Source organism: Xyrauchen texanus, chromosome 16, assembly GCF_025860055.1.
Source record: "Xyrauchen texanus isolate HMW12.3.18 chromosome 16, RBS_HiC_50CHRs, whole genome shotgun sequence".
In the NCBI taxonomy this organism is placed as follows: domain Eukaryota; kingdom Metazoa; phylum Chordata; class Actinopteri; order Cypriniformes; family Catostomidae; genus Xyrauchen; species Xyrauchen texanus.
The window spans coordinates 41,348,735-41,492,913 of NC_068291.1; the positions used below are offsets into that span (position 1 = coordinate 41,348,735).

Sequence of the window (144,179 nt, forward strand, 5' to 3'; positions counted from 1 at the left end):
AATGCTTGTAAAAGTAACGCAGTTTAACCGAAAACACAAATCTGATGCATGCTCGCAGAAATCCTATGCTATAACCAAAGCCTCTGCAGCGCGCACAGCCACACACACACACAAGTCCAGACGCCGGTTGCACCAGCTATACGTACGTTACAATTTATCCTAGTTGTGGCATAAATGGCCACTAAGTCACAATTTACGCACTACTATATATTTGAGCGTTGCACCCTTAAACGTAGGTAGGACGTAACCCTACGTATGAACTAAATATGGAAGCCTCCGAACTGTAGGAACGGATGGAATAAAAAAGCAGACTAATTTAATTACATCAATGTGCTCATGTTTTACGTGATAGTCATTAATCACTTTGACATATATTATGATGTTGGCATTTACATTCGTTTATATTTACAAGAGAGAAAACTTTCTGTTAAGCATGAAACCGATCTAACGGTGCAGTTTTCAGTGTGCGTCACCCAGTGTCAAGTGCCAAAATATAAGATATTAAAATGAATAAATGTCTGTTGTATTAGCGTTTATTTCTCACCCCTAATTTATTTTAGATACGGTTCCTATATATTGTTATTTACACAGGGCAAATATACTACTTTTTAAATCTATTTTTATTACGTATCACTTAATGTGAACGTTACCTCCTAACTTACGTTAGAACTTACGCACAGCTGACGCAACCCGACCCAGGTGTCGGCATGCAAGCCAGAATTGAGGTAGGCGATGAAAACATGATGAAACTAAAGTAAGTTTCTAAATAATACCGATGGTCTTATTTTGACATACATTATTGGCTCCTGTATACAGATGGACATCAGAAAATTATTTGGATGAAGCAAGGATAGGTAACAGAAAGTAGTTATGAGTTTGTGGGAGGTAAACAAACTACACCATAAACAAACTACATCCACAGCCGTCAGAGTCAGTTTTCAGACATCAGATGAAAAAGCATCAAGTCTCTGGAATTGCAGAGAAAATAAACACATTTTTGTGTTCTGTATTACTGTCTTTGATTAAGATAACATTGAATCAATCTTTTGGCTATGGAATGAATCATTTAATTCTCTAGCGCTAGTTTAGGACACTACATAAACAGCTGTCAGTAACTATGGCTGCTGTGTGCTAATTACCTAGCGACTAAAGGACTATAGTTTGGCTTGTTTTGAGTTGTTGTTGAAAGTAAACTTAATGAGTTTCAAACGTCAGTTTAAACTTACACCAATTATATTAGCTAGCTAGTTATTAATTATAGAAACGACACTTCTGCATTTATAAAGTTAAAGAGAGCTCAGCTAGTTTCTCAAGCTAGCAAACAAACTCTGCTTAGCGACCAACTCTCTGCTCATTCTGATACCTCTTTGTCTAAAGCCGTTTTGTCCGAGGTTGGATAATGCAATTGCATTGACTTACTTGACAGAGGTTTTCCTGACGTGTAATACAGAAGAATGCAAATGTGCAAGAAAGTTTTCTACGGTTTTGTTATTTGCATATACGGTGTATGCATTTTATGCCATAAAACATGTTGAGAATGTTCATGTACAGTACATTGAAGATACTTAAATAAATATTTTCATAAAGATTAATATCTCTACACGTTTACCTTTCCCAGTACTTGTTGCCGTGTAGGAATAGTGGGTTAAGCAATGTTTTGTATGTGCATTGTGTTGCACACTTCTTGCACGCAGCAGGCTTTCAAGAAAGAAAGAAAAAGGGATATGAGTAATGGGGGGCTTGTGCCCCAGTAGACTTTTATGTCTAGCAATGCCCCTGATTACATTGCTGTAGATGCAGAAACTGCTGTCATTTTTGATTAGGTTTATTACACTTATACTTAAATGTATTACGTTTATTACAGACCATCTCTGTGAACTCTGGCATATCAGTTAGCTCATCAGTGTTTCCCATTATTTAGCTAGACCGTGGCGGCCTTAAATCCCGCCACAGATTCATAATGAACCGAAAGTATTTTTATACTTCTCATTATAATATAAAAGATCTCTAATGTTGTGTTTTGCACCATTGCTTCTGCAAACCATCTCTCACTCCCAGTCAGTCAGCCCTGTTTGATTAACAGGCGGCATATGTGTGTGTGTGCTGAACATGCACATGTGTTCTGAAAATGCTCATGCTAATGCGCACCTGAGCGGTCAAATACATTTCAAAATTGGTGCCGAACTGCCCGTCTTGGTGAGGTATTCACGTAAACACAAAGAGTGATGTCTAAACAGCAGAGGAAAAAAGAGGATTTGTATTGAAATGTCAGAACTGAAGTATAAATGTAAGCTAATATACCTGCTGCTGTCTAGTGTGTCATTATAATAATCAAACAACCAGAACAAGGAAACACTCACTGCTCTTGGCTGAGTAACTTTAGTAGCTTTATAAAGTATTAATGTATTATAATCACACAGTGAAGAGAAGTAGTAGTGTTATGATGCATTTCATTCTGAATGTTTACTTCAATACTTGATACTGCTGTTGAAAACTGTTTAAAAAAAAGCACAGAATTTTCTTAATTTTTATATTTTTGTTCTATTATTTTTTATCTATTTCTATTCATTGCTTTTTTATTGTTATTTTATTACTGACTGTTTACTAGTCTTGAATAATTACTTAAGAACTTAAAACCATTCTTCCATAATTAACATATTAGTTAGTGTTATTATTTATGGTGATTTTGAAGCTGGTTTTGAGAATCGTCAAATTTCACTACATTTTGTGATAATGTATAGCCTTTATTGTACATGGTAGATCTGCAATAACATGATGAAAAAGTTGATCTCATTCTGTGAGCACTCAACTGTGAGCACCCCTGCTGTAAATGAGGGCGATGGAGGCTTTTCTTTATTTGACTACTATACAGAACATAAAATAATTCTCACATGACAACAGCCTTCTCACCTATTCAGTGCAGTTTGCGTTTCTGTCGCAGAGAATTGAGTTGATTGCATAGGTACACTATTAGGTTGGGCAGCGGTCATAATTTTACAAAAATATACAACATAAACTTTGACATGTTACTTGATCATGTAATTTAAATGTCCTTTTTTCTCTCCAGACAAGTAACTTTTTACTCACACAAGTAAATGACCAATTTGCTTGTCCGGAGCACGTGACAGTGCTTAATATCGAGCCCTGGCACAAATGTATACTCTTGTCGATTTTGTGTTTTGACTCATTTACCATGCTTTGTGGGTGTCTCATCACTATTCATATCTATTCAACCAATGTGTTCATGATTAAATTACTACTAGAGCACAAAATTGTATAGAGGGGCACAAAGTTCTTCATCGATCTGGCCTTGTAATTTTGCTCTCAAAGGGGGCCTGGGTATCTCAGCAAGAATTGATGCTGACTACCACCCCTGGAGTTACGAGTTCAAATCCAGGATGTGCTTAGTGACTCCAGCCGGGTCTCCTATGCAACCAAAATGGCCCTGTTGCTAGGGAGGGTTGAGTCACATGGGGTAACTCCTTCGTGGTCGCAATTAGTGGTTCTCACTCTCAGTGGGGCTCGTGGTAAGTTGATCATGGATTGTGGAGAGTAGCATGAGCCTCCACGTGCTGTGAGTCTCCACAGTATCTTGCACGATGAGCCACGTGATAAGATGCCCGGATTGACGATCTCAGAAACGGGGGCAACTTGTCCTCCGCCACCCAGATTGAGGTAACCACGCTACCACAAGGACTTACTTAGTAGTGGGAATTGGGCATTCCAAATTGGCAGAAAAGGGGATAACATTTTTTTATTAAAAATGTTTGCTCTCAAAGTACATCAGTTTGATGCATTTAACTTTTAAAATGTAAAAGATTTCCTCATGGGGAGCATGTCCCCAGACCCCCCTAGAAGGTCCGAGGTCCACCAAGCACAGCCTCAGAACTTCCTGTGGGAAACACTGCTCATGCTCTTACTTATTAACTGAAAACCAATTTTAACCTTTTTCAGAGACAGTCCAGGAAGAGAAGATCCGTCAGCTGGCTCAAGCAGTGCAGGATCAGGCCTTTGAGTTTCAGCAGCACTGGGAGAGGTTCAGTGCCCAGGCCGCCAGCTGGCAGTATGAGGTCGACTGGGCACTGGGTAAACTCCAGGACATTCAAGATGCCATGGACCAGCTGGACCTTGGCCTGGCTGAGATGAAGAATAAGGGCTTGCACTCTGAGGAACAAACCATGGTTGACTGCATATTGGAGAACATCGATGAGACTGCTGTGAGTGAAAATAGTTCAATACTGTAGCAACTCTATCATTTTTATTGCATGTTTTGAAGTGTGACTTTCGATAATGTAATATATCTAGTATAAAGTATATGGCATTTTTATAAGCATCTTTTCTCTGGTGTTCAGATGGTTTCAGTTTCTCCTGCACAGCCTCAGAATTCCAGGATTGACCTAGAAATCTCACAGGTAAGAAATTCTCAAGCCTCATAACTCATTTGGACTACAGACATTAAATATTCTGTAACATTAGCCCACTAGGCCACATAGTTTTTATAAAGATGGCTTGGACAACAAGTCGGTATACCTCACTGATATATTCACACCCCAAAGTTGTGAAAGTAAGGCACTTACAAATGAAGTGAATGGGGTCTATCGGTATACACTAATACTCACTGTTTCAAAAGTATAGCCACAAGACATAAACAATATGCATGTTAAAATAATTTTAGAGTGCTAAAATTGTTAATTAACTCTATCAGTGTTAAGTTATAGCAGAGACTATTTAGCAAAAATGGGCCACTTAAATTATAAATTCATGGGAGAAATGGGAATGCCCATGGTTTTGAAACCATAGTTTTCTACAGTAATATTGTAGTAGTAACCATGGTTAATTTTGTGGTAACTATGGTTTAACTAAATACCATGGGTAAATTATGGTTACTGTAGTTAAACTATGGTTCATTTTTGTATGGGTAAACAAAACAGAAGTCTAATAATTTTCTGTTTAGGCCCATAAATATGATTAAAAATAATATTTGTAATTAACAATTTTATCACAAAAAAATCACAAAAGAACAAAAGCAATTTAATAGAAGTATCGGTATTGGTATCAACATTATTGGGCTTGATATTATTGGAAAAGAATATAAGTGGCATCACTCATTCCTATCTTGAAGAATTTATAATTTTTAATATTTTTAATCATCAACATCACCTAGAGTCCACTACTTTGTTTTTGGGCATGCCTTTATCTTGCGGCTGGTCAAATGTGTGATTGTCATGTTCTTCTGAGGATCCCGTAGGCAGAAATATTGACCTTCCACATCGATCTGGGCAGCTGGAGAACATAAATTATTAAGCTGCTACCTCCACAATGACACTCTTGGGCCTCCATCAAACCATAGCAAGGCTGCTGCCAACTCTTTTATGGAGCTCAGACAACAATATTTTTCACCCCAAACGAGTGTCCTGGGATTCGTGTAATTGTTATATTAATTTAACTGAAAGGGTTGTGTCATTGTCTATCTCAAAAGATGAAAAGGGATGTCTATATTTTGGCAGAGATGTTTCTTCACAGACTATTGAAGACTGAAGTGTCTGGTCATTTCAGAAGTGAAGTACCACAAACTCTTTCCTCATATCTTTATAACAATGTCTTCATGTTTGTCCAGTCTGCCCCCCTGCGTAGTTTAGGTCTGTTTTGATCACTATGGGTTTGATAGCACTGTAAGATATAAGGCATCATTTTTATCCGTCGTTATCCGTCGTCGTCATAGTATTTCAATGTTGAGTTTTTTGTAATTTGTTTGTCTTTTCAAAATCTTCCCAGGGTACCTTGGTTGATCATCACAGACTGTTACGATACTCTCAAACTGGTAACAAATATTCGTCCCACGACTTCTTGTCGGGTAAGTTGGGTGAACCATTTTTAATGCATTTTCAGATTCAGTGTTCCCACAGTCATAGGAAACTTTAAGGAAATATTAGGGAATTTAAAATGATTTCCAAGCATTGAAAACATATGGAAATGTATTACTGTAAAAATATTAAACAATCATGGAAATTTCTCTTGTATATACAATACTGTGCAAAGGGCACAGATACAGTACTGTGTCTTAGGCACATAAGCTGTTTCACAAAAAATGTTGTCTTGTCTCCAGGTTTTTTATATCTTCAGTTTAAGTGTGTCAGTAGGAAATATACATTTTAGACTAGAATAGAAGAACAGGGAGCCCTGCAACAGATGGCATGACCCCCACAGAGCCCCCCACTAAACATCGAGTCAGTCTGGGATTTCATGAAGTGAGAGAATCAATTGAGAATTTTAGACGAACTGTGGCAAATTCTCCAAGAAGCTTGGAACATCTTATCTGCCAACATCTGTGTCCAGGTGTTCCTAGGAGAATTTGGGCTGTTTTGAAGGCAAATCTGGTCAAACCAAGTTATGATTTAGCTTTTTTTTTTATGTTTGCTGGACTTTGTATGATGTTAACTGATAAATGAATACTATTTATTGCATTTTCGTTTGAAGAAATTCTCACTATGCAACATTTTTTGCAAGTGCCTAAAACGGTTTTAACCATATTGGTTTGCTAGAGGCACAGCTTCATCGTATAAACCTTCTATCTCCCCAACCAGTTTCCGTTCAGTTCCCATGGCAGAGGGCTGTTTTTCGTAATAGCATCCCTTATTATATCAAGTGAGTTTTGATTCATACATTCTAATCTCTGCTATAATAAATCATGTACAATGTGATTTCCCATGTGTTCAATTATTCATCAGAATTCAGTTGTATTGAGGCTTTCAATAAAAGGAAATGGGTTTCCGTCAAAATACTTAATAATGATAATTAATTTTCACCTTTCAGTCATGAGCAGCAGACCACGTCCTGGGATCATCCAAAAATGACACAGCTATTTCAATCAATGGGTCTGTTATTTTCCTTGTCAGTCAAGTGTTCTGTCATTCTCTCTGATTAGTGCACTACTCCATATACATGCAAAACACTCACACAGTGTGCATGAGCTCATCCATAATAGAACTAGAACTTGAAGTCTATTGCAACTTTTCAGTGTAATGATAAATACAGGCTTTGCTCTGTCATGCAATTCACATCCAGTCTTTTTTTACCTTCTATATGCAGCTGCTCTGAGTCATGTGCGTTTCTCTGCATACCGTACGGCTATGAAGAGCCGCCGGATACAGAAAGCCCTCTGCCGTGAGTGATTTGACTTAAATTTAAGTCTTATTTTTATTATTTTGACAGTCAGTAAGTATTAAAAAGTACAGTTTTATGGTCATGTGCTTTTAGAAATGGGACCTTAGCAATACTATAGATTTTTAGACTTGTATTATGGCAATATCATGTTTTTGGAAATGATGCCATTCATATTACCATGGCATTTACTGAAGTACCTTGGAATACCATGGTAGATAAAAATGGTTTTCATGTAAGAGTTACATATTCTTGCAGTGATTCATACTGGTAAATTGGGTTGTGTTGTATTGTCATCAACATTTAATAATGAAATAACTTAAAAAAAAAAAAGATTGTCTCTCTTTGGAAATTTGTAATGTACTGCAGTGTTTCTAACATAATTCTGCTTTTGCAGCAGGGGAGCTCCCCATGTGTTTTTACACTCACTGAGCACTTTATTAGGTACACCATGATTCTGATAAAGTGCCCGACGTGGTCTTTTGCTGTTGTTGCCCATTTGTCTCAAGGTTCAATGAGTTGTGCATTCTGCTCACTGCAGTTGTACAGAGGGGTTATCTGAGTTACCGCAGTCTGGTCTTTCTCCATTGACCTCTCTCATCAACAAAGCATTTACGTCTGCAGAACTGCCACTCACTGGATGTTTTTTTGTTTATGCACCATTCTGAGTTAACTTAGAGACTGTTGTGCGTGAATATCCCAAGTGATCAGCAGTTACAGAAATACTCAAACCAGCCCGTCTGGCACCAACAATCATCCATGCCACTGTCAAAATTACTGAGATCACATTTATTCCCCATTCTGAAGTTTTTATGCATAGTTCTGCTGTCATAAGATTGGTTTATTACATTTATGCATTTGGCAGATGCTTTTATCCAAAGCGACTTACAGTGCACTTATTACAGGGGCAATCCCCCCGGAGCAACCTGGAGTTAAGTGCCTTGCTCAAGGACACAATGGTGGTGTCTGTGGGGATCGAACAAGTGACCTTCTGATTAACAGTTATGTGCTTTAGCCCACTACGCCACCACCACTCCCAGATAATCACATTAATTAGTAGGTGTACAGGTATTTCTAGTTAAGTGCTCAGTGAGTGTACATTTATACATGTATGCCTTCCATTCCCCTTCTGTCACTCACTCGATGTTGTGTCGATTGTAGTGACACAAGGGGTCTCTTCTGAGAGCCTCGTGTACCTCTGAACTTGAGAAAAGGCCAATGTCAAGTTGGCAGACAGAATTTGCATGCCCCGCCCCCGGACATACGGGTATAAAGTCTCAGAAGTGACCCCTTGTGTCACTACAATCGACAAAACGTCTCCTTCCCTCCATCGGGGAGGATAAATTGTCAGTTGATGAGTCATTTGGATGGATGAATTAAAGGAACCTGATCACAAGAGTAATATGTTCATAAATTGGACAGCACTATTTGTTTGTTTTTAAAGGGCAACCAACGAACACAACACAATCGAAAAAAAATCATGTTGTTTATGCTTTGTTTTACATTTTTACGTCATCACATTCAAACCGCAAGCTCACAATAGAATGCAACTGTCTGGTTTCGGAAGTAAAAATCCTATTTATGCTTTCCATAGATTAATTGACAGTAAATTATTGAATTTAACAATACCTAATAAATCTCTAAATGAGCTCAGAGTTTGTTCATCAATGGTAAATGTTTCTGCTGAAGCCATCAGTCTGCCTTATTTAAACGTCATTGTTTTAAAATGGTGTTTAATAGCGCAGTTCCAGGTGAACAACTACACAGCCCATGGTCCAGCAGAGTAAGATCCATTAATCAGAGAACCACGGGCAACTAAACCCGCCAAACAAGTCCAGCAGCAACCGGCCACTTTTATGATGCACTGTGAATGATGCAATCAAGTAGGTCTCCCTGCACACTCATACTACATATTTATATTTACATTTATTCATTTGGCAGACGCTTTTATTCAAAGCGACTTACAAAAGAGGAAAACATAAGTGAATCATCTTAAGGAGACAGTGGTACAAAAGTGCCATATTACAAAGATTCACTAGCATCAGAATAGTATTCAGAACAGATTTAAGTGCACATTTTTGGTTGTTGTTAGTGACTGGTTAAGTGCTCTTGGAAAAGATGCCTTTTAAGTCGTTTTTTGAAGACTGAAAGTGAGTCAACTTCACGGATGGAGTTGGGAAGGTCATTCCACCAACATGGTATGATGAAGCTGAAAGTCAGAAAGTGTTTTGGTGCCTCTTTGTGTTGGTACAACAAGGTGACGTTCCTTAGCCGAACACAGGCTTCTGGCAGGAGTGTAGCTCTGCAGAAATGATTTTAGGTATGCTGGAGCAGACCCAGTGACTGTTCTGTATGCCAGCATCAGAGCCTTGAATTTCATCAACTGTTAGTCAATGGAGTGAGTGAAGGAGTGGTGTAACATGCTCTTTGGTTCGTTAAAGACCAGACGTGCTGCTGCATTCTGGATCATTTGCAGAGGTCTAATTGCACATGCAGGGAGGCCTGCAATGAGAGTGTTACAGTAGTCCAGTCTAGTTATCACATTTAATTATTTAAATATATCAAAATATTTCACAGTAAACTTAATATATATTGTTTCTATACTTATAATCAACAACCAAAAATCAGTATTCAGTTGCTTCATGGAATTGTAGTTCATGCCCTTGTGAAAGACGGTAAGTACACATTCTTGTACATTTGGCTTTTTGTCCGATTTTCTAATTATTTTTTGGTTTAAATCAAAGTTTGTAATGTTGTAATTCACCTCTGAGCTGTTTGGTTTGGTTCATGACTTAGAATGCTTTTATGAAGGATTTTAGATTTCATGTAAAGCCTTTGGAAAAAATCACTGGAAAAAATACTTCCGGAACCAAAATGGCTGAAAAAGTGTGTGGGCACTGTTGCGGTGTGTGGGCACTGTTACTGCAGGGACAACAGCAATTTTGACTCTTGGGCTCTATTAGGCAATTTTGTCAGGAACATTTGCAGCATTTATGGTACACTAACTATGTGTCCTTGAGCTTCGAAGTTGCAGTAGGGGTTTTTAAAGCTTCTGAGCCAGCAAGCCACCTGCTGACAACATTAGTACAAAATTAGGAAGGGATAGTTGTTGTAATTGCTTGTAAATATCATGAATACTGATAAGAAGTATCATTTTTGCTGCCTTTTCAGTTGGGAATTTTCATTACACAATGATAGACGCTTTGGTGCCTTTCATTAAAATGCACTGAATGAAATTAATTGTGGAGCCAGAAATAAGTGGAGATGAAATCGTAAGTGCATACTGTTTTTCTGTTTCAGTGGACCTTTTGGAGCTAAGTGTTGCCCAGAGCATCTTTGATCAACATAATTTCACTCATAAAGGGCGGCTGCTAGAGATTTCAGACATCATTAACTGTCTCTGCACAGTCTATAAAGAACTTCAGCAGGTTCATCCAGACCTGAACGTCCCTCTATGTGTGGACCTGTGTCTCAACTGGCTTCTGAAAGTCTATGACAGGTCTGTAAGTGTCTTCTTGTGTATATATATATATATATCTTATGGCCAAAAAATATTTGGACATTAAGTCACACGTAAATGGTCTGCACTTATATAGCGCTTTTTTAACCATAGCGGTTTTCAAAGCGCTTTACACTGTGACTCATTCACCCATTCACACACCAATGATGGCAGAGATGCCATGCAAGGCACTAGCCTGCCATTGGGAGCAACTTGGGGTTCAGTGTCTTGCCCAAGAACACTTCGGCATGTGGAGTCATGTGGGCCAGGAATCGAACCACCAACCCTGCGATTAGTGGCCGACCCGCTCTACCACCTGAATCACAGCCGCCCCTACACTTAAATAATTTATGAATGTCACTAGATTAAAGTGGCATTTATTTTAAAGAATGATATCACAAGCACACTTTATAAGCAAACTATTTCACAAAAAGGGTTTGTTAGCTAAAACAATAGATATACTGTTCAAATAACGGCATTCGTTTGCTGATTTATACACTTATTTTTGTGTATAAAAAGGAAGTCAACCTACAAATTGCTTGCTTAGAGTTGTTTCTGCACATTAAACTGGGGTAAGAATAAGTAGGGTACAACGGCGCTAAAGGCCCCGCAGGTTAAAAGGTTCCTTTGTTTTTATATTCTCACAAAACTTTTAATGGCTACAAAAACTACCACAATACTTTCCTAAACACCTTTTTGCCAATATACAATGGAACATTTTCCTGATCCATGAGATGTTTTGCATGTGGTGTTTAGTTTAATTCTGAGGCAATTTGGTCTAATGATTTATTTATTTTAAAATGTTGCAAATATATGTTGCTAATGAGAATCCCTGAAATTATCACATTTAGTTTGAGACAAAATACTTATCTGTCATTTTCATTTTTGTTCAAGGTCAATTAATCTGTCCAATAATTGTCCAATAAGTGAAATTATGGTATTTGGGGTAAAAAGCCCCCCTGTTTCAGAGGCTAAAGGCCCCTATAAAACACGTTCTGTTTTTCGTAAGTAGGGGGAATAGGTTTGTTATAAAAAAATTCAAAGTGGACTCCCATTGATTGATCCAATCACAATAGAGATTCCTTATTTAATAAAATACTTGAGGTGTTATAAAATGCCAAATGTGTTTGGAATTATCTGGAAAATCGTGCTCCCTGAAGTAGTTATTTTTATTAAGCATTATCTTAATTTGTTTCTCAAAAAAGCATCTTGCTGTCTCAAAATTGTTTACATTAGTTGACTAATATTGCCCTATATAAAGTGATATCACTGTGTGTGGGCCTTTTACCCCAAGTGTGTGGGCCTTTTATCCCAGTGTGTGGGCCATGTGGGCCTTTTACCCCAAGTGTGTGGGCCTTTTACCCCAAGTGTGTGGGCCTTTTACCCCAAGTGTGTGGGCCTTTTACCCCAAGTGTGTGGGCCTTTTATCCCAGTGTGTGGGCCATGTTGGCCTTTTACCCCAAGTGTGTGGGCCTTTTACCCCAAGTGTGTGGGCCTTTTACCCCAAGTGTGTGGGCCTTTTACCCCAAGTGTGTGGGCCTTTTATCCCAGTGTGTGGGTCTTTTACTCCAAGTGTGTGGGTCTTTTACACCAAGTGTGTGGGTCTTTTACACCAAGTGTGTGGGCCTTTTACCCCAAGTGTGTGGGTCTTTTACTCCAAGTGTGTGGGCCTTTTACACCAAGTGTGTGGGCCTTTTATCCCAGTGTGTGGGCCATGTGGGCCTTTTACACCAAGTGTTTGAATCTTTTACCCAAGCGTGCGGGCCTTTTTTACCCCAAGCGTGCGGGCCTTTTTTACCCCAAGCGTGCGGGCCTTTTTACCCCAAGCGTGCGGGCCTTTTTACCCCAAGCGTGCGGGCCTTTTTACCCCAAGCGTGCGGGCCTTTTTACCCCAAGCATGCGGGCCTTTTTACCCCAAGCGTGCAGGCCTTTTTACCCCAAGCGTGCAGGCCTTTTTACCCTGAGCATGTGGGGTAAAAGGCTTCCTCACCACCATTTCTTTTTTTTAACAGAATTTTAATCAAAACAACCTTCCATTATTATTATTTCTTTTCACACAAATTATGTTGCTCCATCAATATTCAATAAAAAGAAATCATCTTCTTTTTCTCGATCTTGATCATTTTGTGACCAGAAAAAAAGTACATTTTCCTTAAGGTGTGCTTTTAGCCCTGTTCTACCCTTATCATAACATTAAACAAATGACACACCTTTCACCTTTAAGGTTGAACTTGCCTCTCACTTTCTCTGTTTGCACATGTGATAGTGGCAGAAGTGGAAAAGTTCAAGTGCTGTCCATGAAGATCGGCTTGTTCTCTCTTTCGAAAGGACACCTAAAGGATAAGTACAAATGCAAGTATCTTGTCGACTTCATACTGTCATTTTTTTGAGCCACAAACCTTCTATTCTATTCAGTTCTATTAATTATAAATGTGGTGAATTAAGTTATGTTGCAAGATGCTGGCTTATTTCTTTCTTTGCAATTTCTCAGTACAACGTTTTTAGTGGCCTATCATGAGTGGATTGCAACAGTGTACTTGTGAACCCCACAATGTCATTTGTCAGTTGGATCATAATTCTGGCATCCAGTTAGGCTTCTTGTTACATCATGTAATGATTGAGTTTTGTGTTTACAACCAACATCCTTCCACAGATCTGTTCGCTCAGGTGGCCAGTGCTTCAGGGTTTTGTAGTCAGAGGCAGCTTGCTTCACTGCTACACAACAGCATCCAAATCCCACATCAGCTCGGAGAGGCGGCCGCTTTTGGAGGCAGTAACATGGAGCCCAGTGTACGCAGCTGCTTTCAGCATGTGAGTTTACACTCATGTCACTATGACCAGAATGTTGTAATCAGGATCATTTATTTAGATTAATAGAATTTACATTAAATACTTATTTGTTCAACTTCATGCCATCTTCTTTAAGTAGGCGACACATCCAAAACAAGCTGAGAACGGTTGAACTGAATATCTTTATTGCTGTTTTATACACCAGTAAATCAACTTCACATTGGCCTTCTTGACAAAACTAAACTGTTATTCAGTTTTCTAATAAATTGTATACAGAAAACTAGCAGCACGACAATACTTAATCTCTCACAATCTTAACTGCAGGTTTACACTGTTTGTATCGCAAGCCATTTCGACATTTACTGTCAGTACAGTAAGCCAAAATACATTCTCTGAAAAACCTAAATATCTTATGCAGTGTTGTTTCTAAAACAAGATCAATCTAATTGATCTTGTTTTAAGGATTTTTAGATATTTTTACAGAAAATAATACAAAAACTCTCATCTAGAGTAAGATTTATGCCCTAATATCAAAGGCCTCACTAGAGAAACAAAAATATGATCTAACATTGATTTTCTTGACCAAAATATATGATTGTGCCTGGTAAAAGGTGCATGTAAAATGGCTATAATAGCATTTTAGCTTAGCATAAAGCTAAATGTTTACATGACAGTTTACACAAGGTTTATTTCTATTTCTGCATACCAAACTTTAAACTTCTTAAGACCGCTATAAAAATGCTCTTTGGATCACATCATTTATATGGATTGTCCAACTGTATTATGATTACCAATATTTAGATTTATATTTATATTATATTTATGCATTTGGCAGACGCTTTTATCCAAAGCGACTTACAGAGCCCTTATTACAGGGACAATCCCCCCGGAGCAACCTGGAGTTAAGTGCCTTGCTCAAGGACACAATGGTGGTGGCTGTGGGTCTCAAACTAGTGTCCTTCCTACCAATGATTAAAATTGTAACTGTAGTGGAATACAGTTACTAATATTTTGTATTTTCAATACGTAATCCTGTTACATGTATTCTGTTGCTCCCTAACCCTGATACGTACCACTTAATAGTAAAAAAATAAAAAATGTTATATCAATTACATTGTTACGAGTACAAAAATGCATTTATGATAGTGTATTGATAGTTCACATTGCAAGCGAGCAGCACGATGTCCATGATGACCAAATATGCTTTCAGCATTTGTTCAAAGTTTATTTAGAATTGGTTAGAATACTCAACTGTAGCCTGCGATGGACTGGCGACCTGTCCAGGGTGTCCCCCGCCTTTCGCCCAATGTTAGCTGGGATAGGCTCCAGCCCCCCGCGACCCTGTACACAGGATAAGCGGTTGACGATGGATGGATGGATGGATGGACTCAACTGTAGCAAAAACATGTTGTAAATAGAAACCTTTGATGCAATGGGAGTAGTAAATATAATGCACCATGTGACAGAATAAGATTTATTACCCTTTTAATGACCACAGCTGTTTTTGGACCACTCATGCCACCCACCAAGAGTGTTTATGACCACCAACATCCTGCATGTGGTTTATGGACATATGTTTAAATGATGCATCTTTAATATTGTATAATGCTCAGTGGAAAACTGGGGTGACAAAATAATGCATGGGATAAAACGTTATTTTTAACAAAGAGGGGTAAATGCGTATTTAATACAAAAAGGAAATGGTTGTGCAACACATTTACTCACATAGTTCCAGTAAAGGAGATGAACAAATGGTTTAACTAATATAAAGTTTAACATTAGTTTAACAAACAGGGTTATGTTACTAAACCTTTTAGTGTAGCTTTAACACAAAGGTGTCTTACATTTTTTACATTTAATAAAGAGAAAATGTATTTCTAAAACAATATGTAAAGGATGTGCTGCAAATCATTCACATATTTACTTGAAATATGAAAAAAAAAGTTTTTACAAAGATAGTTTCACATAAGTTTAACAAACAGGGTAATGTTATTTCAATTTTAGTTGTGTCTTTAACTCAAAAGTGTTTTCCATTTTTTACATTTAACAAAGATACGTTTCTTAATGTTGATACGCAATTCCCCCGTCACTCTGCTTACATTTAATATATAATTTACCATCTATAAATGTAATTAATGTTAACAAATTAAACATCTTTTCAAAGGTCTATGGGTTCAACATTGATATCAGATCTCTGTTTTACGATAGCAATCCTCCAGAAACAGGAATTTAGTTATTTGTGCAGGAGTACAAATGAAAACAATATCAATACGGGACTTCATACATTTATTATGAAAACACGATCACCAGATGAATCCAGTTCAACACACTTGGGTCAATTGTCCATGACAAGTGTTCATTGAAAAACATCCAATAGCACTTTGTCCATAAAAGTGATACATCGGAGAAATATTGATATATTCTCCATTGTTTACATGAGATCTCGCCTGAAAGAATTACCCTTCGTCATCATTCTTCAACAAACTGCAGTCTGAGCAGCATTCATGTTGTAAAACTGTATATTATCTTTTATATTAGAGTCTCATAAACAAAATGAGTCTGTCTCCAAAGTCTATTTTTAAAAATGCGGCGTAGTTGTATTCATAATAGCCAAGCAGTGCAGTCTGATTTTGTGTCGTCTTGAAAGGCGGAGCCTTAATTTTACATAATTTTACAATCGTTTCCAGCGATTTTACAGAGAATAAAGCTGCAGGAACCTCATTTTTTGTTCGATCATCTTCAAATTTGAAACGTAACTTCTTTACACTTGTGGCTTTGAGAACATTGTATTTCTGGGTTGTCTTGCACTTTTATTATAGTTTTTTTAGATTATAAAAACATGTTCAGCACAAAATATTTCCATTACTATAAACTTCAGCTTCTCTAACTTTAAAAAATAACAACATACACTCACCTAAAGGATTATTAGGAACATCTGTTCAATTTCTCATTAATGCAATTATCTAATCAACCAATCACATGGCAGTTGCTTCAATGCATTTAGGGGTGTGGTCCTGGTCAAGACAATCTCCTGAACTCCAAACTGAATGTCAGAATGGGAAAGAAAGGTGATTTAAGCAATTTTGAGCGTGGCATGGTTGTTTGTGCCAGACGGGCCGGTCTGAGTATTTCACAATCTGCTCAGTTACTGGGATTTTCACGCACAACCATTTCTAGGGTTTACAAAGAATGGTGTGAAAAGGAAAAACATCCAGTATGCGGCAGTCCTGTGGGCTGAAAATGCCTTGTTGATGCTAGAGGTCAGAGGAGAATGGGCCGACTGATTCAAGCTGATAGAAGAGCAACTTTGCCTGAAATAACCACTCGTTACAACCGAGGTATGCAGCAAAGCATTTGTGAAGCCACAACACGCACAGCCTTGAGGCGGATGGGCTACAACAGCAGAAGACCCCACCGGGTACCACTCATCTCCACTACAAATAGGAAAAAGAGGCTACAATTTGCAAGAGCTCACCAAAATTGGACAGTTGAAGACAGGAAAAATGTTGCCTGGTCTGATGAGTCTCGATTTCTGTTGAGACATTCAGATGGTAGAGTCAGAATTTGGCGTAAACAGAATGAGAACATGGATCCATCATGCCTTGTTACCACTGTGCAGGCTGGTGGTGGTGGTGTAATGGTGTGGGGGATGTTTTCTTGGCACACTTTAGGCCCCTTAGTGCCAATTGGGCATCGTTTAAATGCCACGGCCTACCTGAGCATTGTTTCTGACCATGTCCATCCCTTTATGGCCACCATGTACCCATCCTCTGATGGCAACTTCCAGCAGGATAATGCACCATGTCACAAAGCTTGAATCATTTCAAATTGGTTTCTTGAACATGACAATGAGTTCACTGTACTAAAATGGCCCCCACAGTCACCAGATCTCAACCCAATAGAGCATCTTTGGGATGTGGTGGAACGGGAGCTTCCTGCCCTGGATGTGCATCCCACAAATCTCCATCAACCGCAAGATGCTATCCTATCAATATGGGCCAACATTTCTAAAGAATGCTTTCAGCACCTTGTTGAATCAATGCCACGTAGAATTAAGGCAGTTCTGAAGGCGAAAGGGGGTCAAACACAGTATTAGTATGGTGTTCCTAATAATCCTTTAGGTGAGTGTATATTAATTATGAAACTTGGGAAATAAAGCCCAAAGTGTCTTCTTTCAAAAGGTACGACAACTGTGTCCATTCTCCAAAGGGTTCAGTAAATACAACCATTTAAGCTCAGGTATGTCATTTTCATTGTTTGTGCCCAATAAGGGGGTGCGTATCAACACTAACTCACTCACACATCCACTCATTTTAGATGTAGTTTTAACACAAATATTCTTTTGTACTCTTAACAGAGGAGAAATTGTGTTTTAAAACAATATACTGTTAAACAATAGACAAAAGACTGTTAAGTCGGAGGGTGTCACACACGAATGCACACGCTGAGTTGACTTTGACACTCATGTTTTTGGTATTAATGTACTCATTCCTGGATCAAAACACACACTTAGAAACTTGTACAAGTAAAACTAAATGTGTACTTTTGTGATGCCAACTGAGCTTAACTACAGGATCTGAGCTTTACTGGTTTTTATTTAAAGAAATCAACTAAACTTCTTCTGTTATTATTCAATAATAATTACTTTTTACTCAAACATTACTCACAAATATGTTCCAATGTTACGGCACCAGGAACCTTGTATTGTTATAATATAACTATGAGTGTTAAAATATTTAGTAATGTTTGAAAAATTACACGAACCACTATGGAAACACGTCTGACTTTAATCCTTGATGATCAAGTTGAGATTTAGCATCTAGTTTCAAAGCCGTAAATTGATTTTTGTTTATTGTAGAGATATTCTCAAATGTGAATTGTGAAATAAAGTGTTCTCATTTAGTTTGCAAAGCTGTCCGTTTTGACACATACACATTTTGGAGTTAATATGATCAAAGTCACTGTGCTGAGTCTTTGTTATTTACTAGGATTTTTTGCTATACAGACACATTAAAGGGGTCATGACGTGGGTTTTTTTTATTGTATTATTATGTTCCCTTAGGTGCAATTATAGTATTAATATATTTTTTTTTAAGAAAAACTTTTAAAATCTAGTGATTTATGACCTTTTCCCACCCTGTTTCTCATCCTCTGATTCAAACAGTCTGTTTTGGGGGCGTTTTCCATTTAAGACTTCAGTGTTAACGCCCACTGTTATGATTGGCTAACGTCAGTGCCTATGTATCAATTATTGACGCTCCCAGCCAGAACAATATGCAAGTAAACTAAGTAAAAACACTGTGATTATTCATAATGAATGAAATTGCGCTTTAAAAAGTAGTTTAAAGTTTAAAATAGATTACTTACAGTTTGCGTCGTCGTTGTTCCCAGAATAGTCGGCACGGACTTATCTTTGAGCAACAGTTTTCTGGCAAAGCCAGCATCATATTGAGATTTGTTCTCAAAACAGTCATCCTTAAAATGTACAGAACAAACGCTTAAGTTAACACTGCCGTGACTGGGACGTCCGCAAAAAATAAACTGCATCCATTTTTCCCTGACGTCTGGATCTTTCGGCAGCTTATTCAGAGGTTTTGTTTGACCACAGCCAGGAACAGCACATCTGTGTGGCATCGTAATTTTTCTGTTCACAAGTAGTCTCTGTCAGAGCTCGCTGTCCATCGACTGAACACTTGTGAGGCGCACGGCGATACTGAAATGAGCGTAGTTGTCTTGCGCTTAAAGCGTAGTTATCTTGTGCTGGAGGCGGTCATATGCAAACGCTGGTACGTCACTTCTAACCGACACGTCACTTCTAACCATGAATCCAGAACGAGCTGTATTTTGAGCTTGATTAAATAAATGATTCGTTTAGAATGGGGAGGACGTCTTAAAATATTAAACTTGCAGGACGTTTTAATGATACAAAGACCTCTTATATACCAAAAGATCAAGGCAAATTTGGTTTCTCATGTCATGACCCCTTTAACTTTAATGTACGTTGACTGAACCACAATAAAAGTGTAATCAAACCTGGAATAAAAGAATTCGTCCAGGTCAACTGCTTCTTAGTATTGTCTATCTATCTGAACATAAGTGTAAAATCTAAGTATTTAAATATTAATTACATCGCAATACAGTTCTGGGGTTTAATAGTATGTGATATATGACTCAGAATGCTGCTGTATCACAATTCTTAAATAAAGAAACTTTATGGTTGAGTTTTATTATCTCTATTCTTCTGCTATTGTGGACATAATATCTGTTCTTATACATTGTCATAAGTGTTTATGCACAAATCTGGACACAGGCCCTACAACTCAGAATGAGATGAGTGAAAACTTATTCAGATGTTTTATCACTTTTGATTTATTATATAAAGCTTGATGTTATTTTTAATTTCCAGAAAGTTCACTTTCACAAAGTTCAACAGTCACTTAACGCGGTACCGATTTGTCAGAAAATGGGCGAGGTGTTTACATTACATTGAACCACTAAACATAATTTACTTGTTTGTTTGTGCACGTGTGTAGTTAGTAAATCATTTGTATTGTGTGTGTTGATAATCTGCTACAGCCATTACACACAACAGGACATATTTCCAAATACTTTTAAAACAACACATCTGGACGGTCTTCAAGGAAAAGCATCCTTGTCAAAATTGTTGGTTCACACATGCCATGAATGTCAAAATATTTCGTTTTTTAAACACTGTATAAACTATTATAAAATGATGCATTTGAAGATGTAAACCTATGAAATGAACTGTAATATTGTGGCTATGATTCGGCATGTGAAAGGTTGTACCAGACTGACAGAATGACATATCTGTGAACTGAAAGCAGTTTGGAGACCAGAATGATTTTGATCACCACTGCAACTCTCGAAAGAACATCTCTCAAGAATGAGAGATGTTCTTTCGAGAGTTGCAGGGGCCCATAAAAATAGCATACTAAGAATCAGGGTGGCCATGAAGGTTTTGCAGGGGTAAGCACCTAAAAAAAAAGTGCATTTCAATTACTCTTTTGCACCAGCACAACTTTATTAAGTAAAATATACACTCACCAGCCACTTTATGAGGTACACTGGATATCTACTTATACATGTGTTTATCTAATCAGCCAATTGTGTCAGCTTCCTGTCAGCTTGGACCAGTCTTTGCCATTCTCTGTAGCCGGTTTCGGCCACAGAACTGCCGCTCACTGGTGTTTTTTTATTTTTCACACCATTCTAGAGACAGTTGTCCCAGGAGATCCCAGGAGATTAGCAGTTACAGAAATACTCAAACCAGCCTGTGATGAGGAGGAGGGTGTGGCCGGGCTGTGATGAAGTACGGCCGGCACTGAATCAGCTGATCAGCAGGAGCCTGAGGTGTCAGTTCAAGAGAGAGAGAGAGAGAGAGAGAGAGAGAGAGAGAAGAACTTGCTCACCGGTTCCTGGACATACTGTCGCCCGGTGCTCAACCGCTCCTCCCCCGGCGACAGAGGGCCTCGGTTGCTCCCCTGGCGGATGGCAGTGGCGAGGACACCGCGACAGCGCATTCCTCCTCCCTCCTAGGTTTCATCACCAATGTAACAGATAAAGGATGGGCAAGGATGAAGCGGGAACCGGCTGAACAGTAAACAAAGTTTAATAAGAAACTCAACAAACATAAACAAACACAGACACTCTTTCTCTCGAACTGGCACCTCCGGCTCCCCTTTATCTTGCTCTCCCGCTGATCAGCTGATTCAGCGCCAGCCATGCATCATCACGGCCTGGCCATGCCCTCCTCCTCGTCACACAGCTCATCTGGCATCAACAATCATGCCACAGTCTAAATCACTGAGATCACAATTCTTCCCCATTCTGATGGTTGATGTGAACATTAACTGAATCTCTTGACCCTTATCTGCATTATTTTATGCTGTCACACGATTGGCCGATTAGATAATCGCATGATTAAGTAGATGTACAGGTGTACCTAATAAAGTGGCCTGTGAGTGAATATGTTTTTGAAAAAATATACGCATACATTATTACACGACAGACTTTAAATCAAATGACCAGTGTCCTGTGATACATAATTCAGGTATATGAGGCATTATAAATGCATAAAGAGACCTAAAAGAATACTGGCACTTTTGATTACTGTGTAGTGCTTCTCAGACTTGTTTATTTGGGGATAGGATTTCATCCTAACACACCACTGAGTTTTGACATAAATAAATGATGAAGTCAGTTATAAGAGTGCCAGTCGTGTCAGGGGAATTTACATTGCCAGTTTCAGATGGTTAGGGATCGTACCAACAACTCTTGACAGCTGATGCACAAGCTACCATAAGATATTGAAATGAGATCCACTTGATTTATATGCGTGCGCTCCCATAATATAATACGATGAAGTGCTGTATGATGTCAACTGCATCTAATGACGTAATATGATATTTATTAATTCACTCAGCTTTACCGAACGCCGTCCTGGACAGACCGTCTGAACGTCACTGTTTAACTTGTGTTACAGTGCTCAGTTTTTGGTTTGTAGTTAAATACGCTCTTAAATGATGAATTGACATCTTAAATGCTTTTTGACTTTGACAACTCCACTATATTACACTGTCAGAAACGCAGTGCATTGCACTCTGGGTTTCAGGTTGGCAGCGAAGATTTCATTGAGCTTCAACAGTTTGTGGACTGGATGCATTTGGAGCCGCAGTCGATGGTGTGGCTGCCTGTTCTTCATAGAGTCGTTGCAGCAGAAACGGCCAAGCATCAAGCCAAATGTAACATCTGTAAAGAGTGTCCCATGGTGGGCTTCAGGTAAAACTTCAACAAAGCAACTTGTTTTATGCCACCAATTACATCATGCAAAAGGGAATTAGGACAGAATCTTAGACCACACCTAAAATTTCAGAATGTCATTGCATTAAATAAAAAAAGCATCAAAGGAAGTGGCTTCTGTAAACAAATGATGCTAGACATTTATTGTATTTTTTATCCTCTTTTCTACCTATTTTGGAATGCCCAATACCCACTACTTACTAGGTCCTCATGGTGGCACGATTACTTCCCTCAATCCGTGTGGAAGAGGACAGGTCTCAACTGCCTCCACTAATGAGACCGTCAATCCGCGCATCTTATCACATGACTCGTTGTGCATGACACCGCGGAGACTCACAGCATGTGGAGGCTCATGCTACTCTCCACGATCCACGCACAACTTACCACACGCCCCACTGAGAGCGAGCACCCTTTTATCGTGACCACATGTGACTCTACCTTCCCTAGCAACCGGGCCAATTGGGTTGCTTAGGAGACATGGCTGGAGTCAATCAGCACACCTTGGATTCAAACTTGCAACTCCAGGGGTGATAGTCAGTGCATTTTGCATTGACTTTATAGCAACTGTGGTCAAAGTGAATGCATTTAGTTCACACAGGTGTCCTATAGCAGAGGTGGAGCTCAGCACATTAGCAATACACATATTTAATGGCTGACAACCACAAAGTGTCCAAAAACTAACCAAATTTCAATTGGTTTGGATGGACATTGTGATTGTGCTATTAAAATACATGACGCTTGGTTTGAATTTTTTTTCTAAATAAATAAATACATTTTCTTTCTATTGTCGCACAATGTTGCCTCCAAGCAACATAGCTAAAATAATTATATTCAATAGTTTTTTGCTTTTGAAATTAGCAACAAAGTCCATTTTATTCATGAAAAGTGAATCAAGTATTTCATTGTGCGTGCAACAAAATTCAAATCATACATTTTTCTTTTAAATATGGCTTTAATGGAGGCTGCCGAATGTGACTTTAGCAGAATTGTCTAAACCAAACTAATCAGAAATTAAATGGTATTTTATGGATCGTAAGAGTGTTGAAGGTGTTTATTTTGTAGGTATCGGAGTCTGAAGCACTTCAACTACAACGTCTGTCAGATGTGTTTTTTCTCTGGAAAGGTTACGAAAGATCATCATCTCAGCTATCCAATGGTGGAGTACTGCACCCCTGTGAGCATCTTCATTTGTTTGTTATTATGTTGAAAAATATAAAGATAACACAAAGCCCCCAATGTTGTAGAAACCTGAATAAATGTAAAAACTATTAACTATTTATGGTTGTGGTTTTTCTAATAGACTATAAAATGAAGTAGTAAGCCCAAACACCGCAGACAGTGCCACTGTAATTCTTTATAGCTGCACACCAGAGCACTTCTCCACAGTCCTTCTATTACAGACGACCTCTGGAGAAGATGTACGTGACTTCACCAAAGTGCTGAAAAACAAATTCCGCTCAAAGAAGTACTTCACCAAACACCCACGGATTGGATACCTGCCTGTGCAGACCATTCTAGAGAAAGAGCATTTCGAAACGTGAGTGTTTCAAGTGGAATGGTTTGAGTTTCATGTTGTGGTGTTAAAACTGGCGGATTAAAGTATGAATTACACAACTGGAGCTCTGTGTTACCAATATATATATCCAGTTTCAAAAGAACATTTTAGCGCTCAGAGGTTGTTCTTTCATTGCTCAGGAGACTTTGCAGGGTTTTTTTTTGTTTCAATACTGTAGGTGTTTGACTTTCTTTCTTCTGCTGAACAAAAACAAAGTTTTTTCTCAGTTCTGTAGGTCCATTCAATGCAAGTCAACAGGAAGTCAACTTTGAAGCTCAAGAAAGCTTATAAAGGCAGCATAAAAGTAATCCATACGACTCCAGTGAATTAATCCTTATCTTCAGAAGTAATATATGATAGGTGTGGGTGAGAAATAGATCAATATTTCAGTACTTTTGAGATAAACATGAAGAATGCAGATCGCCAAAAACAAAAGAAGAACTCTTATGAGAGTTTTTGAAAGTGGAGATTTATAGTAAAAAAGGACTTTCTCACCCACACCTACCATATTGCTTCTGAAGACATGGATTAATTCACTGGAGTCGTATGGATTACTTTTATGCTGCCTTTGTGTGTTATTTGGAGCTTCAAAGTTCTGGCCACCATTCACTTGCATTGTATGGACCTCCAGAGCTGAGATATTCTAAAAACCTTCGTTTGTGTTCAGCAGAAGAAAGAAAGTCATACACATCTGGGAAGGCATGAGGGTGAGTAAATAATGAGAGAATTTTCATAGTTTTGTTTTTTTTAAAGAGATCTTCTTTTGTGCAAAAATGTTATAGGTTTATCTCCGTCCTTTCTAGTAACATTTTCTGTGATCATCTATCCTCATGGATATAACTCTTCTCAACTCTTGTTTTGTCGAAGAAATCCTAAATTGCTGGTGGTCTATTCGTGTGTCATCGTTGTGCTGGCACAAATTAGAGGCCATTCATTCATATAATACCAAAACTGCCGTTTTAACATCAAGAAACAAATGGGGCTTCCCTCTGGTGGATGTCAATTTAATTGCAAAAGCAATCAGGTGTCTGTTTAGTGAGATCATTTGGGAAATAAAGGGATGGGACATTGATCATTTTCTAGACAGTCTTTAATATTGGCATAAGCCACCTGGTCTCATTGGCTGTTATGTTCTCACAGCATGGAAAACAATCCAAGTTTTGAGGCTTTATTCGGTGCCCTGATTCATTATATCTGAAACATTTTGTTTTCTGTTGTCTGAGTCAGTGTATTAATGGGCCATTAACACTCATCAGGTCCTCTTCAAGCTGCTATGATCTTTCATACCAATGTTATCTTACTTTGCTATATGTGCTCTTTTGCAGCCCCGTCACATTTCTAAGCATGTGTCCAGAGGATTATGAGTGAGTATAAACACTGCTTCTTCTTTCCTTAGTATATCGTGGCCCAAAATATATTTGGACACTTAAAAGGAATATTCCAGGTTAATTTCAACATATGCACCACAAAAACTAGCACGCATCCATCTTGAAAATGTAGTCTTGAACTTCAGTTCTAGCGTCATCTATATAGAAATCTATGGGGTTGATGTCAATGTGTAATTAGCTAGCGAAGTGGATTTACATCAGTCAGTATATCAGTGTGTTACTGAATGATAATAAACTGCAAGAAAATGTATAAAGACAAAGCGCCAGAGGTGGGTAGAGTAGCCAAAAACTGTACTCAAGTAAATGTACAATTACTTCAAAAACATAATTAATCAAGTAGAAGGAAAAGTACTAACATACATAATTGAGTAAGAGTAAGAAAGTATCCAATTAAAAGATATATATATTGAAGGTGAATGGTGAGCGAGACTGTCAGTCTCATATTTTGTGTTCCACGTAATACAAAGCCTCACACTGGTTTGGAACAAGTGTGCCGCACAAGCCCTCAAAAGTGAAGCCAAAACGTCTCGATCGCCCCCCCGGTGACTGGTCCTAGTATAGGTCATAAACCCCGCCTCCCCATGTTATTCAACGGGACGTGAGACCAACTAAACAATTAAATTACACTTCACATATCTTTTTTCCAAAGATAGTTTCTGTCATTTACTGTAGTTTCTATCACGTTGATGTAATTTCAAGTGTTTGTTTTCAAAATAAGTTTGTTTTTAGTTATTTGATGCTATAAAAACGCTGCTGTGACATCATGATTGACAGCTGTGATTGACAGGTTCTCTGAGCGAAGTAGTCACTGAAGCACCGACGGACTTTTTTTCGGGATCTTCGGAGGACTGAGGAGATTGGAGCTTTAAATGTAATATCTAAATTTCTATAATTAATTATTTCACACAGTCATAAGTCAAAAGTGCAGGGGCGTGTGCTTGCGATTGATTCAGCGAGAGTGAGGGCGGGCCTTTGATTTCGCAGCTTTACTTCCTGCTCACTACTGCGTCTAGGTCTGGTCCCGAAATCGCAACTGCGCAGACTCAAGTCCCAAGATGTCAGCGCCATATCGGGACACTGGCGGCTTCAGTTCTCACCAATGGAAAAGAGCGAAGGGGCGTCGTCCATCTTTTTTTACAGTCTATGGTTTGGAACAACATGAGGGTAGAGAAATGATGACAGAATATTAAATTCTGGCTGAGCTATCACTTTAAAGAGATAGTTTACCCAAAAATGTAAATTCTCTCATCATTTACTCACCCTCGTGCCATCCCAGATGTGTATGACTTCCTTTCTCCTGCAGAACACAAATTCAGATTTTTAAAAGGATATTTTAGCTCTGTAGGCCAACATTTTTATGCTCCAAAAAGCACATAAAGGCAATATAAAAGTAATCCAAGACTCCAGTGGTTTAATCCATGTCTTCAGAAGTGATATGATGAGTGTGGATGAGAAACAGCTCAATATTTAAGTCCTTTTTTGCTAGACAGCTGGGGGAGATATGCAGAGAAGAATGTGAATCACCAAAAACACAAGAAGAAAGTGAAAGTGACCTGTTTCTCATCCACACCTATCACATCGTGTCTGAAGATACTGATTTAACCACTAGAGTCTTATAAATTACTTTTATGCCGACTTGTTTTTTTAGCTTTAAAACGTTGCCACCCATTCACTTGCATTGTATGGACCTACAGAGCTATTTTGTAGGAATGTCTGAATTCTGAGTGAGCCACTCGTTCCCTACTTTTGTTCACTCATTCTTAAATAAAGAACTATACAAAACAGTCACCACAGGTGTAGTGTAGTACATTTACTATGTACCACTAACGTTTAATAATTAGAATATTTTGAGCAATATATCTGTTATTTTATCATTTAAAACCCAACAAAATTGTTTTACTTGAGAAGACAGCTTGTGCTTTCTTTCATTAAAAACATATGCCACTGGGTGTGATATTTTGTCATCTAATCCGATAACATTCAGACATTTTTATGTGTGACTTAAGTGTCCAAATGCTTTTGGGGCCACCCTAGATGCTCTTAATGGCATAGATCTCATCAAAAACTGTGTATTGAGACAGTGAAAGGTTTCCTTAATTGGCAGCACAGAATAAAGAACTATACCGTCTACTGTTTCGAGTAACACTGAGATGTTTTGATGTGCATGAACTAACAAGCAGGAATTTTAAGGTAAAGCTTTCTCAATTCTAATGCCATTACAAGAGTCCCAGGATTTTTTTCACAAGGATTTTGGTCTTAAAGATAAAATGTTCTGCGTGTTCTTTTTCTCCTTAACAAGCTGTTTTCCTGAGTTGCCCTGAACTATGACAGCTGCATATAAAAGTGGAAAATGCAGCAAACATTTTATTTTACAGTTTGACGATTGCATTAATAAGATGAAAACAGAGCTTTCACACATCTGTCCCTTTTAAGGTCAACCCAGATAGATGGAGAATCCAGTGCCACCTTGCCTGGACCGGAATCACACCCGGACATGTGATCAAAAGGACATGTGAACCACACCTGATTTTTTTCGTTCATGTGCAGAACAGTTTGCCATTCTGTCACTCATACAATCTTATTGTGATGCCTGAACTGACTGAAAGATGAGTGACAGACCTCGCTGTGACCACAATAAATACATCTTTGTGTTTATAGGCTGCCATGCTACATACAATTGTTTTTAAATTTTATCTAGGAATGCACTGAGACATTTTGGCTAATATCTCTTGCTTATATTTGTATCATGAACTTGAGGGGATTTGACTTCATACATTCACTAAAAATGTCCGTAACACAATTTGATTCTGTCATTGTAAAAACGCCGCAGAGAAGTTAGTTGTGAGAAAAGCTCTAGTAGCATTTGTTTGCTGATGCCACTTGCTTTGATACTTGGTTATCAGTATCATTTTCTATATAAAGACTACAACAGTTTATATTTACATCCGGCATGGACAGTCTAATGTTTGTGGTAGTTGTAGTCCTTATTTAGCAACTTTAGCAACCTACTTTTTTTATTTAAATGGCAGTTTAAAAATTAAAGTTTGAGGTATGACTTTGTGTAATTTATGGTATAGAATAAAACTTCCTAGTATCTTCAGGTAATGTATACCACAGACCTTATTTTACTCACAAATCCCAAACTGCCATATAAACCCATGACGATTTAGACTTCCGGATTCGCCTACAAATTGACGTCACGGCTGAAAAAGCGCTGTAATTTTCTTGACGAAATTAATCTAGTGTTTTTTTTTTTCTTGCCGTTTTTATTTTAATTTATTTCGTCCAACATGTTATTCCGTCCAGTTCAAAAGCTCGAGAAGAAATTAAAAAAGAAACATAAAGGCAGAGTGTCTTCTCTCCGAACCTTTTATTAGCCTATGAGATATTTAAAGGGTGTATCCATATGTCGTACTCTTATTATAGTACAGACATAATAAGATGACATTAACCGGACAATTGTTTGTTCTGTGCATTTGAAATGTGACACAAGATAATTCTATGCATTTAGTGTATAGCAGCAATGTTAATTCTCATGTTTGCTGTTGGTCATGATGTGAATGTTTGTACCTCTGTGCCACTGCCAACGTCAAACTTTGTTGATTTGACTGGGAAAAGCTGCATTGTAATGAAATAAACTAAGACTTTCCTCGATTTTGTCATCATGTTAATAATTAGATAGACTTCTGAAACAGATACACTTTCCAATAATAAGATGATGGATGGATGGATAGATACAGATATGTTCAGGTGAATACAAACCACAATGCTTTACTTATTAGTTTAGATTATAGAAACGTGTTCCTTGCTATTTTGGGCACAGGATATATTCCTGTTTGTCTACACCCCTCCTGAGAACTCTGCTATAGGAGCAATTTCTATTAGAGTTATTGAAACAGATGAGCCCCTCTGCATTGGGTCTGTTGGGACATTTATTATAGTTTTCACCTGCTGTGTGTATGTTTTGGTGCAGAGGCCAAATCAAATTGTGGTAGAGGCTGAAAATTAGATGTAAATCTTGTCATATCAGTGTTTTTATTTATTAACATTGCAACACCACCACCTGGTGGCAAAAACTATCATTTTAAAATACAAAGTGCAAAACAACAACCACATCATCATACACGTGAGAAATACATTTTGATTCATTGCTAATTATATTTAATAATCAAACAGTAAAAAATATAAAACAATTAGTGTAACTGTGGTTGAACAACCTTTAAGCGTTTGATTTCATATACAGGCAATTTCTTTTCTTGTAGCTTTGCATAATTATACCATTTAAAAAATATGAAACTTGGCAGGATGCCCATCTTGTTATTGATCAAGTATCACACCAGTGATTGGACTTCTTTCAAATTTTTTAAAACAATATTAACAAAATGCAAATGGTGACACACATGACAAAAAAAAAAAAAAGGTTGGTTTACCAAGATAAACATCAAACATTTTGATTATTTACAACACAAAAAGAGCTTTTTGAACGCTAGCATGCATGAGGTCATATGAAACAACAAATGTCACAACATTATAACTATAAGGGGCTATAAATGCCCAAAGCATGAGTCTTATTCAGAGCGAAGGGAGGTGACATTAAATTAAATGTATGCTTATTTTCAAAACAAAAGTGCAATGCAAACAATATAGTAAATAAACCAACATTTCCAAACAAGTAACAAAAACAACGCAATTTGGTATCAACCTCCTAGACTCTGATTTAAATACCTAGGTCCCCTCATACATGTATATAGGGCCTATACAATGTCAGGAAAACAATATAGTAATATTGACATAAATTTATATTGTTCACAATTCTTTAAAAATGCATTTTGTTCCTTTAGAGAAACATAAATCACTTCAACAAAGATATCGGTGCACATCGACTGGTAGAGTCTTAAAAATCAACATTATATGACTCTTCAAAGTTTGAAGATGCTAGGAGAATATTCCGAAATTCTAATGTTTCAGAATATTGTTCTATTTGAATAACTAAACCCAAATATCAGGAGTGTCACACTTAACATTTGTTAAAAACTCTCTGTAGAATGTAAAGCATGTAATTCAGATAATTCTTTTACAGCATCATCTCAATCTAATGTACAAGTTATGGATGATTACTTCCTCTCCAAATGAAAATATTTTAGAATGTAATCATAATGAAACATTGTAACTGTACACCTGAAAAGATAAGGTAAAACTCTTTAGAAACCGTAAACACTGGCTTGTTTTAAGTAATGTTGGAAGAGCATCACAAAAAAATCAAGTACAAGTTCATTTCAAGTTTCTTTCTCACAAACAAAGCCTTCAATAATGGCATTTGTTTCACATTAAACCCCTGACATACAGTGAAGTATATTTGCAGATGCACTGTGTACAACTACAGAAATCCTAACAGGCTACAACTGCAATCTTGTGCCCGTCCTGCAGGTTTTGGAACAGTGACTCAAAATCAGAAGTTTGTCAGTCAGGACATACAATTGTCAACAATACAGTACATTGAAAATGAGGACTTTTTGACAGGGAATTCAACAAGTTGGCCGACATAATCAATGTTTGTTTACTTTTCAAAAGACAGAAGATGACTAGTAGAAGTGCTGTTTGTGAGGGTATCAAGTACTAAGTTGTATATTGGTAAATCTGAAAGGCATAAAAGCTTCTCAAAACAATTTGCTGATATATGTTATTTTCAGCTGAGTGGTAAAAATGAAAAAAAGACAAATTTGTAGATTTTTAAATGTAGGAGACAGAAATCATTGTTTCTTAACTGGGTCGTGACCTCAAAATGGGTTGCAGATATGTTCTGATAATGCCACAGACATCAGCAAAAAAACGAAATGCAAATAATACAATGCAACAAATAATGCCATAAGAGACAGTTAAAGTTTGCCAAATAAATAGGCTTATCAACTTTTGAGAGAGAGGAGAAAATATCCAATATCCAAAATATTCCAATTCCTTTTGTTGTTGAACGTCCAATCAAACTCAATGGTATTGTGGTGCAAATTCAGCCTGGTAGAAGCTAGTCACATTACATGCTAACATGGACAGGTTGCTTGACATGACACCATCCTAAAAAAACATTAAAATTATGCCAAAAAAAAAAAAAAACATTACCAGACAATATTAAATATGTGTTATGTATGGTACTGTGTTGTGTTGCCACATGATTATCTCTGGGTCCGGAAGAAAAACCAGTTAAGATCCACTGATTATTTGATAACTTCTGCATTACAAAATGTAGACGATTATTTCGTTTTTGGTCATCACCATTCAGCCATTGTTTCTAGTTCCTAGAGGCTATATATCTAATCTAAAGCAATCAAATGAAAAAAAAAATATCCAAATATATTGTATCAAAATATGCAGACAGTATAACCATCATCTGTACATCAAAAAGGTAGACAATGTTTATTAGAAAAAACTATTTTGGAAGAGATATAAGCTGAGGCTTCAGGTTTATTTTACTTTGCTATAAAAAAAGTCTACATTATAACAGTTTATTTAAACAAATAAGGCATGTTATATTATAAAATGAAGTGTAATCCTCTTCTGTCAATTTGGAAAACATTAGGGCAGTTTCTGTTCACATTTCATTCCAGCCTATATCACTGGTTTCAGCACTGATCGCAGTGAGCGTCCCTCCTTAGTAAGTTCTCTCGTGAAATTCATGCATGGAAGAGGGATAGCGTCTTCCCTGCGTGATACTGTGTTGAACTTGCATGTCTTCATGTGATCCGCCATGCTGGAAATGTTCGCAAACTTCCACTCATTTACAGTGCCAAAAGCTGTACTGAATCGCCACACCTGAAGTCCAAAAGATATCAACAATTTGTTATGAATTCTGAAAACAATTGAATCTATGCACTTATGACTATGAATATTGGAGTTTCCAGGCAAAACCAAAAGCTATTTGATAGACAGACAGACAGTTGCTAGATAGAATGACAGACAGAGACAGATAAACCTGGTATCGTTTCATCTTTTTTTTATTTTAGTACCAACTTGGTACCAATGTAAAGATACTTTTGACATTCCTAAAAGGACATACAGACAGATAGACGGATTGTACAACAGACAGAAAGAAAATTATGGATGGATTGATTGATGAAATAACAAAGATAAATGCTAGATAGATAGATAGACAGACAGACCAGACAGACAGACAGAATGATGCATGGATTGAACGACAGACAGACACACAGAGATGAATGCTTTATAGATGGTTGAAATGATAGATAGACAGACAGATAAGAGAGAGATAGATAGATAGACAGACAGACAGATAAGAGAGAGATAGATAGATAGACAGACAGACAGATAAGAGAGAGATAGATAGACAGACAGATGAGAGACAGACAGACAGACAGACAGACAGATAAGAGAGAGATAGACAGATAGACAGATAAGAGAGAGATAGATAGATAGACAGACAGATGACAGACAGACAGACAGACAGACAGACAGATACAGACAGACAGACTGATGCATGGATTGAACGACAGACAGACACACAGAGATGAATGCTTTATAGATGGTTGAAATGATAGATAGACAGACAGATAAGAGACAGACAGATAAGAGACAGACAGACAGACAGACAGACAGACAGACAGACAGACAGACAGACAGATAGATAGATAGATAGAGAGATAGAGAGATAGATAGACAGACAGACAGACAGACAGACAGACAGACAGATAAGTGTTAGATAGATAGACAGACAGACAGACAGACAGACAGACAGACAGACAGACAGACAGACAGACAGACAGACAGATAGATAGATAGATAGATAGATAGATAGATAGATAGATAGATAGATAGATAGAGATAGAGAGATAGAGATAGATAGATAGATAGATAGATAGATAGATAGACAGACAGACAGACAGACAGACAGACAGACAGATAAGTGTTAGATAGATAGACAGACAGACAGACAGACAGACAGATAAGTGTTAGATAGATAGACAGACAGAATGATGGATAGATGGAACAACAGACTGACATAAAGATGGATGCTTGATAGATGGATTGACAAAGACGGATAGAATGACAGAACAATAAACTGACAGACAGAAGGACGACAGACAGGCAGACATACAGACAGGTAGATAGAACTGAACTTTGATTACCTTGTCTTGTATCTGCCAGGATGAGGTTCCATCAGCACGCTGTGTCTTCACCCACAGGAGGACCACCATGCCACGGGACAGCAGTAAACTGGCACACACATCCCTCATGGTGCGAGACACTCTGGACAATTGGCACAGGCTAAAACCATCAAGGAAGCTTGCAATATGCTGGAGTAACTCAAATGGCATGCCACTAAGTTGGTCACAGTGGGAGTCAAACAGACAGGTGTTTCTGGAGAGTAGGTCATCTGAACACTCTTCTAGACCAGGCTGCACTCCAAATGAGCCCAAATGTCTGTCATGGATGATTTTGAAACCTTGCACCGAGGGGCATAGCCTCCTTTGTGAGTATGTGCATCCATAGTAAGCCAATGGGCATCTTTGCTCCATCCATCCATTCAGACCTGCATGGATGTCCCCATGAACGTTCTTAAAATGGGAGGAGAACTCATCCCTACGAAACAGCTGCCCACACACAAAAGTAAACATGGAGCGTTGCTTGGTTTGATAGCGAGCCACGCACTCTAGAACCAGGTCTAACCTCAGGGTGTGGAATGGGCTTGGGTTGGATAGTTGCGGACTTGCATGATCACAGGCAGACGCTGAGGCAATGTCGCCTACCATGGTGCTGGTAGCCAGTATGGCAGAAGGGAGGGAGAAGGTCTGTGTACCAAAGTTGATGCGATACCCATCAACAAAACGGCTGTCCGAGATGCCCCTGCCCCCAGGCGAGTCACCCAAACAGAAGAGCAAGGCAGCGGTAATGAGGTCAATGCCATGCAGGCCCATTGGATCATCTGCCACGACAAGGTCCGATGTGTCCACTGCCTTATCCTCCATCTTGGCTTTGAATAAATAGGGGTCAGAAAACAGAGTCATTCGCCCATTGATTGTAAACAAACTCATGCCCCTGAGTACCTGGAGGTTCTCCAATTTGCGCTGCAACCATTGGTCTTCAATTCTAAAAGGCATATGGTGCAGAACATTGTTGTGCATCTGGTTAGGCAAAGGGATGGGCAAAGGGAGAGGTAGTTGGGGCAAAGGGGCCATTTCTGGCTCCGGTGCTACAATAGGCATGGAAAGAGGAGGCGACACTTGCCTAACATTGGAGGAACCATTGATCCTTGCAGCTCGTTCCAGAAGAACCCTTTTAAGTTTGACCTGGTTGTCATCATCCCCTTCATCATGATATCCTTTGAGTTCTATCCCACCGTTCACTTCCTCTTCTTCTTCAGAAGACTCACCATATCCACTGTTTTCTAACCAATCATCTTCTTCTTCAGGTAAAGGAAAAGGACAGTCAGCTCCACCAACAGCTCCCAACTCAGAGTCTGAATCTGTGTCACTTTCCTTCAAGCCATCATTCGTAGGGTCCCCATCTCCATTACTGAATTTGTTGCAAATTCCATTCTCTTCCTCACCATTGCCATCATCTACAATCAAGTTAATATTATTTGCACTACTGAGAATGTCCAAAGTTTCTGCTAAAGCTCTACTGTTTTCAACAGAAGCAATGTACGGCTGACTGTACAGTTCCTCATCCATTCTGATCAATTCATTATCCGTATCCGACTCCTGTGGGATGGAGTTCATCCTTTCATTTTCCTGATTTTGCTCTTTGACAATTTTTGACACAGTGGTTGCAACTTTAAGAGATTCCAGTAACATTCGTTGATCCTGTAGGGCCAAAGCCATGTCAAGCTGCTCCACATCATAAACATCTTTACTCAAGTTCTCGTAGGACTTGCTATCTGCATAACTTACCGGCCATCGATTCCATTCCATAGTGCAACACACAATGCTGGCTGGGCATGTTTCAAGGTGCTGTGCCATTTTGACCCTGGCAATGGTAAATGGACATCCAAATCCACAGTTCAGACATGGCACTCTTTCATAAAGGCACAGTAAACGGTGTTCATTCAGTTTACATGAGTGAAAAACAGCCCCACACACAAGAGGGCAACCCATGAGGTCACAGGAAATGCTAGCCTCTGGTCTTATCATACATCGTTGGTTCACACAGTTCAGGCAATGGAGATGAAGGCCTTCCATTGCAAATATGAATGGCTTTCTTAATTCAAAGAGGCTATGCTATTCCAAACTCTGTAAAAGAATAGAAAAAAAAAAAATTAGACCTAATCACTACTGCATAATTCAAGTCTGGCGATTCAGTGAAAGTGAAGTGTTTATTCTGGTTTTGAAATAGGCCTGGTCACACAAAGGTTAATATCACAATCTTATTTTGGACCAACATGTGTGACACCTTTAGATACAACACATTGCACGGCTTAACAACTAAGTCCACTACTCGTTTGGAAAGTCCCCACTGGCTCTTAAAAGGGTAAACGTAAATCAGACACCGCTGCCCATTTGCAGTACATTTAACAAATCACAAAAAAATTACATTGCATTTCACAACTTTCCTTATGTCACATGGTTGCACACCCCACCATTTCTTAGAAGATTCAAAAGGAACACGAGCCTGTGTTTTTGAGGAGTATGTTACAGGCATCATTCATGGCTTTCATTCAAAAGAAACATTTCCATATTGGATAAATACTGCACAGTCATTCAAGAAGCTTCTCTCTCCATCATGATAGGGCTTGGCTAGAAATGTGCAGTTGAACTCAGTAGGCATGACCTAAATGCGAACCATTTGAGTGGGTTAGGGAGAGGGGGGGGTCACACTGTGGTGTAAGCTTTAAATGATCAAGTTGACTTTCAACATAGACCTCAAAATACCAGCTGGGTGTAAACATTGTGAAATGTCTGTGTACAATGCCTGCGTGTTGGACTCCCATGTGTCTTGTGATGGCTTCTTTTGAAAGAGGTGTACCTAGACACTGCAAAACACATTTGATGATGTTTTGAATCACTCAGGTGTTTGGTACAGTGCTCATGTGCAATGCCAAAGTAATGTGGCATGGTTGCACAAGCAACTGCTGATAATTACAACAAGAAAACAAACATGTTCAGACTAAGGATGCAAATTTTGGCAAATTCTTTTAACCGGTTAACCACTAGCATAACAGGTTATTAACTGGTTAACCGATTAGCCATTAACCAAACAAGTGACTAAACAGGCATGAAAAGGTCTATACTGGCAGAAACAAAACAGGCTCAAATGACAGATGTGCATATTTAACAATAGTATATTACATTAACAATAACTGTATATTTCTTCTTTTATTTCATAAACTAATCAACATACATGTATACACAGATCAGCCACAACATTAAATCCACCTGCCTAATATTGTGTAGGTCCCCCTCGTGTCGCCAAAACAGCGCCAAACCGCATAAAATCATGCAGATACGGGTCAGGAGCTTCAGATAATGTTCACATTCACCATCAGAATGGAGAAAATGTAATTAATGCACTGCAGCCACACTATTGGCTGATTATATAATCGAATGGATGACTGTTGGTGTCAGATGGGCTGGTTTGAGTATTTCTGGGATTTTCACCATAACAATCTCTAGAATTTACTCAGAATGGTGCCAAACACAAAAAACATATAGTGAACGGCAGTTCTGTGGATGGAAACGCCTTGTTGGTGAGAGAGGTCAACAGAGAATGGCCAGACTGGTTCGAACTGACATATTCTACGGTAACTCAGATAACCGCTCTGTACAATTGTGGTGAGAAGTATATCAGCTCAGAATGCTATTAAGAGATGCGGGTTGGTGCTGTTTTGGCGGCACGAGGGGACCTAAACAATATTATGCAGGTTGTTTTAATGTTGTGGCTGATTACTGTCTATACATGGGAAGGGGTCAGTACGGCACACAACTGGTTGACAGCAAGCCCGGAAACCTGCACTGAAGGCACTGACGTCCCGCATGCAGTTTAAATGAATTGCAGGGCTGTAAACATATAATCTCATATGGTACCACACTGTACTCGTGCTACTACTAAACTACTTAAGTCCTATTTTACAATTTGCATTTGAACATGTCGTCTTCATAGACGTAATGGTCCCACAGCACATGTACACATTAAAGTACACAAGACTTTACTTGTTAACAGTGTCCACGTGTGTACATAACACGCCCTACATGTTAAACCCATCAAATTACCTCTCCGTTTTTTCTTTAATTAACCTCTCAAGTTATTATTCAACCGGTGAATTAGTCAAACAAACTCTTAATGCCGGTTAATTGGTTAACTGTCTACATCCCAAGTTCAGATATGGCACGAACCTTAAAATCCCAAACATGACCGCGAACATGACACAGTACCCTAAATATGACATAACTGTAAACATGGCATGAGTGTAATGGTCTTAAACATGATTTGGTAAAAAAACATGAACCTAAACATGACATGACCCTAATGATTGATGGTATGCTTGTAAAGGTCTTACACATGATATGATCCTAATAGGGCTGTCAAACTAAAATTCAATAAAAATGCTCATATGACTGCTAAAACTGTCCATTCAAATTTTGGATGTGTGCCAAGCACTGACAATAAATTCAGACTGTTCGTAACCTTGGACAGAAAATCTTCTCACAGATCTCCTACATGAGAAGCTGAAAAAATAGAGATGTGGACCAATGGTCAAAGACGTCCATCTGGCGCATATTTACAACAAAAAATCAATAAAACAAAACAGCGTGGATGAACACAAAAACGAGTTTGGTGTAAACTGCCCCTTAAAAATAGGTCTTTGGCCCTTGCATCTTGCTTTCTTATCAGTGTCTCGCTTTATAAGTTTTAAAACGCGGTGTCAAGTTAAAAGAGTTCAATTTGAAAAAGCGTGTCTCGAGATCCCCGCATATCCCATTTTGTTAGCCGCATCACAACCATATTGAATACCACTACTATGTGAGAATAATACTACCGCACATACAGCTTGAGTCCAGGGTGGTATCGTAGCACTGGTATATGGTACGTGGCACATGAAGTTAACATACAACTGTTTATTGAAGTGTTCTTTTTATTGTTTTCCTTTTTCTTGTATGATTTGAGGATATGAACTGGCTAAATCGTATATATGGAGTAATGGAAATCGCTTTTGTGAACAGCCAGGTATGCTATTTGCAATAGTAAAAAAAATAAATAAATAAATAAAGAGGTCAACCAATAGTGGATTTTCTTATACCGATACTAACGTGGTGGAAATGGCCGATAACCGATTAACTGGCAGATTATTATTTTTTTTATTGATTTATAGAATGAAAAATAGTCTTTCCTTACTATGAAGGGCACAGGCATTGAGGCAACAAGAGTCCAAAATAAATAAAATCCCAAAAGCAGTTTATTGTGCAACCGAAATCTCAATAATAACCAGAAAAAGATTTGGTACATAACCTGGGACTTTCTATATGAAAGTCGTAAATATACCTGGGACTTATTTTGAAATGACAGAGGCTTGGCTACCGTGCAATGCTCTATATGTAAGAATAAACCAAATTAAGCTTTTTATTGCCTATATAATCACCAGATATAGACTTTCTATGTGTATATTTTTTTACCAGATGAAGTTTATTGATGAGGAATAACAAAATGGGGGAAAAAATATCGGCATAGATTTTTACCAATAGTTCCCAAAAGCAACTATCAGCAAAACCGATATATCGGTCCACCTCTAGTAAAAAAAATATACGCATTTTTATATGTATTTGTTACGCCCTCTCGTGGACTTACACCCTGTCTACATCAGATGCGAGTGATGTCGCTTTGCAGCGGCTTGAAGCCATGTAAGCTGGAAGCGTTGAAACTAACATTGTAAAAAGGCTCTCGTCGTCCATTTGTCTTGTTGGCAGGAAAAGCACATTAGAAATAGAACGGGTCACCCGTTGTCTGCCTGAAGGGGGCAGATGCTTCCAGTGTAGAGAGCATCTTTGATAGGGTGCAATCTGCTTTTGGCTAGGGATGAGCGGATCGATACTAAAGTATTGATACTTCCGATACTGATGGGGTATCCTGAATATCAATCCTCACATAAAAATATTGATTCTGAATTTTTTTTAAATAAGTGATCTTATTATTTAGATGACATTAATATTAATGCATCTCATAAGCTTAGAAGTGGAAAAAAATATTATATGAGCGAATTGTTGCATGGCACCAAAACTATTTTTTCTTCCACACATCTTGATGTGCAGAAATGCTAAAATATACTAAAAGTCAGAGCGCTTGTTCAAAGAGGGAACAGTGCTTTCCTGAGGTAATGACAGAAAAACAGCGTCTGGAGTTATTCACACTAAGTAATGACAAACCTAGATGTTACATGTATTATAATGGGCTTGTTTGACCATTTTTACAGGTTTATTTAAATTCAGAGTTGCTAAAACATTGATAATGATCTGCAATCCTCGTTAATAAATGATGCCCTTATGAAAACTTACCATGAATTTACTGTAGTAATATTGCATTAACCATGATTGTTGTAACCATGTTTTCTTTCTTTTTTGATAGAATTAACCATAGTTTTACTACAACATTACTGTAGTATCCATATGGTAACTTGGTTTTAGTAATAGTAACCATATAATAATATTTATGGTTAATTTTAAGGTTTATACTTACTCATTTTTAAAGGGTAAACAAAGCAGCCTAATAATTTTCTGTTTAGGCACATGAACGTAAATTAAAAGTAATAATAAAATTACTCATTTTATCCAAACAAATTCAATTCAGTAGAGGTATCAGTATTGGTAACGATATCGGCGATATTGGCCTAAAAGTACTTGGTATAAGATCGAAAAGAAAAGTGGTATCACCCATACCTACTATTTTTGGCACGTCATGCCGTGCATCTGTTAACAAAAAAACTAACAAAATAGATATAATACATAAGCGATGACCAGACTTTTAAATCAAAGTTTTCACCTAACACCCCGTTTAAACTTTAAATCAATATTGTTTTGCATCTATTTCCTCCAAAATGATATAATGTCTTTAAAATTGTATATAAAATTCTAATATTATTACAAATATATATTAGATTTTTATTTTAACATTTATATAAAAAATATGAATTCAAATATAATTACAATTTTAGTTATAAGTAAGTGAAAAATAGTGTCTCAACCCTGTTGACAGCCCTAGACCCTAATAATCCCAAACATGAATGGATCCAAAATTCAATCCGATCCTAAATATGTCATGACCTCCAAACATGTTTTACACATGCACTGACTGGCAGAACAGCAGATCATCTCTGTCAAAGCTCTTGAAATAGCTTTTTGTTGTTCTTCCTGAGCTGAAATATAACGACTGTCAATATTTAACTGACAGTGTCATGATAACTTTTAGATTAACAATCAATTACTAAACACTAATACACTGTTTCCAAACATCTTAATGCTTGTATTATGGCGTTTTAATTCCTTAAAAAAAAAAAGACCTTAGCATTAGCAGGCTAGCCGTTGATTCATGGATAATACACTACACAAACACAAAATTAATAAACTTAAATCTGGCTAACGAACAGTTATTTAGCTTTTTATGATCCTAGGTGGAAAAAAGTATTCAATTTTATTATTCTACAAAAGTCCGAGTCTATTCTCTTAAAGCCGGCGAGGAAATTAGTAAATGTAAACAGACATGAAATGAACTTACCGTCGATCTGTCTTCGGTGTTGTAGGGAGGAAAGTCTTTATTTAATCGACCATTAGTGTTCAGTGAAGTATAATAACAACGGATGATGTTTTTGCAGCTGTCTGTCTATTTCTCTGTTGATTTGTTTTTGTGTGCTAATATAGTGAACTGAACTGCAGCCCAGAGATGGGCGGAGACTAAACACGCGCATATATTATGTACATATATATATATATATATATATATATATATATATATATATATATATATATATATATATACACACACACACACATACACTACCTTTGAAAAGTTTGGGGTCACTTGCCTGAAAAGTTTCTCATGATCTTAAAAACCTTTTGATCTGAAGACATATGCTTAATTTTTTTTTTATTAATTTGTAAGACAAAAATATAATTGTGCCAACATATTAATTGATTTAATTACAAAACTAAAATGTTATTTAAAATAAATTAAACACGTTTTTGTAATGGATGACTTGGACCGAATCATTAAAAAAAAAAAAAAAAAAAAGCAGACACTTAAGTGCCCAAAATAGATGGGAACTCCTTCAATACTGTTTAAAAGCATCCCAGGTTGAAACCTCAAGAACGTTGGTTGAGAAAATGTCAAGAGTACATTTCTGCAAAATCTAGGCAAAGGGTGACTACTTTGAAGATGCTAAAATATAACACAGTTTTGATTTATTTTGGATTAACACAACATAATTCCTATATTTCCATTTCTATTATTCCATAGTTGTGATGACTTTACTATTATTCTAAAATGTGAAGAAAATAAATAAAAATAAGTGACCCTAAACTTTTGAACGGTAGTGTCAATTATATATACACACACACACACACACACACACACACACACACACACACACACACACACACACACACACACACACACACACACGGTTGGGGAGTAACGGAATACATGCAACCGAATTATGTATTTAAAATACTAAATATTAGTAACTGTATTCTAATACAGTTACAGTTTAAATCATTGTTATTTAGAATACAGTCACATTCAAAAAGTATTTTGATAACTGAAGAGATTACTTTGCTTTTTATTGTCATTTGTTTCATTTAATATTTAGTCCTTTCAGATGGAAAACATTTATACATATCAATGATGCGATCCAAACTGCATTTAAACAGCAGTGAAACACTTTCATATGATGTGTTACATTCATACGAGCAGACAGAGAACTTTGAAGTAAGTTTGCAGCAGAAGAAATAGAAAAAACCTTGTGTAAATTGTCAGCTTTATGCTAAGCTAAAATGCTATTTCTAGCCATTTTACATGCACATGTTACCAGACACGATCATATTTATTTATCAAGAAAATTCACGTTGGATCATAATTTCATTTGTCTAGTAAGACCTTTGATATTAGGGCAAAAATGTTATTCTTGATGATTATTTTTGTATTGTTTTCCTGTAAAAATATCAAAAAATGTGATTGAGCTTGTTTTAGAAACAACACTGCATAAGATATTTGGGTTTTACAGAGAATGTATTTTTAACATGTGTATTTTGTCTTACAGAGTTTTTATAGTCAAAACAAGTGAAAAAAATCTACCAATGCTGAAAAGTAATCCAAAGTATTTAGATTACATTACTGACCTTGAGTAATCTAACGGAATACATTACAAATTACATTTTACAGCATGTATTCTGTAATCTGTAGTGGAATACATTTCAAAAGTAACACTCCCAACCCTGATTATATAGTATTATATCATATTTTAAGTGTGGCTTAAATGCCCAAATACTTTTTGGGGCCTCTGTATGTTGTAAGAGATCCCATGAGTGGTCTACCATAGCTATACATTAATATTTTTTCATAGCAAGCTTTCAGGAATAAAAAAATGATTTCATTGTTTTATTACTTTATTTTATAATAAAAAGCAAAGAAGGAATACTAACATAAAATGCATTACAGCTTAGAAAACACTTTCAAACGGAGCATTTTTCATAAAAAACTGTGTGTGTATGTGCATGCGTATGGATATGGAGTTATACAGTAGCCTATATCAAAGGTTAGCTGGCCACCTCGGAGACATGGTGGATGTTGGAGAGGGTGAGCTGGGCCTCTTGAGCGGGATACGAGTTCCTGCTCTGCAGCCAAAGTTTCCCAAAAACCGCAGTGACGAGAATCAGGACAAACAGAAGACCGCCCAGCACAAACGTCTCGACAGAGGGCATATATGCATCTGAAGTGGAGATGTACAAGACGACATTCAAAAATGGGTCTGACCACAGTCATAATTTGGACTTTTATATTTTTCACTCGCTGGTCAAACACAAACAAGCAAAGATCACATGCACAAGAGTGTCAAAGACTTACTCTGACTAGTGTCCTCTATGCTCGCTTTCAGCCTTCTGATTGGTCCATATGAGACCGTGTGAGAAGATGCAATATTCCTTCGTGTCCGTACTGACGTATCTTCAACAGAGCAGTTCTGTGATGTAAAGACGGGTAAATGAGCGTGTTTGACATCAAAAGCAGAGAATAATCAAATAATTGCAAGACGTTTATTTTTTGCATTGTTAGATTTTTTGAATAAGATGACTTTTGAAAGTTATCAGCGTATTATTACTATGCTAAAAATGTAACTTTTATTTTTTTTAAGTGCTAGTCCACCCAGAAATGAAAATTCTGCCATCATTTACTCACCCTCGTGTCATTCGAAATCCATACGATTTGTTTTCTTACGTGGAACATAAAAGGAGACTTTTAGAGGAATGTCCAGACTTCTCTTTTCCATAAAATAAAAGTGTTTGCTGAAAAACTGGCAAGGTGCAAAAAGGAATAACGACTTGAGTTTCATACTGTTTCTCACACAATGTTATCGTATATCTTCAGAAGACTTGGAGAACTAGGTCGCGAGTACAAGCGGCTGAAATGGGCTTCTCCCTTAGAGATAGGGTGAGGAGCTCAGTCATCCGTGAGGAGCTCGGAGTAGAGCCGCTGCTCCTTTGCGTCGAAAGGAGTCAGTTGAGGTGGTTTGGGCATCTGGTAAGGATGCCCCCTGGCTGCCTCCCTAGGGAGGTGTTTCAGGCACGTCCAGCTGGGAGGAGGCCTCGGGGAAGACCCAGGATTAGGTGGAGAGATTACATCTCCACACTGGCCTGGGAAGGCCTCGGGGTCCCCCAGTAAGAGCTGGTTAATGTGGCTCGGGATAGGGAAGTTTGGGGCCCCCTGCTGGAGCAGCTGCCCCCGTGACCCGACTTAAGATAAGCGGTTGAAGATGGATGGATGGACTTGGAATATGGCCACTTTTATGGTGATTTTGAATTGACAAACTCTATTGTTGTAAAGAAAAGAGCAGTTGGGATGTTGCTAAATATCTCCTTTTGTGTTCCATTGAAGAAAAAAAAATATACATATTTGGAATGACATGATGGTAAATAATGAATAAATAGTGCCAAAATTTTCATTTTTGGGTGAATTATCCCAGTAAGAACACTGAAAAATACTGAATCAAACAACATTTTCTTTAATGCTCTAGTGTGCATTAAATATTTGATATTAAAAAAATTTCCGTCGACAATTTTGATGTTCATGCAGAGGTTTGTAGGCATCAATGGGGACTTACAGGTTGGCACACCCCTTCTGTGTTATGACATATCTGGACATTGCAGTGGAGGAACACATCTGTGTAGGAGCTGCCAACAAACTTGAACATTTGGATCCTAAACAGAGCCTCTGGACCTTGTCCGTTCTTCATCACGGCTAGCGTCTGGTCATTCGATAACACTGGGCAGCTGATTTGAAGGGAAACGATGGTAAGTATTATATTTGTTCTCTAGTAGGGCTACAACCACCATAGACATCCACAGGTGTTCCTCCCAAATATTTAGATTAGCGGTCAACCACTACAGGTTTTTCAATGGCCATTTGTGTTTACAGCCTTGTCCTCAAGGGAATGATATGTCTTGTTCATAGAAACTACAACGTTTCAGATTTGTCCTTGCTGAAAGCATTGAAACTCTTTGTGTTGTCAAGGACAGGCACAGCTGTTAAACTGAAATGCATACGGCCTCAGACTGCCGTCACATGACTAAGGCTGCATTTGTCATCAGCTCCCCTAGCAACAGTTTCGACGACGTGTCTCAACAACATCCTTTGACACTGTTGGTGATAATTATCATTGAATGAAGTATTTAAAACACAAGCAAAGGACTAATGAAGCAGTGAATGAGAGTATCTTACACGGAGGACAATGGAGGGGAGATAATAAGCTAAATTTGTTTTTAAATCACTATAATGGCCAGTAGGCAAACATTTACCATGGTAACCATAGTTTCGACATGAATATCTTGTAAGCACTACAATGAATAATGCTACGATAAAACTGGTCAATTGTTATTAGCCACAAAAATCATTCTGAGCATATCTCACACTGTTTAAATGAGATTTCATACGAGTTTATTTTGGTAAAAGTAGCTGCAGTTTTTTATACAAAGGCCATGTCATAACATTCATCTCACATATATGAAAACTGCATTTCTGTATTAAAGATATGAGTTTTCTGGCTTTAAAGGAATATTCTGGGTTCAATAGAAGTTCAGCTCAATTTACGGCATTTGTGGCATAATGTTGATTTACAACAAAAAATTTAGACTGGTTTTATTTTATATATCGAGGTTTCAGTAAGACACTTATAAATGAAGTGAATGGGGGCCAATCTGTAAACGTTAAAATCCTCACTGTTTCAAAAGTATTGCCAAAAGATGTAAACGATATGCACAGGTAACATGATTTTAGTGTGGTAAAATCACTTACTAACCTTTTCTGTGTGAAGTTAAAAACAATTTTACAACTTCGTTGCCATGATGCTGTAACGATTTAAATCCAAGAATGGTTGTCCACCGCAAACACAACGATTTAAACTTTACAGCTCAAATAATTCAAGTTTTAACAGAAGAATGAATCATTTTATTAAATTATAAGCTTCACATCTCTGCCTTTAAACCCACCAAAAATTGGCCCCGTTCACTTCCATTCTAAGTAACCTCAATCAGTGGCGTCTCAGGCTCATTATTTCTGGTGGGGCACAAACAATCACTTAACCTAACATGTCAGGGGTTGCATTAACCGAAATTTCTCCGACAAAATTTTAAACTATTTTAACCTCTCTCTCTCTCTCTCTCTCTCTCTTTCTCACACACACACACACGTTTATTCCCTGGTATTAGGATTGGTAAAAATGCTTATTAACAGCCCTTTACACTTGGTAATATGCAACACTTTTGACCAATTGTGTTCATATTTTCAAGAGAGGGTCTCGGTTTCATTACTGCATGCATCAGTAAGTCAGTGTGTTAATATATAGGCTAAATATAAGAAGACTTTTATCCCTACTGCAATTTAAATTTTAAGATAAGTTAAGATATATGTTACAGGTCTCCTACAACAGTGTCTTTTTTATTATTTATTTAATAATTATTTTTGTTTGTTGTATTGTTTGTTTGAGCCACTGTCTAAAGACAATTTTCTTTAAAACAACCAGTGAGTGACAGTTCTGCAGACGGAAACACCTTGTTGATGAGAGAGGTAAACAGAGAATGGCCAGACTGGTTTGAGCTGACAGAAAGGCTACGGTAACTCAGATAACCACTCTGTACAATTGTAGTGAGCAGAACAGCATCTCAGAATGCACAACACATTGAACCTTGAGACGAATGGACTACAACAGCAGACCACCACATTGCGAACTTTATTAGGACCATAGTGTTCCTAATAAAGTTCTCAGTGAGTGTATGCCTGTCCACTGTAATGTACAGTACCGGTATATGCCTTAATGGATGCTAAACCCTTGAATGTAGCCCAAGTACTTGTAAAATTTCGGTTATGGTTAGGCCTGTCATGACAACTATTTTTGCTGAACTTTTGCCCCCCCCCATATTTATACCATGATCAATGGAAACATGTAAATGCTTCACACTGCAACCCCAATAATGTTCAAGAGAAATCTACGCTCTTGCATTCCTTCTTATGTAAACAAACATGCATGTAAATACAATGGGCAATATCGAGGTCATGTCCATATATCGTATGATAAGTCGATAACGTAATTATCGTGACAGGCCTAGTCATGATCTATAATTATCCATTTTCATTTTCTAACTCAGTGAGTCAGAGTGGCTGAAAGTTTTTTCTAGCACAACCTCTGAACATGATACCACACATACAAACATCCCTAATCATTTAATCACAGCACAAAACGGCACTAAAACGTGCACAACTAGGTCAATAAGCTCAAGTAACCGTGAAAGCAAACCAGATATAAACAAATCAAAGGCTGAGCAGACTTGCATGAACAGAATTACAAAACTAATCAAAATGAAAGACTTTTAATATTTTGCAGTTATTGTAATCTAACACAAAACAATGCATCAACAACACCTCAAAGCAATGGCATACAAAGAATTGAAATGAGCGATGCACTTGAACTAATCCAACCAGCAACACATTGGATTAAAATTAGCTTTTAAAACTTACAGATGAAGTTCAGTACGCAGGTCTGCATTCAAGAGCGGTAAATTTGGAGGACCATATAAGGTTGACATCCATATGATGAAAGCTTTTGATTGGCTAGGGGCAGAGGCAAACGTGCCCCTCACACGATCATTGAACACTTGTTGCACCTAATATATACTACTATAAATTATACATTATACGTAATACTGGGGGCAGTGGTGGCTCAGTGGTTGAGGCTCAGGGTCACTGACCAGAAGAGCGGGGGTTCAAGCCCCAGCACCACCAAGATGCCACCATTGTGTCCTTGAGTAAGGCACTTAACTCCAAGTTGCTCCGGGGGGATTGTCCCTGTAATAAGTGCACTGTAAGTCGCTTTGGATAAAAGCGTCTGCCAAATGCATAAATGTAAATGTAGAGACACTACTGAATAGGATGTAGAAAATCAAGGTTCACCAGGGCTGTGACCAAAACTAAAGTCTTTTGGCTATTTACAAAAACCAAAAAAAAAATCCCCATCATCAACACAAGCAATAAAATTGCATTCAAACCATTTTATGGGGTCTTTAGCAAACGCTGATTGATTATGTCCACAGACCTTTCCTTGATGAAGGTGTATTGAATGTTGCTGTATGGGTCATTGGTCGGTGTGGCCCAGCATCTCGCCACTCTTAGAAACAGATTAGCTGGAATCTGCCAGATGAGAGTTCAGAAAGCTTTTTCAGTAATAAACAAATATTTAAATAGAATGGAACAAAACAACAAAATGAAGAGTGATAGAATGATTTGTCAAATGATACATAGTGCAATAGAACAATATATAGAGCGATAGAATGATAAATGGAATGAGACATAGTGAAAGAACAATGGATGGATGGACGGACAGAATGATAGATAGATAGATAGATAAACAGAAAGATAGACAGATAGAACAATAGAGACAGACAGAGAAACAGACAGAACAATAGATAGATATATAGACAGATAGACAGAACAATACAGTATAGATAGATAGACAGACCAATAGAGAGACAGACCGACCAAGACAGACAGACCAATAGACAGACAGACAGACCAATAGACAGGCAGAACGATAGATAGGCAGAGAGAATGACAGACAGACAGATACACAGATATGCAGACAGACAGATACTTAATTTGTCTTGAAGGCAGACAGCATTTACCACATGTAAAAAATCCACAGACATTCACTCTAAACAATTTTTTGATGCTACATCCAAAGAAAATGCGGCTTTCACGAAAGCTCTTAACAGCATGTGTGTAATGTCATCTATTCTTTTCAACACAAACCATGTAAACTTTGACATAGATGTTGTCCTCAAGTGTGAGAGAAGGAACAGTGGTCCATTTATCCAGGAACTCTTCATCTTTATAGAGCAGCATGGAGACTGAGAAATTTCCATCCTCTGTATTGAGAGTAATTGTCCTACGAGGGCAAAGAATGTTAAAAAGGGTCATTGAAGGGGCTGAAATCTCGCTCAATGAATACTGATTGACACTCTTGAGTTAGATCCCGGGGCAGTCTTTTGTTACTTTTAGCATCCGTTTTAGCGTTTACATACAAACTAACAATTAGTGGGACTCAGCCTTTTATAAGCTTGGAAAAATAGTGATAATTAAACCCATTACTATATGAGGAGTGCTGCGGTCCCAGACTAACTGAGCTTTGAAGCAAAATAACACATGCATTAAGACTGACAAGAGTTGGCGGTGATGTAATAATGGGTTAAAGCTCACCTGACATCTACTCGGATCAAATTTTCTCCATTCTGCTGCTGGACCATGTAGTTTACGGGGTATCGACAGCCAAATGTGATGTTGACGTAACTTCTGGTGATAACGTCTGTGTCATTGTTACGAATTGTGTTGGTGAACATGATGTGTGTATCATCCGATACCTGGGAAAAAACAGAAAAATTAAAAACAGCCTTATATTTAAAGATTACATAATCACCAATGATGCAGGATGAATACTGTTTGTTAGCCAATTTAAAGTTAGTTTAAATGGACCTTTTCGGACCTGGGTAGCGCAGCGAGTATTGACACTGACTACCACCCTTGGAGTCATGAGTTTGAATCCAGGGCATGCTGAGTGAGTCCAGCCAGGTCTCCTTAGCAACCAAATTGGCCCGGTTGCTAGGGAGGGTAGAGTCACATGGGGTAACCTCCTCGTGGTCACTATAATGTTGTTTGTGTGGTGAGTTGTGCGTGGATGCCGCAGAGAATAGCATGAAGCCTCCACAAACGCTACGTCTCCGCTGTAACGCACTCAACAAGCCACGTGATAAGATGCGGGGATTAACGGTCTCACGCTCTGCGCTTACAGCTTCACAAATACACATCAGCTTTGCAACAATAATACATTAGCTTCACCAACATTCTCTGGACCCAGAGTCTCTCTGACCCTTGGCCTGGTTCCTTTTATGCCGCTCTCTTGTCTTGACAAACTTAATTTTTTTATACAATTTGTCTGTCCAACTTCAATCTTAATAATAACCCTACAGTAAAAAAAAAAACTTGTATTTGATATTCAAGAGCCAATAAAAGGTAACAAAGGAAACAACTTGCTATTGAAGGGGCCAAACTGCCCCCTACCACAACCGGTACGACAAACTTTATTGCCGATTTATTCCTCTTACCATTACAAACACACCTCCTTATTCACGCTTAGTCTAGACTCTAGAGAAAATCTTCACAGCATTGTGGTCTTGTCTACAAAAGCTAAACAGAGTTAACATTAACTTTTAATCTATACTGCACGTATCCAAAGCAGGAAACTGCCATTCTGGCACAAATTCTCAAATGCAGCTGATTTCAACAACCAATGACTTTCTGTTCCAACATTGTCTTATAAAAAAACGCCCTACATTCAACAGACAAGTATGAAAAAACCTTGTAAAAGTAATAAAGGCAGAGAAGGAGGGATTTTGTCCCTTCTCAAAGCTGCGTTAACCTTTTGCGGGCTTTACAAGAAATACCCTGGTGAAGCCTGAGAAAGGCTCTCAATGCTACTCGCAGTCTCAAGTACAGATTTATGCCGTGCCAGAGTGAAGCTTGTCCTCTAGACTGTGCTACCACTGTTTGAGACGAGCTGCATAGAGCAGTATAAAGTACGGCACTGAATTATGGTCAGCCTATTCACCGTAGCTGAAAACACAGTGATCATTTCCATATAAATCAGGATAATTTAGAGCCGCATGGCTGTTTGCCCTCCCCTCTGTGCTCTGAAAAGACTCTAGACAGCCAATTTGGAGAGAAAGTAACAACGCCGTGCATCTGCATATATTGTAGAAATGTAAATGAAGAAAAAGACCCCTAAAAAGAAAATCAAACCCTCACTGTTTTCATACATTACGATGCACATAATTATGAGCATGCTAATGTCATGCATTTAATTCTCGTTGTTTGGCAGAAGATTTGCATATGCAATGGAAGCAGCACGTGGTCACCTTTCTATCTATGAAGGCATAGGAACATTTCCTAGCCAAGTCTAACAGCAAAAGACACCCAATTTGTAGTTTGTCTCAATGGAACAAGTGTTTACAACTTTTTCAAGAGTCTTTAGTGTTCTGACATCAATTTGGTATGTTTATCCAGTTTTAGTGACCTAGAATTCGTTTTCTGAGGTGGTTTTATGGTAATACACAGATTTAATCACAACATATTCTTTCAGTCTTGTTGAGGACAAACAGTATTTCAAGATTACCATATTGGTGCCGCAATCCGTGAGGTTTGTCTTTATGCTGAATATGTAGTCATTGCCGACCTCAACACCTCGACATTCGGGATCGTTCAGGTGCAAATCCCAAATCTTGAGATCAGTGAAAACAGATGATCAATTTCAATAGAAGGATTTATTGCTTATAATTGAGTTTTCTGTGAAATAAATGGCACAAACTTACTTTAACAGGTGGATCTTTGCTCAGGAAAAAAACACTTGGAATGATCACTTGCATCTGTTCATTGGTGCAAATGACAGTCTCATTGAGTTCTACATGAAAAATCAAACAAAAATCAATGTATATTTGTAGAGCAGTCAAAAGGAACATACTATAGACTATATAGGTGTCCAAACCAAACTATGTTCAATGTACCTTATAACAGAATTAATACTAGACAAGACCGAAGAACAACATTTGCATGGTTATAATTAAGGTTATATGGTGGTATGTTATTGCAAGCACTTGCAATTGTACTGATCGAATATTGTCTCTAATAAAGTGTTTGTAAAAGACTTAAATATGAATAATGTTTTAAAATGTATACAAAAATGTAGCTATACATATAAAGAAATAATTAGAAATACACAATAAAGATTATATATATATATATATATATATAAACTGGTGAAATCCTTCCAAAACCAAAATAAAACATTAGACTTTAAATAAAATGCCATGTACGAGTAATTGTTTTACTGAAATTTGCAACATGTATATCCCCAAACGAATAGTCAGAATATGTTAAATTAAAATGAAATATAGATAACTGCAATGATGGATGCTTTAAGGATTCAAAAGAAAAATAAAGCATGGGAGACAGCAGTACTTAAATTACCAAATTACTACCAATATATAGGCTATATCTCAAAACGGTATAAATGCAACAGTCAAAAAGTGTTGTTTTCTAATAATAAGAAAACTGTGGAATTGAGTGTTTTTATGTGCAGGTGTCTAATCAGACTCACCCTCTTCTTCAGTCGGCACAGCAGAGGTGACTGTCCACATTGAGAGCAATGTCAGTGCCAAAATGGCAGGTCCCATCTTTAAAGCGAATGCTCACTGGCTTCTCTCCTAAAATATAGTTCCCAATGGTCCTTTTCGGCCCTTCCCTTGCCTCTAGATCTTCTCCGTTATCACCTCGACTAGCTGTCAGAGCCAGACGTAGTACTCGCACTCTCTTCAGTTCTTCGAAACGCAGCGCTAATGAAGTGGGAACCTCCAATAGCTTTTGAACTACACCAATGAGATTCCACAAATGAATAGGACAAGCTGGGGGCAGTCCAAGATAACAACATCCAACTAGACTTTGGGCAAAAGCTGATAAAATTACTACTGACAACCCACTTAGAAGACAGCGCACTACGCGGTCTTAGTGCGTTGGTCGACAAGGAGTTTGTTTGTCATGCAAATGGAACAGATGTACAGGGGTGGCTACTTGTTTTATCTGACTCTTTTGTCTGGATGGGGTTTTAAAGGGCATGGCAAAGTCTTTACTGTTTCGGGAACCCCAATGACAGTACTGAATATAAATCCCGCCACACTAAGTCAAGGGCAGTCACTGACACCTTTGCCATGGAGTTGATGTCTTAAAGACTGTTTGGACAGAAGGAAAGGTCATGCCTTCAACCTTGTGAGGGAGATCTTGAGATGATAGGTGCAAAACTTAAAACAAAACAATTATGCCATTGAAATTAATGGCTGAATGTGTGAATTTCAGGGCACTTTCAATAAGCATTTCCCTTTTGAAAGGGAAACCTTGAGAAATAGATTTTTCATATAGCAAATTGCGGACATATAAACTGAAATCTTCCATATATAGCGCTTACATTAGTAAACAAAAAATATTGATTTGGTTCATTTTCCCTCTTTGTTGCAATCTATAAATTTTTATTGCGATATTCTGTTAAAAATCAATGAAAGCGGGGCCTGGGTAGATCAGCGAGTATTGATATTGACTACCCCTGGAGTCGCGAGTTTGAATCCAGGGTGTGTTGAGTGACTCCAGCCAGGTCTCCTAAGCAACCAATTTGGCCCAGTTGCTAGGGAGGGTAGTCACATGGGGTAACATCCTCGTGGTCATGATTAGTGGTTCTCGCTCTCAATGGGCGTGCGGTAAGTTGTGTGTGGATCGCGGAGAGTAGCATGAACCTCCACATGCTGTGAGTCTCCGCTGTGTCATGTACAGCAAGCATTATGATAAGATGCGCAGATTGACAGTCTCAGAAGGCAACTGGGACTTGTCCTCCGCCACCATGAGGACATAGTAAGTAGTGGGAATTGGGCATGCCAAATTGGGGAGAAAAGGGGCTAAAAAAATAAATGGCTTGTTACACAAATGTAAACTGAAAAATCCAATAATAACACTTTCTGTATATTAATGAACAGAGAAGATTTGTTGGGTGATTGTCTCTCTCATTTGACATCTCTTAAGTTCATTTTTTCATTGAGATATTCAGTTAACTAATATAATGTAAAACACTGTATTTGGGTTATCACAAAATAGACTAATGAGAAAGACATCGCAAAGGTTTTTTTTAAGAGTGTGGTACTTCTATGACAAAGAAAGTGCTCTTTTTTTTCTTTCTTTACTTCTGGATTTACTTTTTACAAGCGCCCCTTTACAAGTGAGTTATACGGGCATTGAATCATGTGTCTTTTGTCTTGCAAATAGCACCAGCTTAATTGTTTTAAATGGTCTGCTACAACTTTCAGCAGACAGTCCACTGGATGGAGTGCTTGAACGGAAGGCACTCGGACAAAGCTTTGTGCCATAAAGTTAAACAATTTCCTTCCTAAGCATCATGGAAAAAAGTACGTTTTACACCATTAACACCAAAATAGTCTCTATACCAAAAGAAAACAGGACAAGAGTGTAATTCCTTCTTAAGACATCACAAGTTGTTCATCTATTTTGAAGAACTTTACAACAAAGATTTACAAATTGTGATCAATCTGATATTTCTGTGGGATTCTTATAAAACATTTGTGATGAGACAAATTGCACAAATGCTAAAGTTAAAACCAATCCACTGTACAGAATATTGCAAAAGTATTCTTATTTTTCAGCACAGCTTATTTGACTATTAAAGCATAAAAAAAATGACACAGACTTGAAACAAATCAATGAAACATTCTACTGCAGATAAAACAGGGATACACCGTTAAAGGATACCAACAACTCATTTTCTTTTCCACATTTAGAATAATGAATAAATGACACTATAGAACAGACCATAAAAAGGGGAATGTGTAAAGCAAACGTATAGTTTGTGCTAGACTAGAGTGAAGCGGCTGGTATTATTGTAGTGTTCACCATCACTGGCCTTTAGACTGACAGGTTAATTGTGTGTGTAGTATCAGAGTTTACTCAAGAGCCTTGCCGTCTTCTGTGAACAGCTCGGCCAGGTCTGCTACTGTAAATATGGAGGCCTCCGAATGCTTCATGGGTGTGGAGCTGTGACTGAGGAAAACGTTTGTTTTAAAATCTACAGAAAACCTGTCTACAGTTACCATTTATTAGGGCTGTCAAACAAGTAAAAATGTAATTAATCGGTAATACTTTACAATAAGGTTGTCGTTAACATTTGATATCATGAACTGATGTACTAATTATATAAAGACCCCATGAAATTCAAGCACAATATATGTTCCTGTGATGACGAATTTCCCACTGAAACACAAAGTTGTGGCTATTTAACCACATTAGAAAATGTGTATCATGAAGACACTTTCAAAAAGAAACAATTCCAGACACTTTTGTTTTTCTGGAAGAAAGAGACTCTTTTCAAAGTTTATTTTCAACTTTTAGGAGTTCACCTTAAAGCTAAAAGACACTGCCACAATTAAAAATCCCTTCCTTCTGAGCCTGAAACTCACCTTTTTTCTGCTGTTTTTAGCATGACTTGCATCCGCTCCTCAATGGTGGACTTTATCAGAAACCGATGAACTAAATGTGGGTCTGTAGAAAAGAAGGAATTAGAAATCAGTGCTTGTTAAGGTCACAAAGTCTCCATTCTAACATGAACGAGTGAGCTGATGCTCACTTGGTCTGGCCAATCCGGTGCACTCTACCAAAGGCTTGAAGCTCATGGGCGGGGTTTAGAATGGGCTCCACCAACAGCACGTGTGTCGCTTCAATGATGTTCAGGCCGTTTGAGCCCGTGTGAAGTGGCAGCAGTAGGATGTTGATCTTCTCTTCGTATTTGAAAGCACAGGTTCTCCTTATAAAGGAAACCACCAATTTTCATTTCACATATAATAAGTAAAATGGGGTGTTTATGGCTTGAAGATGGTTAAGAGCTGGACTAATAACCCAAAGTTTGTAGGTTCAAATCCCTTCAGTGGCTTGTTGCTTTTTAGAATGTGTTTGTATGAACACACACACACACACACACACACACACACACACACACAACAAATATTTTAAGGTGCCGATACCAAAAATTGTATCAACTATATAAGGCACACACACTTACTTTATGCTCCCAATGGGATATTTAATAAATAATCATGGCCGATTGTTGTTTGTATAAACAACAAGCCAACATGGTTGTTTTTTTCCCCCAATTTGGAATGCCCAATTCCCAATGCTCTCTAGGTCCTCATGGTAGCGTAGTGACTCGCCTCAATCCAGGTGGCGGAGGACAAATCTCAGTTGCCTCCGCGTCTGAGACAGTCAATCTGTGCATCTTATCACGTGCCTTGTTGAGCACGTTACCGCGGAAACCTAACGTGGGTGGAGGCTTCACGTGGCATCCATGCATAACTCATCACGTGCCCCACCGAGAGCGAGAACCACATTATAGCAACCACGAGGAGATTAACCCAACATGACTCTACCCACCCTAGCAACCGGGCTAATTGGTTGCTTAGGAAGCCTGACTGGAGTGACTCAGCATGCCCTGGATTCGAACTTGCGATTCCAGGTGTGGTAGACAGCGTCATTACTTGCTGAGCTACCGAGGCCCCATAACATGGTTGTTTATTAAATAATCGTAACAAAGTCAGTACAATCCATTTCCAATCACATTTTAGAGATGGAATGACCTGTATATAACATATTATAATTATTATATACCTATTGTAAAGCAATAAGCTGTAAGCAGTCAGGTTTTCAAGTTTATGCAAATTTGAGTAAATACTGCATAAAAAAGTGTTTATATCACTTTAGGAATTTTGTGTACATGTGCTTTGCTGCTGTTAAATTGTATTATGTATATTGGCATTTATATCACCATCCTGCTCTCTAGATATCAGTATCGGTCATTGAAAAACACATATCGGTCGACCACTACAAAATACCACCAACAGCTGAACTTTCATAATGGAACCAAAGTGTTGCTTAAACCACATTTTCCATCATAAAACAAACCTGAAATTTCCATGTTATTGTCGAAAAGGGCTTTTGCAATGATGTCCAGGACTCCCTGCCACTGAGAAACGAGAAGTAAACGTAAGGTCAAAGGTTAAGAGCTGTAGTCTGGTGTTTGATGTAGTAACACATTTAATGAGCGTTACCGTGGAGAACATAAGAGACTTGGCTCCCGGCTCGGTCATCTGGATTTTCTTTAGGACTCAAACCACAGCTTCGACCTTCGTGGAGTTGCTACCCTACAGGGTAAAGAGATTACAGAGATACATTCATGGCGTCATACCATAAATCATTTATGATCTGCTTTAAAATGTCATGTCAGTGTTATTTTGTAGTAAATAATTTGAGTAAAAAAAATTTCAGGATTTCTTTCTATTAGGCAAGTACAAAACTGTAAATCAATTCTTCACCTTCACAGGGATGTCCTGGCCCTGGTCTGCGCTCTGAGTTGTAAAGACATATGAGATCTCCGAATGTGATTTGTTTTGTCAGCATATGGCGCACTTTATAGCTCTCCGTCGATTACCGACACTGTACTGCTCCACGATGATGGAAATACACTCGTTACAGAAACAGTGTCCACAGGTCAGTACGGCCCACTGCCAACCAAAAACACATACAGGTCGCATTCAGAGTAACATAGATACCTTTGGCAAATTCACATTTTCTGTAGAGTTTTTACTTTACCTCCTGACCCAGCAGGCGAGCGCAGATAGGACATGGTTCTGGATTCAGGCTGCCTGTGGACTTATCCTGTGACTGAAACAATGGATAATGAATACATTAACTACATCATCAAGTGGGATGGTTTAATTTATCAATATATACGTCAGGTAGCATTTATCTATACAAATACTACAGGTAAACAGTGTCTTAAAGGTAACATCATGAAAAACAGCTGGTTCTTTCTCTTCGGAATTAAAATGAGTTTGATGTACAGTACACCTGGACCATTTATGAACACTAAGCTGCAAAAATGGGTCATTATGAATTCATCATGGTATTGACATCACAACCTTGAGCACATATCAAATATACTTGGTTATTAACAACCTGGTGGGGTAATGGTCTCACATTTTACATTGAAACTGGTTAGCCAATCATAACACAGGCCATTATGTTGGCTTGACAAAAGCCAACAAACTGTTATTCTACAGACATGTTTTAGGTTTTTGCTATGACTTTTCTAACTAATCAGAAGTTTTTGCACTGCGGGCGATCAAATATCCCCAAAATCCCATTGACTTACATTCACGGAATGTTCAAATGGGCCGAGATCATTCAAAAATAAAAAGAATATTCAAAAAATTCAAAAATTCTAACATAAACAAGGTCTTTAATCTGCTATAGAACTTTTTCACACTCCGTGTTTTGGAACGTGTAAGTAAATGTTTGCAGGGTAAACTTCGACAGCGGTGAATGGGAGATCACAGAAAATATTATTTTCACATACCCATTTGCTCCAAGAGCAAAAGAAAAAAATCTACCATTACGTTTGAATGACTTGCCAGAAGAGGAGAAAATTAGAGAGCTTTGGATTAAGCAAAAAACTAATTCCAGCTGGAATTAACAGCTGGTTGCCTTTGCACATAAGAATACCTGCCCGCTCCTGTATCAGCAGTTCACGTACACGGCTCAGCGCATGGCATGATTGAAGTGGGACCCCTAGTGTCGCTTCTCCGACACAACGTGGAGATACGTATGTAACCTCCGTTCCCCGATGGAGGGAACGAGACGTTGTGTCTTCCCCGCCACGTCACTGATCCGAGCCACTGTTGTGGCCGGACCATTTCCGCCTCCTCAGAAAAATCCTGAATGAACTCCCGTATTCGCCCCGCTTAAATGCCCGTATGTCCGGGGGCAGGATATGCAAATACCATCTGCCAACTTCTCATTGGCCTTTTTTCATAGAACAGAGGTATATATCGGTGCTCAAGAGAGACCCCTAGTGTCGCTTCTCTGACACATCTCGTTCCTTCCATCGGGGAACGGAGGTTACATACGTAACCTAGACATTTTACAACTTCGTTACCATGTTGACATAACGGCATAAACACTAAAACTCAATTATGACCATATACTAAATAAAAGCTGAAATATAAAATTTTTTACAAATGAATTAATAAAAGTAAATAAATAAAAATGAAGCCTTTTTAGAACAAATATATAAACATCAACAAAAGGATAAACATATCATATATATATTTTTTTGCTACAAAACCACGACATACATTAGCATGATATTAATTTATTCTGGCTTTCTCACCTTCCAAACTTCTCTGTACAGGTGTTGCACTGACACACCAACTATTAACAGATGCGAGACGCAAAGCCATTTCTGCAGCCTGAAAAAAAGAGAGAGACTGAATTACTAGTAGAAAAAAATAATTTCTTAGAAGCTTTACCAAATAATACTATTCTGTCTGTGCTATCTCTGGGATAAAAGGAAAACATGATAAATATTTCTATGCTCAAACATTGATTTGATTACCTTGGCTGTGGCGCTCTCCACCATTTGAGCTTCAACCAAACACACGTGCCTTACCATTCTACAGCCACTAGAGGGCTCGGTATGGCCATGTAGCGCTTCTGGTTGCAGAATCGGCGGCCATCTTTGCTATTGCTGTGAGGGATGTCGACGTAATTGAGCTCAGTGCCAACACGTCATACGTGGTGATGATGACATCTTGCTCAGCCAGAATATGGGGCTGTATAAAACCGTGTCTCTTCACACCCTGATACACCTGAAAAGAAAGTTAAACTAAAGTAACAACTGCTAGTTAGCGTTAGCTAGTTTCAGCCACGAATGGCTATTTTTGAAGGATTTTTGAAGTGAACTATTGTCAAAATACAAATCCCCAAACTGATTTGTATTTTGTGTTCACCAAAATTTCTCTCTTGTAACAGGGAGGCTTTTTTCTATCTTCAAAAGACTGACTATAGCACAAACAAAAAGCCTTATAGGGTGGGTACATATTTTCTTTATGTGGTTCCGGTTCAAGGTGTCGTACTTGTACATGGTTCCTAGATAAGTAAAAATGGCATTCACTGACACACCTTTCCCAACCTTAATTTCTTTAATCACTGTCAACAGCATCTCATGAAAAGCTAAAAAGGAGAAAATGCACATTTATTTAGAATGAATGCTTTCAGACTTGATGGGAAAAAATACAACTTCATGTAACATTTGCTTGGATTTCGAGAGTGCAAGTAAAGAAAAGAGTTTGTTGGATAACAAATGTTGGTGCAAACTTTCTCACCTGGATAGGTGATCTTCTCCTTGAGTCTCACCTCATGTTTAATCGTTCTTTGTCTTTCTAATTGAGGTGGAGGGACAAAGTAATTCACAGATCGTCCCTAGACAGAACAGAAACACATGACTTAAATAACAGCAGTTTTTGAAAGGTGCAACAAAATATGTTATTCTCCCTTGCAATTTAATATTCTGTGAACTATTATGCACATATTTCAAGATTTCAAGTGTGGTCGCAAACGTACCACAGGTAAAGTGAGAGCACCATGCTCTAGGTTTTGCCGGGTATTAAATAGAATTAAGGCCAGTACTTCTACGGTTTTCCCAAGTCCCATCTCATCAGCAAGGATTCACCCAGGCCAGTCCACTCCAGCCAGGGGAAACTCTCGGATCAAGCTATGAGGGAGGCCAGGGCAATAAAAACCATGAACATAGAGGCTGATCAATTATTACAGTTGTGCTGTGGTATTCTAAACATTTTTTTAAGAAAATTAATCTTACCATCCAGTGTGAGGATTGTAAAAAAGTTTTTTGCCACAAATTGTGACAACTTCTCTCCAAAGAAAATGCAACCTTTGCTCTGTACGAGAAAAATAAAACACTGAAATTTGTGAAATAATTTAGAGACAGATCCGGACCTTTCAAGCTGATGTTTTTATACTTCTCAGCCTCCAGTTGACTGCCTGGCTCTGATAGGGTCTCAGCACTGAGATGAGTCCTGGATGTTGGACATCAAAGCTCTGCTCCGCTGCCTCTGTCTGGTGGAGGTGCCTGACATAAACATACAGCTCCTCAACATTTTGACGCTCTAGATCATTGTCATATTCTTCCTCTTCGTTTCCAATCACCTCTATCAAAACAGGAAAAATATATAGAAATATATAGAATATCGATATAAGGAATGTTTGCAATATCTTTAAAATTCATTAAATCACTAAGCCCAGAGGCATAGCTGCATCATGGGGTCTACTAAGCCCATTGATGGTGCTGCGCAACGGGGCCCACCATGGCCCAAAGATGGAGCTGCGCTATGGGGCTTTTGTACTGAGCCCAGAGATGGAGCTGCGCCACAGGGCCCACTGTACTGATACCAGAAATGGAGCTGCGCCACAGAGACCACTGTACTGGGCCCAGAGATGGAGCTGCGCCACTGGGCCTACTGTACTACCTCGTGTCTTAAAAATACAAATACTTTTAAACCCTCCAGCCAGCTAGACTTCCATTGTAGGTATATTACTTGCCATTAATTTTAACAAAATAGCTGAATATAACAGAATTTAACAGCCTGACTTCCTACTAAAGTAGTAACATTTGCGATATTTGTTTGCAATTGTGTACACCCTGCTAAAAGAAAAGATTACCTGGGATGATGAAGTTGTAGATGAATTCCATTAATTTCTGCAAAAGTTGATTGGCTTTTCTTATGCGCCCATTTCCTTAACTGAGGAATTCTGGTCCAGCCCCGACTCAAATAGAAAAACTTTTGTTTGGGAAATTAGACTTGGTCACAAATGTATCACTTAAGCTAGACAGTTGCAAGCTGTACATTACTAAATTTTGATGATTTTGAAATACACACCTTCAAAGATCCATTTCCTGGCATGTGGCACAGTTTAATAATCTTCCGCTTCTGAAGCCAATCCAGATCCTCCAGCAATAATCCACCAAGGTAACAATCAAAAGGCACAGGGATGATGGGATCCCTGCTGACCTTGTCACCCAGCTCATTACAATTAAAACTCAAACTTAGTCTGGCACCAGTTTGCTGGAGGTATAAGGCCTCATCTCCAAACTCAATTGGAATCTTTGGATAAAGGTTAAACTCTCCATTCCACCCTGCAGAGATACAATGGAACTAAAGTTGTTACTTTGTCATTATTAAGACAAAACCGTTACATTCACGTCACGCAACGTTCTGCAACAATGTATCGTTACACAATTGACGCGGAATGATTGATGCTGCAGTTAAATTTAAACATTTCAGACTCCTATAGCTTTCAATTCCAGACATTTGTGTTAAAAAAAAACAATTGATATGAGAGACCGACGTTACTGAACAAACATATTTTGCTTGCAATCTATAAATATACCTATTTATATTAAGCAAGATCTTAACTCCACTGAAATTATATATGGGGAATGTAAGTGTAAATTAATAAGCATACAATATTGCCATTCATATTACAATAATTCAACCAGACGATAACTGTCAAAATACCACCTTATCTTAAGCCACAAATGTACTTTTTTTGCCAGGACCTGGTATGTCCTCTTGTCAGCAGCAATGTAACCATATCAAATAACTTTAAAAAGCTTAAAACCCGTAAGACTTATTCATGCGTTTATATGCCATATTTAAAATACAGGAAATTACGTCAGGCTGCAACAATACAAAAGATATTTTAGCTTTTTAAAATTAGATGGCGCGAAAAGTCTCGTATTCACGTTCACGGCCTTGGCACGTGGTACATGCTACATTTATCAGCGCTACAACTGGGTGGACCAATCACAGTCGTGATTATTCAATAAGGATCGTTTGTTTTATTTATTTAGCTTCAACACATTACTTTTTAGAATACAAAAGTCTCCAGAGACAAAACGTCCTCAGAGGAAACAATAGTGATGACAACATGACTTCATAACCTATGACAAAAAACTTGGGATATGACATGTGAGTTATGGACATATTTTGTGGTTATTGGAGCATGAACAATTAGCTTTTGCTTGTGTCCCATGAAAGAAAAAAATATAGGAGTTTGAAATTAGATTTTTTTTGTGCAATTTATTTATACTAAATCATGGAACCGATGGTTATACAGTTATATCTGTAAACAACTAGGTTTATTGGTTTGACATTTTAATTTAAGGTGCACTCAGTAATTTTTTTCCTCATTAAAAAAGTTGAACCCTTGTGCAACCTTCGGGACATTATTTACATTTTCCATCATTTTGGCTGTTAATGCCAACAGCATAAATTTGGCCAAAGGTGTGTATTTTATGGGGAATTTTGATATGTCAACCTCAGTTCCTTTAATATATCTCTAATACACAGTGTACACAAAATAGTTACACTTAAGATCTTACGGACAAAAATGTCCCCATTGAAACCCATTAAAGCAATATTTGATCCCAGTGTCATTAAAGCATAACATCATGTATTATATGATATTATGGTTTCATTCCGGAGCCCTGGCTTCAAAATGTAAATGTTTAATATGTTCCACCAGATGGCGCTATCTTTCTCATGTTTAGCATATGGAGCAAATGCGTGCTTTTTTCCTTTTTTCCTTTTTGTTTCAGAAGACATGGATTAAGCCCTTGAGTCTTATTGTCTTGATTAGTTTTATGCTGCCTTTATGTGATTTTTGGAGCTTCAAAGTTTTGGTCACCATTCACTTATTTTGGACCTACAGAGCTGAGATATTCTTCTAAAAATCTTCATTTGTGTTCTGCAGATGAAAGAAAGTCACATCTGGGATGGCATGAGGGTGAGTAAACGATAAGAGAATTACATTTTTTGGGTGAGCTGTTTCTTTAAAGATGTGGTCACCCTCAAAGATGAATTCTTGAGAAGCCAGTAAATCATAGTAATGTACAACCCTGTTTGCTCATTACACAGCGCTCTCAATATTTGTTGTTCGTCATTCGTTTTGCATGTCATTTGTTGCTCTCCAACTCTTAAAATATATTTCTTTGGTTTGTTAAGCTGCAGATTTAGAAATTATTTAGAAAATTTTATCCAAAAGAATTTACAGGACACTAATTACAAGGTCAAACCTACTGAAATAGCTTGTGGTGCCTTCTCAAGGGCACATTGGTGATAGTTTATGACATGCTTCACACCTACAAACATTTGATGATCTTTAACCTGTGGAAGTTGAGCATTTAGATTACACCGTCTTTTTTGAATGCATTTATTCTTGTAGCACATCACAGGTGCTATGATGCTTTTTTCAACAAGCTTTAGGGTCCATTTGTGGTTAGACTGTCAGAGCGCTGCTTGAGGTAGACCAGTCACTGTCAAACTCGTATTCTAGTGGCTCAGCTGGGTCTCGTTGGGCAGCATATTGTTTCATATTAGGTAATCCTGATAGTACACAACAGCTCAGGGCACTGCGGTAAATGTCCATGTCACGTACATTATTCCTGTGCAGAAGATAGAGATTGAAAGATATAGATGCTATGAAAGCAACTAAAAATACATCCAACTCATTTCATTATTTACGTACTAATGTTAGAGATTCTGGAGCTAGTTGTCACACTATTTATTTATTACATCTTGCCTACAAAACAGCTTTTTGAAAATTTTTGGAGGATAGAGTCACAAAAATATTGTAATTGAAGAGTTTTGAACTAGGTGTTTGAAACCAACATACAAAACCGCTGCTAGAGAGATAACACACATTTGTTTATTTGGCTCAAAATCCTTTAGCTACTGAGATAAAGCACTTGTGACAACTTTCAATGTGACAACTAGCCCCTGTCTCCCCTGTTTTGAGAAATTACATTATGCAATGTGAAATTAGAAGTAGTGTTTGTGAATGTTACCATTCATTTGTTTTCTCATCGTAGCACTCCACATCACAGCTGGTGGTGAAACCATTAAACCCACCAACAACAAATAAATGATCATCCACCACCTGAATTTTGAGGAAAGTGAAAAGTAGGTTACAGGAATAGTTCAACCAAAAATAAAAATGTGTAATTTACTCTCATGTCTTTCCAAACACGTATGACTTTCTTTCTCAATTTCACGCTTTGCACTAAAATCAACGTAAGTTCTTACATTAACACACAAGCCACCTTGAAAAAGCTTCTCTCATAGCGCACATGAACGCACAACGGATGTCAAGTTATTTACGAGTTTCGAGTTAGTGTATGTCTTCAGAAGACTTGGAGTATGATGCACAAGTTGCATGGACTACTTTTATGATGCTTTTCGGCCTTTTTAAGTAGGGCTGCACAATTCATTGAAATAAAATCGAAATCACAAGATGACAAAAGGCTGCATGTGCTGCTCACTTCAAAGTTCATGTGTGCTGCTGTGTCTGGTCTGTACTGTGTTTAGTGCATTATTACAGTTTTTCAAAGAGGTTCTCTGCCCCTCAACCATCAATCATGTGCTCAAAGTAATAGATGTGCTCCGAGTTCAGTTCTGTTTGCTTATACTTGAAGTGCTCCTGATTAAAATGAATTTCACGTTTGCATAATTCCAAATATGTTTGTCTGGAAAATACCCCACGTCCCTATTATAAAACAGGTGCACAATGGACAGGTACAATGTGAATATGAAGGACACAGTTTTTTTTTTCTCTTAGTTTTATCGTTTTATTTAATTATTTGTATATTTTTTTGCTGTAGTGAAAAAGGTTAATTTAGTGCAGTAGAGTATGTGCAAAATATTATCTAATTTTGGTCAAAAGGTATCACTTAGCTACTCCAATCAAAATATGTATATATATATTTTAGTTTATGAATTCTATTGTGTTAAAAATTCCACAATTCAATTTAATTGAATTTCGTTATAAAAATTAAAATGTGTAGATCTTGAAAATAGGCTAAAATATAGTTTATAGTGCAGTTTTTTATTTTGTTTGTCTTATCACAGTTCAAATCACAATTGGCAATCGCAATATTGTTTTTAAAATGATGGCGATATGACTTTTTGCCCAAATCTTGCAGACCTATGTTTAACCTTTAAAGTGAGTCCCTATTAACTGCCATTGTATTGTGAAGATGGAGCGAAATATTCATTAAAATGTTTCCCTTTGTGCTTCAAATAAAATATGTAGGTTTGGAGCAACATGAGTGTGAGGAAATTATGACTGATTCTTCATTTTTGGGGTGAACTATTCCTTTAAATGTTTTATGAACATGATCTGCTAAATGCTTTGACATTTACGTGAATAAATCTCAGTATTGGTGCAACAATTTAATGAAATATAATAAGGCAGAAATGTAATCCAATGACTCAAGTCTGTCAATATGGGACCAATATGGATTTTTTACCCCAAAACGTTATCGTAAGAGTTATTTTATAGATTTGTAGATCACTCATTTGATTCGATGCCTCACCTCAATGCCAAAGTTGCTGCGAGGGTTGAACATAGATGCAACATCATTCCACATATCAGTAACAGGGTTGTAGGCCTCTGCACTGCGCAAACGACTGGAACCATCAAAGCCACCCACCTTAAAAAATATTGATATATGTATTCTGTACATTTATCTGTTCATTTACAGTTTCCCTCCACACATATTTAATGCAGTCAAGTTTTCTACAAATGTTAGTATTTCCATATTTCTGTATACACATGTATTATTCTCACAGCATAAACTTGATCTCCATAAGTAATCACTCCAACACCACTGCGGCGGTTTCTCATGGGCGCGATGAGGCTCCACTGGTTTGTCTCAGGGTTAAAGCACTCAGCTGAGAAGAGACACTCAAACCCTGTAAAACCACCACAGATGTACACCTGCCAGACATACAGAGATACAACATAAGAGGCTTTTAAAGTGTCTTCAGCAGAACAATGTTAAGCCATTTGTGTCTGTTCTTACCTTGCCCTGCAGAGAGGTGGCACTGGCATCACTCCTCCTTTCATTCATAGGCGCAATCTGTGTCCACTGGTTGGTCATCAGATCATAGCGCTCTACTGTTTTTAGCCTTTCGTGTCCAGAATAACCTCCAATGGCATAAATATAGCCGCCCAGAACAGCGACACTAATATAGCATCGTCGTTCATACATTGGGGCTACCTGCAACCCATTATTTACATCAGTGTTTATTGTGTAATGCACATACCAATATAGAACATTTCACCATTGCTTTTGTCCACCACTTACAGATTGTTTTTGACACCAGCAATATAATAAAACCATGGTATTCTTTGAAGTGCATTTGAGTTTTTTTCTCTCGAACTACCATCGTATACCATCTCATACCATCACTGTATCACGGTACTGCCGCAATATGGGAAACATGGAACTTTCCGTGGTTGTGTATCAAAACCTACATAATCGTTATTTCGAAAGCTCTTTTGGGCATCATAGGCATGCTTGAACATTCAGACTTTCCCATGATGCCCAAAAATGCTGTCTAGGCAGGCAGATTGCTACATTTTGAAACACAGTCCATGTTTACGTAGCATCGTTATTCACAAAGTTATGAGTTACTTTGTCCAAAAGCTACAAAAAATGATAATGGTTTTGCCATTTTTGGGACATGATATTGGTGATCGACCGATATGGGTTTTTCAATGGCCAATGCAGACACCGATACGAATGCTGATAACCATAATACAATTTAAAGCTGAAGTATGTAACTTTCAGTGTTGAAATACTTTTTTCTATCCGCAGAGACTACTATAAGCAAACTATAAGCAAGTCATTCTGTGGCGCTGTTTTTTTGGAGTGACCCGCTTAGACCCGCCCTAACAATACTATCTGAACAACCGCAGACGAGTGCATATTCAGAAAGCCATTTTGAAAACATTGTACGATTTGTGATTCTGTTCAGTGGCACTAGTGTCCCAGAAATACCATACTTCAGCATTTACAACAGCCAATCAGATGTACACAAAGTCTCTAAAGTGAAACAAACACTTATTTTATGCACTTTTTACTCAAATTTGCATAAACAAATAGTGTTGACAATTCATTGACAAATCTATTGGCTTCTATTTTGGAACTGATACAAAGGAAAATTGACACTTCTGTTAATTGGCCAAGTGAAAAAAAGAAATACAAAAAAGCCAAATATCAGCTGATTAATAGGCCTGGCTGATATATCGGTCCATCACTACATGAGACAATGATAACGGCATATTTTTTGGACACAAACAGTGCCATTGTATTATTTGACGTGTCCAAACAAATTGTCTGAAGTTACAATAACAAGTTGAACACTAACAACATTTTGTTTTTACCATTTTTGGACATTCTACCATGGTAACAGCATTTTTTATATTTGTATTTTTTGGACCTGTACCATTGTAGGATAAAGGTATTATTTGAAGTACCATGCAAATGGTGCAGAAATGTGCAAATACATCAAAGTACTATGGTATTACCAACTGATCCAATCACTGTACCATGGTGTAGCCACATTACTTTTTTTGTATTGGAAGTAAAATTAAACACTGACAAATTTGTTGGTATACAAAGATATACCTGGAAGAGCAACAATACCCACCTCATGCCAAATTCGAGTGATGGGGTTGAATTTCCTCACACTGTTGAAATACTCCACACTGTCAAAACCGCCGATACAGTAGATAAACCCATCCAGGAACACGGCACCGTGATAGGCTCTTGGGCTCTCGTCTTCTTGAGTCACATTGACCCAACGCTCTGCCCTTACGTCATAGGCCTCAATCCCATTGGTGGGACTGCCACCGCTCCACCCACCGATGGCTAATAGAATGGCACAGGGCAGTCGTGGACGTGTCAATGGATTTCTGAGGTCTGAGTCGGAGGGTTCCTCCACGTTGAGGTCAAACATGGCCTTCATTGCACTGATGATCACAGGCGTGCACACCTCATTCTCCAACACCAATGAATTGCTCTTTACAGTATTCATGAAGTAGTCTGATGTCATTAACCCCATTCGAACCTGAAGCACAGTGAGGGAAGAGCTGACACATGCTTGAATTTACACATACTGCAGTCTTTATATTAAAATTATATTACTTATGTTTCTGCCCAAATACAAAAGTTATTACAGTTATTCTTACTACAATAAAACGGTTGGTATTAGCCACTACTATCATTTTATAAAAACTACACAAAATAAGAAAAGGAAAGTTTGGCAGACTTTGAATGGTGACCTGGTCTCATAGAATCACATTACTATAGAAAGCACTATTAAAATATAGAAAATACTATAAATATAAAATGACTTTGTTGCTTGTTGTAATGTATCCAGCCAAGATCTTCACTTCACTACCTGCCAGATCTCCTATGTGTGTTCACGAGAGAGACCACTTGATAACTTTTATGCTGCCTTTATGTGCTTTTTAAGCTTAGAAGTTTTGGACTCTGTTGACTTGCATTGTATTGACCTACAGAGCTGAGATATTCTTCTAAAAATCTTTGTTTGTGTTCTGCAGAAGAACGAAAGTCACACATCTGGGATGGCACAAGGGAGTAAATGATGGTGAACTATTCCTTTAACTATTACTATTTCTCTTTGTTTGTCTTACCTTTGGCAATAGCACTGCAAAGTGTTTCTTCCTCTGTTCAGGTGAGTGATCAATCCAGTGGAGAATGGCTTCAAAAACCATGTCCTCCTGTTTGACATTCAGCTCATCCTGACCAATGAGCTCTTCAAGATGTTCCAGTGAGAGTTCCAGGAACTCCTCGGATACACGCACCACCTCCTCAAAATGTTGTAGGATGTAGAGCTTTGCTTTACACTGGAACTTTGAGCATGTGTGGAAATGCCCTGCAAACATGCAGATGCCAATGCAGTTTTCAGGGCACAACTGTGCCTCCAGGAACTCACAGCAGGTATCTACTAGACCCAATATTAAAAAAAGGTCAGCTGCCACCAAGAGCTCTGTCACGTTATCTTCAGTAATGCAGACAGATCTTTTGTACATGTATTGAAGAATAAGAGACATGATGTCTGGGGATATTCCTAATATATTGTAGGAATGATCTGCTACATTGTTCCAAATGGTGGAGAAAAGAACCCTGTGAACACATTTCAAATACATGCATTATTGATAAGCAAATTTGATTAATTTGCACGTTTATTTAATGCATATAGATCTTTGTTGGATGGGAAATAATTGTATGCTTTATTGTATGGAAAATATCTGTGCACAGGTTTTCTTGTCTATATCATTTTAGGATAAATGTTTAATCAGAAGATAGCTAAATATGACAACGCCTCCCTTTGGAGACATTTGGGGACATCCTTCAAGTTTCTCCTTAATATGACTTATTTAATGACATTAAATCCATTAAATTGAGTATTATGGATGTAAGGAACCGCCAATCAAGTAAATAAAAAAGAAAGACAAAACTTTGCAAGTTTTTGCTCTACTTAAATTGCGATGCAAGTGTCTGTACTCACCTAAAATAAGGGCTGCAGCCACACAAGATGATCTTGTGCACTTTAAACTCTGTGTCATTAACCCTGATGATCAGGTCGGTGTGCTCGCCCTGTAAACGTGCTTCCTCAAACACATTCAAGGCTGTGGCACTTATCTTACGCTTCATATTTTCAGCGGTCCGTCTATACACTGATCCACCTTCTCACATCAAACTCTGATTAAAGTAATAGTGCTTTCTGGTGACCTAATGCTCAGGAGAGTTCTAGAATGTTTCTTTGTGACATCAGAGCGCAGAGTTTGAATACATTCTATGTTCAGCTTGTGTCTTGGCCTCAACATTCTAATGGGGTCTTTTATTATATCCTACATCTGGATTGGTTTCTGTTGCATCTGTACACTCACAGCCATTTAACACAAAGTTCCCATTTGCATTTATCTCAATTACTTTAATTCATTGACCAAACAAATACAGAACAATTAAAGGGGAGACCAGGGAAATACAGGGAACAAAACACACACTAGTCTGTTTTTGACAGTAGAGCAGGTGTGTCCAAGTATGACCCCATACAGGGTCGGTTCGTCCTATTGGCAACGTAGGCAGTTAACTAGGGCCCTGCATGGTGGTCCATAATAAAAGAGCAGATCACAGAGGGCTTTTTTCAAAAAAGTCTCAGTGGAGAGATGTAAACATCGAAACATTTACGCCATTTCAAATAAAAGCAAATGGATGTACATGGCCTTATTTTATCCTACATTTGGTTTGGTTTCTGTTGCATCCAAATCCTCGCAGATACAGAAAATCCCATTAACCTTACATTTACATTTATGCATTTGGCAGACGCTTTTATCCAAAGCGACTTACAGTGCACTTATTACAGGGACAATCCCCCCGGAGCAACCTGGAGTTAAGTGCCTTGCTCAAGGACACAATGGTGGTGACTGTGGGGATCGAACCAGCAACCTTCTGATTACCAGATTACCAGTTATGTGCTTGGATCACTACAACACCACCACTACACCTTCATCTCAATTTAAATAAATTACCTTTAAAATATATTAAGCAAAACATTACAGGGTAGGCCAGGGAAGTAATTGTTTGCACATACGTTTTAATGGCAGACAAATAGGCCTATGTAGTTTTTGATAGTAGGGTGGGTATTTATTTATTTATTTATTTGTGTGCCCTAACAGCTGTGCTTTTTTGATAGTCTCAGATTGCAGTTTGTCATGATGAATGAGAAACAGTACCTCGAGTTTGAATTTATGGCCACTAGAGGGAACAATAGTCAATTTAACATCAATAATTTCCTTTATGGCCATTTGTGGTACTTTCTTTTGATTGTTTAATTATTTTTCCATTGTCTTTTAATTAAATATTTTTTGTTTTCGTTGTTTATTCTTTGGTGTTTTTGAAATATTTTTTTTTTTGCCTCTCGCTGTCTGTGGCTCTACTGGTAAATATTTCCATTTCAACATATTTGAAAGTGAAACTATTCATTTTGTGAAAGGAAGAACATGAACAACACTAAATTGTCTGTGAATAATGTGAATCAGCTTTGGCACAGAACAGTTTTTTATAGATTTCCTGGTCTCTACACTCTGTCCAAGCATGGATAACACTGACAAATCTACTTAACATTGTCTATGTATTTATATTTACATTTACATTACATTTATGCATTTGGCAGATGCTTTTATCCAAAGCGACTTACAATTATTACAGGGACAATCCCCCCGGAACAACCTGGAGTTAAGTGCCTTGCTCAAGGACACAATGGTGGTGGCTGTGGGGTTAGAACCTGTGACCTTCTGATTTAGCCACTACACCACCACCACTCCATATATTTGACAACTGTGGTACGGACTGATGTATATTTTTTCCATGCGACTCTACTACAGCACTGAACCTAAAGTAAGTCTCTGAGGAAAAAGAGGAGGTGGGTTCTGCACAGACATGTCAGACAACAACTCCAAAACCCAGCTGTGTTCATGAAGAGTGATTGGTGTCCCCCCTGCACTCAGTACTGGATCTGTAACATCTGACCCTTTGTGAGTTTCAGCATAGTAGCATCCAATATATGGAATTCACTCCCTCTGACACTTCATATCATCTCCTTATCTAGTTTAAATCTCAACTTAAAACTTTTTTGTCTTAATGGGTTATGTTTTCACTCTCAATAACTGTACTATCTGAACTGTGTATTATTGTGTTGCTATTGTAAAGCATCCTTGAGCTCTGGAAAGGCGCTATATAAATTAAACATATTATTATTATTATTATTATTAAACATGATTTTTCTGCTGTAGCGATTTAATGAGACATTAAAGGGATATAATAGTTCACCTTAAAATGGACATTTTATCGTCATTTACTCACCTTCATGCCATCCTAAATGTTGATGACTTTCTTTTTTCCACTGATCAGATTTGTAAGGCCTCACAATGCAAGTGAATGGTGACCAAAATTTTAAAGCCCCAAAAAGCATATAATGGAAGCATACAAGTAATCCATACAACACCAGTGGTTTAATCCGTGTCTTCAGAAGATCAATATTTAAGTGATTTTTTTACAATTATTTCTTCTCCCTGCCCGGTAGGTGGTGATATGCATGAAGAATGCAAATCACAAAAACAAAAGAGATTTATAGTAAAAAAGGACACAAATGATTTAATCTGTTTCTCACCCACATCTATCATATTACTTCAGAAGACATGGATTAAACCACTGGTCTATTATGGATTACTTTTAAGCTGCGTTTATGTTCTTTTGGAGCTTCACAATTTTGGTACCCATTCACTTGCATTGTGTGGACCTCCAGAGCTAAAATATTGTTTTAAAAATATTTGTTTGTGTTCAGAAGAAGACAGACAGTCATACACTTCTGGAATGGCATGAGGGTGAGTACATGATGAATTTTCATTTTTGGATTAATTTATGTAGCCTTATTTTGTAAAGCTTTTCGTTCACAGTTACACACTTTATCAGCATGACACAGAAGCTTCCCTGGTGGCACAAAAATGACTGGAGGAGACTGCAGATCTGCATCAGGATTCTGACCAACCAGTGAATGATGTCCTGCTGAGAGTCAAAGACCAAGAATGGTTACTTGTCAGTTGCTAAGGTATCTCGTGATTTTTCAGCACCCCAATTGAAAACAAACGTGAGCGTTAATGAGCCTTGAACAGTGCAGACCACCAGAGTTTAGCAACCGTAACTATTCGGGTTGAAGATGGAAATGCACTAATTGATCTCAGCTCTACAATCACCAAACTCCCTCCTGAGAGAGCTGGAACTGAGTAACAATGACCTGCAGGATTTGGGAATGAAGCTGCTCTCTGATGCACTGAAGAGTCTTCACTGTCAACTGAACATACTGAGGTTTGTAATTGTTAGTAATGAGGTACTGACATTATAAATTGACCAGTGACAGCTATCTGATTTATAGATGCAGTGAAAAATAATTGTTTTAAAAGTTACATTATCCTTGTACCCTGATCTGTTTAGATTCTCCTTATATATGTCAGCCGTCACTGATGATAATGTGAGATGTGATTTTTAGCATTATGTGCTACTTTATGCAGTATGCACTGTGTGCAGACATGTAGGCTACTGTAAAGTGTTTGAGCTGTGAAAAATTGTGGTGGTGGTGTAGTGGGCTAAATCGCTGAACTGGTAATCAGAAGGTCACCTGTTCGAACCCCACAGTCACCACCATTGTGTCCTTGAGCAAGGCACTTAACTCCAGGTTGCTCCGGGGGGGGATTGTCCCTGTAATAAGTGCACTGTAAGTCGCTTTGGATAAAAGCGTCTGCCAAATGCATAAATGTAAATGTAAATCTGGGTGGCAGCAGTCTGTTGGCTGAGGAACTCAGTTGTTAATACAAACAAGGTTGGATTGAGGAAAAGTTGCAGGTACAAGTGTTGCAATGTCCACTTCTTATAAGAGACTTATAATGTAGACGCTTTTAAATATGATAATTCACAGATAGTGCCTGGCCCCCTTAAAAGGGAAAGTTCACCCAAAATGAAAATTCTCTCATCATTTACTCAGCCTCATGCCATCCCAGATGTGTATGACTTTCTTTCTTCAGCAGAACACAAATTAAGATTTTTAGAAGAATATTTCAGCTCTGTAGGTTCATACAATGCAAGTGAATGTTGAAAAAAAACTTTGAAGCTCCAAAAAGCATATAAAGGCAGCATAAAAATAATCCATAACACTCCAGTGGGTAAATCGTCTCTTTAGAAGCGATATGATAGGTGTGGGTGAGAAACAGATCAATATTTAAGTCCTTTTTTACTATAAATTGTCCTCCCTGCCAAGTAGGTGTTTGTATGCTCGAAGAATGCGAATCGGCAAAAACAAAAAAGAAGAATGTGGAAGTGAATGTGAAAGTGGGTTTCTAACCCACACCTATAATATCGCTTCTGGTGTTATGTATTGAACCACTGGAGTTTTATGCTGCCTGTCTGTGCTTTTTGGACTTTCAAAGTTCTGGCCACCATTCACTAACATTGTATGGTGTTCTGCAGAAGAAAGAAAGTAATACACATCTGGGATGGCATGAGGGTGAATAAATGGTAGAATTTTAATTTTTTGGTGAACTATCCCTTTAACACAAAGTGCGATCGACCACTAAAAGCAGCTATCAAGCCACATTCTACATCATGTAATTATTAATCGCAGTAGTTTGTTTCTTCTTTGCATCTGTTTCTTTCTTGAGGGTTGCTGATTTATGCTTATTTTGGTGAGGTAAGTTGCTTACACTGGTGTGATTATTACATTTTACTTACCTGCAAAGGGCAATGTTAATAACAATAGATATATCTAGAAGCAGTTTAAAAAAATTAAAACTAGAAGGTTGTTCAACAGCATGCATCCATCTCAGAGACTCAAAATGACTTGTTACACGGCTCTCTGGAATACTCAATTCTGATTGGTCAATCACTGTATTCATCAGACTTCACATCTGGCCCCAAAATGATATTTAATTTGTTATGCAGGTATTGTGGTTAACCTTCCTATTTATATACTTCAGTTGTCTCATATTACTCTGCAATCTCTTCAAATAAGCTAATAAATTCATTTCATGTCCATTTAATTGTTTATTTGCTAAGTAGCCTTGCTGAGAACTGTGGTGAATTCTCCAAGAAGCTTGGAACATCATGTTTTAAAGGCAAAGGTGGTCACACTGAATATTGATTTAGCTGTTTTATGTTTACTGGACTTGAAAACTATTGGAGTGTGTCTAAAACCTTTGCACAGGACTGTATGTAGGCCACGACCGCCGTGTTGTCAGTTCTGATCAGAACATGAAACCCCTGGATGGCGGGTCGGAAAGTCATTCATGCTAGAAACACACAGAGTAGTTCGAGACAATGTATTTATTTTATTTGATGTGCCTGGTCACCTGAGCACCTGTCCAGGTGCCAAAGGCTGGGCGCCCACCGCTCAGGGCTCCCCAGTCCGTGTTCGACACATCTGTCCTGACCACTTTGCGTCCGGACACTTGACCGAGTGCCACGCACGTTTCATTGAATGTGGGTGTTTTCAAAATGGCTAACGTAGCAAGACAGTGGTGTGTCACCACAAGACGTAAGCGGCCGTGTTGCCATGAATGATGTGATACAGTACCTTCAATCTGAGCCAGCACTGAAGTGGTCTAATCTGCAGTAGTCCCAGCGGTTAGTTGAAAAATGCTTCAGTGGAAATAAATAAATCCTAGCTTGAAAATGTTTAAACACCGGTGAATGGAATGAATACGTTCTCCCGTCAGACGCACCATCATAGAGACTTAGTTGAGATTCATGCCCAGCAAGGAAATCTGCAAGATTTGATTAAGAACAATCATAACTTGGGTATAAAATACTTGACATACATTATGGATTATTCATTTGTCCAATTTAAATGATGTTTTGTAAAAGTGGATTAGTATAATTTCCATCTCTAGGTGTTTCTCTATTTGTGTTGTTATTATTTTTCATTATTATGTAAAATGAGTAGAGTGTATTATGTGTCTTTTATAGTGTGGATCATGGAGGAGAGTTCAGGAATACAGCAGGACCACAAAAATGTTGGTCGATACGCACACAAACACACCTTAATCATTATTGTTTTGTTATGAATGTCATAATCTCTCTTGTCATGTTCAGATGCCTGTGATGTTACACTGGAACCAAACACAGCACACACTCGACTGTTTCTGTCTGAGGACAACAGAACGGTGACAAATGTGAAAGCGTACTGATGAGCAGCATTATCCTGATCATCCAGAGAGATTTGATTACTATCCTCAGGTTCTGTGTAGAGAGTATCTGACTGGACGCTGTTACTGGGAGGCTGAATGGAGTGGAGAAGCTGATATATCAGTGGCATATAAAGGAATTAACAGGAAAGGAGAGAGTAATGACTGTTGGTTTGGAGACAATGGGAAGTCTTGGAAACTGAACTGTTTAAATAAGTGCTTTACTGCCAGACACAATAATAAGAGAACGGCTATACCTGCCTCTTTACCCCACTCTAACAGAGTAGGAGTGTATCTGGACTGGTCAGCCGGCACTCTGTCATCTCTCATCATTTACTGACCCTCATGCCATCCCAGATGTGTATGACTTTCTCCAGCAAAACACAGATGAAGAATATCTCATCTCTGTAGGTCCATACAATGCAAGCGAATGGTGACCAAAACTTTAAAGCTCCAAAAATCACATAAAGGCAGCATAAATCCAAATGATAAAATTCCACTAGTTTAATCCATGGCTTTTGAAGCGATCCAGTTATTTTTGGGTGAGAACAGACCAAAATGTTACTACTTTTACACTGTACATCTTGACATCTGCAGTCTCCTTGGAGTAGTTTTGACTGCACCCAGCAGCTAAACAATTTGCAAAAATACATTTTATTGAATAAGATGCGATAAAATGCTCACCTTAAAGTTGCTGGTTCATGTTTTGGAGAAGAGTGTAACTGAACTATACTCAGACGATCAAACAGTCTATCAAATCTGTATGAATTGTGAGGTGTCCATTTTCATGAGGATTTACTCTAGTTCTCTACATTGCTGAATCCCGTTAGAGAGGGAATTCAACTGCAAGAGGATGTTACACAAATAAATAAATGAAAACCAATAATATCTAAGCATACCGTGGTAAAGATAGGTTGCAGTTTGAAATTCAGACATCGATTGGCTATAAATCCACTAGGCCTATGCGCTGTCGTAAATAATGTTCATATGACTCTTCATGATTTGTGAATTTGGGTGACATCATCCTCCACTCTGATCTGTCATTTAAATTTTACGACTCTTCATTTTCTAATCCAAATTGCTACAAAAGTTGAACACCTAGAAGACTGAAGCCACTCTCATCTTGACCAGTCTCATTTGTGAATTTTTTAACAGTGGTTGGTTTTCCTGTCAACTTCTTTTAAGTCCATGATTCGGGAAGGTGAAAAATAAGCGTTCTTCACATTTGGTGGCTATTTCCAGTAAACACGCAATCTGGGTTCATGCAAATTCACTTGAAAAAAACTTTCGCAATCACATTTTGGTCGGGTTCGATTGCGTCTGACTGCTCTACCCCCATTGCCTTGTGTAATAATAACAATATAGGCTGTGTCAATGGATAAAGCCATCAGAGAAATCAGCTTATAATTATAATTTTTTCACATATCAGTTTTTGTCTCTTAACCCTTTTTTGAGTTCTGTAGTCAATGGCTTACCTGGAAAATCAGTGTTATAGGATTTGAGAGGTCACATTCTGGAAAAACATGATTATTATAATGGAAAAATATTAGTTTTACACAACTGGATTTGAAAACAAAAAATGATTCGACTTAGTTTGTTGGCTTTGGTTTGTTGTTGACAAATACAATTTTTATATGGATAATATGTCAACTAGTTAGTCATTTTATTTAACCCTTGTGGGTGTTTGGGTCATTTTTGACCCATTTTGTTTTGGTTTCTTTAGTAAAAATTGTTTCATTCATCTCAGTGGGCCAAGGCTTGGTTACTTTTCTTTCATTTGCCATCTGAACTCACAAAACAAATTGGACTGGATTTGATGAGTTTAGCCTCCGTGACAAAAAGTAACACTCGTTGTGTTCTGGGTCACTTTTTAAATTTGAAAGTGAAAGTAGAGATTCATAATAAAAAAGCCAATGACATAAATATTGATATGTCTCTCATCCACAGAGCTCAGAGACAACATTCTTCCTATAAAAATGTTGAGCTATATATATGTATAATCTGTAGGTTTGTCCAGATACTCAGGTGACATTTCACCCCACACTTCCTGTAGCACTTATCATAGATGTGTCTGTCTTGTCGCGCACTTCTCACGCACCTTACAGTCTATCTGATCCCACAAAAGCTCAATGGGGTTAAGATCCATAACACTCTTTTCCAATTATCTGTTGTCCAATGTCTGTGTTTCTTTGCCCACTCAATCCTTTTCTTTTTGTTTTTCTGTTTCAAAGGTGTCGTTTTCTTTGCAATTCTTCCCATAAGGCTGCACCCCTGTGTCTTCTCTTTACTGTTGTACATGAAACTGGTGTTGAGCGGGTAGAATTCAATGAAGCTGTCAGCGGAGGACATGTGAGGCGTCTATTTCTCAAACTAGAGACTCTGATGTACTTATCCTCTTGTTTAGTTGTACATCTGGCCTTCCACCAGTGGGGATTTCTTTAAGACTGCAAGGGAAGCTCAGCTTCCCCTATAATGTCAAAAAAATAATGGTCAAATATGTACTATTGTGTAAACAATTTATTGACTAAACATGCGTTAGAACACGTTCATCTCGAAGACGAGTTCGTTCAGAATCAGCTACATTACATATAGCAGGTCGGCTGACTCGATTTACTTCTCATACATTCCCGTAGCGTCAGTGCATTTCCCTGTTGAAGCCGAGCGTCCATTGACTTCAGTGGGGCTGCTATGAACAGTTTTTTCAGTGCTCGAAAATAGACGGTCATTGGATAAATGCTGCGATTATGTCCCGCCCACGGACGCTCAGCGTCTCTGGGGGTGAATGAGGAGTGGGCTGGCCCGGACTCCGGGGCTTCCGCGTGATGATTGGAGGATCTGTCGAAAGACTGCATCTCCTTTTGATTGACAGCGAATCTGTACTATAAGAAGTCACTGAAGCTATTTCGTGCTCAGTCCCATCGCGGATTTCTCAAGTGTAGTCGAAAGACAAACTGCAGCAACCTATTTCTTTATATTTGTTTGGCGAAATTGCTAGTCAATTTGCATAATACATTTCACACAATTATACACCACATTCCTTGTTTCAGTTTTACCAAGTATAATATATTTTGTTTTAGAGCGTTCGTTCGTTCGTTCGTTCATTCATAGGGCAGAATTTACTTTTAAATAAGTTTATAATGTAGGCCGAAAATGAGCTTCCCCTCTTTGAAAGACCAGCAGCCGCCACTGCCTTCCACATCTCTTTCTGTCCTTGTTAGAGTCAGTTGTTCTTTGTCTTTGAAGACTAGTTTTCACCTTTGGATGAAATCTTAAATTTTTTGCAATTTCAAGCATTGTATCGCCTTCATTCCTCAAAACAATGATTGACCGACGAGTTTCTAGAGAAAACTGTTTCTTTTTATGTGTGCCATTTTTTTGACCTAATATTGATCTTAAGACATGCCAGTCTATTGCATACTGTGGCAACTCAAAAACAAACACAAAGACAATGTTAAGTTTCATTTAATGAGCCAAATAACTTTCAACTGTGTTTGATATAATGGCAAGTGACTTTCTAGTACCAAATTAGCAATTTAGCATGATTACTCAAGGATAAGGTGTTGGAGTGATGGCTGCTGTCTAGATTTGATCAAAAATGACTTTTTTCAAATAGTGATGGAACTGTTTTTTTTTACATCAGTATTGTCCCGACTATACATTGTGATCAGTTGAATGCCACTTTGGTGAATTAAAGTAACAATTTCCTTCCAAAACAGCTAAATCTGTACATTATTCCAAACTTTTGGCCCCAGTGTATATAAACATAATAATTAAGAGTGCAGCCCTCGAGTTTACAGGGATCCAGCTTTGCGGCCCCTGACCTTTCCAATGTTGAGTAGCCTGGTCTAGATACTCCTATTTTGTCCAGGGTTTGGTGTTACAAGGTCACATAGCATATATTAAGTAAGTGAGAATTGTTATATTCACTGCAGTACCGTCATATCACAACCAGAGGTCTCTGCAAACTTAATCTGCAACGCCCATTTTAATAAATATTTGATAACAACTTTTTTTTTATTGTATTTTTTTTACTCGGAGCATTGCAGATATCTGTGTTTTTATATTATATGTGATTTCTAAAAAGAACGTGCTGTGTTGAAGGGGTTTATTATCAGTAGCAGAATTAGGTTTCATCTATGCATTTGATTTTCTGCCGTTTCTTTTCTTTCCTTTTTTAGGTGCATTTTTGCATTTGATTATATCCAATGGCCTCCTTTGTGCTGTTGAGTTATGTTTAAACTGCATATTAAAGAACACAGAAAATCGACACATTTTCAACTCTTTCAAGGCACGTAGTTCACGATGAACTATGAATAAATAAATGCGTCGCTTTTTATTTTATTTATTTTTTTGTTATGATAGCTTGATAATTGATTGAACCTGATTGATCCTAAAAAAGTTTTAGTCAAATTACAATCGTTTTAAACAGGACACCTACCTGTCATAGACTATTGTTTTATATAATATAATCAAACATATTATTTATACAACAATTACATTTTGGAGATTTCATTTAAAATATATATTCATAATATAACCATTATTATTAATTTATTTAAATCATATCATGAATTATTGATGCATTTTTATTGATTAGTCGTATATGGTTAATTAAGATACTAACAGTAATATTAATATTATTATTAAACAATAAGTATGAATAATAATAATAATAATACAATTATGCTAAAATAATGATATCAATTATATTAGAAAATGTTAGTATTCTTTGAATTGTGCTGCCTCTATCCCGTGACCCGCTTTCTCGTGCAGTGATTATAAAAGAGGAGGCTCTCTCGTTCATTTTGGAGGATGAAAAGAAGGATTCGCAGTTTGTGCTCCGGCAGCTCAGGAGAGAGATGTGATGATATGCGCTGTGATTTCAGGTAAGAATGAGCTGATTAAATGTGCTTTGAATGCATAAGCCAAATGACTAAGCCATAGTCCCATGTGGAACATAGTGGCTATAAATCAGGTTGTATTTTAGAGCTACGGTAAATGTATAGCTCGTCTACATTACATTACACATAGTGCATGCTTGGGCAACTCTGAACTCATTTGATCCACGCCAGATATCTGGAGAGATGTGCATATGCACATATATATATATATATATATATATATATATATATATATATATATGTATATATATATATACATCTACAAAGCATAAGGATACAATTGCATTGATTGAATAGACAACGCCCTTTTCAAAGTTCCTTTCTTGGTTATCTGTGAGTTTCAGTGCTGTCCATGGTGCTTAATTCAATGTGCTCTCAATAGGTTATGCCTTTATTCTATATGCATGAATTACAAAATAACAAACCATAACACCTTATTACATCTGTTTGTTCAAGAATGTGATAACAAGTAATCCATTTACATCTTCTTTTTGCAGGAAACCTGTTCATCATGGCTTGACAGGAAGGCAACAAATAACTGTGTTTCTTAACAGCAAGATGGACATGATTTCAAGTGGAAACATATGACACCATGGGAATGATCTTGAGAATGAATTTCATCTCTATTTTCTTTCTTCCATCCTTACTGTTTTGTACTCATCCCATCTCAGCTGCTAACTTACAGCGGCCATTGGTATCCAGGGCAGCAACCCGCTCGGTGGCGAGGATGGATGGAGATATCATCATCGGGGCTCTGTTCTCTGTCCATCATCAACCGGCGGCTGAGAGGGTCGCTGAGAGGAAGTGTGGTGAGATCAGGGAACAGTATGGAATCCAAAGGGTGGAAGCGATGTTCCACACGCTGGACAGAATAAACGCAGATCGATACCTTCTACCCAACATCACTCTGGGTTGTGAAATCAGGGACTCTTGCTGGCACTCATCAGTAGCTTTGGAACAAAGTATTGAGTTCATAAGAGACTCTCTCATTTCCATCCGTGATGACAAAGAAGGGTCAAAATGGTGCGTTGAAGGACATCCTTCGGCTCAGCCACCAGCCACCAAAAAGCCCATTGCTGGTGTCATTGGACCCGGGTCCAGCTCAGTGGCCATTCAAGTTCAGAACCTGTTGCAGCTTTTCAACATCCCCCAGATTGCTTACTCAGCTACAAGCATTGACTTGAGTGATAAAACTCTCTTTAAGTACTTCCTTAGGGTTGTCCCATCTGATACCCTTCAAGCCAGAGCTCTCTTGGACATTGTAAAACGGTACAACTGGACTTATGTGTCAGCAGTTCATACTGAGGGTAAGTTAAACATTTGTATCTTTACTGTGTCTGATATCATCCCAGAAGAACATATTGAGTTTTCAGTTATAGGTTATTGACAACTAAGGCTGTAAAACTGGTAAGTAAGGTGATGAAACTGACAGATCTTCAAATGTCAAGTTCGTAGAAATGCAATCTTTGTCTCCATGTTGGTTTCACAAAAAAAGAAAAAGAAAAGGGACAAAATGGTAAATGGTCTGCACTTATATAACGGTATTCAAAGCGCTTTACACTGCGTCTCATTCACCCACACACACATTCATACACCAATGGCGGCAGAGCTGCTACTGTAAGGTGCTAGCCTGCTATTGGGAGCAACTTGGGGTTCAGTGTCTTGCCCAAGGACACTTCGGCATGTGGAGTCATGTGGGCCAGGATTCGAACCACCAACCCTCCAACTGAGCCACAGCCGCCCCTAAGAAAAAGAAAAACAATGTATAGAATTGTTATACAATGCCAGAACTAATGTCACTTTGATGTAACCATGATGTAAAGACATACTTTTTTCAACAATTTTTCTCAGGGTTACTCCATATGACCTGAACAAAATGTGCCTTAATATAAAAATGTCCAAATATTGATTTTTAATAATATGAAAAAAGTATGATTTTTTAAAACTTCACAGACAGCCTTGAGGGTTTAAAGGGGTCCTTTCTGTTTTCTGTTGTGTTTTTTTTATCACATGATTTGGTTACACCACCTTACTTTGATTTGATGGAAATAAGTTTTTCAAATATTGATCGTATATATATATTTTTTACTGTTTCACTGCTTATTTTTAAGAGATAATAATAAAAGAGTATTCTGCACTACTCTAATAATGCAAGTAAGAATTTCAGATCCTTTTTTTCTGTTTCCAGATGGTTTCACCTCATGATATTTTTAACTTTAAGCCCCAAGAAAAATATAATATCAAAATGACTTTAACTCATGTTCATTATAGAAGAGGTGTTTTCAAGTAATAATTTAGTGTGGATTGCATTTGAATTTTCATTTTAGTATCAACTTTGTCTCAGAGGTTTCTCCTTAAATTGTTCAGATACAGTAAGAGTATAGAGCTCTGAAATTATTATGTATAGCATAGCTCAGGTGATTTGGTTTTGGGAGAATTTGATGAAAATGTTTGTGTTCATATCGAAATTTCAGACTGGATCGCATATTTTGATGTCTTGGTAAATCTCAGCACAGTTTGAGATGTTGAGATCTCCTCTGAAACTCTTATGGAGACTCATGTGAGATTACTGGGGTGTTTTTCTCAGAAGAACATCTGAAATGCTAAAGATTTATGCAAAAGTCTCATTTGCTTTCCATGTATGCTCACTGCTGTCCAAGAGATCTTTCTTTTTTCATGGGATCACTCCCCCTTTTTTAAGTTGGGCTTAAGACTTGTGTGAACTATTTTGATAACAGTGCACTTTGGACAAATATCCCTGATCCTATTTTAATACATGTAAAAAAAAAAATAATACATGTAAGCTAAAAATGTGAAAAAAATATTTTTATTAAATTAGATTTTTTTTTTTAGTTAATCTGAAATCATGGGTTAACTCAAGTTTTCTTCTTTTTTTCATTGTTGTTTTTTGATAATATTGTTCATTTTTGTGGTAAAGTGAAAATTGTGATATTTAACCAAATTAACAAGTTATGTTCACAATAATGGAATCTTATCCAAATATAAGGCCAGGGTAAAATCAGGCACTGTTCTGATATTTGTGCAGACTTTTTAATCGGCATATCATTATCAAGAGATTGATATTGTTCTCATATCAACCACACAACATTATTACAAAAATGGCCCAAAATGCGATTAAAAAGTAATACTCTAATCTCTCATACCATTTGAAAGCACAATCAGGGTCATAAGCCCTCAAATAATTTCAACAAAGTACATGTGAGTGTGATCATCTTTAGTTATCAGTTCGATGGTTCATTCATTCATTCATTCATTAAGTCTCTCATTTATTAATTTCTGGTGTTGCATAAAAAACACACCATGTGTGATGACCTAATCTAGTCATGCTGGCAAAACTGAACGTGTGTTAACATTACTAAAGTGAAATTTATTATTGTACATTTTAGTTTAATACAGCACTGATATTTGCAAAAATATAAATGCTAAATGTGTACAGGAATGTAACCTATTTATTAGTATTTGCAGCATTCAGAATTAAATTCTGCACCAGAATTTGAACTGAGGTGGCATATCACAGTATTTAATAAATTAACTTTAATTTAATGGACATGGGTGGACGAACACGTCATTTCCAAAAATGCTTTAGTTTACCACAAAGTCTTTAAAATGGGACCAAACAACATGAAACAGCTTACAAACATGGAAACCTTAAAAAAAAAAAAAAAGAAAAAAGAAATGATCTGCTCTTTCCCTTTGTTGAATTTCTTTGAATTGCAATTAATTAAAATCATCTTCCTGTCATTGCAATTCCACATCCTTTGGGGTTTGGGCCAATGCTTTGAAGGCTGAGATTTGTCCCTCCCAATCATGCATCTGTCCTTGTTTATATATTTTTTGTCAATGCTGAAAATAATTTAGTATGAGATAACTTACAAATGCTTGACTGTGAGTCTGTCATAATAAAAGTCCCCCCTCCGTTGCACAAGTTGGTATATGGCCCGACTAGTGTTGCGCAATCCCCCTTTAGCATAAACGGTGGTGTCTCGTGGTACCTGTTACATTTCTCAGCGCTGGCCAGGATGGGCCAATCACAGTCGTTTATTTTTACTGGATGAGGATTTAAAAAAATGCTTTAATAGATAATTCAGGTGGATTTCCATTCACAGGTATGAATCCTTGTAATTATACATTTGTATTCAAAATAATATCCAGTGTATCCAAAGGCATATCAAACATTCTGTGATTTAAATGCGGATACATGGAGGATTCAGTTGTCAGAACATCAAGCGCCCCCTATAGGTATAAAACTTTGTCTCGAAAGACACAGTCAGTGGTTGACAACATGTTTCAGTCTGTAGGTCTTTCGAATGAATTTAGAAATCATTAAATAAATCACATGAGTCACATTTACATTTACATTTATGCACTTACAGTGCACATATTACAGGGACAATCTCCCCGGACCAACCTGGAGTTAAGTGCCTTGCTCAAGGATACAATGGTGGTGGCTGTGGGGATCGAACCAGCAACCTTCTGATTACCAGTTATGTGCTTTAGCCCACTACGCCACCACCACTCTACATATGTCATATGTGATGAGCTGGTAAGAATTTTAATTTTCTGAAAGGGTTAATGTTTTTCTGAAACATTTTCAGGGAATTATGGGGAAAGTGGCATGGAGGCCTTTAAGGAACTGGCGTCTCAGGAGGGTCTGTGTATCGCCCACTCTGACAAAATCTACAGCAATGCTGGAGAGAAACACTTTGACCGGCTGCTGAGGAAACTTCGAGAACGTCTACCTAAAGCTCGTGTGGTAGTCTGCTTCTGCGAGGGAATGACTGTACGCGGTCTCCTCATGGCCATGAGACGCCTCGGTGTAGCTGGAGAATTCCTCCTCATTGGCAGGTAGATACGTTTAGATATTGTTGCTCATACTCAAAGTCAATTTTTGGTTGAACTACCTTAAAAGTAAGGCCAGTCATAGGGATTCTGCTTAGAAATTATCATGGTATCAGTTTCCAATTATTGAGATATTAAAATGATGGTGGATGACTTCTTAGTAATTTTACTCAGCAGAACCCTCTCTTGTGGGGTATTTATACCTCTATCTTGACACCAATGCAGTGTCTATGGAATTAAAACAGGACATCATTGGTCAAGGATTCTCTATTTTGGGTCAAGGAGACTGTTTCAAGAGAGTCTCATTCAAAGTACTAAACTTTGGCAGAACAAATGATAATCTGTTGATATATCTGTGATTAGGACTATAAAACCTGTGTTCTGTAGATTCTCAGTTTTTATACCTTTAATTCAGGTTCCAGATTACTCAACCTTTGGATGCCGATTGGCAAAACCAATGTGCTGGTTTTTGTAACATTAATGGTAAAGAATAAAACCAGTCAGAATGGGCTCATAGAAATCCATTGTTTTGTTATTCAATATCTTGTTCGCAATGAACAATCACAACAAATATTCGTCCTTGTTGTGATAGTTAAACCTATTGGACGATCGTGTTTCAGTGCCATGTTAAAATAAAAGATATGTAAGATTTTGTGATTAAAGTCATAAGACAATTAAGTAGTAATGTTTGACAATAAAGTGACATTACAATAATATAAAGTCATAGAATTATGAAATTAAACTTTGAAATTAAATTTTGAGAATAAAGCTGTAAAACTACGGGGTTAATTACAAAAACATACTGTTGCACTATGAGATTAAAATAGAAATGTTTTGAGAATAAAGTAAAAATTACTAGAATAAAGTTGTTGCATTATTAGCATTATTACATGCTAATATTAAAGTAAAGGGCTATTATGGGATATTCTCAAAACAATTTGACTTTATTCTTGTGATGTTAAAAATGTATTCTCCAAATTGTTTTTTTTTTTTAAATGGCACAAAAATGTTGTAATACTATTTTAACTGTTTTCAGAGGCTTACAGTATAATGGCATCACTGCAGCATCTTTCTTGTGTTTATTATTCCATCCATCCATCCATCCATCTTCAACCGCTTATCCGAAGTCGGGTCGCGGGGGCAGCTACTCCAGCAGGGGGCCCCAAACTTCCCTATCCTGAGCCACATGAACCAGCTCTGACTGGGGGACCCCGAGGCGTTCCCAGGCCAGTGTGGAGATGTAATCTCTCCACCTAATCCTGGGTCTTCCCCGAGGCCTCCTCCCAGCTGGACGTGCCTGAAACACCTCCCTAGGGAGGCGGCCAGGGGGCATCCTTACCAAATGCCCAAACCACCTCAACTGGCTCCTTTCGACGCAAAGGAGCAGCGGCTCTACTCCGAGCTCCTCACGGATGACTGAGCTCCTCACCCTATCTCTAAGGGAGAAGCCCGCCACCCTTCTGAGGAAGCCCATTTCGGCCGCTTGTAATCGCGACCTAGTTCTTTCGGTTATGACCCAGCCTTCATGACCATAGGTGAGGGTAGGAACAAAAATTGACCGGTAGATCGAGAGCTTTGCCTTCCGGCTCAGCTCTCTTTTCGTGACAACAGTGCGATAGAGCGAGTGCAATACCGCCCCCGCTGCCCCGATTCTCCGGCCAACCTCCCGCTCCATTGTCCCCTCACTTGTGATCTTGTGCCTCCTTCACTTGGGGCAATACCTCCTTCCCTACTTGGAGTACGCACTCCAACGGTTTTCTGCCTCCAAATAGGTTTTACTATTTATTTATTATTTTAAAAAAAAATGTATCCCCTTTTCTCCCATTTTGGAATGCCCAATTCAGTTTCTCACCTCAATCCGGGTCGTGGAGGACAAGTCTCAGTTGCCTCCGCTTCTGAGACCGTCAATCCGTGCATCTTATCATGTGGCTTGTTTTGCACGACACCACAGAGACTCACAGCATGTGGAGACTCATGCTTCTCTCCGTGATCCATGCACAGCTTACCACACGCCCCATTGAGAGCGAGAACCACTAATTACAACCACGAGGAGGTTACCCCATTTGACTCTACCCTCCCTAGCAACCGGGCCAATTTGGTTGCTAAGGAGACCTGGCTGAATTTACTCAGCACACCCTGGATTCAAACTCGTGACTCCAGGGGTGGTGGTCAGCGTGAATACTCACTGAGATACCCAGGCCACCAGTTTCTTGTGTTTATTGAGAGTCCCACAGACACCCTACACCAACTCTAACCTTCCTTTACCAAAATTAACCATAGTTTTACCAAATGAAAAATGCATTCCGTCGTTACACCCCACGCCACTGCAGCAACACTAGTGGGTGCAATTTGTCTTGAATTTCTATTTTACCTCCGTACTATTGGAGTGCAAATCACCACGTTGTGTGGCAGGTGCTATTTACATCTAGGGTCATTTTTAGATTTGGTTATTAGTCCCAAAACTGAAAAATGCAATAATGCAATGAGCGATTATGACATTTGTTTTTAATCATAATGAGAAAAACACAACGAGTGTCAGCTGTTTGTGGTAAATTGTTATCTGTTAAGTAAGAAGAGTCAGCTAAGAATAGGCTAGCTTTGGCATCTTGCAGAGAAGATGCTGAGTGGCAGATGGTGCCGATGGTGCCATAACCACAAAAAGATACCTTCATAATGAGCTCAACAAAACACAATCAAGCCAAACAGGGTTGGACTGGTATTAAAAAACAGCCCAGGACCTAAAAGCAGCCTAATACGAACTATTGCCTGCTTTATAATCTACTTCATATAGATATTTACTGCTAATTGCTAGGTCTGAAATAGTCACTTTTACAATACAGAGGCAGGGCAATACAATTTCACAAAAAACAACAACATTTTAAACAACTTTTCAGGTCAAATAATACACATTTTTAACACAAGAATTAATGTAAGTGCTTTAATGAAATTAGAACTTTTCATTTCTGCCTTTAAACCCTCCAAAAATTGGCCCCATTCACTTCCATTCAAAGTGCCTCTCTGTAACCTCGATATTTAAGAAAATGAATTAATTTTTGTGGTAATCTATGTTATGCCACAAATGCTGTCGAATGAGTTTAATTTGTATTGAATGCAGAATATTCCTTGGAGCAATTTCTACCTACCAAAAATTCTCAAAGGTGAACTGAGAAGGTGATGATATTAAAAATGGTTATTTAAATAAAAATAACAAAGTCAATTTTTAATAAAAAAACAAAGAAAGAAAGAAAAGTTCACATTTTGTCACATTTTTCATAGCTAAAATTGTTACTTGTTATTTATCAAACTTTACTCAAGACACCAGATTTGTCAAAGTTTTAATTTCTGTATCATATCTATAATAATAGCTACAAAATTCCCATGCTTTTCCCATGCCAACACATCACTTGTGCTCTAATGATGAAACATCTCACACAAAGTAAGGATTATTGTGTGTGCTGAGTTTGTTCTTTAGCTTGTGATAAAGTAGGTTAGTGCACTCAAGAGCATCAGTGTTTTTAAAGTTCGATGTTATTAATTAGACCCTCTGTGACCCGGTTCGTTCAGTGACGGCTGGGCAGACCGAGACGAGGTTGTGGAGGGTTATGAACAGGAAGCCGTGGGTGGAATCACGATGAAGCTACAGAGTGAGGAGGTCACGTCCTTTGATGACTACTATCTGAAGTTACGCCTCAACACCAACACTAGAAACCCCTGGTTTGCGGAATTCTGGCAGTATCGTTTCCAGTGTCGTCTCCCAGGACACCCACAAGAAAACACAAATTATAAGAAGAACTGCTCAGGTATGGAGAGAAATATGTGCTCTATTGGGGTCATTCCTGCCGTGCATTGTGCAGTTTCATGTCCCCATCATATAATGTCTAATATATTGGATAAAATATTATACTCATAATTTTAAAGAAATTATATTAGTTTTTTTTTTCATAAAAATATCAAAATGAAAAGGGATAGTTCACCCAAATATTAAAAGCCTGTGATCATTCACTTTCATTGTATGGAAACAAGATGCTTGAATGTATTGTAAATGGTGACTGAGTTTAAAATACTGCTTAACCCTATAACGTTGCTTGTAACAAATTTGATATGCTATTTTCTAAAACATCTGCATCATTAACATAATCAAAATGTTGCTAAATATCCTGTTGTCTACAATGTACTAGATGTCTACTGCCACCTGGTGGACGTTTCCGGGGAAAATATTTTAATTGATTTTCAAAAAACACTTTTGTATTGCATGCACTCGTTTTACATTTTTATTTTTTATGTGAAATCTTTGCTGATTTTTATAAAGTGACAGTAATGGTTAAATATTGTTACTGATACATTAAAAGGAGTATTTTCTGAATATAAGCAACTTGTGCTTGATTAAAATTTTGAATATTATTTTATAAAAAGAAAAAGTTGAAATCCATGTATCATATATGAGGCTTTTGAGGTATATCTCTCAAACACCATTACAGTACATTCATGCTCTTCACAAAAAAGTCACAGAGCTTTGAAAATTCTGACATATACATTTTAAATAAGATATATCTAAAGTGTGAACTAATATTTCTGTATATGTTCATATATCCAGCCTGCTCTGTAATTATAACATTTTCATTATTTTACTTTACAAGCCATTATGATGTCATCTTACCATAATGATCTTTAAAGCCTAATGTATAAAATATGATGCATAAAAAACACACATGGAATATTTTTAATGATATGATTTTATAGCTTGTATAATGGTACTTAAAAGAATCTTTTTTTTTTCTTTTCAATTTTTTTCTGACAACTCTTTCATGAAAACAGGAAACTCTTTCTCTTACAGGAAAGTAAGTCACACAGGAAATAATGTTCATTTTTGGGTTAACTATCCCTGTGATACATTGCCTGTTTTAGAAGTATGTCTGCTACTTCCCAATAATTGAGAAAATTAAAGAAACATAATTTTGTCATAATAATACAAAGACATATTTCTGTGTTTTTGCTGTTTTTGTGATCTGACACTTTCCCTCTGCTGACTGAAAAGGTGATCTAGGTAAATTTAATCTTTTTATGGTATATATTTATCTGACTGGGCTGATGTTTGTCATCAACTTTCACAAGCATCAAGATGAACTGAAATTTTGGGGCAACACTAAGTTGGGACCCACTTAGGTGTCTTTAACTACTATGTACTTCGGCATTTTCTAAAACGTACTTATTATCTACATACAGGAGTATCGGAATGCATGTAACAGGATTATGTATTTAAAATACTAAATATTAGTAACTGTATTCTATTACAGTTACAGTTTAAATCATTGTTATTTAGAATACAGTTACATTCAAAAAGTATTTTGATTACTGAAGAGATTACTTTGCATTTTATTGTCATTTGTTTCATTTAATATTTAGTCCTTTCAGATGGAAAACATTTATACATATCAATGATGTGATCCAAACTGCATTTAAACAGCAGTGAAACACTTTCTTATGATGTGTTACATTCATACGAGCAGACAGAGAAGTACGTTTGAAGTAAGTTTGGAGCAGAAGAAATATAAATAAACCTTGTGTAAATTGTCAGCTTTATGCTAAGCTAACATGCTATTTCTAGCCATTTTACACGCACATGTTACCAGACACGATCATATTTATTATCAAGAAAATTCATCTTGGATAATAATTGCTTTTTTACTAGTAAATCTTTAATATTAGGGCAAAAAAATAATATTCTTGATAATAATATTTGTATTGTTTTCCTGTAAAAACATCTAAAATTCCTTTAAACATGATTAATCTTGTTTTAGAAACAACACTGCATAAGATATTTAGATTTTTCAGAGAAAGTACTTTTAACATGTGTATTTTGTCTTACTGTACTTGACAGAGTTTTTATAGTCAAAACAAGTGAAAAAAAAAATCGACCAGTGCTGAAAAAGTAATTCAAAGTATTTAGATTACATTACTGACCTTGAGTAATCTAACGGAATATGTTACAAATTACATTTTACAGCATGTATTCTGTAATCTGTTCTGGATTACATTTAAAAAATGCATGTTGTTGCATTGTACTTAAATTAAAAATACAAATCACAATTTAAAAATTACATCTATAGTTACACTGTTAACCTAACCCCTAAACCCTAACCCTACTCCTAAACCTACCCTTACCTCAACCTCAGTAGCAGCAAATGTGAATGTTTTAAAGTGGTAGTTACATAATAACTATGTTGTATTGTATGTATTATAATTAGGGATGTCGATTTAACTTAAAATTAACACAATTAATCCGGTCCCTGGACAGTAATTCAAGCTTGTAGTACCACCCGTTTCCTCCAGGGGGCAGTACGCGAAACCCCAGCTGTATAAGCAATGCGCAGCTTATACAGAGAACAAACAACACTCACCACAGACGGCATTCACTAAAGTACAGGGGTTTCAGTACAGCGACGCACAAGGGGCGTGGCCATGACATAAAACAAATGCGCATTATAGTGCCTTCTTTCCGCGGGCGTTTCATATTTTCATCGCGGGCTTTTCATAACAGCGACAGCAAACTGATGGAACAGCCATGGAGAATCTAAGACAAAATAGGGAAATCGGTAAATGTTTTTGTTGATGCAAATTTTGAATTAGGAGAACGCCTACACTACCACGTCACATTTTTACGCTGTACTGAAACCCCTGGAAATAAGTGACTGCCCACCACAGACAGCAGACAACACAAGATGAGAATAGGTGCTTGCTTTTAAATGCTGCTTGATGGAGAGCAATTCCAAATGCAGGGATCTCAAGATGTGTTTATATGTTTAAACTATGTTAAACTTTACACAGTGACCTAAAAACGTTATGTTTATGACACAATGTAACAGAGCCACCCCAAAAGTGTCCGTCTGATGCAGGTGTACATTGTCATGTCCTTAGAAATAAATCCCTTATAATAAATGTATTTCGGACAGATTGATGAATTCAGTTGCAAAATGGATTGAACTGTAGGCCAATGATTGGCTTATGTTCAATAATATGTAAATAAACAATATATTGCATTCTATTATTTATAATTATTTAAATATAACCATTTAACCGTTATATATTGAATTATTGTTAAACGATGGACTTTCTCAGCAAGTATTTATATATGCGATTCATTTTGTTTAACTTGATTTATTAATCGGCATACCATGTAATTAATTTGATTGCATTTTTAATCGACAGTGTAAAGTTATTCAATGGAAAGGAGGAGGCGAGAACCGGCTTGACGATATAAATCATATTTTAATGAGAAACTTAAAAGACAACATAAACACACACATGACGGACATGTCCGCTAACTATCTCTCTCTCCTGCATGGTCCCACGCAGACAGCCTTTAACCCTCACGGAGGCATAATTAGCCTAATACGGGACCGGGTGCGTAGGATCACGACCCGGCCCCGCCCTCCGCCCTGCCACAGACAGCCTTAATTATAATGTTAGTACATAGAAGTTTAAGACACCTGCTATAAAGTGGGACCCTAAGTTAAAAACAATAAGCATGTTTTTTTTTTTAAACTGACACCTAACTTTGTTGTCTATATTTGCAGTGTCACATTTCGATTCACTATATGAACTGTATTTATGTTTCAACATGATAGGTGATGTAAATGTTACTGAAACGTTATGAAACTACAGTTACTTTTAAGTTAAAATGCAAATTCAGGGAAGCTCACTTTATTATCTAATCTAATCAGTCATTGCTTATTGCTGATTTCATTTTTTAATTTATTTTGTTACTTTATTTATTGTGGGAAATACATTTTCATACACACATTATAGTTACTGTTTTTGATGCATACTGCACGTTTAAAGTCTTTAGAAACTTAACATAAAGGCACAGTGAACATTTATTACAAATAAACAGAGAAATAGTCATAGTCTGCTGTTTTGTTATTATTTCTTTGTCTAGAACTCCAAGATGGTAAGTCATTTTAGTCGTTTTTATGAAGAGCTAACTTGGAGGTACTTCACTTCAGCAATATAGATAGAGGTCGACTGATATTGTACAACCATATGAATTTAAACTTTCCAGGAAATTATGTTCTGTGATTCTGTGTAAAGTATTTGTACATTTTGGGTTCATTATTAAAGGTTGTTTTAATATATTTCCCAGAAGGTCACAAAGCAACAATGTATATCCGTGGACCTCTAATATATGAAGTTATTGGGATGTTTTATCCACTGAAGGAACTAGAATATACTGGATGGGCACTTTGGTTTGAACACTTTGAACTTTAGATCCCAATAACATTAACTTAACCTCTCATGCCAGTTGGCTTTGCTGCATGTTCCAGTGGGGAACTTTTTAAAGTTCCAAATGTTGCTTGTGCTAAAATTAATCAGAGCCAAATTGAGTCATTTTAACTATGCAAATTAAGAGGTCATGCTTTTATTTGAGATTTCTGTAGGTTTTGCTTAACTAAGAACATGCATCTGCTAAACATTGACTGAAAACTAAAATATTGTATTGATGTCATACTGTGACTATAGTGGCAACAGGTTTTTGAAACCAAAAAGTCAAAGTTCACATGCACAATACATTTAAATACACAAAGGAGTTCCTTAAATTATCTTTCTGTGTGTATACAGTATACAGGAGTCACTCCCAAACTTATCATGTTTGCCATAGTGATAGAAATGGCGACGTTTTGGTGTTTCATTGCTGTCAACAAGAAACATGGATGCCAACACCTTAACCCATTTGGCATCTGCCTTTTTATTTTTAGCGACCAGAGACGTATAATGGTCTGGAAATTACAATAAGACCACTATTCCACCTGGTATTACGATGCGTCCCGGGTGATCAGATCACATGTGGTCAGGTGAGACACATTGCTGTTTAAACCTGGTCATTTAAATGTGTCTCCTGTGACCATTTGTGTTCAAATTTCACAGGGAGGGTTTGTTTCATGATGACATATTGTACATCAATCACTATGTCAGTGTTTTACTGCATGATATTAAAGCACAACAAAGTCAGTAAAGACAAAGAAGCAGCAGCAGCAAAAAAAGCAGATGCAGTTGAAATTTTGTCCATAAATTTAATGAGGCATAATGATCCATTATTTTAGTGGGTTACCTGTATCAAAGGAGCTTCAAGTGTTTGTGCTTGTCATCTGTATTGATATCAGACACACTAAAGAAGATCCATGAAGCTCTCGTGATTGTACACTTTTTAAAATGTTTTGATCGGATGGTTTAAACAAAGTTTAAAGCTTTGTTTAATAGCTCTCCATTCAGTGCAGTGTTTGATTGACAGGTAAGGGGTGGAGATTCACTGCTGCCGGGATGCATACAGGACGGATTAGCGTTTACACCTCAAATGCGATGCGGTCACATTCATGTGTTTTTTGTGATCCGATCACAAAATCTTTAGAACTGTATTTAGGGCTGACCACATGTGATCGGATCACCCGAAATGCATACCAGGTGGAAACAAAGCTAGTTGTTCGTTTAATTTCTGTATACACACAGAAATAAAGAAAAATTGGCTTGTAAAGAATTTCATTTGGTTTACACTCTCCAATGAACTGTGTGTGTGTGTGTGTGTGTGTGTGTGTGTGTGTGTGTGTGTGTGTGTGTGTGTGTGTGTGTGTGTGTGTGTGTGTGTGTGTGTGTGTGAGCGTGTATTTATCACTTTGTGGGGACCAAATGTCCCCATAAGGATAGTAAAACCCGAAATTTTTGACCTTGTGGGGACATTTTGTCGGTCCCCATGAGGAAAACAGCTTATAAATCATACTAAATTTTGTTTTTTGAAAATGTAAAAATGCAGAAAGTTTTCTGTGAGGGTTAGGTTTAGGGGTAGGGTTAGGTTTAGGGGATAGAATATAAAGTTTGTACAGTATAAAAACCATTATGTCTATGGAAAGTCCCCATAAAACATGGAAACACAACAAGTGTGTATGTGTGTGTGTGTGTGTGTGTGTGTGTGTGTGTGTGTGTGTGTGTGTGTGTGTGTGTGTGTGTGAGAACAGCAGGATTATGTTTTTTCCCTCTTTCTTAAACCCATTGTAGATTATTATGGAGATGATGTTTTTTGATTTATGAGATTCAAATTTCATAGCACAGTATCATATCTTTACTGAGGCCTTCTATCCTAATGATTTCTCTCTGCATGTGAACAAATTTTTGATACTGTATACCAGATTAAATATGTAGTTTAAGAGGATTAATGATCAGGGGCTTAGAAACTTTTTATGCCCCTATAGGTATCTTTATATGCCCCTGAGGGCCACAAACTAATAAAACACGAATGTAATAGTTTTAAGTTTACTTAGTTTTCCCTCAAAGTGGAAATTAGGGTTCAACCAAGACACATTTTCAACAATGCATGCCTTGGTTTTAGCTTCTGCCAGCTGCTTGCCGCAATGCATTGAATTAGAGTTATGTGTTATTAAGAGCCGTGTCTTTAAAAATGCCTTCTTTAACCTTAGATTCTTAGAAACCATTTCATATTATCAGCCACGGTGCCTGAAAACTGCTTCTTGCTGGCTTGGTGAAGTTCACTGGAAAATGAGACGATAGGGTGTCCTTTGACATTGTACACTTCCATTGAATTTGATAGAGCTAAAACAGCGATCTTTTTTAAATAACAATTGTCAGCCACATTTACTCTGATCCTTAAGGGAGACGTGGAAGAATGAGCACACGGATGCATAATTAATTTTCTTGCTCAATTAATAATAATGTCACCATCATGTCCATCACTAATTAAATGCTGAGTTGGGTTATGTAAATGGTTTCCTTCACCATGGCAACAAGCGTGCCTTTCATCTTCCGTTTTAATGCTGCTGTCTTTTGATTAACTTATCAATGCAAAAAACAAAACAAAAAAGACTTACTGTGTCTTTGGGCACCCTATCTTTCCCTTTTAAGTGCTATAAAAATCCCTACGAAAGTGGGTCTGGAAATATCATGGCTGAAAATTTTAAGTACAAAAATTGTTTTTGTTGTTTTTGCAATATTTAATTTGTTTTGCACCTAATCTTGCAAAATGTGTAATTTGCTAATATTGCTGAATGAATATTTGAAGTCAACATGAAATGAAAGGGAATCTATTGAATTTCGTATTCCATTTTGCTGGTCTTATTGTGCATGATTCCTCAGTGTAAATAATTTTCAAGAAAGGCATTTCTTTTTTCTTTGTAATATTTGTTTAAAATGTAATACTTTGCTCTGAATCATCTTTCCTTGGCTGACATCACATAGGCCACACAGGCAAGAAACTTAGTGTCGTCATCAATTGCCAAAAAGCTACTTAAGCTACTGTTGTAGGTAATGTTGCCTTTCTAAAATATTGCCATTAGTTAACTCCGTTATTTAAAGCTGGAAAATGTTAATGCAATAGTAGTTATGGCAATAATTCAAAAAGAATGGCTACCATTGGGATTTGGCGAGATGCTCAGGAGGGTGAACTTGACCTTCAGCCTCCACGTCCAGGTCATAAAGCCTCCTTAAAAGTGGGGGCCGCTGGTGTTACAGGAGTGGAGTAGTCCTCTCAATATTGTCTCATGACTAGGGCTGGGTTTCGTGTTCGATACATTTTAGGCACCGACTGAATCGAGTATCGAAAAATGTCTTGTCGTTCGGTACCAAATTTCGATAACTAAGGGGTTAATCTCGTCAACGTCAGTGATAAGCATGTAGCATGCTAGATTTAGGCATCAACGAAAAACACTCATTTATGCCGGTTACGCCCAGAGACGCAGCTCACACGTGAGGCGGTAGTGTCTATGCGCCCCTACACCCATAAATGTAAAAGATGTGGAAAAGATCAAAAGTGTGGCTACATTTCACCAGGCGCAATGCAATATTTGTGACAAGATCATTGCTGCCAAGACCGACAAAACTGATGAAGCACTTGACAGTGCACAGAATAAACTTAAGAACAGAAAGTTGCTCCGTCTTCGACTGCAAGAAGACCGAGCCAATGCAGTCATCCTCTCAGCGTCTTCCTGCCACAGAGCTTCCTTCAACATGCCCACCACACGAGTCCTCCTCCAACATGCCCACCACACGAGTCCTCCTCCAACATGCCTACCACACGAGTCCTCCTCCAACATGCCCACCACACGAGTCCTCCTCCAACATGCCCACCACACGAGTCCTCCTCCAACATGCCTACCACACGAGTCCTCCTCCAACATGCCTACCACACGAGTCCTCCTCCAACATGCCCACCACACGAGTCCTCCTCCAACATGCCCACCACACGAGTGGTTTAGCAAACAAACCAACAAACAAAATCTGCTAACTTGTAGTGGTACATGCTTGTGTACATGTTAAATAAACATTTCTGTGCGTGGTGACATAGTCCTATAAACCGGGACCTACGTAACGTTAGATATTGTTTGGATGTATGGCTATAGATAAATCGATGGTAAAAATGCTTTAAGGTTGACAGCAACTGATCAGGTTTAACGTACATTAAACTAGTTATCTTGTTAAACCGTACTTATCCTTAGGGTTGGCTGAATTAACAGTTTAACAGTCTTTGAGTCTTTAAAAAAAAATTTAAAAACTGAAAAAATAAAACCAACATTTTTTTGAGGTAATGTGTAATGTTTGTAATCTTGTTAAAATGGATTTCATAAAATTGGTATCGGAAAAAGTTCAAGTTATCTGTATCGGTATTCAGCCCTACTCATGACAACTCAAAACAACGTCGATATCGTAATAAAGCTTATGCAAAAACGTCAATAAACAGAATTTCAAATCGACACAATACTAGGATAAAATTTTAGCTAGCCTCATATCCAACATTTTATTTTGAGATAATAAAAGTCAGTGAACAAATATGGTTACTCGTTCCCTATTTATTAATGCAGATTATGTTATTTCGACTCATTCCAAATCCTGATGTTTTTTGCTTCCCTAGTACACAAAAGTTATTTTCCTATTATTACAGGGGTCTCTGGAATACTCTATTCTGATTGGTCAATGGCCATCTAGAGGTCTGATATTTCTAAATAGCGACTGCATATCTGGGGCTTAATATCAGACTGGTCATCTGGTAAATGCAATTCATCTGTCCTACTACTCGGATCACCTGAAAACCGGAGATGAAATTCTCAAATAGTAATGTTTTTTTTTTTTGGTTTATATGGTTAGTAGCCATGGAATAAAAACAAACAATGACTGTGCATTATCCCTTACTTAAATCACAGTTAGGCTTAGGGTTAGGCTCAATGGGTTAGACTTTATGGTTATGTGTAGGTTTGGGTCAAACTTAGGAAAAATTTTAATATCAAATGATCGTTGGTTTGTTTATTTCTCTCTATGGGAGTAAAAAGATGTACGCTTTTGTACGAGCCAACTTGTATGATTTCACCATCTAGTACTATTATTACGGCTTTGCAGGAGGGTTGGTTTGTCCTTTAAAATCCTCTGCAAACTCACATTCTGTCATGCTTCATTGCAGTATTTTTACGATCACAAAAATTCCTGATGGATAAAATCAAATTCCACTCAACATTTTTTTCCCGTCATTCATTTTCACTCTGAAATAAAGCACATTACAGAAGTCAAACGGGTTGCAAATGCCATTTCATGTTGACTTTAATGATTTATAAGAGAGCCAAAAGATTCACCTTCAAGTTGCTCTAATAAATGTTGTTCGGTTTGACCATTCTCATAGGTTATGAAAACTTGGAGGACAACTATGTCCAGGACAGTAAGATGGGTTTTGTCATCAATGCCATCTATGCCATGGCTCATGGCCTGCATGATATGCATCAGCACCTGTGCCCAGGTCACATAGGACTGTGTGAGGCGATGGACCCTATTGATGGCAGCAAACTGCTGGACTTCCTCCTCAAGACGTCCTTTACTGGTGTGTCTGGAGAGGATGTGTGGTTCGATGAAAACGGGGACTTACCAGGCAGGTCAGTCTTACGTACTGGCCTACATAGAAAGCTACATATTATGCACTAGATGAAGAAAACAAAAATAGCTATTAATTAATTTTTAAACCACTGTGGATCAGGTCCACAACTTGGGATTTTGAGTGCAATTCGTCAAGGCTTTTGTGTTGATATTCAGAGGAAAGCAAACAACTTTTATATCATTCATGTCTGTAGCACAAATGGTGCAGTACCAAAGTTTAGCACCAAAGTTTATTACTTCTGAGGAAAAACAAATCATCTAGTGATGAATGAATGCATGAATCTCATATTATAGATACATTTTAGCACTCTGTCTCTCTCTTTCTTGAAGGTATGACATTATGAACCTGCAGTATGTCAAGCCTGGAGTCTATGACTATATAAATGTGGGCTCTTGGCATGAAGGCATTCTGAGTATTGATGATTATATTATCCAGATGAACCGCAGCGAGATGGTCCATTCTGTCTGCAGTGAGCCCTGCTCTAAAGGAGAGATTAAAGTAAGTTTGAATACTTATCACAAACCTCCATTTAAGAAAGTGTAAATCCATCCATCGTCAACCGCTTATCCTGTGTACAGGGTCGCGGGAAAGTGTAAATATTCACTTTTATTTTCCATTGCATCATCTGCTCCTCATTATAACACAAGAAAAGAAGTAATGTTATACTCTTTAAAGGGATTGTTCACCCCCAAAATGACCATTCTGTCATCATGACCCTTATGTCCTTCCTGTGTGTCTCTCAGGTGATCAGGAAAGGAGAGGTGAGCTGCTGTTGGATCTGTACGGCTTGTAAAGACAATGAATATGTCCAGGATGAGTTCACCTGCAAAGCCTGTAAGCTGGGATGGTGGCCTGATGAAGAACTGAATGGTACAATGGCCTTATTTAATTTCCTTTAACTGCAAAAGTCACTTTGTTAAATATCTCAAGTTCCACACAGAATAGAAGGACTTATTTTGGCATTATCTGCATTGATTTTGGGGGAGAATGTGTTTAAACACTGGAAAATGTGTTACATGGAGCTGAGAGTACTAAACTCTTATTGGTAGTAAAAAACTAAATTAAATTATAAAACTAATAAAAGTCTTTTAATACTCTACTTTTACATGTTACGTGTCCCGCATCATTTAATAATGTAGATTTACATTGAAGGAGGACCATATCAAGACACTAGAATAATATAAAGACTTGGGGGTGGGCCTGAAACACCCCAGCAAACATCTAGCAACTACCCAAAACATCCTAGAAAAACATCTATCAACCACCCAAAACATCCTAGAAAAACATCTATCAACTACCCAAAACATCCTAGAAAAACATCTATCAACTACCAAAACATCCTAGAAAACCTCTAGAAACTACCCAAAACACCCTAGAGAAACATCTAGCAACTACCCAAAACATCCTAGAGAAACCTCTAGAAACTACCCAAAACACCCTAGAGAAACATCTAGCAACTACCCAAAACATCCTAGAAAAACCTCTAGAAACCCAAAACATCCTAGAGAAACATCTAGCAACTACCCAAAACATCCTAGAAAACCTCTAGAACCCAAACATCCTAGAGAACATCTAGCAACTACCCAAAACATCCTAGAAAAACCTCTAGAAACCCAAAACACCCTAGAGAAACATCTAGCAACTACCCAAAACATCCTAGAGAAACATCTAGCAACTACCCAAAACATCCTAGAGAAACATCTAGCAACTACCCAAAACATCCTAGAAAAACTTCTAGCAACCACCCAAAACACCCTAGAAAAACTTGTAGCAACTACCCAAAACATTGAAAAACATAAAGCAACTTCCCAAAACACCCTAGAAAACCTTCTAGCAAGTCAAGTCAATTTTATTTGTATAGCGCCTTTCACAACACACATCGTTTCAAAGCAGCTTTACAGAAGATCAGCATTAACAGACGATAAAACTGTAATGTCTATAAAGTCGATTAATCATCATTGTGTAATTTAGATAAAATATAATTTTTAATAGTGTTTAAAAATAATTAAATGATAATTGTATTAATAACCCCAGTGAGCAAGCTGTAGGCGACTGTGGCAAGGAACACAAAACTCCATAAGATGTTGATTAATGGAGAAAAATAACCTTGGGAGAAACCAGACTCACTGTGAACTCTGGCTAACATTATGAATGTAATGTAAATATTAATTATGTATAGGTAAAATCATGGTTTAAAATTATTAAACTAAGTGTTAAGGGTCAGTGATTAAACATCGATTGTGTTTGAACTGTAAGATTAATGACCAAAGTCTTTGAAGTCCATCTTGATTAACTGCAGAAGTTCACAGATGCAATTGTCCATGTTAATTGGCTGATGAAGGCTTTTGTTGGCAATAGTTAGCAACTACCCAAACACTCTAGTAAACTCCTTGCAACCACCCAAAACACCCTACCAAATGTCTAGCAACTACCTAAAACAACATAGATAAACATCTAGCAACCAACCAAAACACCCTAGAAAAATGTCAAGCAACTACCAAAAACACCATAGAAAAACATCTAGCAACTAACCAAAACACCCTAGAATAACTTCTAGCAACCACCCAGAATATCCTAGAAAAACATCTAGCAACTACCCAAAACAACATAGAAAATTCATAGCAACCACCCATAACACCCTACCAAATGTCTAGCAACTACCCAAAACATGCTAGCAAACATCTAGCAAACACCTAAAGCACCCTAGAAAAGTGTCTAGCAACTACCCAAAATACCCTAGAATAACTTCTAGCAACCACCAAAACACTCTAGTAAACTTCTGGGAACCACCAAAAACATGCTAGCAAACTCCTTGCAAACACCCAGAATATCCTAGAAAAACATCTAGCAACCACTCAAAACACCTTAGCAAATGTCTTGCAACCACCCATAACACCCTGGAAAAATGTCTAGCAACTACCAAAAACACCCTAGAAAAACAGTTAGCAACTACCCAAAACAACCAAGAAAATTCATAGCAACCACCCATAATACCCTAGCAAATATCTAATAACTACACTGCAAAAAATGATTTTCTAGACAAGTATTTTTGTCTTGTTTTAAGATAAATCTGACTAAATTTAGTGAACTTTAGACTCTAACCAAGAAATAAAAATTCTGCCAATGGGGTAAGCAAAATAAACTTGTTTTCTCTTTAAATTAAGTTTATTTTGCTTACCCCATTGGCAGAATGTTTTTTCTTGTTTTGAGTCTAAAGCTCACTAAATTTAGTCAGATTTATCTTAAAACAAGACTTAATATCTTATCCCATTTTGCTTGACAAGTAAATAAATCATGTTTTAAGAAAGTTTAGATAATTTGACTGGAAAACAAGACAAAAATACTTGTCTAGAAAATTATTTTTTGCAGTGTACCCAAAACTTGCTAGCAAACATCTAGCAAACACCTAAGACACCCTTGAAAAATGTCTATCAACCACCCAAAATACCCTAGCAAACGTTTAGTAACCACCCAAAACACCCTAGAAGAACGTCTAGCATCCACACAAAATACATTAGCTGAATGTCTAGAAACCACCTAAGACACTCTAGAATAACATCTAGCAACCACCTACAACACCCCATAGATATGTCTAGCAACTACCCAAAACACCCTAGAAAAACAGTTAGCATCTACCCAAAACACCCTAGAAAATGTATAGCAACCACCCATAATACCCTAGCAAATGTCTAGCAACTACCCAAAACACCCTAGAAAAACATCTAGCAACCACCCAAAATACCCTAGCAATCACCCGTCCAGAAAACACCCAAGACACCCTAGAAAAATGTCTAGCAACCACCCAAACACACTACTAAACAATTAGCAACCACATAAGAAATCAAAAAATGTCTAGCAACCACACAAAACATGCTAACAAACATCTAGCAACCACCCAAGACACGCTAGTAAGCTCCTAGCAACCACCAAGAATACACTATCAACCACATAGTAATGAGCTAAAAACCACTCAGAACACCTTAGCAACTCCATACAGTAGCAACGCACTGGTTATGACCCACAACACCCCAGCATCGCAGCGTAGACATTTCTTCTGAAAATGTCAAAATTTGAAACATGTCTATCTATAGCCTATATTTTAAAACTAGATTAGTCTTCAAAACATTCATGCAAAACAGCTTTCTCTAAGTGTTACACTATAACTGAATTGGCTCTTTAAAAGACCTCCACTGTCCTATTTACAAAAGGTTTCCAATGACACCTGAAGGCCATTTATCATTTTTACAGATTGCTTGCACCATATAACATATCGCTTGTGACAGCCCTACTTCACTGCTTACTTCCCTGGCCTATTTTCATACACTGTGATGGTCAATGTCAATGCAGCAGCATAACAGAGTGTCCCAGTGATGTATTTTTCATTAGTTCACTATATAGTTCCATTCTACAGTGTGTTACTACTGTTATACACAGATTCACTGTAGCTCACACAGAAGCATGTGCTGATAGCCTGGAATCCTTGACATAAATACATTTTATTTGATCTTGTAGGAAGCTTATGCTGGTTTGCTGGTCCTGGATAGTTTATGCTGGTCAAGCTGGTCTCCCAGCAAACCAGTTTAGGCTGTCTTAACCTGTTTTTTTAGGGAAGAAAATAATACTGTGTTAGAATTCTAATTTCTGGGTGAACTATTCCTTTAATTGCATCATTTTTATCCTTAGTATAAAGATATGTGATGTGAATATCATGGACACTGGTGTTGGTAATGATGCATTAGTTTCCTCTCTCATGTTGCAGTCTCTAAAATCTCCTTTGGCTTGGTTCTTTCGTATGGCCTGGTCCCTCAGTGGAATGGCTGTTTATTTTTAGTTGAGCTGAAAACCTACTTTAGCACTTGGTGCATAAGTGAGCTGGTCACACTCAGATGGCCAGTCTTACAAAGACACGAGGCAATCCAAAGCAATCTTTTGTCATTTTTAATTCATAGTCAAGCATGCACTTTTGATCTAAACCACCTATTGGCCTCCTAGAGTGTTTTATTATTGGTGAAAGTATACTTAAAGGGTTAGTTCACGTTAAAATTTAAATTCTGTCATCATTTATGCCGACTCATGTTTTACTTTATTTTTTCCACGGAACACAAATTGAGATGTCAGAAAGAATGATAGCCTCAGTCACCCTTTATTTTCATTGTATTGAAAAAAAGATGCAATAATTGTGAATGGTGACTGAGGCTATCAGTCCCCAACATTCTGCTTAAGATCTCCTTTTGTGTTCCATGGAAGAAAGAAAGTCATACTGGTTTGAAGCAACATGTGGAAGAGTGCATTTTCAATTTGGGGCATCCCTTTAAGGGTATGATTAACTTCTGACTAATTTAAAAGATAAATAAAAATTTTTTTTTTTAAATATATACCGTAATTTCCGTACTATTGAGCGCACCTGTACGGAAGACCTGTACCGCAATGTAAAAAAAAAAAATAATTGTAAAAAAAAAAAAAATGCTATTATTTCGAGATTAAAGTCGAAATGTTTCGAGATTAAAGTCGAAGCTTTTCGAGATTAAAGTCGAAATGTTTCGAGAATAAAGTCGTAACATATATTCTGAATATTCTATTTCCGAAGTATGCTCCAAAAGCTTTCGATTCTTTGATTATGATTGCTTGAACCGTATAAGAAACTCCGGTTAAAAGCAAATTCATCAGTAGCATTTCTTCGAAGAAAGATTTGCATCTGCTCCATAGCAATGTTTTCAGTCCCGCGATTGGCACGGATTCTTCTAGGACAACCATCTCTATTCTTTACTGTCTCAATGAAATATGTTGCAATGACTTTCGGGTCATTATTGGTGAAATACACTTTCAACCACATCACATTACGTGAGAATCCATCAACACATCCATTAATGCAGAGGCCGTACGGTTTAAGCTTGTCATACGAGTCAACGTGCCACATAAAGTAAAAAGCTACTATTATGTTTAGATCCATGTCAGAAGCAGTTTGACTTCACTAAGAATATATGTTACGACTTTATTCTCGAAACATTTCGACTTTAATCTCGAAGCTGAATTAATCTCAAAGCATTTAATCTAAATAATAGCATTTTTTTTTACAATTTTTTATTTTTTTTTTACATTGCGGTACAGGTCTTCCGTACACCTGAATATAAGCCGCACCCACTGAATTTAAAAAAATATATTATTTTGAACATAAATAAGCCGCACCTGTCTATAAGCTGCAGGTGCCTACCGGTACATTGAAACAAATGAACACGGCTTGTAACAAAAATAAATAGGCTTTAACGAAACACGGTGTGGCAGCGGGGGCGTGGTCAAGCGCCCGTCCGGGAGAGAAAAGCGGTAAAATAAAAAATTAGCAGTAAGCAGTAGCCTAGCAAGAAAGTCATTGGTCACTATCTTCCTCCTCTTGTGCATATGAAACCACTGAAGTCATCTCCTTTGGTGTCGGAGTTGAAAAGCCTCAGCTTTAGTTGTCTTTTTGCACTGAGTCAATTCATCACGCTGCTGTTTCCAAGGTGCAGCAGCTCTATTTCCTTTTCCAACAGCCAGATCAATCGCCTTCAACTTGAAAGCTGCATCATATGCATTTCTCCGTGTCTTGAGGGTGACAAAATGACTACCATAATCAGAATGATGAGAAGTTTGAGCGCGCTCGATTTAATCTAAACAGTAAACAAAAAAGTTGTTTGACCTTAACCCGTTCGGCAATTTCATTGGTCTAATGAAAGCTTCATGCCGCCAAAAAACTGAGCACGTCACAGAATGTTTTTTTTTTTTTAAATAAAATTTGAAAGCGGGAAAAATCCATATATTAGCCGCGCCGTTGTTTAAGCCGCGAGGTTCAAAGCGTGGGAAAAAAGTTGCGGCTTATAGTCCAGAAATTACGGTGTATATATATATATATATATATTGTTATATAAAGTTCCCATTAATAACTGAGTTGGAGTTTACCAGGCCTACATCAGTTTTTGGTACTATAGTACAAAATATTGACTAAATAGTTTTCCTAAAAATGTATGTCATATGTGGAGAGTGGGACTAAGTTTTTAATTTTTAAATAATACTAAGCAGATTTTTGTTTTTGATCAAGTTGGTCATGTTTCCAGGAGAGTTATTCATGTTTCTGAGACGTTACAGACATTACATTAGAAATTAGCAAAAATAATTCTTATTCAAAGTATTGGCCAACAGCATCCAATCACTGCCAACCATGATAAGATCAATTATACATGATAAATTCTGAATATATGAATTGATTACCATTGTCTTATGTCTGCCAAACATGTTGAGTGGTCCAAGCATCATCTGCAGCCTGAAACTGAACTTTTGGTCGGAATTTAGGAGTGAATGCACTTAGATGCATGGAGATCTATAGGATGCTCCCTTGCTATCCATTTAGTGAATGACTTAACCTCCAGTGTGCTGAAACTCCATCTATCTTCACTGGTCTCAGAATAGTTTGAAATGCATCTTATTTTCACCCTAACTCCATATAAAGCATCTGAAAGCAGCATTTTCCAGTTTTTAGATGCTTCCATTAATCTCAATGTGATAATGCACAGTGAATATAGGACATTTTAATTTAAACTAAGCATACAGTCAACGATCATTGTGTTTAACAGCGTGCAGTTTCACCATAAATCACCCAAATTTAGAAAATGGCATATCGAATGAAACTAGAGACTCAAATCTTTTGACTCAAACAGGTTTAAATGTAGAAATCTTAATTAGGGTTCTTACCAGATGTAGTTTTGTTGACATTTCAACTAAACACAACTCCACTGCGATCACCACCATGTTGTTTTTACACATGAATTCGTACCTCAAAAGTTTAACCTTTAACTGACAGCACAGAATCTCTGTGTTGCATATAGCGAAGCCAAAACACAACATCCACACATGTGGACACAAGGTCGTACCAAGAAAAAAAAAGAGTCTTAAAAAAACCTTAAAAAGGGCATTTCCACTACAGAATTCTATTCTATTCTATTCTGACTTTTAGAGATAAAAAAAATGACATAAACCTCCTATGATGCATGTACTTACATTCAAAATTATTGAGAGAAAAAATCCACAATGTTAAAAGTGCCCAAAGTTGAAGAAACACACAAACACATTTTTAAATGTCATGACTGATTTTGTCTGACAATTTTATATATTTTGTCCCCAGGCTGTGAGCCACTTCCCTTGCGTTACCTGGAGTGGAGCCATCCAGAATCCATCGCTGCTGTCGTCTTTTCCTGTCTTGGCATCCTAGTGACCAGTTTTGTCACATTCATCTTCATACTGTACCGAGACACACCCGTTGTGAAGTCGTCCAGCCGTGAACTCTGCTACATCATCCTCGCTGGAATCTTCCTGGGTTACATTTGCCCCTTCACTCTCATTGCCCGCCCCACTGTAGCTTCATGTTACCTACAGCGCCTCCTGGTGGGCCTCTCAGCTTCCATGTGCTACTCCGCTCTCGTCACCAAGACCAACCGCATTGCTCGTATTCTAGCCGGCAGCAAGAAGAAGATCTGTACACGCAAGCCGCGATTCATGAGTGCCTGGGCACAAGTGGTTATCGCTTTTATCCTCATCAGTGTGCAGCTAACGTTGGAAGTCACGTTGATCATTTTAGAGCCTCCGGAACCTATCAAGTCCTATCCCAGTATCCGAGAAGTGTATCTCATTTGCAATACCAGCAATTTTGTCATGGTGGCGCCACTAGGCTACAACGGCCTACTCATCCTAAGCTGCACCTACTATGCCTTCAAAACACGCAACGTCCCAGCTAACTTTAACGAAGCAAAGTACATCGCCTTCACTATGTACACAACTTGCATTATCTGGTTGGCTTTTGTTCCCATTTACTTTGGATCTAACTATAAGATCATCACCACTTCCTTCTCCGTGAGTCTTAGCGTAACGGTGGCTCTCGGCTGCATGTTTACGCCAAAAATGTACATAATCCTCGCTAAGCCGGAGAGAAACGTACGCAGTGCGTTCACCACCTCCGACGTGGTCCGTATGCACGTAGGGGATGGTAAAATTGCTTGCAGGAGCAACAGCTTGCTCAACATGTTCAAACGCAAGAAGAACACATCTGGAAATGCAAAGTAAGTACAAGTAGCATAGCAGCATTAACGTAGCCTCTCTCCATCCTGTTGCGTTTGAACCCATGGGTCCTGTACTGTAATTCCGTGTTCTCTTAAGACCTAAAGATCATGCCATTTTCAGGAGCTCCTTCAATTAACGGCTCACCCAGACATCTTTGATTTACAGGTCCACTACAATTAAAACCTGCACACCCAGGGGTGTCTACGCAACAGGGCTGAGAAAGACTGTGCAGCTATAGTAGCTTTATATAGTGTGGTATAGTATTGTAGCTAATGTTAATTGGCAAGCATGATTATGTCTACACTCAGATACTAACAAGTTAAGATGACAATAAGTAGCCCGTAGGGTTGGGAAGTATGACATTTTTAGGATGTGACTGAAGAAATGTGTCAGCGATAGAGATTTCACTATTATATCATTTATATTGTTTATACCGCAGTAGAGTGCAACAGTGCCTGCCTACTTTTTCCGTAATCTTGGTTCCGGAAGTATTTTTCCCAATAATTGTTTTTCATAAAATACTTCATAAAAGAGTTCTAAGCCAAGAACCAAACTAACCAGCTCCATTGTGAATCACATCATTACAAATTTTGATTTGAAGCAAAAAAAGCATTTGAAAATTGGATAAAAAGACAAAGGTACAAGACAGTGTACATAATGTCTTTAATGAGGGAATGAACTGCTATCCCATGAAGCACTGCAAACGACATAATCAAAATGAAAAATTATAGAAAAATATAAAACTATTGATTTTTAAGCTGTTGATTATAAGTATAGAAACAAGTATATATATAATATATATAAGTAGTTTGAGAGTGTTAGGAGAATGACTCTATTGCGTCATTCACAGTGCATCATGGGAGTTGGCGGTCAATGCAGAGCTATTTTGGTGCACTTTGTTCACCGATTGGAGGATCATTTCAAGTTTTGGCACAGTTTCTTAAAAACTTGTAATATTTTGAACGAGATTGGAGATATTGGATGACTTGGCTTGTATGAAAATGTATGACTTTCATTCCTATACAGACTGACCAATTAACAAACAGAATTTCAAATCGATACAATACAGCCATCAAATTTTTGCTTGCTTTCTATCCAACACTTTATTTAAGAGGAAAAGTCTGTGAACAAATTTGGTTACTCGTTCCATACTTATGCAATACAAATGATGCATGTCAATAACCTCTAATACGCTTCCCTCGTCTCGTTCCAAACCACAACGTTTCTTTCTTCCATGGTACACATAAGTTATTTTCCTATAAAAATCATGGTTAGGTCTAGGGTTTGGGTAAGGGGTTAAACTAAAGAAAAATCGTGATAACATTGTTCATTGGTTTATATATTTTTCTATTGGCGAGTAAAAATCATACATTCTTGAACGAGCCAAGTCGTACGAATTATTTTGACTTGTCATGAGACCGGGTTGGACATTTTAAGGATACACTTAATAACTGAATACAAATATTCTAAATATTTTTGCACGTTTTGCTTTTTAAGGCATTTGTATTAAACTATTTTTTTACACGAACCAGAAATGTCGTTCTTGTGTTCACCTTTCTCGGTTCCTGTGAAATAACAGTGGTCTTTATTTTGTTCATAGTTCTAATGGCAAGTCTGTGTCATGGTCTGAACCAGGTTCAAGACAGCCTCCGAAAGGAGATCACATGTGGCACAGACTGTCTGTACATGTGAAGAGACAGGAAGCCGGCTCCAATCAGACGGCTGTCATCAAACCCCTAACTAACACCTACAATAACCCAGGCATGGAGTTTTCCAATCTAAGCACCAAGACTCTGTACAATGTGGCTGAGGAGGATGAGGGTGACCCAATCAGATACGACCCCTCGGGCAGCCCTCCTCTTACGCCCCTCAGGCAGTCGCCTATAGGCAAGCCTATGAAGGAGGTGGGCACAGATCTGAAATTTTACACTCCTAAACAACACTTGCCACTGAACAGTGTTCTCCCCGAATATGTTATTGTAGACCACCTCCAGGAAGGGGTGGGAAAATTCAGCACAAACATGCCTGATTTGGATGAGATTGTAAGCCTAGCCAAACCGGGCGATATACTGCATCCTCAGCCCTTTCTGCCTATGCAATCGGGATCTTACCCGGAAGAGCCCTTTTCCTCTCTGGAGGAGGTTGACAATGAGCAGTTTGGACTTCTCCAAAGCTACATGTATGACAATGCACAAATCCATGATGAGGAGGAGTTGGTACAGTTTAAAATGGCAATGGAGGACTCTATGGCACTCATGCCACCTTCGCCGTTTCGAGATTCCCTTGGCTCGGGCAGCCCGATTCCTAACTCCCCTATTTCTGAATCCATCTTATACGCACCTCCGAGCGTGACTTACGCGTCCGTCATTCTCAGAGACTTTAAGCAAACCTCCTCAACTCTTTGAATAAAATGTATAAGGACATCATAATAGGTGATCATTTCACAAGTTCCTAGTTTGTTCTTAGTAATAGTAACTACTTGAAATTAAGTTTTTATAATGTTTTCCTGTTATCAAAGTGTTTTAAAGAGACTGTATTGAAGTGAATGTATTTTGTCCAGGGTCCAAAATCAACACACGCCAAACAGACAAGCCTGATCTCATGAAAACTACGTGACTGTGGTGACATTTTTGCAAAATTATATTAAGTAGGTTTTTGAGGTGGCAGTTCAAAGGTGAAATGTCCACTGTGTGGCGATAAAAGCAAGTTACATTTTCTCTCAAACAAGAGTTTTTGAGGTAAATGCTCTATCGAGTTTTACAACCAAAATAACTGACCTCCCTACCTTAAACCTAAACCTAAACCTTATCTTTAGTGTCAGAAAAATAACATTTATAAAACGTAATTGCAGAAGCTTCTATGACACTTTCAGCTCAAGTGTCGACTTGCGTGCATTTCAGGACTCGTGCCACAGTTCTTTGCATCGCAAGTGTAACGTTCTGTAAGTTGAGCTACGCACTATTTATTTCAAGCTCGAACAAGCTCATAAATGTTGTTGGTTATGTAATGCAAACATTAGAACAAGTCATGCACTACAGTAAAAGTGTTCAGATGTCATAATATAGCATTGTGTGAGGAATAGGGTGAAAAGGAATTGTTTATGAACTGATAATCTGCCTCTCTACTCATGATTTGTGTGAAAGTGAATTAAATTAATTGTTGTTGTAATGCCTCTGGTGTTTCCTGATACCTACAACAAGCCACGTAAAAATCATTTTGCAAAAATGTAGTTGTAGTTACATGATTTTTTTGAGACCAGGTATGCTGATTATAACGTGTCTTTTGACCCCACTTTTTCATGGCTGATACATTTTCTTAATTCATTCGCCATTGGCAGGGGTGGCAAAAGGTTCATTTCGGACCCTCACTGAAGAGACCTAATCAGTGATGCACTGAATTAAACGGGCTCCAAACATGGAAAAAACTCTTTCATTTCTGTCGCTGTCCCTTTTGTATTTTGGCAGCATTTGACAAGATCCAACATCAGTGATTGTGATGCTGTAGAGCTATTTGTGCTCGTGTCGCATTGTCTTCCATTGTAGATCAAATCATGTAAAGGACTTTCTCAGAACATTAGCAGTAAATGAAGATTTAGTGCCCAAGTAAGTTCAAACTTAGTGCAGCAGTTCCATTCAGTTACAAGTAAATACAAATAGGTGTTTTATACAATAAATCACTGGCATAGAATTGGGGAAGACGGGCTATGCTATGAAGGGGGGGATTTTTCCACCGCACTTATGCATCTGTCCATGTTTATAAATTCTTATCAACGCTGCAAATAATTTTGCATGAGTTAGGCCTACCTTGCAATTGCGTGGCTGTGAGTCTGACATATTGAGATGCAAAAACTGAAGTCCCCCCTCCGATGTATGAGTTGGAATCGGCCAATTAGTCGGCAGTGTCACGTGGTACCTGTTACGCACCCTGCATTTGGTCCCCCTCAAAGTTGAAACCAAATCTATGGCATTGCAATCAATCAACATGACTTTTATAAATTATATTTTTAAACTAATCTAAACAGCAACATAATTTATAAGTGCTATAGGTATCATCAACTAATTAATAAAGCAGAAACATTCAATTAAAGGAACAATAATTTACTTATGCATCAAATGTATTAAACTAAGTTCAGATATCACATGCCTAAATGTACAATGTAGCAAAGATTGGATAGTGTTTAAGTGCCAATGTCAATATTGCGACACTTTCATTTATATTAGATGTATTTTTGTGTTTTTGTCTGTGTGTGTGCGCGCGAGTGTGTGCGTGTGTGTGTGTGTGTGTGCGCGCGCGCGAGTGTATGTATGCGCGCGCGCGAGTGTGTGTGTGTGTCTGCGTTTGCGTGCGTGTGTGTGTTTGTAATGCATGTGTATGTATGTGCGTGTTGTGTGTGTGTGTTTGTGTTTTAAAAACAGTAAAACAGAGACTGTATATGCTGACTTGCTTCTATATATATTTATGATATTTTAAATAATGAGTTAGATGTAAATATTACTATGTAATATATAATTATATTAATTGTATATTTGGATTGAAATGGTCATAAGTCAAAGTGCTTGTAGAATTTATGAATGCATTTAATGATATAGTTGTTTTCTTTTGTGTGTGTGTGTGTGTTTATTGCTCAATGTTGGCTGAATGTTATAATATCAATGCAAGTCTTTACAATGTTAAAAGTACTGCCTCCAAGCTGTCAGTGTTTTAAAGAAGATTCAATGAACCATTAATGTGCAACAGGGCCACCGACAGCAATTTCACCAGAATGTAGCATTTAATCATAACAATAGCGGCCTTTGTATGTTTGCAACATACTTAGACTTTGTAAACTGTAGCAATTACATCATCATATTGTTATGACCAGTGTTGGGTGTAATCCAATTACAAAGTAATAAATTACTATAATGAATATTTTTGTCAAAAAAGTAGTGTAATGCATTACATTTTAAATTGTGTAATCAGATTACAGTAACTAACTTTCAGTTAATTTAATTACTTTTAAGTGTATAGTGTTGTGCTCATTTCTAATATATTATTTATGTAGAATATGTGAATTAAGACCCTGTAACGAGTCATTGTGAAGCAGACATTAGCCGCTTTTCCACCATCAGGCCGAACAGTTCCGTGCCGATCTGGGCCAGCTGGCGCAGTTAAGGATTTTTCTTTTTCCCACTGTGGTACGTAACAGATCTGTCTTTTGGCAATGCCGTGAGAGGTAAACATACAAGTCACCACGTATTAAAGCCATTCCACCGGCACGGTTGAGTACGTTAGCTAACTGTGCCGAGAATTCCAGGCCAAAAACGGTTTATAATCGTGCCGTCCGAACCATGCTCATGTGGAAATGCTACTGTAACCGTTCCATACTGTGCTCAGAACCGTTCTGTCCTATGGTGGAAAAGTGGCTATTGTATGTCACAATGAACAAGAAAGAAATATAGATATTATTTTTAATTTGTTGAGCGTAAAAGTGTTTTAAATCAAAAAGTAACTTAAAAGGAAAGTAATTAGCAATGTGAAACATTATCAGTAAAGTAATCTGATTACAATTTTAGAGCAATAATTAGTCATTTGTAGTGGATTACTGTTTTTAAGTAACCCAAACAACACTAGTTATGACTGTTTAAGTCCAACACATGACCATTACAAAATTGTTAAGGAATTTTAAGCATTTATAAAGGATTGTATTTAAGTAACTATTAAGATGTTATCTGAATTATTATTAGTGCATCATGCTGTAAGTTTTCTTCTTGTTTCGGTTGCAGTGCAATATATTTTTGGTTTCTGAGCTTGTCAGATTGCACACTTTACTCTTGAAACTATACTTTAGCTCTGAAGTGTACATTTCTGCTCTTATATTAAAGACATTGCTATTGCATACTCCCTAAATGGAGCTTAGATGTACAGTAGGTAACTGCTTGTACACATTTAGTTATACTATATTTGTCAAAAGCTGTTTAGCTCAATAATTTAATGAGCATGTTTTCTTAGTTTATGATACTGATTAAATGCTGTACATTTTGTATATAATCTCTGAGGGTTGTTATTGCAGTTGGTGTTTAGTTAATGATTTCCCAAAATGTGACCTGTTACTGTATGTTACTGCTTTCATGTGACATTGTCAAAGACGTTTCTACAACACTTGATGTTTCATTGTGTCACTCCATTATTAGGTGCACGTAATGATAAACATTTGAAATGGAATTCTCAGATGAACTTTGAACCTTTGGCTCAGCCTCACCCTCTTTATATTGTAAAGTTATCTTTAGGGAAAGTACACAGACGGGAAACTGTCTTCATTTTAGGTCAGTTATTGCCAGATCTGTTAACACTGTCCAAGGAAAATGTCAGGAGACTAAAAATTAGGATTCACTGAACATTTATTGAAAGTTTTGGTGATTGGAGACCTTGATGTTGGAAAAACCAGCTTTGTAAAGCGTTATGTGAGAAATCAATTCTTCAAGGACTTAAAACCGACAATTGGTGTGGATTTCTTTATGAAGGTCAATGAGTGGGACAGTCAAATGCTGGTGAGATTACAACTATGGGATATAGGAGGTAAGTCTGTCTACTAAAGCTAGTTGCAAGTTTAAACAAAATTTCTTTGTTTAAACTTGCAAATGGTTGACCAGGATTGTACTGGTTCCTCTTTTGTTTTTCATGCATCTTATCACGTGGCTCATTGTGCATGACACTGCAGAGACTCACAGCATGTGGAGCTCATGCTACTCTGCGCGATCCACGCACAACTTACCAAACTCCCCATTGCGGCCACAAGGAGGTTACCCCATGTGACTCTACCCTCCCTAGCAACCGGGCCAGTTTGGTTGCTTAGGAGACCTGGCTGGAGTCACTCAGCACGCCCTGGATTCGTACTTGCGACTCCAGTGGTGGTAGTCAGCGTCAATGCTCACAGAGCTACCCAGACCCACAGACATGATTGAAAGTGTCAAATAACAGGATGGTTACTACTGAGATTAGGCAAGTAGTATTCCACACAACATGGCAGCCCCCATGTGTGGACCCTCTCCATGTAGAATAAAACAGCTCTTATAAGGTTACTGAAATTGCTGAAGTTACTGAAGACTGGAGTCTTCTTCTTAATATGAGTGGTCATGATTTTACACATATATTGCAAAATTACAATTCATGTCTTTAGGAGTTAAACTTTTTTAATGAGGAAAACATTACTGAGTGCACCTTTAAAATTAACTAATCTCTTCCTTTCCTAATCTTGCTCAAAAATGCATAAAATAACAAGTAATTTCTACAGATTTTCTTCCTGTTCAGTGTATGCAAGACATGCAAGTTTCATCAACACTATATCACTATAACCCCCAAATGTGGGGTTTCGGCACAATCGCCAAACGTAACGAATTTTAATGAAAAACAACCTTCCATTATTATATTTTTCACATAAATTCTGTTGCTCCATCAATATTTAAATAAAAAGACATTTATTTTTTTTAATCTTGGTACACTTTGCAACCTGATTTTCCTTAAGCTGTGCCGTTTGCCCCACTGTATCCTATATATTTTCATTTATTCAGGTCAAGAGCGTGTCAGAGGAATGAACCGAGTGTACTTCAAAGGAGCGAGTGGTGCAATGATTGTTTATGACATTACAAACGGATCAACATTGGAAGGAGCTCTGAACTGGAAACGTGAGCTTGATTGTAAAGTAATGTTGAAAAATGGCAGCCCAATCCCTGCAGTTCTGCTAGCCAATAAGTGTGATCAGATTCCACGTTGTCAGAACTGTACTGCTGTTCTGGAGAAGCTCTGCCAAGAGAAGGGTTTTATTGGACGGTTTGAGACATCAGCAAAGGTGAGTGGATGTTTAGCATTTTAGCTAGAGCTGTTGGCTTGAATAAATTATCATATTTTCACAAATATGTTTGTTTTTATAATCACTAGCAATTGCTTTGCAATCACTCAGAATGCCTAAACAACTGCTAAACAATGCCTTAGAAACCACCCAGGACACCCTAGCAACCTCTTAGATCATCTTATAACCACCTTGCATCTACACAGAGCACCCCAGCTGTCACCTAGCAATAACACATTAGCAACTCCTCGGGAGTGCCTTAGCAACCACCCAAAACACTTTAGCAAATATAACCAGTCACAATACACAATAAACAAACAAACAAAAAATCTCATCATTTACTCATCCCCATGCCATCAGATGTGTATGACTTTCTTTCTTCTGCAGAACACAATGAAGAGGAATATCTCAGCTCTGTAGGTCCATACAATGCAATTGTGCAATTGTGAATGGTGATCAATATGTTGACCCTCCAAAAGTACACAAAGGCAGAATTCATAAGCCATAAGACTCTAATGGGTTAATCTGTATCTTCAGAAGCAAAATAATAGATAAATCTGATCAATATTTAAATTACTATCAATCTCCACTTTCACTTTCTTCTTTTGTTTTTAGTGATTTGCATTCTTGTGGCTTGTTTACCATTCAAGTGATGTTTTGGAAAAGATTTCAATAATAAAAACATTTTCCTCTTGGCTTAAGTGAGAACTTTATTTAATAAAATATACTTGTAACTTCCTTTCTTTGCCTACCAGAATAAATATTAGAAATATAATAAATATTCAATCAGGGCTGAAAATACATTTTCCATCAAGCACAAATACATAATGCAATCCCTGAGAGTATAGTTAGATCATATGCTAATATATCATGCTCTCTTTACATACAGTAGCACTTCTGTTCAAAATTAATACACTACAAGTATCAAATTTCCATTTCAGTACATTATCGTCATTTTCAGAAATTTAGATAAAAGATTAAACCAAGAAAGTAGGAACTAACATAGGCCAATGTTCCTGCCCTACTTTTACTACAGTATATCTAATTAACTGTTCAACAAATATATAAAATGTACAGGTGAAATGCACCTCATACAAAACTTTATCCAGGTCACCAGAATGATCAAATGCATCAACATGATGCACTGCTTCCATACACAATGGTCGACCTTGCAGAAATGGCAGCAGCTCTCAGCTTGACCCAATTTTTACATGCATCCAGCATTCTGATACTCCCCCCAAAGAACTGTACTAAACTGAGCAAACAATACTGTATTAAATCTTCCCCACCAGTCCAAATGAACTGTTAGGCACCAGCTGTGAGCATATTCAGGTTTCTATGTATGGAAGAGGTTGAGCACATTTTCAAATGTTTTTGAGCTTATACACAGCACTGTATCATGTAGTAGAGGTCTGATGCTTTTATGGAGAGTGTGTTGATCTGTGCAATGTGTCCCCCACGGGCCCATGCAAGAAATGTTCCCCTCTCTCTACCCATCTGTTTGCATTTGCACACAGGTGGACAAAATTGTTTTTATAGTATTTGTACCTGTTAGTATTGAGAGCATGCAGTAAAATAAGCCACTTATATGTCATAGTGTCTGAAATGGTTTTGAATTCACATCTTATGAAGATGAGTGATTCATCCTGAACTCATCATTTATAAATAAGCAGAAAGAGAATTATTCATAAAACAGCTCAGGTGAGCAGGAAAAGCATGAACAAATCATGTCAATTTTTAAAGCGTATTTAATCAATGAATTTGCAATATAAAATACACAGCAATTTTATGTATTTTTTTGGTTACATTTATGGTAAATGGGTTTTTTTAATAGCCACTGTGGTAGCCAGAAGTTTACAGTAAAACATTTTTTTACATTTTACAGTCAAATATGCAAACAAATATGATCAAAAAGTCAAACAGGCAGGTTCCCATATCTTTTGACCAATTAATTTCCATGACTTTTCCTGTCAATCATGATTACAAACCTTGTGTAGCCCCGCATCCACATGTGTGGATGTATTATTTTGGCTTTGCTATACGTAACACATAGTTTAATTTCATTTAAACCAACTGATCTCAGTTCAGGAGACTCTGGGCTGTCAGTAAAGGGTTAAACTTTCGATGCACAGAGCCATGTGAAAAAACAACATGGCGGCGATTGCAGAGGAGTTTGTGTTTGGATGAAACACCAACAAAACTACATCTGGTAAGAAACTAATCAAGTTGTTTTTACATTTAAACCTGTTTGAGTCAAAAGAATTAGAGTCTCTAGTTTTATCCGATATGCCATTTTTAAAATTTGAGCAATTTATGGAGAAACGGCACACTTTTAAACACAATGACCACATTTGTGGACTGTGTGCTCATCTTACATTTATGCATTTGGCAGACACTTTTATCCAAAGTGACTTACAGTGCACTTATTACAGGGACAATCCCCCAGAGCAACCTGGAGTTAAGGGCCTTGCTCAAGGGCCAAACAGTGGCATCTTGGTGGGGCTTGAACCCCCAACCTTCTGGTCAGTAACCCTGAGCCTCAACCACTGAGCCACCACTGCCCCATCTTCAGTTAAAATATCCTATATTCATTGTACACTACCACATTGAGATTAATGGATGCATCCAGAAACTGGAAAATGTTGTTTTAGAAGCTTTATATGGAGTTAGGATGAAAATAATAATAATGCATTTCAAACTGTTCTGAGACCAGCGCAGGCAGACAGCACACTGGAGGTTATGTCATTCACTAAATAGGGAGCAAGGGAGCATCCTTTAGATCTCTGTGCAGATAAGTGCTAGTGATAATTATGCTAATTTCTGATGTAATGTCTGTCATTTCTCAAAAACATGAATAACCAACACTCCTGGAAACTCCTGGAAAGAAATCTGACTTTCTATAGCTTGGTATTATTTACAATTTCAATATTTTCAATGACACCCATAGTTTTCAATCACTTCAATCAAATTCAGTTACTGTAAAATGGTTAAATGGTTAAATACCGGCAGATGTGTTCGCCAGAAATTTACTGTAAAAATACGGCGAGCATTTTTCAGGCTTTACGGGATGTAATTTTGATGTATATTTTACGGTTCACTACTATTATGAAATGATATAAAGTTTATATACTAACCTTCTGGAACAATAAAAGTCACCTTTTCACTTTAAAATGTATTGTTAATCACCGTAGCAAACTAGTTTAATTTAATTTGACCAATTGTCACACATTATACATACATTTCTGCATATACATGGTGAAATTATTTATTTTTCACATATCCCAGCCAAGCTGGGGTCAGAGTGCAGGGTCAGCCATGATACGGCGCCCCTGGAGCAGATAGGTTCAAGGGCCTTGCTCAAGGGCCCAACAGTGGTGTCTTGGTGGTGTTGGGGCTTGAACCCACGACCTTCTGATCAGTAACCCAGAGCCTTAACCGCTGAGCCACCACTGCCCACAGTAACCCTAATGGTGCGTTCACATACAACGGGAAGCGAGCGTTTCGCGAGGTGCGATTACATACAAAGTCAATGCAAATACATAAATAGACGCGAATTAGCGCCGGGCTGCGCGAATTAAGCAAATGGCGCGACTCGAACAAGCGAGATCGCTTCATTCGCTTCATTCATTGAAAAGTTTCAACTCTAGTGAAAAATCCGCATGACGCCTTGTCGCGAAAGCCTATCAGCATTGAGATTGTCCGGATGTCACTGACGCACTGACGTAGTAGCAGAAGAAATCTGGAAAAATGGGTGAAAAAAATTGTTGTAGTGGTGTTTGGGCACCCGGAATTGTATGACACAACGTCATACATGTACAGAGACCGGGTAAAAAAAGACATCGCTTGGAGGAAAGTGAGCGAGGAAGTTGGACGACCTGGTAAGTTCTGAAAATATGAGCGTCTACTTGATTCCAGCTATTGGTTGTACTTTACAATCGCAGTCGTAGAAGCCCCTCCTCCTGTCCTTTTCCGCAAGAGAAGGGGGAATACTCGCGGGTTCACGTTACTCGTGAGAACGCAAGTTTAAACACAAATTTACAATCCAGCGGTCAAACTCGCGTGAGCAATGCGAGGCGAAAATTTTCTTTGCGTTGTATGTGAACGCACCATAACCCTAACAAAAGACCACAAGATGACTTAATGTTCATCAAGAGTGCATCATATGTAACACTAAAATAATGCACATAAAATATAACACAGAACACCCAAATGTACATACAATAAAAGTAGAAACATAACTATTCCAGTAAAAGTTTTGGAAATGTGATGGGTCATGCAGGGACTCTGGGAACACCCGATTATTGTCTTTTTTTTACCGTAATTTTAACAATTGTTTGCTGTAAAAAGTACATGTCTTGTTAAGCATAATATAAATTTTTACCATTAATTATACGATAAAATCATTCTTGTTACATCCAGAATATTTTACTGTAAAATTACATGTATTGTCTTGGTAAATACATCATACTTTTTTACCGTATATGTTACGGTAACTACCCGTTAACCAATTAAAGTTTTTTACTGTAGCACTTTTACATCACACATTAAACACACTTTTACCGATAAAATTACGGACATGTTTTACCCTGAACTGGGACTTTTAATCAATGCCGATAAGGTCATTTACATTTCCCAAATTGAAATGTTTCACTTAAGAAGTGCTGTCAATATAATATTTCCTCACAACATGCACAACATGAAACTGTCAAATTAAACATGTTTGTGTTGAGATCTCGTCAGCTGTCTGTCGATAATGTGCTGACTAATCTCTTAATGATTTGATATGGGACTGTGGTGGTCTCACTCTGGTCTCTTTGGGGTTCTTCACGCAAAAGCCGAGCCTGGAGGCAGGATTCTGCCAACACGGTGTGTATAGGAGGGCAGATATTTTTACTCTCCCATCTGTTCCGCACTGTCCCGTAGTTTTACTTTGTAGCGTCCTTGGTGTGCATCTGGGGATCTGTTCTACATACCACTTATTTGAGCCCCTTGACAATGCATTTGTTTACAAATAATATGGAGGGGTTTATTCTCTCCAGATGAAGATAGTCTTATTTTTATTGTTTAGAATGTTTAACATTAATGCATAACAATTTTAGGAACTCTTTTACAATATATCTAATTGTCCTGATTCTTCATATACCTAAAAACATCAGATTAACTCACCATCTCTTAGTGCATGTCCTATATACCTCCGTCCTACTTTCAGAGGTGAGTGAAGGAATGTTTGTGGGGAATCCTTGAACAATCAAGACACAAATGCATTACACAGATCATATACGGTATGCACACACACACACACACACACACACACACACACACACACACACCACACACACACACACACACACATGTTGTGTTTCCATGTTTTATGGGGACTTTCCATAGACATAATGGTTTTTATACTGTACAAACTTTATATTCTATCCCATAAACCTAACCCTACCCCTAAACCTAACCCTCACAGAAAACTTTCTGCATTTTTACATTTTCAAAAAACATCATTTAGTATGATTTATAAGCTGTTTTCCTCATGGGGACCGACAAAATGTCCCCACAAGGTCAAAAATTTCGGGTTTTACTATCCTTATGGGGACATTTGGTCCCCACAAAGTGATAAATACACGCACACACACACACACACACACACACACACACACACACAATATCAGAACATCACTTATATCTGTTCTTAAACACTCTCGTGGTCTCATAACCATTTAGCAATAAATGTCAATCAGTATTGAATGAGTAGCTTGGGGTGCAAAATTGATGATTCAGATTTCTGATATGATGGGAATGAGATTTGAGAGCTATGTCGGAGAGGAATACATTTCAGTGAATAACAGCTTTCATTAGACTACATTTATGATACTTTTAAGGTGTTTTTTCTTTCTTTTTTGTCCTGAAGCTTGACAGCAGTGCGAACATCCCGCAAAATGTTTCCTTTTGTGTCCTACCAAAGAAAGCTACATGGGTTTGAAGCAACTACTCCTTTAAAGCACAAAACTCCGAGTCATCATCATTCATTCATATAATCATTTAAGTTTCTGTAGTTGTGGATACCTTACATTCTCTATGCTGCACTCTTTTATCCATCTTAGAAATGTGACAATCTTCATTAATCAGCGTTTAATCTTATTCAGGATTCACTATGCCCCAATCCAAATGATGTTGCAGGAAGTTGCCCCCAAAAGTCAAGCCAAGGAATCCTTTTATCAGGTGCAGTTCGGGTTTATTAAGTATTACATGTTCTCTTGCTGACTGCCAGTGATATAAAGCAATGACCTCAAAGTGTGACATGGCAAAGAGGTTAAAAGTGCTGCATTTGAGTGGCGAGCGCTTGTCTTTGACTTAGTCTGGTTGCATTTCCTAAAATGCAAAAACTCCATGTGTGGGAGCAGATGGCTCTCATGTAGAAGCAGATGATTGCGCGACTGGTGCAGGGAACCTGAGAATCACACAAGCAGGAGGGATGCTGGACAGAAGACAGCTTCCAGTATAAATAAAGGGACCTTTAAGAGCAATGCAAATGCTTTTTGTGGATTAAATGGATTCTAAACACAAATCACATATAGGGAATGAATAAATCATGCATTCCAAATTACTCTTGATGAAACTATTTTTGACAACATTGCAGGAATAAAAACAAAGAAAAGAGTTAAAATGAAGAAGACATATTTAAGATAAATTATTTTATGGTCACCAATAGAATTTAAGCAAATGTGTGACGACTGATTAATGTTTTAATGTAATCAAAAGCTTCCAAAAGGTCAAATTTCCTTGTTTATAATAAAGAAAACAAGATGCTCTTTGGAACAAATCATGCTGGATAACATGATCATCCAGACCATACCAGCTGGGTGTGCCTGCTGTTATTAAAAGCAGATATTCTGTAATTAATGTAAAAAAAAACATTATTTAAATTTTCACTGAAATTGCTATGATGGTAATACAATTTGAAATGAATAAATAAATTAATTAAATAAATAAATAGATTTTGGACCACATGCTGCTAAATATCATATAATGTTATTTATTAAGGGTATTCATTATGCATTATGTTCTAGCTGTTGCACCCCCTTTATTTCCATGTTACCTTTTGCCTGAAAAGAAGAAAGACAAATCAGAGTTTTTGTTATATACACTTACATTCATAAATGAATAAATGCAATAATATAATACAATAGATGCCACTATCTATAAAACATTCCCACTGAGAATTCCAGTGTACAGAGTTGACATATGGCAACATAGCAATTCAATTGTGGTCCAGCGTTGCCATAAAGCGATGTTTATATTTTCTGCCAAGAGTTAATGTTAAATAAAGTTGATCAGTTATCAACAGCATCTAATTAACTTATTCAGTAAAATAATCATGTTGTACAAAGAAACACACTGTCAATAGAGCAATTTCACTTAGCTCAGAAAGAGCATATTATTGGTAACTTTAAATACTTTCTATTGCCATCAATAAATTATATTGTTTTAATTATATTTTTTCTGAAAGGTGAGAGTGTGAAATGGCTTCACAGTATCATAAAGGGATATTATAATATATCATATTATATAATTTTATACATTTTAGGATCCAGTCTCTGACTCATCCATGGAATAATTCATATGAAGATTTAAGAATGCTTGTGGCGCCATCTAGTGGGCAACACACACACACACACACACACACACACACACACACACACACACACACACACACACACACACACACACACACACACACACACACTTGTTTAAATGTAGTGCTTTCAAGAAAATGAATACTGTGGTTTCTCAGGTTTCTCAAGTTAAACTGGTTTGTCTTTTGGCCAAAGTAAAGCAGCAATGGTGAATATGATTGAAATGTTATATATATATAAATAATGCTACTAATACTACTAATAATTATATATATATAAAACAGTTATTTAAGTTATTTATTATTATTGTCACATTCGCATTAACCACATTTATTGCAATATATCACTCAAACTGTAATACTACAGTTTTCTTTTTTACAGGTTACAGGTTTACTGTAATCGGTGCCTTATTATTATTCATGTCATGTGTGTATATAGTTAATTTTTTCATTTTGATATTCTGTATACAAAATGGTCTAATGGATTGAAATATCCATCAGTAAACCCTGGAGACACAAAGAGTGGAGACCCTGGAGACGGTTGTGTTACTAAGCATCCGGAAAGACCAGCCATTACAGGGGGGATGGGACAATGTGTCTGCCAGAGGCTTCATTGAGAATATTTTTGTACCCGGACTGAGGCGTCCCGGATGATCTGATAAACCAAGCAGTATTCAGTACTGTTATCACGCTTATATGAGAGAGAGCTGGCACTAGCTTTATCCAGAAATCCTTTAAGTTCATTAAATAGTTATTATAAATGTCCTTTCTATATGTATGGTGTATGAATGTACACATTCACTACTGATAAAAGGTCATATTTAATATCTAAGCTTAGGTTTTGAGTAAACTACGCACAAATAAAATAAAAATATTCAGCCCTATTTTTAAGATTTATGCATTTCAATTTCTTACAAATTTCCATCAAATTGAATTGTAATCTTTAACAAAATTATATTAATAAAACTTAAAATGTATTGTTAAATTACTCAAGTCAATTTGATGGAAATTTGTTATGAAATTGAAATGCGTAAATATGTTTAATTTTTTTTGTGTATAATAAAGATACATTTTCACCAAAAAGGGTTCAACTGTGCTCTCAGGACAAGAGTGTTTTTCAGAAATATCCGATTATAATAATAACAATAACTACACTCAAGAAATATATAATATATTAAATCAAAATGTAATATACAATTTTTAAGATTTACTTAAAACTAGTTTCCATCAAATTGAACTGAGCAATATTTATTAAAATACAATTAAACTTAAATATATTTAAGGTTATTAATAATTCATGAAAAATAAATCCATTTAAGATCATTTGGGGTGATCATACACATTTAGTTTTTTTTTTTTATTGAATTTTATTATTATTTTGTATGGAAAAGTATATATATTCAAAACTATGACGTCTGCCAGCATTTAAAATATATCTGAAGTATTATTACATGTTAGAGAAAATGACAAGAGTTCAGACTGGTATAGAGAAAATGGATGAAATTAGTGAGATATTGTTTTTTTTTTAATGAACTGAGATTAAGGATTTTCATTTCACTGTAATATGTTCAAATTACTTTTTTAAATACAGAATTATAGTTGTAATCCTTAGTACATATTATTTATGTAAATGTTTGCCCTCATGCTATAGCTTAAAGTGTATTATTTGTTTTATTATTATTATGTTTTATATTTTTTATATTTCAGAAGAAAGACAAGTTAGTATGAATAGTGGTCTAATAAGTATATAGGTTATTATTTATTTGTATTATTTTTTTATGTTTGTAATTTGTTATCTCTTTTTTCTTATCGTATTTTCATTTGTGATACTGTTTGTGATATATTAAATTTTTGTCGTATATGCAGTGTGTTATCAATTAAAAAAATAATGAATGAAACTGAAATATATTTAATTTTTCTTAAATAAATGTTGTTAACTCAGTTCAGTTTGATGGGAATGTGTGATAGCCGACAACTAAATGGTCGTAAATCTTAAAAATACACTGAAATATTGTTCGAGTGTATATGTACTATTATTGTTGTATTTTAAATTAAATATAACTAAGGAAAAAATGCCATCAATCATATTTGCATCTAGGTTTGGAGTCAACTGTATAATTAAAGCCCTTTTTGAAGTGCTGAACTGTTTTGTTTGAACTGTATTTCTATGACATTTTTAATCTTTTAGAAATGTCAGGTTATAATAATAACAAAAGCTAATAATAATAATAATAATAATAATAATAATAATACGAAAAACAACACAAATAAATGTATTAATAATACGAAAAATAACACAAATAAATGTATTATTATTATTATTATTATCTTTATTATAATTATTAATAATTTTATTAAATATAAAATAAAAATTCAATTATTAAAATAAAAACGTTTATTAAAAATTAAACAAATGAAATCAATAATTTGATTGACGTCATCATGATCCTGATTATCGTCCTCGTCACAATAATGATCTGTTGTTGGTGTTGACCGTCCTGAAGGTTATATTACCGATACCTGTCATTGCTCAAGGCTGATCCCGAGTCAGTGCGTTGCTGCAGCGTTTCTCTTCTGCACATCCGGGTGTCGCCTCGACAGCGCAGACGCGTCGCGTTGATTGCAGCGCTCTGCGTTTCCGTGTTGGTTAGCTGTGGGAGGAATAGAGTAGTACACCGCGAGACTGGACAAATCTAACTGGATTACGCTGTCCTGCCGTGATTAAAATGAAAAAGAACTGACATTCGACCTGCCGTCCGTGTTTAGAAGATGGCCGTGGGATTATTACATTCACTTGGGCATGAAGACGGGATGACAACAGTACCTGACATGTGAGATATCAGGATAAATACAACTACAGTGCGCTTGTGTGGCCACCTTCTGTTTATGCAGATTTGCCATTGGATTCCGCATTTGCTGGTGGCGATATGAAGAAGTTTAATATCAGGAAGGTGTTGGACGGCTTGACTGCGGGGTCCTCCTCCGCCTCCGCGGCGTCCCCTCAAACGGGTAACCGGGAGAACGACATCATTCCGGAGACCCTGCAGTCAGAGCACTTCCAGCTCTGCAAGGTGGGATTTCTTTCTGTCATTCATTTAAAAAAAAAATGAAGGCGGTGACGAAGTGAGTGGCGGTCCGATTCGTAAAAGTATCGTTCTTTTGAGTCGTTGAACTGAATCGAAACAACTCCACTGACTCTGAACCCGTGAATGTTCAAAATGTTTAAATGTTTATAATAACGTGTTTTTCTTGGTTATAGGAACGTTCTGGAAATGATTATAAATTGTGTATTTTATTTTTTACAATGTTGTAAGGCTTGAATAACGTTTCGCTAACGACGTATTAATGCTAACCTTTTTGAAAACGTTTATCAACCACAGAAAACCTTAAAAAAACGTTCTATTAACGTTGCTGCAAGAACATTTCTTTATAACGTTTAGACAACTTTAGCTAAGGATGTTCCCTGTAAGGGCATACTGCCAAAACACTGCATAGTAAGCTTTAGACATCAATAACATTTCTAATAGTTTTAGCATGTTTTATCAGAGATTATTTAGCAGAGATTGGCCACTTCTATTAAAATGAATAGGGGTGACAAAGTGAGTGGAGGTCCGATTCGTAAAAGTATCGCTCTGTTGAGTTGTTGAACCGGTTCTCCGAACCAGAGTGGAACTGAATCGAAACAACTCCGCTTACTCAGAACCCAGAACTGAGGCTATGTTCGGACAACTTTACGTTCTTAGAACGTTTTCCTAACGTTCCCATTAGGTTATGAAAATGTTATTTTTATAAGAACACATTTTTCTTGGTTATAGGAACGTTCTGGAAACTATTGAAAATTATTATTATTATTATTATAATTTTTTTACAATGTTGTAACGCTTAAATGACGTTCCATTAACGATGTATTTTAATGCTTAGCTTTTGAGGACGTTTATCAACCACAGAGAACCTTAAAAGAACGTTCTGTTAACGTTGCTGTAAGAATGTTTGTTTGTTTTACAACGTTTAGACAATGTTAGCTAAGAACGTTCCCTGTTAGGGCATACTGCTAAAACACTGCTTTAAAAGTAAGCTTGAGCAGTTTTAGCATGTTTTATCAGAGATTATTTAGCAGAGATGGGCCACTTCTATTAAAATGAATGGGAGACCTTTTTCACACTCTGGGTTTTGAAACATGGTGAATGGAAGACCACAGCAAATATTATTTTCACTTTACCAGTTGCTCCAATAGTAAAAGAGAAAATCCATTATTACATTTGAATGACTTACCAGAAGAAAAAAAATAAAAAATTAAGAAAATTCAGTGCTTTTTTTTTTTTAACAGCTTTAAACGTTTTCAACAGCAGTATCAAGTATTGAAGTAAACATTCAGAATGAAATGCATCATAACACTACTACTGCTCTTCACTGTGTGATTATAATACAGTAATACTTTATAAAGCTACTAAAGTTACTCAGCCAAGAGCAGTGAGTGTTTCCTTGTTCTGGTTGTTTGATTATTATAATGACACACTAGACAGCAGCAGGTATATTAGCTTACATTTATACTTCAGTTCTGACATTTCAATACAAATCCGCTTTTTTCTCTGTGTTTACGTGAATGCCTCACCAAGACGATATTTTGGCACCAATTTTGAAATGTATTTGTCCGTTCAGATGTGCATTAGCTTGAGCAATTTCGGAACACACGTGCATGTTCAGCACACACACATACACCACCTGTCAATCAAACAGGGCGCAGCTGTTACTAGATCACTAGCAAATTATAAAATTACCTGCTCTGGATTAATCAAAAGCAGAATAAGAATATACATTTCTAATAAGTGGCACAGGCCTAGGCTATCACAAATGTATATGGTTATTTGGTCTAAAGCACATAACTGGTAATCAGAAGGTCGCTGGTTCGACCCCCACATCCACCACCATTGTGTCCTTGAGCAAGACACTTAACTCCAGGTTGCTCCGGGGGGATTGTTCCTGTAATAAGTGCACTGTAAGTCGCTTTGGGTAAAAGCGTCTGCCAAATACATAAATGTAAATGTAAACATATATTATGATTCATGAGCGTCCCCATGCCAGAGTGTTCATCAGCCAGGAGAAGATTCAGTCTCTTCACCGGTCACTTCACGCAACTCATAGATGTGGTGCTGACCGCACAGACAAATGTCAGTTTCGGAGTTTATTTTCATAACCCGCTTCCTTATTATTGGCACTTTAATAAAGGATGCTTTGAAGACAAAATGCCAGGGCGTTTCATTGCGAAACTGAATAATCATTTTATCTCGATTATCTTGTTTTAGTCATCTTTGGAAGTCAAAATCGTAATTTGAAAATCAAATTTGATTAATCGCCCAGCCCTAGCCGACAGTGGACTGACTCGCTAGTAAGACTTTGGCTGCACTCATGCGCTCGTGCGAATCTCCTGACAGTTTAAATGGCCTGGATCACCTGCTTGGATTGTCATGGTCTAACCATCAATATTTGTGAATCGGAGTTTTGATCCGGATCCCGAAGTTTTAATTCTGGCTGATAGAATACATGCTTCAGAGGAAGATATTAGATGAGCGCTCGATGGGAAGAAAACTGGATTTTCGTGTCAACGAGATATTTCTGCATATTTGCAAATGGGATATAATTGAAGTTGTATTGATATTTGCCTTTTATCATTAGAAAAGGAAGTTAAAAGTTACAGGGAACTGTTGAGGAGAGAGAGGGAGAATGAAACAGGCGAGCACTTTAACATTATGAGCTCAAACGCGTCTGCTGTGGCTCTGATGTGCGGACCCTTTAAATGACACTACGGTCTATTATTTTAGTAACACGATGGCACGTAACAACAAAACGAACCGTGACTGGTCGTTTTCATGTCTCGGATGCTTCACATGCATCAGGTGATTTTTGGCACCCTCAAGAAAGAAAATCATCCAAACAGAAACATCGGCCAATTTATCGGCCTCTGCGATATATCAGTCGACCACTAGTTTTGAGCCTCAACAAAGTTTGTAATAATGTGATTTACCTCTGAGCTGGTTGGTTTGGTTCATGGCTTTTAACACTTTTATGAAAGATTTTATGAAAAAAAACAAAAAAACATTCTGGAACCCAGATAGCTGAAGAAGTTGGCGGCCACTGTTGGGATTAACCCGGGGCTGGTTCATAAAGATAAATCATTCCATTTTTGCACATTCCAAGATGACTGTTGACTGATCGGTTGGGGTTATTTTAAGACAAATTAATTGGAAGTGCAAATTACTTTTTGAGAGAGCAAAACAAAACTAGGTGGTGAGTGAGTAAAATTAGTATGAGCTAGCATGACTAGTTTCTGTTAGAACTAAAGGCGTGAAAATCTCATCTGTCAAAAATACTTGTGCCTTTAATGTATTGTTAAAGTGTCGCTTGCAGTTTAATTCAGATTTAAGAGTAAACCGCTCCTTTCCTACTGGACGGTTTACTTTTCTCTCGCCGAATGACCGTGGAAATCTTATTAGCTAAACTGGTTCATCTCTGAGATGAGTCGATTTAAAGGTGACCACAGAGTTACTGTTTTTTTCCTTCCTGATATGTTATGTCAATGTTTACCCACTTTGGGAGTAGTTTCTTGGACAACTTCACAAACCAAAATTACCATGGAACATGGATACCATGTTTTTTTTGGACACTTGCCATTTGAAATACATTTTTTATTGGACATGTTTTTTTGGACATGTAAATGGTCTGCACTTATATAGCGCCTTTAACCTTAGCGGTTACCAAAGAACTTTACACTATGTCCCATTCACACACTCACACACACATACACCAATGACAGCAGAGCTGCCATGCAAGGCGCTAGCCCTAGGTTGCACTCCCAGCCCAGACTTCGGCATGTGGGCCGGGAATCGAACCGCGAACCCTGCAATTAGTGGTAGACCCACTCTACCACCTGAGCCACAGCTACCCACATGGTTATGGTTTGAAGTAACTTGTAGTTCCATGTAAGTATCACGGTACATGAATATGGCAATATTTCAGTGCCATGCTATATAACAAAGTGCCATGGTTTTACCATAACTGTACCATGGAACCACCACCTTAATTTTAAAGGACTTTAAAGAGAGCTGCCTCTACAATGCCTGAACCCCATCCTTACACTGTAAAAAAAAAATCCTGTTAAATTTACGGGAAAAAAATGGCAGATGTGGTTGCCAGAAATTCACCGTAAAAAATATGGTAACCACGCTTCAGGTTTTACGGGATGTCATTTTGATGCCTGTATATTTTACGGTGCGTTACCGTTTATATTGTTCAATTATATTAATGTAATACTTTTACCTTCTGAAACTGTAAAAATCTGCATTTCATTTTATAATGTTGTGGCGAGCAGTGCGGGGCCGAGCGGCGTCTGGGTAGAGCGAGGCCTGGAATATAAGTGGTAAATGAGTTCCACCTGTGTGCCACAACGGTTTTGCGTTCCAGTGAGTTGCGGCGGGAGAATTTAAGGAGTGGAGGTGGCGGCAGACGAGAGCGAGAGACGCACACACCTGTGTGTGTGTGTGTGTGTGTGTGTGTGTTTATGTATTGAACGTAAATAAATGTCTACGTGTTTAAGACGGTCCCAGCTTCTTCCTTGCCCATGCGGTCCTTGAATCGTTTCAAATGTATTGTTACTCACCGTTGTAATTGCAGAAAGGCACATGATGACTTGAAGTTCACCAATAGTGGCCTTTCCAGGATCAATAATCAATAAACATATAGAGACAGCGCTCTGTGTCACTCACACAAACACAAAACATCATCAGGGTAACGCATATGAAATTAAAATTATGCAATAAAGATGAACTAAACTACATCAAATATAACACAGAACATCCCATAACTGATATACAAAATAAGAAGAAACAGAACTATTCCAATAAAATATAATGAAATGTGATGGGTCACGTAGGGAATTCTGGGAACGCCGATTATTGTTTTATACCGTTATTTAAATTTTAATTTACCGTAAAAAGTACATGTACTCTCTTGTTAATCCTAATATAATAATTTGTACTGTAAATTGTATGGTAAAATCCAATTTTTTACATCTAAAAAAAGATACATTTTTACAGTAAAATTACATGTATTGACTGTTTTTTAAATGTATAATAATTTTTTACCATATATTTTAAGGTAACTACCCATTAACCAATTAACTTTTTTTACTGTAGCATTTTTAAATTCTTTTAAAATTACAGTGTACCTCATTATTAAAGCCAGCAGTAATGATTTGTTTTTGCTGCTTCCTTTATACTTCTTTGTTTTCTTGTACATGATTTATTGATGTATTGTTCTTTTTTCCATCAAGAAACTTCATGTATGTTGACACTTTATAATAAACATTTTGTTTTCCATACTCTGGTCTTTGCAAGAATTCTTATACATTAAATGTCCTACATGTGATGTTTTCTGTCTTGCATATATTTCTAATTTAGCATTATTTCCTTACCACTAGCTAAATTAACTTTTCTTTTGTTGCATGCACTTGAGATGAGCCAGTCATGTCTGTGGTTTTAATGCAAATCATGTTCTGCTTCACAGACATTGCGACATGGCTTTCCCTACCAACCCTGTTCTATGGCTTTTGATCCCGTACAGAAAATACTGGCTATTGGGACACAGAGTGGAGCCTTGAGACTGTATCCTTTTATCTTGAAGGGATGGCAACACAGCCAGCCAGCTTACTTGGAAAAATAAGTGTCGAATGCGGATGTGTTCTTTGTGTATGTTTAAACAAATTCAGTCCTCCCACCTGTCTTCATTGGATGTCTTGTTGCACATAGTAATTGACTCGTCTGAAGCATGTGAAGCTCTCTTTTACTAACCTCCACACAAACATTTGATTATGTAAGTCTTTTGCAAGTTGCAAAATACAAGTAACTACATCCTCTGCAAATCAGCTTCTAAGAGCCTTTCTGTTCCCCCAGGAGATATGAATATTTACCCCAGAGAAGCTTTATAGGAGCTACTGGCTCAATGCAGCTTGATAAAGAAAAGGAAAGCCACGCAAGCCAAGCGTGTGGGAAAATTGGCCTATACAAATGAACATCGCCATTGCTTGATAGGTGACATGAACAAAATCTTATTTCACAGCATGGGTAATTCTATATCATGGAAATTGAATGACAGATTGTTTTTCATTTTAATGACTATGTGGTCATCCCAAATGTTGGATAATCCAGTGATAGTTCACAAATGAAAGGTTTTGTTCAAAAACAGCTTTACATTATGTAGCCTAACACTTAAAACAAAAAAAAAGACTAAAAAAAGTCAAACTGATAATTACGACTAAGTTCTTTGGGACACTTCCTGCTCTCTATTTTTGCATTTCTCCATGTTTCTTCATCGCTTTCGCATGTAAATAACTTCTAGCAATCCTGCCCACTAATTGCAATGCAAATAAATCTACCACAGTTCAAACGGTAGAGCAAAGTCTCTTGGTTGACACATTGTGTTATGCCAACATGGCCCAACCTTAATATGCAAAACAAAAAACGTTGACCAGTTTTTTTGGAGCTGATGCTTTAATAAACTATATGCTCAGTCATTGGTTGGGTCCAAGCATTAAAAATCAAAGGATCTGGTTTCACAGACAGTCATGTATATGAGCATCCTCATTTGTTAGAAGTGGGGTTTTTATCCCTGACGGGGCTGCGCTCATTAATGATATCTCTACTGTGGCATGAGCAGCTCTGCCGCCATATGTTGCACAGCTCGTTTCATCATTGGTGTTGCTGACTGTCTGCCAGAATGCCACCTCTCACGTGCTGGAAACATCACTGGTCATGCTGGGCACGTCTGTTAGATTGACATACGCCTAGCCAAGTGGCTCCAGCTTATTTTCAAACTGTTCTGACGTTCACATTAGGGCTGGGCGATATATTGAATATTCAGCAAATAGCGTCTCCGATTTAGAATTTCAGTGGCAAAATTCCATTTAGATTGTATGATTCTTGGCTTCTATATGTTCTTGAAAAATGAAAGAAAGTGCTCCAGGTAACAATGGCAAAATAAAATGGCATTTCAAACAATATTTGAGGCCGCTGCCATATTAGTTCTTTTCACATGATGTCGGAGCTTTCATAGAATTCAGAGTTTACAACTTGCAATTTGAGTTCTACGAAGACGTGCTTTTTAAGTCAAAATCTCAATTAAGTTAATTTCGATATGATGTGAACGAACCATATTTTCACTATCATTTCTACAAACAAGCGTATGCTTTTTCCAAGTTGGAGTCGCGTAAATCCGATAAATCCGACATGACCTTAACGAACTGTAATTTTGTGGTCATTTCTAGAGTTTTAATAGCATCTTTGATTTAGACTTTTAAGGGCAAAGTTCTGTTTAGAGTTGGTTTAATGGCCTCTATATGTTCTTGCAAAATGTTTAGGAACAAAGAAAGCTCTCCAGGTAACAATGGAATAAAGTGGAATATCAAACAATATTTGAGGCTGCTGCCATATTGGCTATTTTCACACGACGTCAGGACGGTTATCTCAGAGCTTTCATAAAAGTCAAGTTTACGACATGAAATTATGAGTTCTATGAAAATTCAAGTGCTTTTTACAAGTCAAAATCTCATAATTACAGTAATTCAGATATAATGTGAACAAACCATAATTTCGTGATAATCCGATAATTTAGACATGACTTGCATGAACCATCATTTTATGTTAATTTAGAGAGTTTCAATAGTGTCTCTGATTTCATTGGCATAAATTGGCGCTTAGAGTTGTCAAGTATAATTTCCTTGAATCAGTTCAAACTGTCTGATTCAGTTAATCACTTCAAAACTCTTTATTTAACTATTTGTTCGTTGAATGCATATAAAAGAAAATCATTAAATATAATTCTATCTTTCTTTCCACTTATTGAAAACATTTTTAATTTGACTTCTTTCATTAAACATATTGCAGCTAATCTATCCATGATGTAAAATTACTCATGTCGTGATAAAAGATTTTGATCATACCGGCCACCCAAACTTTAAAGGTTGCTTGGTTGCTTGACCTGGTTTTGTCTGATTTTAATCTTAACAGTGGGGGTGCATGGGCATTATGCTTTTGTAAAGCCATGGAGTGTATCATAAATTACCTCACTGTTTCAATGGCATTTGTCAATTTGGAAACTCACAAGCCACCCACCAGGTCAGTTGTGCAGAGTGGAGTTGAGTCCTTACTCCTCGCGCTCAGCTGTTGCCTGAATGTGTTAATGTGCGTGGGAGAGCTGATGGGCTTACTGTCATTCAGTCGATTGGGCTATTTATCAAAAGACAGGATGTATCGATTTGCCTCATTGCCCCCAGCGTTGGCAAACATCGCCACAGCTCAGCTGACAAAAACTCAATGAGGTGTTTGCCAACAGTAAATATCTAATTTTATATGATTACTTTTGAAGTTCAATGCATGATTAATGTGTGCATTACAATTAGATTGTTGTAGCATATTTCATGCCCATTAAAGCAAATATGTTGTTAAAGTTTAATCAATCACTACCAACATTAGTGTTTAAAGAAAAATGTAAATTTTCTTCAAAATGTTTAAGGTTACTGTATAACTTTATTGTATGTATAATTTTGGTATGTACTTGTTTAGACCACAAAAGAAATCAGAATCTTTTGTTTTTAAACCATAATGTGCAAAAAAGACTGTGGCCAGAAGGGCGTTTTACGTTGACTGTGTACTGACTGAAACTCTCTTTTTTGACATTTGTTGAAAGAGGCACCGCAAACCACTGTGGTCTACCAAATGAGGAAGTTGCCCTCTTTGTTTTGAGACTTTTCTCGCTGTCTCGCTAAAGATGAGTGCAGTACCATGCTGTAAGGATTTTAACCAGTCAGCTGATGCTCTCACAGGGTCAAAATAGCATGTGACAAAGATTCTTGAGCTAAAACACGGGTTCTAGATTTAGTTTGGAAGACCCAAAGAGTTCACAAGATGCAGTATACTAATCCTGTGCTTTTTTTGAAGTGCACTAAATTAATTATTCAATTGACCCTTCCCTAAGCTCCGCCTTAAAAGCATTTCTGACCAATCCTATGTTAGCAACTGTAGCCGTCCGCCATTTCTAATGTGCATTTGAGTCATTTTAAGCAGAATTTCTTAGATATGATACCAAAAATTTAATTTTTTTTTTTTGTTTGTTCACTTTTGATAGTGATGTACGTAGAGAGGACACGCGCAGTGTTTTTTCTTTCTTTTTTAATATTTAGAAAACCTTGAGAAGAGCATGCTAAGGATTAAACTGTGTCAGCCCTCATTTCCAAATGAACATGTATAACATCAGCAAGGACACCTTCATTCCTCTAATGGGGCTTTTCCACTGCACGGTTCAACTCGACTCTGGTACCTGATACCTTTTTTTTTAGTACCACCTCAGTCGAGGTTCCAAGCGAGCCGAGCCGATACTAAATGTGACATCAATATCCTGCAGATCACTGATTGGTCAGGGAGAATCGTCACTACCATCGTCACTGGATTTCCAACACGCGACATCAACCCGCTAGTTTTAAAGTTATGAACAGCGATAGCAGTATAATTTGTTCACACGACTTTCGAATTGTGAAAAAAGAAATGATGTTGTCAATAAACGAGGCGCAGACGGTCCACTCGTTAGCGATGAGCGAAACAATAAAGTCTCTCAGGAAGTGTCTCAGCTGTTGGCTGCACACGGCTACCACCGGACCTACCAACAGTGTAGGGAAAAGTAAAAAAAAAACATAAAAGTGACTTCAGAACCATCAAGGAAAAGTGGAAGTGGTTCGACCAAATGGACGCTATCTAGACCGACGAGCAATGGGAGGGAGAGTGCCCTGGACTGGCGTTGATCCACTATGGAGGATGGTACATTTTGTTATGTTAACTCTATACTCTGCTTGAAAGCTTCTCTGGGATGAAGGTGTTGGGGTATATGTGACTGAAGTATTGCTCTACAAAGGTAGATACTTTTGTGTCAGGCATTAGATAAACTTTATACAGTAATTATACACTCACTAAGCATTTTAGTAGGATGACCTGTACACCTAGATATTCATGCGATTTATCTAATCAGCCAATCATGCAGATACGGGTCAGGAGCTTCAGCTAATGTTCACATCTGAATGGGGACAAAATGTGATCTCAGTGATTTAGACAGTGGCATGATTGTTGGTGACGAATGGGCTGGTTTGAGTATTTCTGTAACTGCTGATCTCTGCACAACAGTCTCTAGAGTTACTCAGAATGAAGCCAAAAACATCCAGTGAGCGGCTGTTCTGTGGATGGAAATGAAAGAGGTCAACAGAGAATGGCCAGACTGGTTTGAGCTGACAAAGTCTGTGGTAACTCAGATAACCGCTCTGTACAATTATGGTTGGCCGAATAGCATCTCAGAATGCACAACATGTCGAAACTTGAGGCAGATGAGCTACAACAGCAGAAGACCACATCGGGCACTTTATTAGGACCATAGGGTTCCTAATAATGTGCTCAGTGAGTGTACATTTATATTTTACCACCTCTACTTCCCTGATCATTTATTATTCAAATTAAAACATTCTCTACATCAGGGGTCGATATCATTAAATATTAAAAGAGTAATAGAAACAGTCTGAAAGTGTCTTTTAATGTCTTGCACAACATGGACACGTATACTTCTTTTTTTCTCAAAACATTACCAGTTTGCACGCTAAGTGGGTCATGATGTCAGTCTCGCCAATAGTTTGACTTCCCCTTCAGCAAACAACTGACTAAAACGGGCTGCGTGACTATGATAAATAATTACTGCATGAGTAAGATTCTCATACAGGTGCAAGGGACATTTTTAAATGACACAAATTAAATACATATTCTTCTCTCACTTGCTTTTGCTTGTGTGTCAATGATTACCCCTACGCATGCTAATGATGCTAAGATCTACGTTTGGATTTTATTCAAGTTGGATTTACTTAAATTGTTTTGCACACAGATTTAGTAGCACCAAACAGCACAAGCAATGGACACGTGGCTGTATAACACTTTTTTGAGCAGAATATTGCACTAGAGATCGCTAGGCTTTTTCAAGGGGTTCCATGGTTGCCAGATTGGGCAAATTAACATTGGGCAGAATAGCTCTTATTTGTGCAACTCCAAAGCTCTGATTGGGGATTTGCATCTCTTGTTATCTGGCAACCGTGAGCATGTTAAAAAGCTCATGGAGGCACATTAGATCACAATGGAAGAACGTTTTGGGCCATGGGCTGGATTAAACCATGTGGAGGCCAGCAGGCCGTAGTTTGCCCATGCCTGCCCTAGCATCATGGATGTGACTTTTGCTTTATTTTACAGAAAATGTAGTTCTATCGGGAAGACACGCAGGCTTGAGTGAAGTTTGAGATGCCATTTATTTGATAGATGTAAAACGGGAGGTGATGTCTCTCTCTTTGGCGTAGGCCCTGTCCGGCAGTCCGAGGGAGTTGTGCCCGGAACCGTCATGTCCTGCCGGAGATAGGAGGCAGGGGCGAGGAGCCTACCCCCCTGCGGGACAGGGCTCAACTGGTGGTGGTGGGGAGGTGGAGGTTGCAGTGTTAGCACACCGAAACAGCAATGTGATAGATTGTGAGCGGACTTATAAAGCATTGGCTTACGTGCGATTGGCTAGGAGTTATCCAGCTAATGATGTGATGATGTACACCTGCTGGTCTCCCGCTAGAACTACGCTCCAATTCCATTTACTGCTACTAATACACACATTATTTTAGATTAACTTTTAGGGGTGTAACGGTATGATAACGTCACAAAAATGATCACGCTATCATGGTATTGAGGTGCATTGGTGAGTTTAATATTTCATTATGAAATATGTCTGAAAAAACACAGAGAAATATTTCAGTTGTTACCAATTCTTAAACTTTATTTTGGATTTCTTCAAAACTTCAATCCTTCAAATTTTGATCTTTAACATCAGGACACTCTCTGCTCATGCTTACACATCTGATGTGCTCGTGATGTGCTGCGCTCGCTACACCTGCATGTCACCTTTAGAATTGAGTGACAGTTGAATGCAACATGAGGAATGTGCAATTTAAAGATATTATTTTCTTTAAATTTAAAGATATAGTTTATATGATGCTGTAAATGTTTTAAGATTCTGTCTTAATTAAACCGATAGGGATTTTAGAAAGGCTCTTATATTCATGTCTGATTATTAAGAAAAATGTGATGCTCCATTTCATGACCCCTTTAAACAATTGTGTGGTCTAGGCAAAATAAGAAGCATTGACAAACATCAAGGAAGTTGCACCCAGATTTTAAGAGCAGGAAATGTGTGCTGAAGACTTGATATCATCTTCAAAAGTCTTATCTCTGTAAGCTTATTTAGCCAACGCCGCCTTACATTTCCTACTCAAATAATTTTTTTAGGCTTTGGCATGGTATAGATTGAATTCATTAGTGCTATTTTTAGTGTCATCATTGCTGTTTCAGTGTTGATTGCCCTGTGATCTATAACCTTCTCCTCCCTGCTCATCTTGTAGGCTGCTGTTGGCAGCATCCATCTCCAAGTGCTTTAAATAACAGCCATTTGAGACTCCTCCAGAGTTTGTTTAAGGCACCCAGGGCCTGTTTGATTACTGTTCTTAATCTTGTTTGGACAGATCCTATCTCGACTATATCACTCTGAAACCTGCTAATGGCTCAAGTCCTGCTTCGACAGGGAGAGAGTGTACAAGCTGTGGAGTCAGATAGCATTAGAATTGTGTATATATTTTCTACATTACACAAAGAGCTTGTCATTAGTGTGGTATGTGTACAGTATGTCTGTTTTGTTTGCAGAGGCGTGTGGAGGAAGGTTGCTAGATTGTTAGATTGTGCTATAGATTGGAGACTAAGGATTGACTGTTCAAATTATTTGGAGATGTTTATTAGCATACTTAATTGTTATTAAATCCTTAGCAACTGCCTAGCAACCACTCAGAAACACGTTGGCATCTGCATAGAAACACCCTAGCAACCCTCCTAGAAACACTAGTAACCATGCAAAAACCTAGCAACCACCCTGAACATTTGAGCTTGCAAATTGAACACATAAGCAATGTCCTAGCAACCCCCCAGAACCACTCGGATCACCTTAGCAACCACTCAGCACACCTTAATACAATTTGGGGATGTTTATTGGCATATTTAATTATTATTAAATGCATAGTCACTGACTAGCAACCACTTGTAACACTTTAGCATTTGCATAGTAACACCCTAGCAACCCTCATAGGAGCACCCTGGTATCTATGCTGAAATGTATAAAGTAACTGCCTAGCAACCACCAAGATAACTCCAGCAACCATCTAGCAATCACTCAGAACACATTAGAATTTTTTGGGGATGTTTATTAGCATATTTAATTGTTATTAAATTCTTAGCAACCACTCACTTTGGCATAATGCATAGTAACAGCAACCCCCCAGAATCACTCAGAACACCTTAATATTATTTGGGGATGTTTATTAAAACATTTAATTATTATTAAATGCTTATTCACTGCCTAGCAACCACTTAGAACAGTTTTGTATCTGCATATTAATGCCATAGCAACCCTCCTAGGAACACCCTGGTAACCATGCTGAAAAGTATAAAGAAACTGAACAACCACCTAGAACAGCAACCACCTAGCAATCACTCAGAACACCCTTTTTTAGCTGCCTAGCAACCCTTCAGAACCACTCGGATCACCTTGGTGACCACCTAGCAACCACTCAGCACACCTTAATATTATTTGGGGATGTTTATTGGCATATTTAATTATTATTAAATGCATAGTCACTGACTAGCAACCACTTAGAACACTTTAGCATCCGCATAGTAACACCCTAGCAACCCTCATAGGAGCACCCTGGTATCTATGCTGAAATGTATAAAGTAACTGCCTAGCAACCACCAAGATAACTCCAGCAACCATCTAGCAATCACTCAGAACACATTAGAATTTTTTGGGGATGTTTATTAGCATATTTAATTGTTATTAAATTCTTAGCAACCACTCACTTTGGCATATGCATAGTAACAGCAAACCCCCAGAATCACTCAGAACACCTTAATATTATTTGGGGATGTTTATTAAAACATTTAATTATTATTAAATGCTTATTCACTGCCTAGCAACCACTTAGAACAGTTTTGTATCTGCATATTAATGCCATAGCAACCCTCCTAGGAACACCCTGGTAACCATGCTGAAAAGTATAAAGAAACTGAACAACCACCTAGAACAGCAACCACCTAGCAATCACTCAGAACACCCTTTTTTAGCTGCCTAGCAACCCTTCAGAACCACTCGGATCACCTTGGTGACCACCTAGCAACCACTCAGCACACCTTAATATTATTTGGGGATGTTTATTGGCATATTTAATTATTATTAAATGCATAGTCACTGACTAGCAACCACTTAGAACACTTTAGCATCCGCATAGTAACACCCTAGCAACCCTCATAGGAGTACCCTGGTATCTATGCTGAAATGTATAAAGTAACTGCCTAGCAACCACCAAGATAACTCCAGCAACCATCTAGCAATCACTCAGAACACATTAGAATTTTTTGGGGATGTTTATTAGCATATTTAATTGTTATTAAATTCTTAGCAACCATTCACTTTGGCATTTGCATAGTATCAGCAACCCACCCAGAACCACTCAGAACACCTTAATATTATTTTGGGATGTTTATTAAAACATTTAATTATTATTAAATTCTTATTCACTGCCTAGCAACCACTTAGAACACTTTTGTATCTGCATTGTAACGCCCTAGCAACCCTCCTAGGAACATTCTGGTAACCATGCTGAAAAGTATAAAGAAACTGAACAACCACCTAGAACATCAACCACCTAGCAATCACTCAGAACACCCTTTTTTAGCTGCCTAGCAACCCCCCAGAACCACTCGGATCACCTTGGCGACCACCTAGCAACCACTCAGCACAACTTAATATTATTTGGGGATGTTTATTGGCATATTTAATTATTATTAAATGCATAGTAACACCCTAGCAACCCTCATAGGAGCACCCTGGTGTCTATGCTGAAATGTATAAAGTAACTGCCTAGCAACCACCAAGAAAACTCCAGCAACCATCTAGCAATCACTCAGAACACATTAGAATTATTTGGGGATGTTTATTAGCATATTTAATTGTTATTAAATTCTTAGCAACCATTCACTCTGGCATATGCATAGTAACAGCAACCCACCAGAACCACTCAGATCACCTTTGCGACCACCTAGCAACCACTTAGCACACCTTAATATTATTTGGGGATGTTTATTGGCATATTTAATTATTATTAAATGCATAGTCACTGCCTAGCAACCACTTAGAACACTTTTGTGTCTGCATAGTAACGCCCTAGCAATCCTCCTAAGAACATTCTGGTTACCATGCTGAAAAGTATAAAGTAACCGAACAACCACCCAGAACAGCAACCACCTAGCAATCACTCACAACACCCTTTTTTTAGCTGCCTAGCAACCACCCAGAACTACTTGGCATCTTCCTAGCAGTCTTGAAACCATCCATTAACAATGTCTCCTCAACTACCCACTTAGAACATCTTATTTTTATTTGCATATTTAATTGTTATTCAATTCTTAATTAAGGGCCAGGTAACAGACTAAGGGCCTTTCACGGTTTTGTTTAATATACAACTTTTTGCACTACAAAAACAGAATGTGTCAGCTTTGATAATTTCTTTCTAACCTCTGGATAACTCTCGGACTAGTTCTGACCATCTCTCTCATCTGCCTAGTAATCCTGGTTTCATTCATATCTCTTCTCTCTAACTTGCTATCTTCTCTTCACTCTATCCTCTTTTGAGATCGGCTTCACTGCCTTGTTGGCACTGTTCAGTTCCCAGGAGCGAATGTCAGCAGATGCTTGGAACGTTGACAAGCCTGTCTGCTTCTGCTGCGTTGAAATCTTTTGCACTTGAGGGCTGCGTTAGGGCATATAGTATGACAGCACCCTTATCAGATTGCAAGACTGTTTGCTCTCAGCGGAAACCCCTGTTGTTTGTAGTGAGTCATCCATTGTGGCTGGCAATGTGGTTCTTTAGAAGTAAAACTTTTGTGTATTTTCCATTTGAAATGTTGCAGGTCTTTGTTCATTTGCATAGGTACATTATTTTTAACCACGTTGCATTTGCAGATTTTAGATGTACGTAATTGAACATCATTTGAGAAGATTTTACAGCTCCAAATGAGAGCAGCAAAGCCTTTTAAGGGATGAGTACAGAGGGTGTACTAACACCTTGCATTTTCAAGGCCAATTCATACAGATGGAACCTGACAGACCAGCAAAGTTCTGCACTGTAGGACAGCAATTTCTATTTTTGCCCCAAACTGACTAAATGTAAAATATCCCTAGTCTAGATCCCATCCTGGAATGCTGGTTTGAATTTAATTTAAAGTGTTGTTGGTCCTCATCTGCACACAGAGCACGTTTACATGCGCACAGATACACTTACAACTACCAAAAATTGGCACATTAAAATAAATACATTAATACAGTAAAACTGCATTTACATGACCTTTTGAAATCAAAAGGTCATGTAAGGTAAAAATGTGAACAGGCATGCTCACAAGACTTGCACACATTGGATAAGAATGGTGGTAAAGGTGTCTACATGCTAGGCGAATTCGAGGTGAGCTTTTGTGGCATAATGTTGATTAGAACAAAAAGTAATTTCGACTTGTCACTCTTTTACTTTTAACAAGTGTTCCGCTACAGAATACATGCTGTAAAATGTCATTTGTAACATATTCCGTTACAATGCTATTCTGAGATGCAAGTTGGCGTTGTTTTGGCGGCATGAGGGAGACCTAATCTAATCTAATCTACACAATATTAGGCAG

General features: G+C 37.6%; 7 protein-coding genes and 1 pseudogene across 9 annotated transcripts in view; 4 read left to right on the forward strand and 4 right to left on the reverse strand.

The window, feature by feature from the left end:
- The first annotated feature begins 695 nt into the window (after positions 1-695).
- On the forward strand, positions 696-27,824 carry LOC127657245 (utrophin-like). Its single transcript, XM_052145953.1, has 15 exons — positions 696-754; positions 3,955-4,217; positions 4,353-4,412; positions 5,776-5,854; positions 6,585-6,645; positions 6,814-6,875; positions 7,090-7,164; positions 10,462-10,660; positions 12,927-13,012; positions 13,314-13,471; positions 22,083-22,249; positions 23,333-23,444; positions 23,671-23,807; positions 25,151-25,189; positions 27,647-27,824. Exons 2-15 carry the CDS (start codon positions 4,113-4,115, stop codon positions 27,711-27,713), a joined length of 1,407 nt encoding a protein of 468 aa, XP_052001913.1. The 5' UTR covers positions 696-754; positions 3,955-4,112; the 3' UTR covers positions 27,714-27,824.
- A 1,412-nt stretch (positions 27,825-29,236) lies between these two features.
- LOC127657243 (F-box only protein 30-like) lies at positions 29,237-41,060 on the reverse strand. Its single transcript, XM_052145951.1, has 3 exons — positions 40,922-41,060; positions 33,349-35,451; positions 29,237-32,017 (listed from the first exon to the last, which is right to left on the reverse strand). Exons 2-3 carry the CDS (start codon positions 35,398-35,400, stop codon positions 31,814-31,816), a joined length of 2,256 nt encoding a protein of 751 aa, XP_052001911.1. The 5' UTR covers positions 35,401-35,451; positions 40,922-41,060; the 3' UTR covers positions 29,237-31,813.
- Positions 41,061-42,911: 1,851 nt separating this feature from the next.
- LOC127656782 (pancreatic secretory granule membrane major glycoprotein GP2-like) lies at positions 42,912-52,279 on the reverse strand. The gene is made up of 9 exons (XM_052145244.1): positions 52,110-52,279; positions 51,325-51,413; positions 51,129-51,233; positions 49,160-49,320; positions 48,713-48,848; positions 48,000-48,094; positions 44,517-44,685; positions 43,265-43,379; positions 42,912-43,130 (listed from the first exon to the last, which is right to left on the reverse strand). Exons 1-9 carry the CDS (start codon positions 52,183-52,185, stop codon positions 42,958-42,960), a joined length of 1,119 nt encoding a protein of 372 aa, XP_052001204.1. The 5' UTR covers positions 52,186-52,279; the 3' UTR covers positions 42,912-42,957.
- A 2,228-nt stretch (positions 52,280-54,507) lies between these two features.
- LOC127656783 (E3 ubiquitin-protein ligase SHPRH-like) lies at positions 54,508-63,653 on the reverse strand (annotated as a pseudogene).
- Positions 63,654-63,748: 95 nt separating this feature from the next.
- Positions 63,749-69,998, reverse strand: LOC127656784 (kelch-like protein 10). Its single transcript, XM_052145246.1, has 8 exons — positions 69,853-69,998; positions 68,975-69,467; positions 67,966-68,385; positions 66,333-66,530; positions 66,098-66,247; positions 65,844-65,960; positions 64,317-64,408; positions 63,749-63,914 (listed from the first exon to the last, which is right to left on the reverse strand). Exons 1-8 carry the CDS (start codon positions 69,996-69,998, stop codon positions 63,749-63,751), a joined length of 1,782 nt encoding a protein of 593 aa, XP_052001206.1.
- Positions 69,999-80,894: 10,896 nt separating this feature from the next.
- On the forward strand, positions 80,895-114,961 carry LOC127657242 (metabotropic glutamate receptor 1-like). The gene is made up of 9 exons (XM_052145950.1): positions 80,895-80,964; positions 81,477-82,286; positions 85,596-85,845; positions 89,404-89,639; positions 99,506-99,752; positions 100,084-100,252; positions 100,498-100,624; positions 107,907-108,837; positions 110,439-114,961. The coding sequence occupies exons 2-9, from the start codon at positions 81,572-81,574 to the stop codon at positions 111,241-111,243; spliced, it is 3,480 nt and encodes a 1,159-aa protein (XP_052001910.1). The 5' UTR covers positions 80,895-80,964; positions 81,477-81,571; the 3' UTR covers positions 111,244-114,961.
- Positions 114,962-115,118: 157 nt separating this feature from the next.
- Positions 115,119-117,246, forward strand: LOC127657249 (ras-related protein Rab-32-like). The gene is made up of 3 exons (XM_052145965.1): positions 115,119-115,393; positions 116,386-116,663; positions 117,051-117,246. Exons 1-3 carry the CDS (start codon positions 115,333-115,335, stop codon positions 117,081-117,083), a joined length of 372 nt encoding a protein of 123 aa, XP_052001925.1. The 5' UTR covers positions 115,119-115,332; the 3' UTR covers positions 117,084-117,246.
- A 9,704-nt stretch (positions 117,247-126,950) lies between these two features.
- Positions 126,951-144,179, forward strand: part of LOC127657241 (syntaxin-binding protein 5-like) — a 69,557-nt gene continuing 52,328 nt past the window's right edge. For all 3 annotated transcript variants that reach the window (XM_052145946.1, XM_052145947.1, XM_052145949.1), the window contains exons 1-2: positions 126,951-127,370; positions 132,859-132,956. In XM_052145946.1, the coding sequence (XP_052001906.1) occupies positions 127,227-127,370; positions 132,859-132,956 (242 nt within the window). In that variant the 5' untranslated portion in view covers positions 126,951-127,226. The remainder of the gene's footprint in view (positions 127,371-132,858; positions 132,957-144,179) is intronic.

Excerpts from the sequence above, each read along its gene's own strand:
- LOC127657245 (XM_052145953.1), top strand. The coding sequence starts at position 4,113 with ATGGACCAGCTGGACCTTGGCCTGGCTGAGATGAAGAATAAGGGCTTG. Across the intron at positions 5,855-6,584 it reads GTCCCACGACTTCTTGTCGG|TTTCCGTTCAGTTCCCATGG; the intron begins GTAAGTTGGGTG and ends CTCCCCAACCAG. Across the intron at positions 6,876-7,089 it reads ACAGCTATTTCAATCAATGG|CTGCTCTGAGTCATGTGCGT; the intron begins GTCTGTTATTTT and ends TTCTATATGCAG.
- LOC127657243 (XM_052145951.1), bottom strand. The coding sequence starts at position 35,400 with ATGGAAGGCCTTCATCTCCATTGCCTGAACTGTGTGAACCAACGATGT. Across the intron at positions 32,018-33,348 it reads CCTGGCAGATACAAGACAAG|GTGTGGCGATTCAGTACAGC; the intron begins GTAATCAAAGTT and ends TTTGGACTTCAG.
- LOC127656782 (XM_052145244.1), bottom strand. The coding sequence starts at position 52,185 with ATGGGACCTGCCATTTTGGCACTGACATTGCTCTCAATGTGGACAGTC. Across the intron at positions 49,321-51,128 it reads CGGATTGCGGCACCAATATG|GTATCGGATGATACACACAT; the intron begins GTAATCTTGAAA and ends GTTTTTTCCCAG. Across the intron at positions 48,095-48,712 it reads TCTATGTCAAAGTTTACATG|ATTCCAGCTAATCTGTTTCT; the intron begins GTTTGTGTTGAA and ends CTCATCTGGCAG.
- LOC127656784 (XM_052145246.1), bottom strand. The coding sequence starts at position 69,998 with ATGAAGCGTAAGATAAGTGCCACAGCCTTGAATGTGTTTGAGGAAGCA. Across the intron at positions 64,409-65,843 it reads GCAGCAACTTTGGCATTGAG|GTGGTGGATGATCATTTATT; the intron begins GTGAGGCATCGA and ends CTCAAAATTCAG. Across the intron at positions 63,915-64,316 it reads GATGAGAAAACAAATGAATG|GAATAATGTACGTGACATGG; the intron begins GTAACATTCACA and ends TCTTCTGCACAG.
- LOC127657242 (XM_052145950.1), top strand. The coding sequence starts at position 81,572 with ATGGGAATGATCTTGAGAATGAATTTCATCTCTATTTTCTTTCTTCCA. Across the intron at positions 89,640-99,505 it reads TTATAAGAAGAACTGCTCAG|GTTATGAAAACTTGGAGGAC; the intron begins GTATGGAGAGAA and ends CCATTCTCATAG. Across the intron at positions 99,753-100,083 it reads AACGGGGACTTACCAGGCAG|GTATGACATTATGAACCTGC; the intron begins GTCAGTCTTACG and ends TCTTTCTTGAAG.
- LOC127657249 (XM_052145965.1), top strand. The coding sequence starts at position 115,333 with ATGAAGGTCAATGAGTGGGACAGTCAAATGCTGGTGAGATTACAACTA. Across the intron at positions 115,394-116,385 it reads ACAACTATGGGATATAGGAG|GTCAAGAGCGTGTCAGAGGA; the intron begins GTAAGTCTGTCT and ends TCATTTATTCAG. Across the intron at positions 116,664-117,050 it reads GGTTTGAGACATCAGCAAAG|AACACAATGAAGAGGAATAT; the intron begins GTGAGTGGATGT and ends TTTCTTCTGCAG.